The 128,524-nt window shown below is 46.3% G+C and overlaps 2 protein-coding genes and 1 long non-coding RNA gene across 6 annotated transcripts; 2 read left to right on the forward strand and 1 right to left on the reverse strand.

The window, feature by feature from the left end:
- The first annotated feature begins 25,392 nt into the window (after nucleotides 1-25,392).
- Adra1d (adrenoceptor alpha 1D) lies at nucleotides 25,393-56,646 on the forward strand. Its single transcript, XM_020185523.2, has 2 exons — nucleotides 25,393-27,532; nucleotides 47,409-56,646. The coding sequence occupies exons 1-2, from the start codon at nucleotides 26,422-26,424 to the stop codon at nucleotides 48,008-48,010; spliced, it is 1,713 nt and encodes a 570-aa protein (XP_020041112.1). The 5' UTR covers nucleotides 25,393-26,421; the 3' UTR covers nucleotides 48,011-56,646.
- An 18,444-nt stretch (nucleotides 56,647-75,090) lies between these two features.
- Smox (spermine oxidase) lies at nucleotides 75,091-117,354 on the reverse strand. Of its 4 annotated transcripts, XM_074074404.1 has the most exons (8): nucleotides 110,948-111,464; nucleotides 94,376-94,609; nucleotides 90,854-91,080; nucleotides 86,751-86,924; nucleotides 85,842-86,601; nucleotides 84,876-85,036; nucleotides 83,167-83,256; nucleotides 75,091-82,713 (listed from the first exon to the last, which is right to left on the reverse strand). In XM_074074404.1, the coding sequence occupies exons 2-8, from the start codon at nucleotides 94,581-94,583 to the stop codon at nucleotides 82,585-82,587; spliced, it is 1,749 nt and encodes a 582-aa protein (XP_073930505.1). In that variant the 5' UTR covers nucleotides 94,584-94,609; nucleotides 110,948-111,464; the 3' UTR covers nucleotides 75,091-82,584. The 4 variants fall into 4 exon arrangements, with proteins under 4 accessions (XP_073930505.1, XP_020042436.1, XP_073930504.1 ...); XM_020186847.2 differs by lacking the exons at nucleotides 83,167-83,256; nucleotides 110,948-111,464 and adding an exon at nucleotides 117,181-117,351 and having other exon boundaries at nucleotides 82,244-82,713; XM_074074402.1 differs by lacking the exons at nucleotides 75,091-82,713; nucleotides 110,948-111,464 and adding an exon at nucleotides 117,181-117,354 and having other exon boundaries at nucleotides 82,769-83,256.
- LOC109701347 (uncharacterized) lies at nucleotides 96,601-102,945 on the forward strand. Its single transcript, XR_002213809.2, has 3 exons — nucleotides 96,601-96,966; nucleotides 97,786-97,970; nucleotides 98,071-102,945. It is a non-coding gene; the product is annotated as an uncharacterized lncRNA (long non-coding RNA).
- Nucleotides 117,355-128,524: the final 11,170 nt, after the last annotated feature.

Raw genomic sequence — 128,524 nt, forward strand, 5'->3', positions numbered from 1 at the left:
GTCACTCAATGGAGTGGGAAAAAATGCAGGCAGCTCTGTTGTACATTATCAAAAAATAAAGCCACAGGCAGATCACTGGTGTTTGTGAGAATGTGGAATGGCTTGTTCTAGGAAATGATTTGAGTTTTTCTAGGGCTTTCACCTCCTGTGAACCAGGGAAAAGTGACAATGGAAAAATCAAGGCGTTCAATGGTTTCCCAGGAGTGAGCATGGCCTCAAGATGCCGGGCTTGGGGAGAGGAAGGGAAGACAGAAATTCTTGCAGGAGAAAGCCCATCTTTCTCTCGACCCCTCACTCACAGCTGGTCTCAGGCCACTGAGTTGTCTTCTGTTGTTGAAGTCACCTTCTCTAGTAGAAGCAACCTTAGACGGTCTCCACATAGGTTAGAGGGAAGGAAGGAAACACTTGGACAGTCATCCAAACCAGCAAATGCTGCAGGAGTCCTGCCCTGACCACAGAAGATGGGGATCAGGGCAGAAGGGGTTGATATCCTAGGAGAAAGAAGATTCTGAGATAAGAGGATGTTTTTAACATAAATGTCCCAAGAGACTCGCTTCAGAGTGGCAAGAAAGAAACTCACGCCAGTTAACTTTGCTCCATGTGAGCAGTTCCACTAAGCATTTTGCTGGAGGAAAAGATGAAATCTAATTTTTCAGAAGAGAGCTGGCTATCATCCATGAGTTTTATTTATGCAGCCTCCCTAACACACCATTCTCATCAGGAGGTTTCTGGCTCTGAAATGAAGTTTTTGGATGCAAAAGGGAATATATATGAGTAAAAAACCACGTTGCGCCCTGAATCTAATTCTATCAGTTAACGAGTCCTTCCCCAGCATCTGTGCATTCCCAGTCCCTGCAGGAGGCAGATGGGAGACTGGAGGAGGACGACAAGAAGAGAGTGTCAGGAAGGGCCAAATTAGAACATTTCATGGGTCATAGGCATTCAGAGTTGAGAGTGGATTGGAGCTGTCCCCTTGGACAATGTACATCTTGAGACATAGTATCAGAAAGGGGAGTTTAGTAAACACCAAAGCATCACTATTCAAATATGTATTTTCATAACAATTATCATCATCAAATGCAGTAGAGGTCACAGTGTTCTACCTGTACCATCCACCCTTCTGAAACCAACCATTTTCATATTTCCAACTGCCTTCACCTGCCACTCCTGCCCTAGGAATTCCCCTCAGGTTTCTGGGGCCCTCTGTGCAAGGGTAGGGAGCAGACTAGAAAGGACAGGACTAAGACCACCCTCCATAGTATATACCAATGACAGACAGGAATGGGTATAGACATACCCCACCTCCCTTAGCCCCTGGGATGTGTGTTCTACATGGGGTCCCAAAGTTCTCCACTGGATTAAGCAGCCACTGCCACAGTGGGAACTGGCTTGAAAGCACACCTTTTTCTAGTACCCTGCTCACTCCTCCACACCCAGCCAATGTTCCCTAGGATCAAATCACAAGTATACTGCTTGCACTTAAACCCCTATCTCAAGGTTGATTTCTTGGGGAAACTCAAATGGAGATAATACATATATTTTACTATTCCTTTGAGTTTAATTTCCTATTTTTTTAGCGTATTTCATCCTCCAGGAAGCTAAGGATATAGAAATTGTTCTCTTTTCAGACGACGGAATTGAGACACTGATAGTTAAACAGATGAAGATCACATAACTAGTAAGTGATTCACCTTGAGTTTCTGACTCCAGTCTGGTCCTGCCTAACAAGGCCCTGAGTTCAAGCCCCAGTACCACTAAAAAACGAAAAAAATGAAAGTAGAGGCAACAGTGCAAAAAAAGCGGGGCGGCGGGGGGAGGGTGCATGAGCTAATACATTTTCTAAGACTTTGCCTATGGAGACTAAAAATAATTTATTCCTGTTACTTTACATATAAATGACAATGGTGGAGTGAAGAATTCTTGGGTTACAATCTTGAACCCCTGCTACTGAGTAATTCTCAAAGTCACCGAATGCTAGGCACTTTCTGATGGAGATTAATAAAAGCATAACTTTCATTCTTGGGAAGTATGGGTAGACAAAGATAATTTATTTTCTACTAAGTTTATGGGCTTTGTAAATTTCCAAAGGAAGTAAGTAGTCTACAGCATTTCTCAAGCATGTTTGATTAGGCAATCTTTCTTTCAGAACGCATCTGTCACATTCTCCCTGAACAATGATGGGTATAGAAAAGCAGATGGAGGTGACAGGTACAATATGTAAATAAATGTTATGTCCTCAAAGATGAACTTTTACTTAGTTGCTTCTGTGGAATGATGATCTTACATCCAGACCTCCCTCTTATCAGCCTAACATTCTCAACTTTACTTTGAAGCTGAAACTGGAGTTTTTGACCCAAGGCCCCAAATCCCAGGCTTCCATACATCAGGTCCTGCCACTCACCCCTATATGCCAAATGGAGGGACATTAATGATGAAGGACAGAGAAAGGAGATTAATTATACCACATGGCCACACTGTGGGAAGATGCAGAGTAAGCACATCTTGGGGCTATAGGTTTAAATAGGCAACGGACAGGGAGCAGGGGAAGGCAGGTGTGCATAGTTTTTTTTCTTTTATTCATACATGCATACAATGTTTGGGTCATTTCTCCTCCCTGCCTCCACCCTCTTCCTTCCCCCCACCCCCTCCCTTCCCCCCCACCCCCTCCCTTCCCCCCACCCCCCTCCCTTCCCCCCCACCCCCCTTGCTACCAAGCAGAAACTATTCTGCCCTTATCTCTAATTTTGTTGAAGAGAGAGCATAAGCAATAATAGGAAGGACCAAGAGTTTTTGCTAGTTGAGATAAGGATAGCTATACAGGGAGTTGACTCACATTGCTTTCCTGTACATATATGTTACATTCTAAATTAATTATTCTCGAACTAATCTTTTCTCTAGTTCCTGGTCCCCTTCTCCTATTGGCCTCTGTTGCTTTAAAGTATCTGCTTTAGTTTCTCTGCGTTGAGGGCAACAAATGCTATCTAGTTTTTTGGGTGTCTTACCTATCCTCATCCCTCCCTTGTGTGCTTTATCATGTGATTAGAGTCCTGTCCCCTTGTTGTGTTTGCCCTTGATCTAATGTCCACATATGAGGGAGAACATACGATTTTTGGTCTTTTGGGCCAGGCTAACCTCACTCAGAATGATGTTCTCCAGTTCCATCCATTTACCTGTGAATGATAACATTTCGTTCTTCTTCATGGCTGCATAAAATTCCATTGTGTATAGATACCACATTTTCTTAATCCATTTGTCAGTGGTGGGGCATCGTGGCTGTTTCCATAACTTGGCTATTGTGAATAGTGCAGCAATAAACATGGGTGTGCAGGTGCCTCTGGAGTAACCTGTGTCACATTCTTTTGGGTATATCCCCAAGAGTGGTATTGCTGGATCAAATGGTAGATCAATGTTTATATTTTTAAGAAGCCTCCAAATTTTTTTCCAGAGTGGTTGTACTAGTTTACATTCCCACCAGCAGTGTAAGAGGGTTCCTTTATCCCTGCATCCTCGCCAACACCTGTTGTTAGTGGTGTTGCTAATGATGGCTATTCTAACAGGGGTGAGGTGGAGTCTTAGTGTGGTTTTAATTTGCATTTCCTTTATTGCTAGAGATGGTGAGCATTTTTTCATGTGTTTTTTGGCCATTTGAATTTCTTCTTTTGAGAAAGTTCTGTTTAGTTCACTTGCCCATTTCTTTATTGGTTCATTAGTTTTGGGAGAATTTAGTTTCTTAAGTTCCCTATATAGTCTGGTTATCAGTCCTTTGTCTGATGTGTGGCTGGCAAATATTTTTTCCCACTCTGTGGGTGTTCTCTTCAGTTTAGAGACCATTTCTTTTGTTGAGCAGAAGCTTTTTAGTTTTATGAAGTCCCATTTATCTATGCTATCTGGGATGTGCATAGTTAACAGTCCCAGGCACAGGTGTGGCCTTATTATTCAGGGGTTCAGGAGAGGTTGTTAACCAGAGTCATAGTCACCTGACAGGTGTTCTATCCTGAAGAGGCTCTACTGTTAGGGATAGTTTCTGTCCCTTGTCATAAAGATGTTACCATTTCTGACTTTCCTGAAATCCAATGTGATTGCAAAGTGACTGCCAAGAGACAGTCACTTTAATTATAGGCTTTAATTATAGGCTTGAGTAAAGAGTTGGTGCTCTTCCACAGAAACAATGTAAACAACTCTTACAGTCCAAGAATTGTGGCAACTAGCAATCCATTTGGATTTTTATTTATTAATTAAGTTAATTATTTGGCAATACTGGGTTTGAACTCAGGGCCTTGAGCTGGCTAGGCAGGTGCTTTACAACTTGAGCAAAGTCCCCAGCCCCATTTGGGTTTTAAAAGCAGTGAATCCCCAAGAGGTCTGTGGGATGGGTTTTAATGGTGGATGAGCGAAAGGGAAGGCAGAACTTTCTGGTGGAAGCCACACCCAGCAGCACCAGCGACAGGAAGTTTCTGGGCCCTGGGAGACGGGAGGTAGAAGGTACTACGCAACAAGTGAGAGGTGCAGGAAAGGGAGGAGAGGGCAGGGGTTTTCTTCCTAATGAGTAAGCAATTTATCTAACCTGTTGCCCAGGCTGGCCTTTACCCCCCAGACTGAAGTGATTCTCCTACCTCAGCCTCCTAAGTACCGGGGACTTAGAGAGGTGTGTCCCCACTGCAGGCTTTTTCTGCCTAATGAGAAATTTACCTGGGACTCATCTTATTCTTTATCTAAAACAAGCAAGATATTTAATGAAGTACATAAAAGCAAGTCACCAGGGTAAAACTTTATTTATTTTTTTGGGGGGGGAGCCAGTACTGGGGTTTGAACTCAGGGTTTCTTGCTTACTAGGCAGGTACTCCACCTACCACTTGAGGTAGGCACACCCCCAAGCCCTTTTTAGTTGTTTTCAGGTAGGGTCTCCATTTTTGCCTGGGGTTGGCTTAGATTGCAATCCTGCCTACAGCATCTCACATGACTGAGACTACAAGTGCATGCCACTATTCCCATCGTACTGATTCAGATGAGATCTTGCTAACTTTTCTCCCAAACCAACCTCAGACTGTGGCTCCTCCTATATGCACCTCCCACATAGCTGGGATGACAGGTGAGCATCACCACACCAGTTTTTGTTGGTTGAGATATGGTCTCATGAACTTTTTGCATGGGCTAGCCTTGAACCATGATCCTCCTGATCTCCACCACCCTGGTAGCTGGACAGACTTGAGCCACTGCACCTGTCCTAATTTCATCATTGAACTTACTTGAGTCTACTTATTTTAAAGTGAATATAGGTCATGTTGAATTCAAATCCTCTCAATATTGAAGATTTGAATATGTTGGAAAAGTGGTTTTGAGGCCACTGGAAGGGGGAGACATTTTTTTTTCTTAAATGGGTAGCAAATAATGAAATGTACATGAATACAATAAACAGATCTCAAGAAAAAAAAACAAATGATGCTACAGCATTTACCCCCACTTTATCAAGGAGAGATCTCACCATGTAGCCAGGCTGACCTTAACCTCATGATCTGTCTCCCAGTGCTGGGACCACAAATATGCATCACCACACCAGGCTAATTTCTTTTCATGATATACCCCTAACTATAAAACCTTCATCAGAATGGAGTGAATTATCAGGCTCTTTGTTATTGTAAGAAACACAGTCCAACTCTTTGGATGATTTCTTATCTCAGAAAAGTATTTTTTCATGCTTTTGATTCTTGCTCCTGTTCCACTTTTGCGATGGCCCCCATGCTTTCTTTCAGGAGCCATCCTTCTCTCTTTCACCAGTTTCACCCCTTGGACCAATTGCATGGCACCTTAGGAGATTTTCTTAGCTTCACCTTCTCCATCACTCATTTTATTGTCTATAATTTCACTTCTTTATTGCTCTCAACACATATTCTAACTCTGCTATTCAGCTTATGTCTTGCTTGAATAAAAACATACTGCATGAAAGACAAATAGCAAAAATAATAAAAATAAATTAGGTCTCTCTTCCAATCCTGCACCAGAGCTGTTTCTCTTCACAAAGGTAAACATTGTTATCAGTTTCTTGAAATCTTTCTAGGGATAAACTATACCCAAATGTACACACACACACACACACACACACACACACACACACCTATGTATCTATTGCTTTATATGTATTTAGTGAAAAATCCCTACATTGTTAGGGACAGTAACATTTCCAAGAAATAAGGACTTTCCCAACCTCTTCCAGCCCCCATGTCAATTATCACACATAGATGCAAATAACTGATAGTCCAACATGAAATAGCTTAGAAGAGCATTTATTCTTCAGGATAAAACGGCAGCTCCAGGGCTGGTTGATTCAGCAGTTCAACAAAAGCAACAACCCAGTTTCCTTCCATCTTTTCATTGTGCCATCCCCAGTCTGTCAATGTGTCAAACAGGGTCACCTCAGGGTCCCAAGATAGCTGCAGGATTCCAAACATTTCACCAGAAACAAGTATTTCTAGAAGCAGAAAAGTAGTTATCTTTTCCTTGGGGAGGAGGGTTGCATAATCCCCAGCAGATATACTCTTGCTTCCCATTGGATAGAATTGTATCACTTGTCTATGTCTAAACCCAGCATTGGATAGAAAAATAGGATTTCCATGATAGATTTAACCAATCAGAACCCACTCTCTAGGGCTAGAGAACAGACAGAATGCTTGAAGATAGATGGGTGATCTATCTCTTTTCTTTCTTGGGTAAAAGGCTCTTTTAGGATGGAAGAACGGGCCAGGGATGGGGGGAAGTTAGGTAGGCAGTAAGCCATGGGTCTGCCCCATACCTCACTATTCATATCAGTTACCATCAGTCCTCTACAGCTTCCAAGTCTTCAGCTCCTTGCTTCTGTTTGCTTTCCTTCTGGTAATGCAGACCACCCACCTCAGCCTGACTTCCAAAACCCAAAAAAACTGTGCCCTCCTACTCCTGCACTATGGAACTCCTCCAAGAACATTGCATCCTCCTCTTGCCTTTAAATGCACCTGCCCTTTGGACACCCCTTCTCTGAGCTCCCTGTAGTGGTTACCTGTTTTATCTCTCACCTCCCCAGAATCTGATGCTTGGGTAGTCCTCCTTGCTTCCTAGCCATCATCTCCCTATTGGCTAAGGTGAAATCTTGTGATTTATGTCATATGTCTTTGCCACCCTTTCCTTCTCCTCATATCTGCCAATTCACCCGCCTCGTAGTAACTTCCCTTCATTTACTGGCATTTGTTGCACCTAATGACAGTCTTGTGATTTCAGTATCCATGCGTATATCCTTGCTATGATTTGGATAGGAAGTGTCCTCATGTGTTGAAGTCTTGGTCCCCAGTACAATTTTCAGAGGTCAGCTTTTGAGATGATTGCATCATGAGGGTGCTGACCTAATCAATGGGTTGATCCATTGATGGATCGGTAATTGGACTATTGGGAGGTAGAAGAAACTAGAAGGTGGGCCTGAATGAAAGAAGTGAGAAACAGGGGGCATGCCTTAAAAAGGTATAGAGCTCTGTCTGATTTAAAAACCAAAATCACTTTTGTAAAGCCAGGTGCTGGTGGCTCAGGCCTGTAATCTTAGCTACTTGGGAGGCTGAGATCAGGAGGATTGTGATTCAACGTCTGCCTGAGCAAATAGCTTGTGAGACCCCCCATCTCCAAGTAACCAGAGCAAAATAGGATGGAAGCATGGCTCAAGTGGTAGAACACCTGCAAGCATGAAGCCCTTAGTTCAAATTCCAGTCCCACAAAAAAGGCATATCTTGTCAGCTGCCTCTTCATCTCTCTGGCTATCTCTGCCATGAGGTGAGCAGCTTTGCTCCATCATGCATGCCCTCCTGTCACCGTGATGTTCTGCCTCACCACAGGCACACAGCAATGAAGCAAGAAGACCATGGGCCAAAATAAATATTTTCTCCTTTAAGTCAATTTGTTCAAGTATTTTGTCACAGCAACAAAAACTGAGCAACACAAGCCCCCTTAAAGCCCTAGTACTGACTGTGACACTTTCTTCTTTCCTTTCTTCTTTAGCCAACCATCCCCCAAGGTCACACTTCATATTTTGGCATCTTACAAATAATCTCTGATAACTACCTGTTTTTTAAAGACATCTCATTTGATAATATCTGGGGAAATCCACATGTATATTTACTGTCTGCTGTAGCAACCTCACACCTAAAAGCTAGCCCAGTGTTGCACTAGAAAAAATATAAAAAGAAACTGGACAGGGTGATATACATTTATAATCCCAGGACTTAGGATGTTGAGGCAGGAGGATCACGAGTTCAAGACCAGTCTGTGCTACATAACCCTAAGATAGATGGATAGATGTAGAGATAGATATAGAGATATGTGTATGAATAAACTAGTCATGGCAACATTATTTGTAATAGGAAAAGATTAGAAACAAATACTGAAATATTCATTATAGGGCATGGCTAAATTACTTACTATTTATCTACATGGTGGAGTACCACTCTGCTGTAAAAAGCAACAAGGAAAATCTCTATATAGATCTTTAAAGTAATTTCCAAAATACTTTATGTTTTAAAAAGCAAGGGGCAAGATAATGTGTATGGTAAACTACACACAGCAAAGGAAGGGAAGTCAAAAACTAATTTTTAATAGGTAACAATAAGAAGAAGAGAGAATGTGGGAAATGGAAAGGAACTCTGGAATTCTGAAATGTTCCATGTAATGTGGGGGAAGGGAGGGCTAGGAATTGAACCCAGGGCCTCTGTGCTCTGCCACTAACCTACATATACCCTTTGCCCCTTCATGTAATACAAGAATACACAATCTCTAAAAATAAAAAGTAAGCCGAAACACATGATCCTACTGCATAGCAAATTGGTGCAATAACCACACAGAGGATAATTATTTTGAATGACTTAGAAACACAGTATTTTGACCATGCATCTCTAGTGAGTTATATCCTAAGACAAAGTGAACCAGGAAGAAATCTTAAACTGTACTCAGTAGTCTTATTGTTAGCAACACAGTTAGTATTTTGGTTTCTGGTTGCTTCTGTAACAAATTACCACAAACAACACAAATCTATAATCTTACAGTTCTGGAGATCAGAAGTCTGAAAAGGGTCTTACTGGGTTAAAATCGAGGTGTTGGCAGAGCCATGTCACTCTGAGGCTGTAAGAGAGAATCCTTTTTCCAGCTCTGAATGCTGACCATGTACCGTGGCATGTGACTCCTTTTGTCTTTGAAGCCAGCGATGGCCCATGTAGTCTTTCTAATGCTACATCGCTCTTCCACTTTTGCCCATTTAAAGATCTCTGTGGATATATTGGCTTGGCTTAGATAATCTGGGATACTCTCCTTGTCTTAACCCTGATTAGCAAACTTTATTCTATCTGCAATTGTAAGGCAAATCTTAAGGGAAATTTTCCCCTTGCCATCTAATGTGATGTATTCACAGGACTGGGGATTAGGACAGAGACATGTCTAGGGATTCGTTATTCTACCTACCACAGTTGGTATTGTTATTTTGAAATGCACACACATACATATTAGGATAAAGCAAATAAGTACTTGTGTAAAGTCTTATAAAGGTAAACCTGATTTTAGCCTAAGATAAAATCAAATAAATTTAAGTAAAAACTCTGTCATCTTCAATTTGAATTGGAAGTGTCACATTAAAATTATGATGAACTTTCTCTTTCTTGTGTGTGTGTGTGTGTGTGTGTGTCTGTGTGTGTTTAAACTCTATCTACTGGGAAGGCAGTATAATGGTGTTAAAACATGTCCAAAATGTCTGAAAATTCTTCTACACTCCTTTCATAAAGAGTCTGGGTCCCTTCCCTTTGAACCTAGGTAAGGGGTTTACTGCCTCCATGAGTGGAGTAGAAGTAATTCTTCATGATTTCCAAGGCTAAGATAGAAAATCCCCTAGAGCTTCTACCACAGTCTCTTGAGACACTTTCTCTGGGATCCTTTAGTTGCCATGTAAGAAGCCCAGGTGTGCTAAGGCTGCCAGGGGTAAAGAACACAGAGAAAGCAGGGAAGAAAGAGACACCCAAGGAACCTCAGCCATTCTGATGCTCAGAAGCTTGAAGCTTTCTAGTCCAGACATTGAACATGTAAACGTGTAAATGGAAAAGCCCTTGAGAAGACCCCCAGATGCAGCCATAACTGCAACCCTGTGAGACTCCCCCGAGTGGACAATCCTTTGTCTTGGGCCTCCAGAGCTAATTTTCTTGCTCTATTTGGACCATCATCCCAGGCTATCCATTTTTTACTTCTATGCCATCCATACCCAGATGCATGTGCCTCCCACCCCTTCTAAGGACGCCGATCTAGATATGAAAACATCTCCCCAACACTTCCACCTGTCTCAGAGCATCCCAAACTTATTACATCCCAAATATGACACTTCATTTTCCTCCCCAAAGTCCTTCCCCCCTCTGCCATTCTTTTCCATGTCAGAAAACAGCAGTCCTCATCGTGCAGCCAACTATGTAAGTAAGAACTTCAGGAGTCATCCTTGACACCTTCCTTTTCCTCAGTCCCTTCCTCATCCAAGTCATTAGGAGCCTCATCATACCACCTCCAAAATACATCTCAAATCTGTTCACTCCTTTCTCCCTCAGGCCACCATCGGCTTCTACCTGGATATGTGCAAAGCTCTCCCTGAGCTTCAGTGGCTTCTCATCACATAGCATCACATCTGGAATAATGCCCAGGCCCTTGACCATGACCCACAAATCATGACTCAAGAATGCACACAGGCTCCTTCCTCACAGTTTTGCTGCTTTTCTTGTTTCCTTCTTGTCACTCATGTCACAGCTAAGATGTTATCCCTCCAGAGAGGGATCCTCTAAATATGAATTTCAACAAGCTGCCTCCACATTGTGCTAGCTGGCTGGGTTTTCTTTATCTCACTCATTACTGGCTAACCTGCTCCTATTTAATTGTTTCCTCGTATCTCAACACAAAAGCAGAAACCTTCTCTGCTATGTTCACCCCCAAAATCTAAGAAGAGTATGACACAGAATAGATGCTTCGTAGATATTTGTTTAATACACAAATGCATTCCCACTTTTGTTGCTGTCATTCTCAGCCTGGTACCCAAAGGGATGGGTTAAATAGAGACATCAAGGTACATTGTTTCTCTCCTATGAATACTTTCCCATGAGGCATGAGCTGTTTATGATGGACAAGGATCATTTTTATAAAAACAATAGTAATTATGCTTTCAGAAAATAAAATTATTTGAAACCTAAATCCAATCATGCAATACTCCCACCAAAAATAAAATCTTCCATGGCCTCCTACATATTTGGAATTAAGCACAGACACTCTTCTACATCTCCACATGACCCCTGATTCCTCTCTCACTGTACTCCAAGCCCTCAGTCCTCATCCTCTGTACTCCAGGCTCATCAGCCTTTATATTATGCCGGAGATGCCGAGACCTTCCCACACAATTTTCTTCTGCCAGAAGAGAATTTGTCTGCTCTTCACAAGCCTGGTATTTCCTCGAAACCCAATCTCAGTTGACATGCCACCCTCTCATGGAGGCTTGCCCTCCCCACTCCACCTAAATTACCCACCCAACCCCATTATCCTGCCACTGTGCCTGTGTTCCATGTCACACTAGATTCATTGCCCTTGGCTTCTTATCATCCATCTCCCATAATAGACCATTAGATTCATGAAAGTCAAGGCTGTGTCTTACTTATTATTTCATCCCACTGACCAACAATGCAGTTGATACATAGTTTACACCTGTAATAAGTAGTTGTGACATGAATGAATGACGAAATAGAAGGTAGTTCTCAACCCAAAAGAGTAAAGAATGTGCCAGGACAGTGAATGGGGTTTGGTTGGAGGACTCTTGTGCCCTTCTCAATGCAATCACCCTAATTATGAATGTCAAGAAGCTGCCTCCATATTGCATTAGCTTGTTGGGTTTTCTTCATCTCACTCACCACCAGCTGAATCCACCTCGTCTATTTGTTTCTTGGTATCTCTCTATGAAAGCAGAAATTTCTCTGCTGCATTCACATCCTCCCCTCCCCTTATGCTGAGAAGACAGATGGGCAGTGACTGGAGATTGTGGATTATAGTTACTCTTGCAATCAACCCTTTATGGAGAAGGAAATGTATTAAATAGCACAAAGAAAGGAACAAAGCCCCTTACTTCCTTCCATCTCCTCACACCTCTGCCAGCCTAGGAGAGCCGTGGCATCATAGCATCTTGATTTTTAATACAATGGCAGGGGGCAGTTCTGGCTTGTTAGAGGAGGGGATGCTCAAAGCATCTTCCTGTGCAGGTGTCATGAAGCTTTCATCACACAGCAGGGAGAGACCTCAAGCTATAATTTCAACCCCAGTTGTCATTTCCTCCCAAACCTTAGAATGTGCCTGAAAGTACTCCCCCAAGGGACCACGTGCAGCTGGGGGAGGACTCTTAGTGCCAAAGGAGATGTTAGGAAAGTAGGAAGATCATGACCTTAAATCAGGGTTGATCAGTAGGGTTCACTAGGCCAGCATTACTGGGTTAGCACTACATTGGTAATCCCCTTTAAGAAAGAGTCTTCTGGTCAACCCTCTTGCCCTGCTCTGACCATTCACTTGCCCACCAGGCAACCCCTCACCTAAGTACAGCCCAAACCTCACCCCACCCACAGCCTGATCCTCACCCTGTCCACAACCTGTCCCCTCAACTTGACCTTAGATGAGCCACTAATTTCAAACACAGTCTTGTCCTTGAATGTACTTATTTCCTTACCTTGACTGTGAACTTTCTGGGACAAGATACCAATATCCTCTGAGACTTAATATATAAATGAACAATGGCCAGACCATACATGACCATAATGTTTTGACACGCAGTCTATGGCAATCAGCCCAGGAAGCCAATTCTGCAGAATGTTCAGGAATTGGTCAGTGATTTTCCAGCTACCCTGTTTATTGACCAGCTTCCAATTCAGATCTAGCCAGAGAAAGCTAAATATGTGCTCCAAGCCAATCACATGGGACAGTGCTCTTCCAGATAGCCCACCTCTGGATCTGCATGCAAAATCACACACACACACACACACACACACACACACACACACACCCAAAGCTGCAACCCTTTTTTTTTTCATTATGATGCTCCTCCTCTGTTTTTATTTTATTTATTTATTTATTTATTTATTTATTGGTGGTACTGGGGTTCAAACTCAGACTTTCATACTCACTAGGCAGGAACAGCCCTTTTTGCTGTCATTATTTTTGAGATAGGGTCTCACTTTTTTTCCAGGCTGAACTGGACCATATTCCTCCTATATTATGCTCCCCACCATTGCTGAGATAACCAGGCATATGCCATCATGCCTACCTTTCTTCTGTTAAGATGGAGTCTTGCAAACTTTTTGCCCAGGCTGGCCTCAAACCACAATCCTCTCAACCTCAACCTCCCAAGTAGCTAGGATCACAGGTGTGAGTCACTGGCACCCAGCTCCTAGCCTATCTTTGACTCCCTGCCAAATGCAAGTGATAGTGGCAGATTCCTTTGCTATAGCACTCCATGGACCACAGCCTTTAGGCAGATATGGAACCTAGAGAGGCCCCTTGTACCTTGCTACTCTTGCAAGGCACACTAAACTGATAAATCAGCACTGAGTCTGAACTCTGCTCTTTTTGCCATCTATTGTAAGTTTAGTGCCCAGGCTTTGTTATTGGTTACCATTTGCTTGTCTCCTCCATAGAATCAGGACATTCCCTTTCACCTCTTTTGCTCTTTTTTTGTCTTTCCATTTTTTACTATGCTGTCAAAATTATTCCTTGTCACAAGAAGAATCACGGGGTAGAACACAGGCAACAATCCTGTGGGTACAGGACTCTTGATCATGCTGGCCTCATAGACCAGTGAGTTTGCGGATCTCACTGATCTAGAAGCTATTCAAACAAATTTTGCTATGGGTTACCACAAAATTGGATAAGGTTCTCCTTCCAGCTCAATCATTTGTCCAGAGAAAGTCCTCTCTGTTTTTCGGCATGGAGCACAAATTGTCAGGGATGCATCTGTCAAACTGGGAACCCAAGACAGGCACCTGGGATCATCTTCTAAATAAAAATACCTGGACCTTATATATATATGCAGAATGGCAATTAAATATTTAATAATTATAATTTAAAACAATTGATAAAATATTAGTTAAAATGTTAATAAGATTGATTGATAAATAAATTATAATTATAATTCTTTAATTATAAAGAATTAAATCTTAATTTGGTTTTTTTTGGTGGTACTAGGGCATGGACTTGAGGACTCATGCTTGCTAGGCAAGTGCTCTACCTCTTGATCCACACCTCCAGCCACTTTTGCTTTACTTATTTTTCAGATAGGGTTTTTGTGCCCACCTCAGACCATGATCCTCCTGCCTGTACTTCCTTTGTAGCTGAGATTACAGGTATGTGCCAGCACACTGGGCAAAATTTTAATTCCTATACCTATCTCTCTAAGCGGCCTACTTTACTAAGCATCGCCAGGGAATACATGACTTGAACAAAATATATGGAGAATCTCCTTCAGTCCTGTTTCTCTGGAAAAGAAATAGTGGCAGAGCCTGACTGTTACAACCTTGTAGATCAAAGAGCTAGATGGCCCACTTCCCAACTTATTAACAAGGACTCTTAACTTATTAAGAAGGATCACCCTTATTAACAAGGGCACAGAGATCATAGATATCAATGACCCTAGAAAAAGATCATTGTGTCTTAGGTAAATCCAGTCTTTTTCTTGGGGTACTATGGTAAATTAAAGCCACCTATTGAACTACTAAAAAAAAAAAGAAAGAAAGAGAACTCTGGAGATTACAGAAAGCCTCTCTTGTACATTTAGCAGAGCAATGATTAGTGCATGAAAGTTCACTAATCTTTCCCAACCTGGGACGGGGAGAAAACACCATGAGGGATTAGACCCACTGTTCCTGACCCACACCTGTGGCCCTGAATAGTGCCTATTTCTACCAAACCTACAACTAACAGGCCACTAAGCACAGTACATAAAAGGATCTTGACTTAGTAATAGGGCAAAGTTAACCATGTACCAAGCATTGCTCTGGTCCCACCTAATAAGACCTAAAAGAATCAAACTGTTTCTAAGTAAATTAACTATGTCATAGAACAAAGTTTAAGAATATTTATTATTATACGAAAACATCTGGCACTCAAAAAGTAAAATTTATAATGTCTGACATCCAATTATAGTATTTCAAACATACAAAAAGGTATGAAAATATAGTCCACTAGAAGGGGAAAATCAATGCATCAAAATTGACCCAGCTGTGCAAAAACATCAAAATAGTTATTCCATATATTCACAAAGCTAAATAGACATATACAAAATATTTTAAATATCCAGGGCGAGGAACGAGGCTTAACAGGTAAAGGTGCCTGCCTTGCAAGTGTGAGACCCTGAGTTCAAATCCCAATACTGCAACAAAAAAGAGAGAAAAATATTTGAACTATAAGCCCATCAATTCAATGAAAGCATATTCAAATTGGAAAATGCAAACAGTGTCAAAAGAAAACTTTAAAAGCAGCTTAAGTAGGGAACAGAAGATGTATGACATAAAGATGAATAAAGATAAGTATTACAGCAAGTCCAACTATATGCTGCCTACAAGAAATATACAGTATCTATAAAGACAAAAACAGGGGATATAAAAAGATACATATTATGTGATTATTTATATGCTTGAATAACTTTAGAACTGTCATCTTACTGCTTGTTTTCTGGATCCCATTTCAGCTTTGTCCCCTCCTTCTTCTTCCTTCTAATAATCACTGCCTTTTCATTAAGTGTTTAGACAATTACATTTATTGTAGTGTGAGTCTACTAATGACTTATTTCTGCTATTTTATTTTTTAAAGTCTTTATTTTGTCTTTGCATTGGCAATATATTTTAGCCACATATGAAATTCTAGAGTGTCAGGGTTTTTTTTCTCAGTACATTGATGATGTTGCTCCATTTTATTCTTTACTATTTCACTTCTAGTGAGGAGAAAACCCTTTGTGACCTTGAGTTAGATAATGATTCAGTAGATACAACACCAAGGGCATGATCTATAAAATTGTGGAAAACTAATTTGAGCTTCATCAAATTTTAAGTCTATTTTTCAAAAGACCCTTAACAGAATGAAAAGCTAAGCCACAGACTTTTGTATGTTATATCTCTGTTAAAAGACTTAAATTCAGAATAAATAAATACTCTCAAGACCCAATAATAAATAAATCCTCAATTTAAAAGAGGAATATGGTCTAAACTGATCCTTTATCAGGTACACAAAGGTCAAATAAGCTCCTAAAACAGTTCAGTATTAGGAAATGCAAGCTTAAATAGCAATGAGCTACCACCAATACATATTAGAACAGCTAAAGCCAAAACCAGCTACACTAAATCTCAGAGTAGGTAAAGCAACAGCTCTCATACATTTCTGGTGGAAACTTAAAGAAGGAAAGTCATTTTGGATAACAGTGTGGCAGTTTTCTCAAAAGTAAAGCAAACACCCTTTACCACTCAGCCATTCTATTCCTAGATAGTTACCAAAGACAAACAGAAGCATGTGTCCATACCAAGACTTGTACAAAAGCATTCATAATAACTATATTTGCAATAGCAAAAATTGGGGTCAACCCAAATGCCCATCAACAGAGGAATAAGTAAACACATTGTGACCTATAAATCATATATATGTATACACACATGTACACTATTCAACAACAATATATGAATGATCAATATCTGAGACAACATTGATGAATCTCAGAATAATTATGCTGAATGGAAAAAGACAGAAAATTAAAAAGTGCATGCTGCATGATTTTATTTGTACAAATTCCTAACAAGACAAAATAATCTATAATAACAAAAGCAGTCAGTGAAAGATTACAAAGGAGGATGAGGAAATTGGCGAGTAATGTATATGTTGATTATTGTAATTGTGGAGATGGCTTCACAGGTATACACAAAAAGAACATATTTGGTAAGTTAAAGCTTATCAAATTGTACACCTAAAATATGAAGAGTTAATTGTATGTCAATTATTTTTTATTAAATTATGTTGAAAAAATATCAATCTTACTCAAAATATAACACCTGAGCCACTCTGGTTGGAACAACAGAGGGGAAAACCTCCAACCTACCTGCTTTAAATGACTTCTTCGATCCTCTAGACCCATCAGATCCTAAGGCACCAATCTCCTTACACCCCTGGGAAAAAGTAAGAATGTTGAGTCAAATATGCATTTCTCTAACAGAATCCCTTGCCTTGGTCTCCTCTATACCATGAAATCCCAACACACTGGTTCCCATACATAAGCTTCTAGATCTTTTTAGAAAGAACTACAATTCTCCAGTTTCTTCTCGCCACTGCACCCTTGGGACTGCTTAGCAATCTTACTTGTCCTTGGATGACTCCAGATCCTATTTCCCTCAATGGTTATTAAAAATTTTTATTCCTTTTTCCCTATCACCTCCATCAGGCAAGATGCTCTTAGATTTCCTCCTCAACAGACCACAAACATCTTCATCTTCCCTGCAGGCTTTGAATCCCATCCCTGCTATCTGTTGAGCACTTTACTCCGTTCATCAGCATCTTGCTCCTGAACTTACAATTTCTACCTCCCTTCTGTCTCTTTCCTCAGACTTGAAAAATACACTCAAACATGTTCCAGTTAGAAAAAAATCCACTGTTGTTCCTACATTTTCCTCCAGCTACACTTCTTTCCTCTCTCTTCTCATACCTCAAAACTCCCTGATCCTACTTTCTCCCTCCCATTCCCTCCTCAACCTCCTGCAATGTACTGAAGAACAACTGGGTTATTTTCAGTTTCTGGTATTATAAATGAAATTGCTACTAACATTTTATGCATGTCTATTAGGGAACATAAGCTTGAATTTCTAGGTCACCAGCTATTTGTATATTCAGCTTCAATATGTTCTTCCTTGCAATTCAAAGGCAATAAGTAATTTCTCCAACTGTCAATGTCAACAAGGTCTGAAATCAAAATAACTCAATTCTCCTTGCATCAGTCAGCTCTTGCTACATAACATCTACCACAAAATCTCAATGGCATGCAACTGTGATGAAATTTACTTCTATTTCATGTGTCTGCTGGTTGGTTGGGGTAGCTTTACTCCAGGTGTCTCATTCTGGTGCCAGAGATGAAGATGACCACCTAGAACATGGTACTCTCATGGTGATGGCAGAAGGACAAGAGCACAAACCTAGCCACACAAGCACATTTTAACTCTGCTTTCATCATTTTGCTAACATCGTATTAGCTGAAGCAAGTTCTATGGCCAACCCCAACATCAAGGAACAGAGACATTTATTCTTCTCACCATGAAGCCATGAAGAGTGTGGACCTATAATACTATCACAGGAGAATGAAATTTTGTGTTCATACACTTGTAGACAAATCTTTGCCCTAGTCACAATGCCTAAGGAAAATACACACACAGTATGCTACTGCCTCCTCTTTGTGTCAAAAAACCCGAAGTTCCCTAGAATCCAGCCTCTCTGCAGAATCCCAGGCCCCTGCTGAGGTCTAAATGGACCTTTCACTGAGCTCCAGGGTTTAGTTGACTTCTCCAACAACAATACTATGCTGATAGGCAACTCTATACCTAGACAGACCTGCCTATGTGCAGGTGGGGGCTACCCCCAATGAAGGGTTTCCTAGAGAAAACTCATGGCATACAGCACTGAGAAGTTCTACTCCATGGCCAGGCCATTCCCACACTGGGAACAGAGGCATGAACTTCTCTGCTCCAGCTCCCTGTTGGTGCCTCTTAGAAAAGCTTCTACTAAGAGACTGGTGACAATCCTGCCCTAAAGAAACCAGACTTCCTGGGATGTGTGCAAGCCCTCCTCAGTCATCTCTTACAGAAGGGTTGGTACCCTGGGACAGAGACATAGCCTGTAACCCTCAGTAATACTCAGAGGTACACAGTCCTTCATGCTTTTATCCATTCATCTATTGATTCACACTTTCATCCACTGACTCAACAACCATTCTGAGCAGCTTCAAGAGTCCAACACTGCAGTGGCTGTTGAGTATTGAAAAATAAAAATGTCACAATCACTGAAAAACCCAAGAAGTTCATTGTCTTTGGGTGGGATGGATAAGCAATTAAATCAAAGACATTACAGATGAGTCAATCAAAGACAATGGAGACACAAATAAGGAAGGAAGTAGGATTTTTGGTCCCCCCTTACCACCACCACCACCATGTGGGACAGAATTATCACCATTTTACCAAGAGAAATGGAAGATCAAAGACATTAGGTGACTAATCCACAGAGAAAAGAGGAAGGGAGAATTGTAAGAACTCGAGGGATAATGCATGGAGAACACTAAAGCAGGGGAAATTAGCCTTATTTCCTACTCCCCTGCCCCCCTTAGGACAGTTGAAATTTTTTTCTTCCCTCATCCTTCCGTTCCTCCAGAGAATTATTATCAAGGGAAGTCCTCCTTCCTTCACTGTCTTCTCCAGAGATTGAATCTTGGCTGGGGGAAAAAGGAAATGGAAAATGGCTTCAGGCCAATTTATTCATGAACTGAAAAGTTGACATCCCAGCAGGAGCTGTCTCAGTCTCCCTAATTGGTACTGGAGTTGTGTGACCCTGCCTGGCCTCTTAAGCTGATTATAGACCACTTCCTCTAAATGGACTCTCCTATTTTATTCTGTTAGGAAATCTCCCTTATTAGCATTTGCTGCTCCATTTGGGGGTCAGAGAACTTATCAGATTAGCAAAGTGTAACCCTGGAATTTTCTTTCTACCATCACAGAATATTCTCATGGGACATCCTCCTCAGTTCTCCCAGTTCCCCATTCCACATGGTAATCAGAACTCAGGGGCCAGAGGAGATAGTCACCTTGTATGTTTCTTCTACTAGGAGGTATGAGGAATCTAGGATGTAATGAGAAACACATTGATTCATGGAATTAGCAAACCCAGATTGTCACGGATAAAAGAAGATGAGAGATTCCTGTTGGCGTGGGGTGGATCCTATAAAGAGGTATTTCTTACTCTCCATGAAGGTTAAAAAGTGCTAGATAAACTCCCAATGCCCTTATTAATTCTCCTACTGCATTCCCAGAGCTGAGTGAGCTGGAAATGTCACTGTCACGAGCCCATTCCGAAATGGCATTCCAAATTCAAACTCTTTTTTTACCAAGTTATGTTGGAAATATATATACTGGGTCAAATCTAAACAGAACAGCCAAAGTGTCCATTGGGTCTGGGTAGAGTGATGGCTGGGGATTCAGCGCAGCCCTTCTAACTGCTCTTTTACAATGCACCCACCAGGCATTGCCTAGCTAGTGCCCAAAATCAAGTTTTCCTGGGACTTTTGCTGTCCTGTAGCATATACAAGCTAGAATGTCACAAAATACATTCTGTATTCCTGGGCACTTGGCTAAATCAGATTACCCCCTTGCATCTAAATGGGGGCATGGGACTGGCAGGCTTAGATAGTTTTGTGCTTTCCTCCTAAAATATCCGTGTAATCCTCCATACTCTCCCTTTGTTCTTTGGGCACCAATGTAGATAATCCATAAGGGGTCTCCAGGTTCTTGGAACTTCTAAAATAATGGAGCCACATTGGAAGCATCTGGATCCCTAAGTCCCACCACAGAAGATATCTGCCCAAGAGAGTTACTCAACCAGGTTCAATCACATGGAACTTCAAATAAATGAGAAAGTTTTATTGCCTAAGTCACTGATATTTGGAGGTTGCTGATTACATGTTTTGTTATACCCCAACTAATGGTCCTGAGTGTTTTCCACTTAATGGGTCTTCCAGCTTTGTCCAATATCCTCCTTCCCAGCCAATTTCCTCTCCTGAAGAAAATAAAAAGAGTATCTCCTAGGAGTAGAAGAAAACACAGCTGCAAAGCAAAGAACCCACACACACAGGGTCCCCAGAGTAGTGGGCTGCTTGCCAGACCTTGAGTGGGAATGTCATTCCACTGCTGCCCTCTACCATTTCCACTATAATAGGAGATATAGTCACTTATTTCCAACTGCATTAAGTTTAGGCAAATACTAGAAAAAACAAACAAGTCATAACTGGCCTCAAGTTCCCTCTCCAGCCTATGTCTGTTGACATAGGAATGGAGCTGGGGGATGGACTACCCAGTGTCTCCTTCCTGCAGAAACAATATCCTTCCTCCGGGTGCTCCCCAGCCCCTGACCACTGATAGGCAGCTGGACCTGAGCACTAAACTCTGATGTCTTGAAGGTTGGAGAAGGTAGCACTAAGGTATTAACCATTCATCCAGTGCCCTTGCTGATCACAGTATGCATCTGAGGAAGAATGGCACAGTGAAGGGAGTCAGAAAGGCTTAGGTTATGTGTCACTAATGGTTATGGGTAAGGGTATAATCACGGTTGAGGTCAGGCCATGGTAAGGCCATAGCTAGAGATCAGTTTGCAGCTGAAGAATAAAATGGATGTCCATGTTCTTCAAGAGACTGATTACAGGAAGTGGCAGCTTTAGCTGTGTCTTTTCAATGACATGCATGAATTTACACTCTTTCAGGCTTGGTGCTCAGCTCCCCACTGCTATTCCACAGTAGAGAGATTCTGCAAAAGAGTTCCTTTGGAATTGAATTTTCTTTGACGATCTCATTGGAAACAACCTCTAGGACCCAGAGATCAAACCCAGAGAAAACTTTGTCCATAGCAATGTCAAAGCTCTCTAACTCTTCCTGGTAGCATTTTCTGCCCTGTGCATGTGAGCCCCAGGATGGCAGAAACTTGGCTTTGTTCAACATTATATCTCTAGCTCCCGGACAATTCCTGGCATAGCGCTGGTGCCTAGTTAACTTGTTTTGAATGAGTGAATAGAGGTTTCCCAGGACTATGGAAACCTGGGAGTTGACCAGCTGGAGCCCACAAATGGGATATATCCATCATCATTGCCTTCTCCATCAACATTGCCTTCCACTCAGCATCCTGACTCTGACAGCACAAACCAATCTGTACCATCTTCACAAGACAGGGATTGGCCCAGAATGCCTCAATTCCTTTACAACTTCTTGTGGGGTTCCTACAAGTCTGTTTTGAGGGGGTTGGGCTAGAGTCCAGGGTTTGCCAGCTTACTGATTAACATCTCAGTTGTGAGACAAACCATTCCTTTTTCTTTACTATCACTCTAAGGGTATCTCATAAGGGAGAAAAAGACGAACACAGGTGCTTATCTATCTTAAACTGGGAGCCATGGTGCTGAAACACAAAGAAGCCAACAGCCACAGGGTCTCCAGGGATCCTAGTCTAGTCATTTGCCTATAGGGTTCCTGGAATTCGCAATGCCATGGGGGTGCCTTGGGGACCAGAGAGAGGCTTGAGAAGGTGACCCAGAGGGTTGGACTTCAGGTTTTGCCCTTATCCAGCCAGAGCTTCTCCACAAATATCTGCTTATTTGTATTGGATTTCTGTGAAGATGTCACTTGAATCAGGAGTTCCCATGCTTTACTCTCTGTACTAGTCCAATGCCATTTGCCTGTATTATAAAGAAGACATCTGAGCCCAGAGACTTGCCAAATATCATACAGTGAGGAACTACAGACCTTGAATGCCAGTGCTTGCTTCCCAGGTTACACACCAAAACTGATGGTGATGTTCCTGCTGTCCCCAGGAAAGTTGCATTTAGAAATCATACTGTGTCTGCCCAGGGCTCTGCTCTACTGGGGAGAGCTCAGGGGATGGTTATTAGAATGGGGGAAAGGAGAAGTTGACATCACATCATAAATGAGGCCACCACTGCTCTTGCCTATTCCTCTTCCAGCATCTGTAACAAACATTTTAAACAAAAGAATAAGCCCAAGTGTAAGTATTCTTCAACTGAGGGCACTGAGTGGTCACATGCATGGCAGTTTGAGAAAGTCTTCCAAAGACTTGACCCAAAGTGCATTTTTAAATTTTTTGTTGTTTTGTTTTAAAGTTTTCTGTTATCAAATACAGGGTCTTGTGCCTGCTAGGCAAGCATTCTACCACTGAGCTACATCCCCAGCCCCCAAAGTTTTTTTACATTTCTTGAAATCCACTTTCTCCAGGATGATGATTGGAGGGAACAGATTGTGGGGGACAGATGGAAATGCACTGGGATGTGCATGACAATCTGAGTTCCTAGACCCTGGGATTCAGTGAGGGAAAGTTCTAGCCATTTTTGGAAGAGCATCTCCCTGTGGTCAATGTCGTTTTGTGTATGAGTCTAGAGCACAAATCTCAGTGAGAATCGTTTCAGGTACAAAAGCCTCTGACTCACATCCATTCATTCATAGCTCAAGTAAATCCCAAGGTCCCAGGGTCCCAGGGTCCCAGTGACCCAGTCTCAGAGCACATCCCTTTCACAGAAACAGCTACTTCATCATATATTCCAGGGTCACCTCTAAAACTAATTACTTTGATCACCACCACAATAAAAGAGAGAAGAAACAGGACAGAGTCCATCCAGCCCCACAAGGCCGAGTGTGCTAGGGACTTAATTCAAAGCACTCGTGAGCCATCAATGAAATATTTTTAAAAGAGAAAAATGGTCATATTTAGGAAGACTCACATGACAGACTTGGGAGGAGCTATTACTAGACTATAAATGAAAACTGGAATGAAGAATGTTCAAGCCCTGATCTCAGGTAGAGACTCCAGAGAGAAGGGATGCATTCTCAATGCCAAATAGGCAAACACCATCAATAGAACTTGGAGACTGGCTAGATATAGGGTAGAGGGTAAAGGGCAGAGGAGGAATTTAAGTTTCTACCTGTAACAACCAGATGGGTGGAGGTTCCACTTTCTTCTGGGAATAGGGCAAGTTGAGGACTTGAGTGTCTGAGACAATGAGTTTCATTTAGAACATGTTTAACTTAAGGTGTCCATGAGGCAGTCAAGCAAAGATGTGGGTACCCATGGTGTGCTGAGACCTCCTTTCAGAGACAGCCAACTCCTCTCATTTTTCCTGCCAGCAATACACACTTTGAATTCCTCCCCCAACTCAGGTCTGCGCATCTAATGAGCTGTATAAGAAAGCAACAAATGATCTCAAAACTCCTGCCCTTCCTTATTCCTTCTCCAAAAGTTATGGAATCTCCAGAACTGGAAAACTGAGAATCACCAAGGCCTGAAATGGGCAAGGCTGCCCCATCTTCTTCCAGGTACCTATCCTATATCTCCTCCTCACACCACTGGTAAAGACACCTTCAGCCAGCCAGCTTTTGCTGGCTTTTTAGACAGAATCAGGCACAGGTCTCTATGTAACATCAGCCAGGCAGTGTCCTAGCACCCGAGTCCCTGGAAAGTTTAACTATGTCTCCCATTCCCAGTCTTCTTTGAAAATTGGCCAAGCCCAGGACCAGATGTACTCCACCAAGTATATCTATCTCACACTCTGAGAGGGCAGCCAGTTAAGGACACTGGGCCTGCCACCCAACACTCCCAAATGAGGCACTCCCTGGCTACCTTTTCAGTGCCCTCTGTCCTACCCTTTCAGAGAGGAAGCTCAAACCTAGAGGTTTGCTTTTGCCAGCAACCTGCTAATCCTTACAAGCCACATTTCTTCATTTAAATTGGCTAACTTCACAGAGAGTCAGGTAGGTAAAATATGGAAGATTTAGGGGGGATCCAGAGCCTTGAAGAGCTGTTTGTAAGCTATGATCATAACAGCCTTGGCTTCCTGGGCTGACAGAGGAAGAGAGAAGCTCATGTATCTTCAACATTTCTCCCACTGCCTACTTTTTCTCCAAAGCAGGTTCTTACCTAGGACACTCAGACATCCTGCTCTGTGCCATCCACAATCAGTGGCAGTAAGCCTATGGCTCTTCGCCTCCTCCCAGACAAAACGAACCAGCCCTTATCTTCCTAGTATGACTCAAGCCATCCTCATCCTGCCCCTAAGTGGTGGCATTATGCTTCCTGAAGTCCCTCCTTCTTCTGCCATACATATGTCCAACATGGTAGCTGCCACAAGACAGCAGCGCCTCTGTCTCTCCCTGCCAGTCCCAGTAGCCTAAAAGAGTCTCTTCGTCCCTTCCCCTCCTCCTGTGTGTGCCCCTACTTCACTACTAACACCATACCCTCGGCCCTCTGTCCTCTGATCAGATCCTGCCCTGCCAAGCCCCACTCAGCTAAGAAATGCAGGCACTGCGCTGGCGTCCTAACAGGTTAACTCCTGTAACCACCGTACCATTAGATAGACACCACTCTTACTCTCAGTTTCACAGATGAGGAACTGAGGCTCAAAGAGCTCCAACAGCCAACAAGGGTGGAGCCTGCATATTTGGAGCCAGACTTCTCTTCTCCCTCCCCCCTTAGCCATCCTGCCAAGTGACCTTTCCCAGCCTCTAGCACTTAAGCCCTCCCTCCCCAGAACGAGGGCGTGTATTTGGAGTTGCAATAGGAAGATTTATTCTAACATCTGAAATGGAGTAAAGCAACAGCGCAGAAGTTGGTATTGTGTCGATCATTGTGCTGTGCGCAGGGTTCTAGGGTTGTAACCACATAGCCTGTTTCCTGCGCCCCGGCATACCCAGCGTCTCTCCATGTCATTGCGCCCTAGGCAGAGGTGATTAAGATGCTGCGTTGGCCAGCGGCCTGAAAGAAGGAGGTGCGGCAAATCCATTCAGGCAGTCTCAGGAGGCGACACACCAAGGCGATGCACCGTCCAGTCCGCAATCCACAGATCCCGTGCGCTTGCTGCTCTCTGGCGGCGGGAACCGGGAGCCCGAGGACCCTGGAATCGCACCTTCTAAGCTCTGAGCGCCCAAGGGCAACCAGCGAGTGACCTGGAGGCTGGGGAGAGGACCGAAGGAAGAGAGACGCCGCTGAGGGCAAAGGGAGACAGGAACGCAAGCTAGAGCGAAGGGGACACCGAGGGCAGAGGGCAATCTTGGGCACTAGTGGCGAGGCGTAAGTAGTCGCGGTGGGGCTGGGGCGCATGCCAGCGTCGCAGTTCCTCTGGACCCCCGCACACCAGCTCGCCCTGGGCGCAGGGCCCCTTCTCTCTCCGAGTGTGGTGCCCCCTCCCTGGGCGCAGACCGCCCACTTCTGCCCGCACGCGCTGCCCCTCCTCCGTCCCGCCCCCCGCGCAGAGTTGGGAGAGCCGCAGTGGCCGCTGCCTGCACCGCCGGGTCCCGGAGCCGCCGCTTTGCCCGCTCGCCTGGCCGAGCCCAGAAAGACGCGCGCCTTGCTGGCCTGGATCTTTGGTCCGATTCCCCAGCTGCCTTGGGGAGCCCTGGCCGCAGCCCGCACCTGACAGCTCCGCTCTCGCGCAGCCGCGCTCCCAGTCACAGAAACTTGGGCAGGACCCTGACAGGACCCGCGCTCGAGGCTGGACCCCGAGCCCTGCGGCTATGCTCTGTGGCCCCCTCCCTGCTAGTCGCTCATCCTGCTCCCCAACCTGGCCCCCGACGGCTGCGCGTTGAGATGACTTTCCGCGACCTCTTGAGTGTCACTTTCGAGGGACCCCGCCCGCACAGCAGCGCCGGGGGCTCCAGCGCCGGCAGCAGTGGGAGCGGCGCGGGTGGCGCGGTTGCTTCGGAGGGCCCGGCGGTGGGCGCCGTGCCAGGGGCCACGGGAGGCGGCAGCGGCGTGGTGGGTGCGGGCAGCGGTGAGGACAACCGGAGCTCCGCGGGGGAGCCGGGGGGTGCAGGCGCGGGTAGCGAAGTGAACGGCACGGCGGCCGTCGGGGGACTAGTGGTGAGTGCGCAGGGTGTGGGTGTGGGCGTGTTTCTGGCAGCTTTCATCCTCACCGCCGTGGCGGGCAACCTGCTTGTCATCCTCTCGGTAGCCTGCAATCGCCACCTGCAGACGGTCACCAACTATTTCATCGTGAACCTGGCCGTGGCCGACTTGCTGCTGAGCGCCACTGTGCTGCCCTTCTCGGCCACCATGGAGGTTCTGGGCTTCTGGGCCTTTGGCCGGGCCTTCTGTGATGTGTGGGCCGCGGTGGATGTGCTATGCTGCACGGCCTCCATCCTTAGCCTCTGTACCATCTCCGTGGACCGGTACGTGGGCGTGCGCCACTCGCTAAAGTACCCCTCTATCATGACAGAGCGCAAGGCGGCCGCCATTCTAGCTCTACTCTGGGCAGTAGCCCTGGTCGTGTCGGTGGGGCCACTGCTGGGTTGGAAGGAGCCTGTGCCCCCGGACGAGCGCTTCTGTGGCATCACCGAGGAGGCAGGCTACGCCGTCTTCTCTTCGGTGTGCTCCTTCTACCTGCCCATGGCGGTCATCGTGGTTATGTACTGTCGCGTGTACGTGGTCGCGCGCAGCACCACCCGCAGCCTCGAAGCGGGCGTCAAGCGCGAGCGGGGCAAGGCCTCGGAGGTGGTCTTGCGCATCCACTGTCGCGGTGCGGCCACAGACGCCGACGGAGCGCTAGGGACCCGGAGCGCTAAGGGCCACACTTTCCGCAGCTCGCTCTCTGTCCGCTTGCTCAAGTTCTCCCGCGAGAAGAAGGCGGCCAAGACGCTGGCCATCGTCGTGGGAGTCTTCGTGCTCTGCTGGTTCCCTTTCTTCTTCGTCCTGCCGCTAGGTGAGTGACCTCCTCTTTCCTTCCACCCCAGGTAGGGAAGCTTGTGGCTATGCCTTCCTGGCAGACTTGGATGAACGCAGAAGGTTGATTTAGCAACTTTCCTGCTCTCTTACATTATAGAGGGAAAACCAGAGGCTCTTGGTACTTGGAGGTTTCATTTTACAGTGTTCCAGCTTTTCTTTCTTCCTCTCTTCGTTGCTATTCCAAACCCTGGCCTTGTTTTACGTTCCCAAGCCCTTAGAATATAAATTACGTGGGAATTTGTGCAGACATACGCGTTAGTATGTGGTCAGTAGTGTATGCGACCCCTACATATACCACTCCCCAAAAGTAGATACACAGAGTGCATGGGCCCACATGTACTCATTCATTCGTGGGCAGCAGGCCCTGGACAGTCAGTGCCACCTCAGCAGACACCAAAGGCCCCTGCTTTCTCCGGCATTTGTTCAGCTGGCCTGGCTGGTATCTGTGAAAGTCCACAGAGTTTCACTTCTGAAATCTCTTCTCCAAGGGGTTGGAGGAGGGAACCATGTGGGGGTGAGAGGGAAGGGATGAAGCAAATTATCAAATGAGCAGTTAATATTGTTGATCATCTGATCATCATTTACACTCACTGTGCCCCCTAGCTCTTTTGCAGAACTTTTCTATTTCAGTCACAAGCTGCCCTGCAGTCCTGGGAGGTGAGCAGCTGCTCTCAGGTGCTTCCTCCCACCCCTTGAAGTCCTGAAGTGGACCTGGGAGGAGGGGCTGGGCCAATACAAAGAGGAGAAGAGGACAGTGTCTCAGGGGACATTTGCCCTGAGTCCCTTTGCCCAAACTGCAACCTCAGCCAGCCCAAGTAGGGCCTCCCCTGCCTTTTTCCTGACCTAGCTCCTTGCACCTTGTAAGGCTGAGCAGAGAATAGACAATGCCTTCCTTCTGCTCCCCATCCACACAGTAGCCATTGTGTGACCTTTATACATTATAAATTAGAAGTGTCCCTCTCCTAGTGAGTCTCTCAATGCTTTCTCCCTGCCCTGGGAACAAAATCCAAATTCTCTGCAGTGGCCTAGAGAGGGTGGTTTTCAAATTTGTTATTGTCTGAACCAACATGGGTCACTATGAGTATTTACACTAGGACCACAGGCATGAAGCGTGGCAATCCCAGACACTGTTGAAGGGGCCACTCAAGTAAGGGTCCACTTCCCTCTGCCCTGCCCCTGCTTGCTGTGTGTTCCTGTCCTTCTGACCCTCTCCCAATTCTTTGCCAAGCTTATACCCATCTCTGGGTTTTTGTACTTGGTCTTCACTCTGTCTTGACTGCCCCTCACCACTCTTGGCTAATTCTCCATCATTTAATTCTCTGCTAAACATCCCTTCTTCTTGGAACTGAGTTGTTGTGTTCTCCATATTTTCTCTCTCAAAGCTTTACTAGATCACCAGTTGTAATTACATTTGTGTGTATCACTTGGTTTGGTGTTTGACTCCCCACTGGCCCTGAAGCTCTATGAGCAGGGGCTCCTTAACTGTGTCATCATTGAATGCACAGCACTTAGCACCATGCCTGACATTTCAAAAACCAGTAGAATGAGAGCACAGGGGCTCTGGTGCCAGACGGTCTGGGTTCGAAACCCAGCTCTGCCTGCCTTTAACTATCTGTGTAACTTTACGCAAATCCCTTTAACCACTCTGTGCCTCTGTTTCCTTGTCTATAAATGGGGGGGTGGGTAATAATGCTAACCCAGAGGGATGTTGTGAAATCCAGAGTTACCATACACGAATATAATTGAAGCACATGTAAATTCCTTACTTGAAGATCATCCAGCCAGAGGCTGCTGTGGGGATGGGGCAAGGAATGTTCTGAAAGCAACACACTTGGAGAGGGGACAAATGAGCAGTCAGGAGAAAGCTGGCCCCTGTTAAATACCTTCCCTCCACCCAGGGTTTAGATTTCCCAAACTCCTTCCTCATACCCCTGCTGTGGTCTTGCCAGGCTGAGCTCTGTTCATGAACACCCCACTTCTCTTCTCCTGTGGAGAATAAGGGGTTCACCTGTGTATAGAATGCCACCTCCCTGTTTTATTTTTTCTTTTAACTTCTATTAAAATTTTAGTTACAGAATAACGCACAAATGAGGAGGAAAATAATATAACAAGCACCCACGAACCCATAATCTCCCATATTGAACAGATGTTAACATTTTGCCATATTTGCCTTAGATCCCTTCCTCTTGCTCCTTGCAAGGAAACAGAACACAACTGCTACTCAATGCCCTCCTCCCTCCTTCCTCTCTCTCCTCCTGCCTCCTCAGAGGTAAATCTGGCAATATTTGTTTCTCCTCTTACCACACACATCTGTATCCATAACAAAGAATAGCCTTGCTTCGTAGGTCTTCAGAATCTCTATCAGTAGCACCTGCCATGAATACTATTCTTCCATTTGCCTTTTTCACTCAACATTATGTCCTTGCAATTTATCCAGTGCTGGACCATTTAACCACAGCACATTAGAGAGTGTTCCATGGTGCATTGATCCAGTCTCCTGCTGAATGTCAAGTTTTTCTCATTTTTCCCTTTACAGTTAACACTGCAAAAGGCTACTAGTGTGTTTTTGAGGTCCAGATCATATGTCTGCATCTTCCAGAAACTAACCCTAAATTTCCATGACCTTGGCCCCTTGCTGGCATGCACTGCTCTTTCTCAATCCCTGTATCCCTGCTACTTCTCACACATGGCACAGGGACCCTAGTGGTGTTCCACATTTGCTCCAAGCGGGGATTGCAATGATGTAAGCATATGTAAAGTTATCAGGCTGTGTGTTTAAGATGAATGCACCAGAGCTCAGGGACACTGATGGAGCTGAATTGAGTGCAGTTGGCAATCATGAGCAAACAGGACAGAGGCCAAGCAAGGAAATGGAATATTCCAACCCTCCTCATGTGGCTTAGAGGGAAAATAGGAGGACAGAGGCTGCTGTGGGAGCAGGAGTGGCCTGGAGGCTGTAGAGGAGGGAAAGGAGGCAGGCGGTCCTGACACTCCCCTCTGCCTGATGCCTTTGAAGGAACCAGGACATTCTGAGCAGCAGTCTTTTGTGGGGATGTCAGCCTCCAAAGGGCTGACATATCTTGGCATGGAGGTGGAGGATGTGGGGAACTTGGATACAGAGTTGAGGGTGGGGTGCTTATGGGAACATTGGGTGCAGTCTCCCAGAAAGAGAATGGAAAGAGAAGAGAAGACAGGGCTAGGGATGGAGACTTGGGAGCACCTACTTGAAAAGAACCAGAGCCAGTAGAGAAAAGGAAAGGGGAGGAAGAAGGGGATACCGGCACAGGTGGTACCTCCCTCCTCATATGTCCTGGCAGTCACACAAGGAGATGGAGGGGTTGGAAAAGAGCAGTGTGTGTCCACAAACACCATGGGCCATGAAGATGAAGCCACCCAGGAGGGCCACCACCGGGGGCCACCAAGCAGACCATGGTTCCTTCATTCACACCACCATGTGCAAAGCTAAGTGGAAGCAGTAGCTGGAGAGTAGTTCAGGGTAGCAAGAGCCTGAAGGGAGAGAAAGGCCAGAGTACTTTGGCACAATAAGCAATGGGCTGCCACCTAAAATCCTGAAATGCTGGCCAGGCATGGTAGCAATGTGGTGGTCTGTAATCCCAGCATTCTGAAGTCTGAGGCAGGAGGATCTTGAGTTCAAGGCCAATCTAGGCTACATATTAAGACTCTGTCTCAGAAAGAAAAAAAAACCTGAAATGCTCTGGTTCAGGTGAGAGAGGAGAGCCTCTGGGATACAGACATTAGGCACCTAAGATTCTGAGGGGCCCAGAGGGATGGAGTCAACCCTCACGTTTCTGGATGTCCCACTTTTCCTGTAAAGAGCAGCTGCAGGTCATGTGTGACCCCTGAGGCAGGCAGAGGGTCAGTCAACGGGAACCTTGGATGTCACATGCTCAATGTAGCCATGCCAGGCAACAAGGGAGCTGCTGGTGCCAGAGCTTCATGTTGTCCCAGTGAGAGCACCTTTGGAGCTGATACCCAGCTAAGCATCTATTCCATATGTGGCAACTGCAGGGCCCCGTTTGCCCAATATAGTCCTGCTTTGTGCCTGCTGACCAGTGTGACTATGAGTAGTGCTCCCCTTTCAGTCACAAAGCCATTCCAGGTTGGACAGGAGAGAATACAGACACCGATCCGTGGGGCCTGTGGAGGAGGGCTCTTGGCAGCCCTGCCTAAAACAGACACATGCCCCTGGCATCAGCAAGCTAGCACAGTACTGGGTAGCATAGAAAATCACAGGAAACTGTGTAAATGGTCCCTGCTTACAGGCAGCCTGTAACTGAATGTGTAGGGCAGCCCAACCCTGCAGTGTGTATGGGGAGGGATAGCAGTCAGAGTCACTGAATGGGACTCACTGGAGGATCCCCAAGATGGGGCATAGCAAGAGTAGTTCCGCAGTGCTGGAAGAAGTGGGCCAGCTTAAAATGCACCTGATTAACACTTCCGCCCCTGGGACACTTCTTGCATGAGTCCCCTCACCCCCAGAGGTCTGGTGTATACCAGTTGCTTGGTGTAGATATGCAGGTCACTGTTCCTGTACACCACAAAGGGGACAGGAGGGACAGAGAACCCCTTCTCCTGGTGACCATCCATTTGTGGAGAGTGTCCGTTCTTTCCAAAAGCTCCCGGGGCCCGCACTCTCCTTTGTGTCTCCATGACAACGATGTCTCTGAATGACTTTGACTGGCCTGGCAAGTGCCCCCCCACTCCCAGCCAGGCCCAAGGTAGAGCCATCCACTTAGAGTTACACATATTCACACTCAGCAGCCCCAGCCCCTGTCCTTCCCGATGACCATGGGCAGAACCCCCAGGTTTGCACTGCCAGGCTCTCTTTTGTTGGTTAGGTCACCAAGCATCACTGACCTCTGCAACTTTTTAATTTTATTTTTGACAGTACTGGGGCTCAAACCCAGGACACTGCAAGTGCTCTACTACTGAGCTATATCCCCAAGTTTCCATCAGTGGGCTCTGAATACCATCGCCCAGGGTAGTCCCAGAAGCTAAAAGCCAGGGTCCCTCCCAAATGCACCTCAAGGTTTTCAAGTTGTCCAGAGGCTCTGATATAAGAAGTCTCCAGACAATCCAGCCAGTGTCCCATGACCCTACTCTAGTCATCAGTGAGCCACACCTGAGCCTTTCTCCCATACTGTAGGTCTGTCTCTGTGATATGGCAGTCCTTCCTGACCACACAGACTTAATTAGCATTTGCCCCTCAAATAGCATACATACATCCCCCACATATACTGCCCTTGTCAGTATTCAATACACATCACAAGGTTTAAGAGCCAAGGGAACTTATGATGTAGGCATAGAAGAGCAGTCTTAACTCTGGGATGCCTCTGGCTTGGGACAGTTGGAATGTACAGTCTATAAGAAGATGGGTCAAGAGAGGAAGCCAGGTCCATCAATAAGGATAAGAGAAATAAACTGTGGATTCATAGGCTGGACTACTGTACATCCAGGAAAATAACGAACCTCTGATATACACAACAATGTGCATGAGTTTCATAGAAATCCTACTGGGCAGAATAAGCCAGTTTAGAATTAAAGTGTATGTATCATATAGTTCTTTGCATGCAAGGTTAAAAAATGGACAAAACCTAGGAAAGACAATAAAAATCAGGATAGTGGTGGTGTGAGTGTGTGTATGTGTGTGTGTGTGTGTGACACCAATTGGAAGTGAGTGCTAGCACCATCTATGGAGCTGGAGATGGGCTGTATTCTGCTATGGGCAAATATAAAGTCATAAGGCTGGTATGCTTATTATGTACATATTTATAAACTTGACTTTCAATTTGACTGCTGTAATTAGAGCAAGAGAGAAGGCAGGAGGGAGGCTAGGAGCCATGCTGAAGTCCTGGTGTTCAGAATGGAAGGCATGCTTTGATGGTCAGGTAAGGAGAGGAACTTAAGCAGGTGTGTCTGAGTTGACCAAGTGCCAGGCGGAACCTATGTACACAGGGTCCTGAGATCATGCTGGGGTCTGCAGATGAAGGGGAAAAGTTGAGCATGCTTTGTGGCAGACCTGGGAAATGGTATCACTGTCCCCTGGTCCAAAAGCCTGCAAAAGGACTAACTGGCATTAAGTCTCCCATCTGTGCCTGTTTGGCCCCTGTGCTCATAGTAGGTGCTCAGTAAATGTGTGCAGAGGAAGGAAGCAGTGAAACCCAGGGCCTCTTCGTGTCTTCATGCCAAGAGTCTGAATTGCAAAGCAAGGCCCTCTATTTCACTTTCTTTTGTTGTTATTATTTTATCCACTTAATGTGAGATCTATACTCTTAATAAAATCTTAACTGTGTATCACATTGTCAACTATAGGAACAACATACACAGCAGATCTCTAGAAATTAATCATCTTACTGAACTGAACCTTTAGGCCCGTTGAGTAGCAGCTCCCATCCAGGAACCACCATTTCACTCTCATTGTATGAACTTGACTATCTTCGGTATGTTCATAAGTGGAATCTCGCAGTACTGTTTGGTGACTGACTGATTCCACTCAGTTTAATATCCTCTGTTAAAAAGCCAACTATCCCTACTAGTGATAGGCCAGAGGGTAACTATCCATTGATGTGGCCCCCAAACAAATTTTTAAACATGACATTTAAAATGTATCAAGTGAATAAACAATGAGCTAGGGTTCTCTGTGGAGTTTTTCCCTTTTTCACAACATAGAAAGTTTCAAACATACTTAAGTAGAGAGAACAGTATAATGGACCCCCATGCACCTTGACCTAGCTTCAACCCAAAGCCAATCTTGGTTCATCCCAACCCCTAACCACTTTCCCACCACTGGAGATTATTTTGAAGAAAATTCCAGACACCTTATTATTTCATCTGTAAATTTTTCAGTATGTATTTCTAGAAGATGAAAATTTTAAAAAAAATACCACAGTCCATTGTAACCCATTAAAATAATTAACATCATCAAATATCCACTCAGTATCAAACAGTAGCCAACTGCTTTATGAACTTTTAGTTAGTTTGAATTGGGAACCAAAAAAGGTGCATATATTGTATATGTTCCATTTACCTACTAGAGTTTCTTGAGTTAATAAGTCCTCCCTCTTTGTTTTGTTTGTCTTTTAGTTTATTTAGTGAAGAAACCAGATTGCTTGTCCACAGGTGCATCCCACAGTCTGGAATTTGCATCCACATAGTTCTCTGTACTTCCTATAAGCTGGTTTGACAAGACTCAGGTTTGGTGGCTTAGACGAGAATTCTCTGGTGATCTCAGAATTGGTCAGGGTTCAGATGCTGTCAGCCTAGTCTGTCCATTGTAAAGTGACCCACCAGCCTTTCACCTGCTGGCTTAGGAGCCTTTGACCATGGCCTAAATCATTATGTCACTGGGGATTAAAGTGGTGCTATTCTAATCCTGTCATTCCTTCTTCATTTATTCACTAGAATTCTAAAAAGAATTCCTCACTAGAAGTCTGGTTAAAATAGTGTCTGTAGGAAAGGTGGGATAGATGCCCAGTGTCTTATTTATCAGAAGAGGAGTCAATTCTTGCATTTTTTTCCAGAGGTAATCAGTGGCATTTTTTTTTAATTTGTATGTGATGATGTCGTGACTTTTAGACATCCATGCTGTTCTGACACCTTATAGACATCATCGTTTTTGGCTTGGTCACTAGGCAACCTGACAGATTGGCTCCTGAGGCCTTTGGCACAACCGGGACAATCCTGAGCATTTCCTTGCTTTGTGGCCTAATGAGACATTTCATATTCAGCTTGTACTTGTCCCGCCCTGGAACTCGAATTACCATTCCTCTAGATCCTGGTCTCTTTTAGTGGGAAACCACAATCTGGGCTCTCAACTGTCCATTGATAATGAGTTGGTCACTGAGCCAGTGGACAGAACTAGGAAACACATTTATTTTTGGTGGTACTGGGGTTTGAACTCACGGCTTCTCGCTTTCTAAACAGGTGTTCCACTATTTGAGCCATGCCACCAGCCCTTTTTGCTTTGGTTATTTTTGAGATAGGGTCTCACTTTATTCTTAGACCAGCCTGAATTATGATCCTCCTGTGTTTTCTTCCTCATGGGAATAACAGGCCTTGCCTTTTTGTGGGTTGAGATGGGGGTCACACTAATATCTTCCCTGGGCTGGCCTCAAACTGTTATTCTCCTGATCCTCCCCCTGCCCCCTGCCAGGATCTGCCCTAAATCTACCTTTGGCACTGTCACTGGTGGCCACCAGATCCTCACACTCTGGGACCCTTTCAAGTCCTTTCACTCACCCCTGTATGTCAGCTTCTACTCTCCCTCCTGGCTTCTTATGATCCCTCATATTCCCTGCTCCTCCAGCTATGCCTTCTCAGCCTTCCTGAGAGGCACCTTTTCCCCTGAGATCCATGTTGAAGTCCCAGGCCCATATTTCAGCTATCGAGGCCCCATCAGCCCCTCAGACCACCCATATTCATTTCCTATTGCCACTGTCACAAATCACCACAAACCTTTCGGCCTAAGACAATAACATTATCTCCCGGTTCTAAAGGTCAGAAATCCTAAAGTCAAAGTCTTGGCAGGCTGTGCTCTTTCTAGGGGCTGTTGGGAAAATTCATTTCTTGGCCCCTTGCAGCCTCTGGAGGCGACTGCTTTGCTTGGCTCCTGACCTCTCCTCCAACCTGTCATTCCCACCTCGGCTTCCATCGCCTTTTCTGACCCTGATCCTGCCTCTGTTTCCCTCATGAGGAGCCTTGTGATTACTTTGTACCCACCTGAATAATGACAATCACCTCCCCATCTCTAGATCCTTAATTTAAAGCACTTTTTGCCATGGAAGGTGACTTTCACAGATCTACACATCTTGGGATCCGTTATCCCATCTGCCACACTCCCACACCCTGGTCACACTGCCTTCCCTTCCTGGGCTTAGCTTTCTGCTCTTCCCCTTGAGCCTGCCACTCCCCCATCTGCCCCCATAGGGACAAATGACATCTCCAGATCCTCTGGGGTCCAAGCCAGGAGCCTGAGCATTGCCCTCACTCTCCCTTCTCACCCTCTCCAGTCATTCCCTCCTCCTGACCATCTCTTCCATCTGTCTCATTTTTCCATCCTCATGGCCCTTAACTGACTATTAATCAGCAAGCACATGTATCCCATGTGCCAGGCACTGATTATCCTCCTGGCAGTCCTACGAGGTAGCTATGATCAGAGTCTCCATTTCACAGGTGAGAAAACTGACAGGAAGGTTGACTAATACAATCAAAGTCCCCAGCTCACAAGTGCCACCTGAAATTGGAACTCAGACACTTTGGCACCAGAGTCCTTGTGACTTCTTGGCTGGGTCAGAGACTAGACTGGGGAAGGGTTAAGGGTCAGTGGGCAGCTGTATTTTTAGCTGTAAATCTCATACGGCCCCTCAGTCTGTGCATGAATTCCCAGACTCAGTGCCTGCTTCCTCCTACCCCAGAACCTGGTCTCGTAGTTCTGAGCATCATCCCAGGATATGACTACTTCCCTCTTACAGACCCCAGCAACCCCCCACCCGCCCTGCAAGTCCTGAGTCTATGTCTCAGAATTCCCATCTTCAGTCTGTATGTGACCTGCTCCACTGTGAACCCTGCCCAGGGTAGGGGGCAGGGGGTCCTGAGAGCAGGCAGCGTCCAGGCATCTCAGTGCTGGGACTCCCACACGCAGTGGACAGTGCTGGGGGGCCTTGTCTCCCTGGCAGAAGTGCAGCTCTGCTCAGACCCAGGAGCCATTTGTCAGTGTGACCCCAGAGTTGAGAGCCTCCTGCCTGGATGGGGTCCAGCTTGGCTGAGCACGAGGGACATTTGGCAGAACTGCAGTCTTGGTCACTCAAAGCTTGGGTGTGGCTTGTTCCAAGGCCATGGATTAGATCAGGAAAGATAAGTGGAGATGTGAAAACAAAGAGGAGAAAGAAGTAAAATAAAGAAGAGATAGGCCTGGTAGAGCGGCTCAAGTGGTAAGAGGCCTGCCTAGCAAGTGTGGGGCCCTGAATTCAAATCCTAGGGTCTCCAAAGAGAGAAGAAGAGATAGGAGGGAAAAAAGTTAGGGGAGTTGGCAGGGCCCAGTGCCAACCTCAAGGAGATAAAGGAACATGAACCCATGGCCTGCCTCTCTGATAGGCCCCACAGGCAGCCCTGTCCTCTAGGAACTGCCCTTTCCTCCCCACCCCTGCAGCTGAAGATGGGATATTCAAGGCCAAGCAAAGAGTTCTCTGCCAGTGCAAGGGAGCCCAAAGATCTGCAGCAATCATGGAGACACAGAAAGACTTCTGTTCTATTTCTGGTCCATCTCGAGCAAGAGGAGCCTGCCAGTGTCCCCTCACCATGGAAAAACAGGCAATGCAAGGTATTCAAGAAACTGGGCTTGGCACTGCTGGACCCGTGGTGCCCTCAACCCATCCTCTATGTCCTCTCTAACCATGAGAAATCTGAACCTACCTAAGTCACCTCTTCCTGACAGCCTTCCATGATTGTTTCCACTTCAGAGTGGAAACCTCCCTTCTCTGCTCTAGCTAGCCTAACTTCCTGGTTGTCTCTCCAAAACTTGTCAGGTAGCCTGTGGCCTCAGGACTTTTGCTCATGACTTTGCCTCTGCCTGGAATTCTCTTTCTTCTTTAGGTGAATAGCTCTGGGTCCTCAGGTCTCAGCTCAAGTATGCTTTCTCAGAGAGGTTTTTCTGCCCCTTTCTAACGTCACAAGGAGGGTGAGGTCCAGCCTCCCTTAGGAAGGGGCTGTGAGCTCCAGGATCAGAGCCCCTAAATGAGCAGCTAGAGAACTGGGAGACAGGAGGGTATCTGGAGGTTGGAATGCCTTCTCTCCCAGCCCCACTTGTTTGAGGAGACCTGACTATCAGAAAGACGAGGTATTTTTAACTCCTCTGTATCATTTAGCCAGAAAGGATGGCATATTGTTGATGGAACACTAGTGAAGAATAGAAAGGGGGGAGTGCTGGGGTGCAGCCTGTTATTTCATGGTTGGCTACAAGTTGTGAGCAAAGCTGGCTGTGAATTCTGATGGTCTGCCAAGAACAAGTTCCCTTCTGGTGATGCCAAAAGAAGCCGTTAATCACATAGTCTGCCCTCAGCTTCAGAGCTGTCTGTCCTCAGCAGGGCTTGGCCAGTGTGCTCAGCTCCAGCCATGTCCCTCCCAGCCTGGACCAGCATCACGAGCTTCTCCTGGACCTGGCCACTCCTGTTCCTTAGGAGAGAGGCCTGGCCTGTGATAATCCAGGCAGCAAACAACCTCCCTCCTCAGTTTCCCCAACCCCATGTGGGCCAAATGGATGCATATGTGTGTACTCCCACTCTGCCTTTCCCAGCAGTGGGCAGAAGGGTTGTAGCGGTGACCAAGGACTATCTCTGCTTCAAAAGTTTGGAGCCAAGCAAAAGAACTTGAAGCTATGGGCTGGAGGCATGGCTCAAGTGGTAGAGTGCATGCCTACCACACATAGGCCCTGAGTTCAAACCACAGTACCACCAAAAAACAGAGCTTGAAGATACTCCAGGTTTCCTAGAAGCAGAGTTTGAGGATTCATTGAGAGAAGGCTTTCAGGAGACACCTGGGAGGCAGGGAGAGAAGCAAGATGGGGCAGGGGGAGAGCTAAACCCAGGATGTAGTCTCCCACAAAGGCTGGCCTTAGCCTGGCTCCCCAAAGCATCCCTGGAGCAAGTATGGCTCAATTGTGCCACACCTGGCAGGGGGACCAGCCTTTTCCTTCCCCCTTCTGGGAGCCTTTGGCAGCCATTTCTCACAGCAGCTGAAAGTGGGAGAGAGAGCACCTGGACATAGACACCAACACCATCCACTTCATCCCTGAAAGATAACTTTTGAGCAAGGATGAAGTTGGTGAAGATGGCTGGGCAGCTCTCCAGGAGTTTGGGGTCTGATTGATGCCGCCCCCCTCCAGGGTGCAGGAAACAGTTAGCCATTCTGAGTGCCATGGAGTGCCCTGGAGCCTAACAATACCACATAGCCTGGTACAAGCAGAACAAGAGTGTACAGGGGACACTACCATTGCCTGAGCCCCTGGTGGAGTGGGGCTAATCACAGAAACGCCCTTGGGAAAGGTGGTTGAGGCAGAAGAGAAGCCCCGTGGAGAGAGGAGGAGAGCCACAAAGGCCCAGACCTGGGGCATGGTGTTCCTGGAGTAGCTGCCCAGAAGAATAAAGCAAGTGATTATGGTTCCTGACTTCCAGAGCCACTGGAAGATCAGGGATGTTCTGTTTCTGGCTTTAGGTGATGATGCATTAAGACCAAAGGCTTTAGGATTAGACCAGCTGAAGAGCATGTCCTGCTCATGCCCCCTGCCCTGGGGGCAACTAGATCTCCACAAAGCAGGATGGCCTGCAGTCAGTGAGAAGCACACAGAGTGCCCAGCATGGAGCCTGCTAGGTACTGAGCACTTGGGAGGCATCAGCATCCTGGTCACAATACACACTCCATCCAAACACCAGTTAGCCATTTGTTCATTCAGGCAGCAAATATTTTAGCGCCCCTGCTCTGGATCAGGAACTTGCACTAGGGGTTGGGATCAAAAGAAAAACCATTCTATCCCTACCTCTAAAAACCACAGCATCTCATTGAGTGAAGAAGCAGTCATGTTTTCTTCACGTATTAGTGAGCAAAAAGGGCACCAGGCAGGATTGGGTGTGGAGGACACCTGGCCTGAGGCTGGAGGACCGAGCAGAGGCTTCTAGGAGTGGCAAGGCACACTGGAAAGGGCTCAGTGAGAGGACGTGCTGGGGCTCAAAGGGTCTGGATAAGGTAAGCCTAGGTAGCTAGTGTGTTTCCTTGTGCACGGCAGGGGCCACTTTGGGCTTATTCCTCAGCTGCTGGAAACCATTGAGAGTTTTCAGAAAGGAAAGGAGAGAAACCAGTTTTTAAGAAAAGACCTCCCAGTGACTGTGTGCAGAGTGGAAAGGACAGGAGTGGAGGCTCTCTGGGCTGCCACAGCCATTTAAGCAAAATGAGGTGACAGAAGAAGCAAGGCTGTGGGAGTCAGGTGAAGGGAGGACTACCAGGGAGGAAGCAGAGCACAGTTAGATGTATGGGCTAGAGAACAGGGTTCATTCAGCAAACTCAGCAAGTGTTGAGCACCTGCTGTGTGCTCTGTGCTCAAGAAACACAGGACAGGAGAAGGTGGTAAGTGCCACAGAGCACAATACAGCCAGCTGAGAGGGTGGGGGATAATGGTGGGGGATAGGCAGCACAATTTTAAATCCAAAGTCAGGGTGACCTCACTGCAGAGGTGAGGGTGTAAGCCCCGGAGATGTCTGGGGGAAGAAGATTCTGGAGAAAAGCAAGTACAGAGGCCCAAATCAGGTCTGTCTGCTGTGTCCAAGAAGCAACAGGGGGCAGTGTGCTTGGGATGGGGAGAAGGGTAGGAAGAGGAAGAGGGATTTGGGGGACAGGTTGAGTTGTATAGATCACAAGCTGTTACTATGAAAGGCAGAGTTTCTGTGGAGGGTTTGAGCATAGGACTGACACAATTGGTTTACTTTTTTTTAGGCTTAAAAAAGTTGCTGGGTTGGCAAAGGATTGTAGTGGGTGGGGGTACAAGTAAGAGATAGCGAGGTTGCTCAAGTCATCCAGGCAAGGGGAGCGAGACGGCATCACACAGCATGGAAGGGTACAAGGTAGTTGAGTTCTAACCTCATCTCCTTCCTCTCTGCCTTCCGTCACTCTGTTCTAGTCACACTACCCTCATCATTGTTCTGAGGACTAACCAGGGTCACCACAGGGCCTTTGAACTTGCTGTTCCCTCTGCCTGGAATACTCTTCTCCCAGATGTCCTCATTCAGTACTTTCATTCAGCACTTTATTCCAATGCCGCATTCTCAGCAGCTGTTCCCTGGCCACCTTATCTAGTATTTATACCACCTTCCCTAGCCACATGTCACACACACACACACACAGACCCTCCTGTCTTCCTTCCTGGCTTTATTTTTTTCCTTCTTAGCCTGCTTTGCTGACTAATACCTTACATTTTTCTTGTTGAACCTATGTGTTGCCTGTCTTCCCCAGTGAAATGCCAGCTTCACAAGGGCACAGTAAGTGTGGGATGCCAGTAGACGCCCACATGGAGATGCCTGGGAAGCAGCTGGATGGGTGAATCTAAAATTAGAGATGGAGACATGGGCATTGTCACCCTAGAGTCTTTAAAAACATGAACCTGGATGACAAATTGCCAGGAGGATAAAAAGAAGAGAGAGAGAGAGAGAGAGACTGCAAGATGGACGAGGACACCTGCATTTAGCAGTGGGGACATGAGGACAGAACAGCAGAGGAAACAGACAAGGCTTAGGAAAACCACAAGATTAGCATCCTGGAGGCCCTGGGGAAGATGAGCCTCGTGCAGGTGATGAGCGAGGTATCCAAAGGCTGGGTCTGGCTGGGGTGGGGTGGGATGGAGTGACAGTGAGGCACTGGTGGGTAAGAGGAGCAGCAGTTGTGGGCTGAACAGGATGGAGAGAACAAGGTCACAGCCAGGAGGCAATTGCTGTGACAAAGTGACTAGGAGATCAAGGCCCTCGGGACACAAGCAGGACATTGACCCGGGATGAGATATTCCTTACAAAAGAGGAAGAGAGGCCTTTTGTGCCCTCTGCCTTCACCATGGCACAGGAGGTCACTCACCTCTCTGGAGAAGGAGAAGGGGCAGGCAAGGCTGGGAGAGAGGAAAGGGCAGGAAGAGCTGATACCCACAACCCAGCTGTGCTCAGAGCCCCTCGGTGTGCTCAGGGAGAGGTTAAATGGCTCCCAACTTAGGATGTGGCTGGATGAGACCAACCTGCATCCAGGGGGTTGTGGACATGGGAAGTGGAGAAAGGAATGGCTGAGGTGCAGGCGAGCCAGACTGTCAGCTAAGTAGAGAAGGAGACAGATGCGGGAATCCAAGGGGCTGGCAGATGAGGAAAAGCAGAGGGCCAGAAATGGATAATATGAAGAACTAAAATGTTCAGGCTTCTGTTTGCAATGAACCCCCGGCTGCTGTGTGGAAAGCAGGCTGCAGGAGTCCAAGGGCAGGAGCAGGGAGACCACTTAGATGGGCACTGCAGGGAGACCAAGATAATAGCTTGGACCAAGGCAGTAACAAGGAAGTGAGGTACATAGGGGGACTCAGGGGCCAATAGGAGTTGATGGTGCATGAGATGCAGGCCGTGATAGAGAAGAGCCCATGAATATATCAAGCATCCACTGTGCGCCAGCATTTAAAGGCAAGAGAAATAGGAAACCAATAGCTACCTACAGTGTTCTTGGCTCTTAAAAGTGAGTGTAATCTGTTGTGTGTGAGAGGAGAAGACAAATAACTCTACTGGGCCCAGAGAGGGTGATGTAAGGGAGGCTTCTAGGAGGAGGTACCCTGGAGCTGGCCCTAACAGGCATGGAAGAAGGGCATCCAGAATGACCATGTGCAAAAGCCCAGAAGCAACACTGGGGAACCTATTCTGGCCAGAGCACAGCCAGAGGTCAGTGTGGCCACGTGACTATTATAGATGAAGCCAGGGGTAAGGCTGCAGAGAAATACTGGAGCTTCAGAGAGCAGGAGTTGTTGCTAGGATTGGATGGAAAAGTGGGAGGCCAAGAGAGAGCATCTCAGGAGAGCCTCCTTTTCAAGGACAACTGCTAAGATAAGTTAGCCCACTGGACTTTAAACCTGCAAGAAAACAGGAGACAACCTGGGGAATAGGAGAGGGAGCCTATTCATAGGCTTCCCCATGTACTGAGAGAGAGTAGCCTTGGCCACAAATCCCGCATGTGCCCATTGAGGCTTTCCCATGGCTTTAGTCCATTTTATGTTGCTGTAACAAAATGACTGATGTGAGGTATCTTACAAAGAAATGAGGCTTACTTGGCTTACAGTTATGGTAGCTGGAAAGTCCAAACAACATGGGATCGGTGTCTGGCAAGGGCCCCTGGCAGCATCACACATGAAGGAGAAGCAGGAAGGAAATGGCTGTATGTAAAAGGGTCAAGTGTACAGGATGGCTGTGCTGTATAACAACCCACACTCAAGAGAACTGTTCCAGTCACATGAAACCTGACCCACTCCCTCCAGACAGCATTAATCCATTCATGAGGATAGAGCTCCCATTACCTAATTACCTTCCAGTAGGGCCCACCTCTTAAAAGTTCTCCCATCTCTCTACAATTACACTGGGGATCAAGCTTGTACATTTTGGGGGACAAACTATCCAAACTGTGGCACCTGTGATGGAGCTGGTCAAAGTGTGTGCTAGCAGATGGCTGACCCCATAGTTGTAACTCAGAGCAACTGGCAGAGGAGAAGGTGGTAAAAGCTGCGAGGGCTTTATCCATTGAGGCTGCCAAGGCAGGGCAGCATTGCAGGGACAGTGCTGTAAGCCAAGATTCCCATCCCACACCCATGGCATGCAGTGGGGAAAGAAATGCCCATCCCCCTTCTCCACCTCACAGACATCCTTGCAAGGGCTGTGGGTCTCTGAGAGGGCATTGAAAGGAGGCCACAGGGGGAGCGAGGCAGGGTGTAGACAGGTGGAGATGGAGGCTGCAGCACTCTGGGCAGAGGCAGTGAAAGCCTCCGATGTGCCATCTGCAAGAACAGAGGAAAACTGTCTCAGGAGCTGCTACCTGTGGCATCCAGATCCCACAGCACAGACATCTATGTGTTTTAGGTACACATAAGTCTTATGTTCTTCTGCACACAGTGGGAAGAGAGCAAAGAATACACAGTGTGGCACCGTTGGCACCCACCCATCTCCACTGACCTTCAGGGCACATCAGCCTACTTCCACCTGAGCACCTGCCTGTATCGCTTTGCCCCAATGTTTGCTCTGCTCCAGTGTTTGTCATCCACCTTGTAACAGCAGGAAGCAGGGAAAAATTAACAACCGGAGGGAGCAGTGCAAAGACTGATGGGAATGGGTGTGTAGATACCCCACCTCCCTCCCCTGTGGTGGGCTCACCCCGAGGTTCCTGTTCTGCACAGAGCCCCCCAGTGGACCCTTTTGCCCACATTGGTAACCAACCTGATGGCATACCTCTTACTAGCTTCCTTCTCTCCCTGTGTCTTTTTCCCACTCACTCTAGGTGTTTCATTTACCTCCCAAATGAATACCTTGCTTTTGAATCTTTTTCTCAGAGTCTTCTGGAAGAGCCCAAAGCAAGACAAACCCTCAACAGGATTCAGTGGGGACATCTTGGGGCTGGAAGGCTGCATTTGAATTCCAGCCCCTTTGTATGTAAGGAATTCCCAGTTCATGTAACTTCACACGGGTCAGTTAAGCATAGTTAGAATACTGAATTGATGTTTGCAACAAAACCCTGGCCATAATATAAAATGCCATGTTCCCCACCATTGTGAATAAAACCCCTGCTAGTAACAATGCCCTTTGGCCGGCTTTGGGCTCACCACTGGAGAGCATAGTCAGTTGATTTGTCATCCTACGCTAAATATAAAAGAATTGTAGCCTGAGTCAGAAAGTTATTTTCAGCACTTAGCCTGACTTTGCTGCAGTTGAGGGATGCTGATCTCGAGGGCTGACTTCCTGGAAGCTGAGATCTACCTTGCTGGCTCCCACATTTCAGGGACTGCCCAATCCCTCTCTAAGGGAAAATCAGTCTCTGATGCTCCATCTGCCCTCCCCCCAACCTCACCATGTCTCAGCTACTTTTTCGGGACACTGTAGATGTAGAAACTAGGATCCCTCCAAGACATTGGGCTCCACTCTCAAAAGGGAAGGATTGAACAGACACCAGGTCTGAGGTATTTTTGTTTGTTTGTTTGTATATTGAATCCAAGGCTTCTTAAGTGATAAGCAAGTTCTCTAGTACAGAACTATACCTCCAGCCCAAGCCCAGAACTTATTAAGATCCTGCTAAGAGCCAGACACTGGTAGTTCAGGCCTGTAATCTTAGCTACTTGGGAGGCTGAGATTGGAAGGATCATGGTTGAAGGCCAGACAGACAAATAGTTCATGAGACCCCCAATCTCCAAGATAACCAAAGCAAAATGGGCTGGAGGTGTGGCTCAAGTGGTGCCTGCTTTGCAAGAGCAAAGCCCTGAATTCAAACCCCAGACCCACCCCCAAAAGAAAAATTCTGCTGAGAGCTGGACCCAGAAATTTATGAATCTTCCCAAAATCCCATCCAGAGAAGTATTGTTGTCTCTAGTTCACAGAAAAGGAAAAAGAGCCTTTAGAAGGCCAAACTGCTTGCTATGAAGGGCCATGTGAGCAAGATTCCAAAAGTCCAGGCTGTGAGATGCTGTTTGACCCTCCCTCCTCTTCCTCTACTGAGCCTCAGCACTAGGAACTGACTCTACATGGTGGGAATCAGCAATATGCAAGAGTCCTCAGGTCAAAGAGTAGGGCATGGTGCCTCTGGCAGCTCAGTAGGGAACCCGGCTCTTAGCTGAGGAGGAGCAAGGGGGGAGAGAGAGGGGGAGAGAGAGAGAGAGAGGGAGAGAGAGAAAGGTTTCACAATTTGTCAAGAACTGCCACCCCTGGCCTGCTCAGTCTCACAGGCTACTGCCTATGTCCAACACAGAACACCTGGATCCCCTACTGCTGCTGAAGATGGAGACTCATGAGACAGTGGCTTCTGGATTGTGCCTTTGCATTTGGCCTTCCTTTCCAGAGACGCAGCTTCCTTCAGGTCCATGGTAGCGCTATCAGGGAGAGATTTGTGGGGAGCAGGGCATCCCTGGTACAGCTCAGGTCCCCATGCCCTCACCCAACCTCTCCAGTACTTTGCTACCTCAGGGCCATCCCAGAAGCCTTCCTTGTCTGCTTCCATTGGGATAGCCCCACTCCCTGCATCCTGACATCCATGGGCATTGTGTTTATTCAGACTTCATTCTAGGGCTCTGTCTCTCACCTGTTTAAAAATGTCCATGATTCCTAACTACCCACGAAATAAAAGCTGAACGTTCCAGCTTTTAAAGGTCTCCATCATCTGTCCCAAATGAAGTTTTCTGAGTTTATCCTACAGGCCCCAAACTTGGCATCCTCATGCCCACCTGTCCCTTCCTCCTGTAACCTCTGCCTCTCCCTATCCGGAAGACTCTTGCCCATCCTCTGACACACCTGGAAGCTGTCAGGAGCCTGACCCCTCCCCTCCTACACACACTGAGCACTAACATCACTCCATGTTCATCTCAGTGGCATCCATATTGCTACCTAAGGAAGGAGTGCCATGTCTCACGTTTCTCCTCACAGAAGCAACCCCAGCACAGTAGCTGGCCCTGATGCACATTTAATTCTGAGACTCTTCCCTCTTTTTGGGCAAGGGACTACTTACACATTTGGTGATGACTAGGGAGGATCCCTTCTCAAAGTGATGCTTTCCAAAGCATAAAACAAAGTGCCAAAAGATTGCAAATGAAACTGATCTTATTGAAAAAGCTGTGCAAAATATTTTTACATGAAATGTGAGATTTAGGAATGTGCTTCCACGTCAAGGCATCAAATAAGATCTAGTGGTGCGTTCTAGTGACTACCATTTCAGAACTGTCTGCAACCACCGAATGCCATAGCAAAGTTATCTGTGGGAACTTGCAATGTTGCATCGATTTTAATCGACAAAAACAGCCATGTCACATGGTTTGTCTAAATGTTCTCTGATTTGTCGCCTATACTCCTTAAAGGAAATAATCAATTTCAGGTAGAGGTGAATAAACAAGAAGATTATCTTCCCCCATCCAAGTTCATGGAGCTCCTGACTTGTATCCGGGATCCCTTAGGGGAGAGAGCCCGTAAGAGCTCGAGTCCATGACTCAGCCAGGGTTTCTGGAGGGTAGGGAGGCTCAAACCTTTGCACCCAGGGCCCGCATGGGCCTCCCACTCCCAAGCAGCTAATCAGCCTGGGTCTCTTTTCTACAGGCTCCTTGTTCCCTCAGCTGAAGCCATCAGAAGGCGTCTTCAAGGTTATTTTCTGGCTCGGCTATTTCAACAGCTGTGTGAACCCTCTCATCTACCCCTGCTCCAGCCGCGAGTTCAAGCGCGCTTTCCTCCGCCTTCTGCGCTGCCAGTGTCGCCGCCGTCGACGCCGCCGCCCCCTCTGGCGCGTCTACGGCCACCACTGGAGGGCCTCAACCAGCGTTCCCCACCCTGATTGCACCCCCAGCCCGAGCACCGCACCCCCTGGGGCTCCTCTGGCCCTCACCGCTTTCCAGGCCGCCGGCTCCCCGGGCGCGACCGAGCTACAAGCCCCGATCTCCGGCCGCCGGAGGGCGCCCGGTGCCTTCCGCGAGTGGAGGCTGCTCGGGCCGTTGCGGAAGCCCACCACCCAGCTGCGTGCCAAGGTCTCCAGCCTGTCGCATAAGATTCGCGCCGGGGGTGCGCAGCGCACAGAGGCCACGTGCGCCCTGCGCTCCGAGGTGGAGGCAGTGTCCCTAGGCGTTCCCCAAGATGGGGCCGAAGGCGCCACCTGCCAGGCCTATGACTTGACCGACTACAGCAACCTCCGGGAGACTGATATCTAAGAACCCCCATTCCCACCCCACCCCACCCCCCAGCTAAGCTGAGGACTGTGATGGGCGGGGACGGGGCGAGGGCGGGAGGGCGTGGTGGGGAGACCGGCTTAGTTCAAGAGGCCCTCGTGAATTAGGGTGACTGCTTGGTGGCGTCCTTGAACAACTGGGGCTAGACCTGGGATCCGAGTCCTTGAAGGGTAGGGAGTTATGGGGCTGCTGAACATTTTTCTTAGGAGGGAGGGGCTGCAGGATCCGTGGAGCCATTTGCACCCAATCCCAGTTTGAGAAACTGCTTATCTGTCTGGTCCTGAAACCTATGTAGACAGCCCCATGTATGACCAGGCAGGCCTTCCCCTCCTCCTCTGGAGGAAAAGGCACAGAGGCCTTACCGGCTTCCCCTCCCCTCCTCTAAAAACAGGAATGGGGAGGGGGGAGGGGGTCAGGGCTCCTCAGTGGACTCAGTTTCTCCTCATTACTGCCAATTCCAGGAACCCAGCCCAGTGGACCTGCCACCATTCCCTGCAAACTTTGGTGGTTTGTTGAATGCTCATCATACAAACCTGTTGTATTTTGCCCTGGGCCCACACACCGACTCACACTCCTACACGTCTCCCATCACCTGGTCCTGCCCCTCTTACTTCTCAAGGGCCTTACTGTTTACACTCTGTACATAGCTCATTGTGCCTGTGCCCATCACTTCTTGCTGGGATTCCAAGCTGCCAACTGGGGAGAGCTTTATTTGTCTTTTTGAAACATATTTATTGTTAAGAGTACTTATATTTTGTCCAAACTGTGCAAACTGTCCCTTTTTAGCCTATAATCCATAAAGAACTTTTTTTTTCCTAAAATCCTTAAGTCCACCACAGGATAGGCTGAGTTTATATTCACCTTTCTAGTTTCAATTTAACTGTCTTTAACAGATAGCCACTGTCTTTGGGGTCTTTTAGCACCACCAAAGGACTTGGGAGTTTTGTTGGCTCTTAAAATGCACTTGATTTGTCTTGGGAACCAAACAGTATAATAAGCACAGATTATCCCGTTGTCAGGCCCCATGACTTTCCTGTCAGGAAGGTGGCCACAGTTAAATAGTTGAAACATTACAGGGAAAGATATATAAGCCCAGATAGACAGATGTGCATGGATATTGAGAGAACCCATAACTAGGCACCATGTTTGTTTGCTTTAAGTAAAACCTCCTATTTCCATGGATTTTAGGCAGTTCAATCTTCAGCTAGATAAATACCAACTATGTATAGCCAACCGACATGGGAGTGATGGCTGGCCAGTGGGCTCTTGACCGGAGAGCTGGTTAAACAATATCCTGGGGTGTCTCAGGTTGTTCTGAAACTAGAAGAGCCAGCTGCTGGAGCCAACATGAACCAGTATCATGGGCCAAAAGTCTCCATCCTATACCAGTGAGATAAGCTGTCTGAAAAGTCAGTTATAAGGTTTGAAAGGTAGCTGATAGCAGGACTTGGAGACAGCTATTTCACATGGTGGATCTATAAAAAGATCTGGGCTTTCAGACCTGCCCTCTCCCAGTCCTCTAAATAGAGAAAGGCAGTTTACAGCAGTTGCTGGGAGCATGCTGCAGACCCCCAGGGGCCCCACCTCACACATATTGGCCACCCCAAAGCTGGGAGGCATCTCTTGATGTCTTCTCACAGGGGTAGGAGCCATCTGTCAAATCAGGGATCAGTGAGAGCACATATCCCAGTGTCAAATGATTGAACACTGGCCTCCTGGGCAGGTGTGACCCAGACCTGTTTCAACAGTAGGCTTGGGTCTTGCAGAGGGTCTCTGAGCATGGTATTTGATTCCACAGGAGATCAACAGTGAGGACAAAAGAACAGGATGGGAGGGAACCTTCATCAGGAGGATTTGAGGTGGAAGTAGAAACAGGAGGGGCTGACAGCTTGCTCAGTATTTGTACCAGGCATTCATGATGATCACCGGCAAAATACGTCTCACGTTCGAGCCTCAGCCCTGTTTCCTGGGCACAGATGCCCTCCACAAAGGCCTCCACCTATACTTCCCACACGAGGTTTTGAGGCGGTGCAGGAGGCTGCAAAGCACCCAGAGAGACTGCACCACAGCAGGGGCATCCAGGGACCTTGTTCTCACAACTAATAAAGCACTGCTGTTGACCTTGCTCTTGGGACATGGGGGTGGGGGAAGAGGGTCACAGAGTGGCCAGGGAACAGCTATAGCTATTCTGCAGGAGAATGGCATTTGCAGGTGATTTCTTCAGGAATGCCTGGAAGTGCATTCACTGTGCCATTTCCTGGGTCCTCAGGTGCCCAGTCCGATAATCTGATTAGAGACTGTCCCCAGGTGCATGTGAAAAATGGGTCATTTCCTTCAAGGAGTAGGAATCCCTTTATGTGGTCTTCAAGGGAAGATGAGGCCTGAAGACATCTGTGAGTGGGAAAGTGATGGAACTGAGAGATATAACAGGGACAGAAGCAAGCTTCCAAGGACACTGGCATTGGTCCCAGTCCTCCTCCCTATCCTTAGAAAGCCTCATTCACGCTTCCTACCCCAGGACCCCAACTGCAGTCAGCCCGCCCCTCTCTAGCAGGGCTCTTGCCATGCACTTTGCCTTGCCTCCCACACTCTTCCTGGGACCAGGACCACTTTTGCAAGTCACCAGGGACCATCTGTTTTCCCGAGCTCCTCCCCTGCATCTCTGCTGCAGTCTGGGCCACACCTCTGGGTCTTTTCTTTTTTCTGTTCTCTCTCTCGCTCGCTCTCTCCCCTCCCTGCCCTTACATGTTCCCCAGGGTTTTATTCCTCTCCTCAACTCGCTCCACATCATCTCAATGACCACTTGTACATAAATGACTCCCAACGGGCTGTCTCTAGCTCCAGATGTGTGTTCAACCTCCCCCTGGGAAGTCCCCCAGACACCCCAAATACAAGATCTGAGGTCATTTGCCTCCTACCAAGCCCCTGAGCCTGCCTGCCCTCTCCACTGTCCAACTTCCGGAGTCTTCTCATCCTCCCAAAACCTCATTCACAGATCCCCTGTCCTGAGCATTCTGCAATCTCCCTTGTCACTGGCACCCAGTTCATCCTGGCTGGAATGCACTGGTGGCGTCCATGTTGTGTCCCACAGAGAGCAGCTGGGCCTGCACTTCTGCAGGAACACCCGCTCCCTGCACCCTGCACTACACCGAGCCTCCCCATCTGGAGCCCCACTTCTCCCACAGACTCCTCACCACCACTACCAGCCAGTCCTTCCAGTTCCCTTCTGTTCAGGTGCTGGTAAGTCCTGGGGAAAGGTTTGGGACCTCCATCAAACTTCTCTCTGTCAAAACACTGACTCCTCAGGACCCTCCCAACTATGATTCTATTCCTGTTATACCCCCAGGGGCTACATGTTCACCGTCCACTTGGAAAGAATTTTCTTTTCTTTTTTTTCCTTCTTGTGGCTCCAGGGAAGCACAAAACCAGATGCTTGTAAAGGCTAAACCAGTTCCTGTAGCCTTTCTTCCTGGAATAGCTCCCAAAGGGGGTGGACTCAGGTGGCACTGGGGTGGGGTCTTTAGGAAGGGAGCTTGGCACTGCTCTCCTGCAGTCTGGGCTGACCTGTCTTCCCTTCCTTGCCCCTTTGGGGTACAGGAAAGTAAAGGAAATGCTCAACAGGACCCGATTTACATTCTACAATTGTTCTGGGCTGGAGAGGAGGAGGGGAATTAAGGGAAACTGAAAGATGCATTTGGAATCCAGAAGAAATCCAGAGAACGGGGTCACAATAAGCTGAACTCTCAGACCCAGGAGCCGGAGATAAGGATGCTCCCGAAGTATTTGCAAGCACCTCCTCTCTGCCATACTGTTTGTGTTCTGTCCATCCAGAAAAGAAAGAAGAAATCTCAGTTCCTTTTCCTGATCCAGGGAAGCTGATTGGACCCACTCATCCTTTGAGCCAAGCCAAATGGTCACTGATCAGCCTACAGATTGGCTAATTTTGGGTCAGGTCTAATAGCAAGGGCAGGCAAATGGGAATGGGATGATCATGTGGCACATGCCCAGCCCTTCTGGGCACCACCAGCATGGGAAGAGCAAATCTCTTAGAGACAGGGAGGGGCATAGCAGATAATGATTGACACCTCTGGCACACTGGATCCCTTTGGAGCAAAAGGATCAAAGCTGCAGAAGCCCTGGTGCATTAGTTTTCTCACATGGTAAGTTACAGGGTAAAGGTAGTACTGACTACCAAGTTCTTTCTGCTTCATGATTTGTGGACTTTCATCCTCTTTTCTACTCCAAGATCACTCCATATTTCGTGCTGTTCAAGGCAGAGAAAGGAGAAGGGTCTGGGCTCTATAGCACCTGCCTCCCCTCAACAAGTTAACAAAAGCTTGCCCAGAACCACCCCTCCCCCTGCACACCACCCATGGTGGGCGGGTCTTACTGGGTCACATGACCATGCACAGGATACTGAAAAGTAGGTGTGATTGATTTAAAGCAGGGGTTCAAATATTCTACAGGCCAAATTCAGCCCACTGCCTGGTACAACCCACAAACTAAGAATGGGAGAAAAGTCAAGAGAGTATTTCATGACATGTAAAAATTATCTGAAAGTTACTAAATAATATCTTCAATTTTGCCACTTCTCCCACAAAACCTAAATTTACTGTCTTGCCCTTTACAAGAAAAGTCTGTCAGCTCTTGTTTAAGGGCAACAAGGATCACTGATTTCCTTCTGTTGACACACTGCTATCCTGAACAAAATCAGAATTCTGGCAGCCAGAAGCCTCAAAGAATAGATATTTGGCAGGCAGCCTCCCTGTGTCTATATGTGTTATCAACACATTAACCGGCAAACAGCATAGACTAAGAGATTCTCCCTTTCACAAGGCCCTAGCACAAAGTGGTTATTTTGGAAGCCCTCTGTCTGAAGGACACTTCCCAAATGGACCAAATGTGTAGGATTTTTGAAAGACACCTATGGAAAGGAAAGGGGCAAGGTGCTGGTCCTCAGTTGTACAACTCTAAAAAGCAGGTCGTATAAACTGACACAGGCTGCCTAACACATTAGAAAGTAAAGTTTGTAGGCCCAAGGCATAATGGGAAATATAAATTAACTGTCACACAAGCCTCATGACAATAAGTGAACTTGATGGGAAGTCAAACTGTGGTCTGAAAGCTACTTGGTGAGCTCTGAAGCAGAGTCAGGGAGTTCGTGGACAGAACATGGGCCTGGGCTCCACTGCCTGGTGTATTTTGCCCATGTCTCCGTGATCCATCCCTCTGCACCCTCCGGTATAACTGACTCATGCTACATTTCCAGATCTTTCGTCTCACTCTGTGGCTTTATGTTCATTTTGCTTGTCTCTAATCTTGTCCATCATGGGTCCATTTCAGAGTGGAACCTTCAGAAGGCATTCTGGGGAGCTTTGATTTCCAAGCTTTTGGAAAATCTTTTGGTCATCCTAGTAGACAAGCCTACAAATGTTGAATGCCTGGGCCTCATACAGATTGGGTACTTGGTTCCCCCCAGCTCCAGCTGTGAACTGCACCAGGTGAGGCCTAGCTGGTTTCTGACACTCATCAACCAGCTAATATCCTCCAACTGACAATGAATGGCTAGGAGAGGTCAGTGAACAATGCATGCACCTGATAACATTCCTGAGTATCTACTATGTCCCTAGTAGGTAAGGATTCATCAGTGGACAAAAGAAAAAAAACTCTCCCTCTATGGAGTTCTTATTCTAGGACTTACAGAAGTGATAGGTAATAAATATCCGAAACCTAAACAAAATACAGTATACAGTAGGTAAGATAGTAATAAGCAAAAGAAATATAACAGGAACAGTTAGGGATGGGAATATGGCACATAACAATCTAGGACTCCCCCCTATAAGGCGATGACAGTGCACACCTGTAATCCTAGAGCTCAGGAAGCTGAGGCAAAAGGATCATGAGTTCAAGGCCAGCCTGAGCTATATAGGGAGACCCTGTGTGTCCCCACACCCCCAAAAAAGAAGACTCTCAAAACTCACATGACATGAGCAAGAAATAAAGTGTTGTAATTCACTATGATTTGGGGATTTTCTTGTTGCCAAAGCAGAACTTAGCCTAAGCTAATACAACAAAGTAAAGATTATACCCAAAAAACAAAGAAATCATAAGATATGTTATCAATGTAATTAACATTAAATATAAAATTTCAGAAATAAATGACATATATGTTTTAAATTGTACACCATCTTGAGGGGCAAGATAAAATCTCACTCTATCCTGATTTGTCCTGTCCAGAACATGAATCATTCCTGCATTCAAGGTATTCTCACTGTATATGCTACCCTCCTGTTAGTCACTTCTCAGATTGGCTATGGGGGTATTGTAGGGTTTGTATTCAATAATCCTTGTGTTCTTTAACAATGGCACCCAAAACACAAGAGTAGTGATGTAAAGGAAGCGCCAGGGCATAAAACATGGAAGGACAGACTAACTCTGGTAATTGTGGCATCAGTGCAGAGCATATAAGGAAAAACATGTACGTATAAAGTTTGGTATGATCCATGACTTCAGACATCCAATGGAGGTCTTGGTATGTATCCCTCATGGAGAAGGTGGGACTGTCTTTACTGGAACAGAAAAAGGACATTAGGAAGGAGAAAACTAAGGAAATCTGAATAAATGAAGAACCTTAGTTAATAAGAATGTATCAGTATCAGTATTGGTTCCTTAACTATAACAAATGTATTGTACTAATGTAAGATGTTGCTAGAGGCGTTGCTCAAGTGGTAGAGCGCCTGCCTAGCAAGCATGAAGCCCTGGGTTCAACCCCAATACTCCCCCCAAAAAAACTCACTGGTATAAGATGTTAATAGTAGGAGAAATTGAGGACAGGGGAGAGTGTACTTTGTCTTTAAGTCTAAAGCTGTTGTAAAGGGCTGGCAGAGTGGCTCAAATAGTAGAGCACCTGCCTAGCAAGTGTGAGGCCCTGAGTTCAAACCCCAGCACCACCAAAAAAAAAAAAAAGCTGTGAAAAAAGAGCATAACTAAAACTTCTGTAAAAATTAAAGTCTATTAATATAAGAAACTGATAGAATTGAAAAAATAAATTCACAAATATAGTTGCAGTTCAACAATTGCTAGAACCAGACAGAAAATCAGCAAGGATACAGAAGAATTTAACACCACCATCAATCAACACATCTAAACACACCACACACTGCAGCAGCATGCACATCTTTTCAGGCATCCATGGATCAAATATAGCAATATACTAAATACTTAGCCTTAAAACAAACAAGCAAATTTAATAGAATTGAAGTCACATGGAGTTTTTCCCTGACCACAGCACAAACTAGAAGTCAATAACAGAAGGAAAAGAGGAAAATCTCCAAAAACTTGGCAGTTAGAAAAACACACTTCTAAATAATCCATGAGTCACAGAGCAGCCTCAAAGAAAAAAATTTAAACACATTGAATTGAGTGAAAATGGAAATATGACACATTGAAATTTGTGGGACATAGTTTACACAGCACAGAGAGAGGAATTTATGGCACTTAATTGAGGGCTTACATTAGAAAAAGGTTCAGGTCAGACACTAGTGGCTCACACCTATAATACTAGTTACTCAGGAGGCAGAGATCAGGAGGATCATGGTTCAAGACCAGCTTGGGCAAACAGTTTGCAAGACCCTATCTAGAAAATACCAAACACCAAAAAGGGCCAGTGGAGTGGATCAATTGGTAGAATACCTGCCTAGCAAGCATGAGGCCCTGAGTTCAAAACTCCAGTATCACAAGAAAGTGGAAAATCTCAAATCAATAATCTGACCCACCTATGAAACTAGAAAAAAGAAAAGAAAATTAAGCTCAATGCAAGTAGAAGGCAGGAAATACCAAAAATAAAAGTAAAAATCAATGACATGGAAAACAATAGAAAAAAATCAGAAAAGAAGCTGGTTCTTTGACAAAAATTAAAATTAGTGAACTTCTAGAAAAGTGAACCATTTTTTTTTTAATTAAGAGAGACACAAATTACCAACATCAGGAATGAAATGAAGTATCACTACAGAGCCTACAGACACCAAAATGCATGGGATGAAATAAAGGACATGATTAGAGAAAATTTTATAGCTATAAATACATATGTTAGAAAAGCTATAATTAATAAGCTAAGTATTCATTTCAAAAAGAAAAAAACAAATACTGAACCTAAAAAGGAAGGAAGAAACAAAACAATAAAGATAACAGAAGTAATAAAATGGAAAACCCACTCATAAAAGAAAAATCACAGAGTCAAAGACTGTTTCTTTTAAGACACTGTAACACCCAGCATGGTGGTTCATACCTGTAATCCCAACTACTCAGGAGACAGAGGTAGGAGGATTGAGGTCTGAGGCTAGTCAAGGCAGAGTTAGAGCTAGACTTTCTCTGAAAAACACACTAAAAGCGAAAAGGACTAGGCACATAACTCAAATGGTAGAGCACGTGCCAAGCAAGGACAAGGCTCTAAGTTTAAGCCTCAGAACTCAGTATCACACATACACACACACACAAATATTTTCTGGTGAACTCGAACATGAAACAAAGACCAATTGTTAATGTCAGGATTAAAAAGATGGATATCACTGTGATCCTGAAGACATAAAAAAGATTATAAAAGGATATTATGAAATTTAAACCAATATATTTGAAAACCTAATAAAATGAATAAAACTTTTTAAAAGATCTTAAACGCATCTTGCAAAATCTCTTCTAAAATGGAAATATGAATAATTCTATAATAAAGAAATAAACCTTCAATTTAAAGCTTTCAAAGACTGAGTGGCTTCACCTGTGAATGTCATCGAACACTTGACACAGAAGTACCAACCTTAAAGTCTTAAAAGGGTAGAAAAAGAGGGACACTTCACTTACAAATTCATTTTGTGAGGCCAGAAAAGACAGGAGACGAAAGCCAGACAAGGACATCATCACAAGAAAGAAAGGGGGTCCCAGAGTGGCTCACGTGGTAGAGCGCCTGCCCAGCAAGCATAAGGCCCTGAATTCAAGCCCAGTACCACCAAAAAAAGAAAAGAAAAAAAAAGGTATTATAGGAAACTTGAACAGAGATATGGGACTCTGAGGCAAGGAACCAACTGTGGCTGTGCAGACAACCAACTTGGGTCCAAAGGCTGAGGCCTCAGAACAGAGGGGTCTCACCTTATTACCCATTAAACCACATATGGTTACATGCAATTCTTTTTTTATTATTATTCATATGTGCATACAATGCTTGGGTCATTTCTCCCCCCTTCCCCCACCCCCTCCATAGCCACCCTGCCCCCTCACTTTCCCCCCATCCCCTCGCTACCCGGCAGAAACTATTCTGCCCTTATCTCTAATTTTGTTGAAGAGAGAGCATAACCAATAATAGGAAGGAACAAGGGTTTTTGCTAGTTGAGGTAAGGACAGCTATGCAGGGAGTTGACTCACATTAATTTCCTGTGCATGTGTGTTACCTTCTAGGTTAATTCATTTTGATCTAACCTTTTCTCTAGTTCCTGGTCCCCTTTTCCTATTGGCCTCAGTTGCTTTTAAGGTATCTGCTTTAGTTTCTCTGCATTGAGGGCAACAAATGCTAGCTAGTTTTTTAGGTGTCTTATTGATCCTCATACCTCCCTTGTGTGTGCTCGCTTTATCATGTGATCGAAGTCCAATCCCCTTGTTGTGTTTGCCCTTGATCTAATGTCCGCATATGAGGGAGAACATACGATTTTTGGTCTTTTGGGACAGGCTAACCTCACTCAGAATGATATTCTCCAATTCCATCCATTTACCAGCGAATGATAACATCTCATTCTTCTTCATGGCTGCATAAAATTCCATTGTGTATAGATACCACATTTTCTTAATCCATTCTTCAGTAGTGGGGCATCTTGGCTGTTTCCATAACTTGGCTATTGTGAATAGTGCCACAATAAACATGGGTGTGCAGGTGCCTCTGGAGTAACCTGTGTCACAGTCTTTTGGGTATATCCCCAAGAGTGGTATTGCTGGATCATATGGTAGATCAATGTTTGGCTTTTTAAGTAGCCTCCAAATTTTTTTCCAGAGTGGTTGTACTAGTTTACATTCCCACCAGCAGTGTAAGAGGGTTCCTTTTTCCCTGCATCCTTGCCAACACCTGTTGTTAATGGTGTTGCTAGTGATGGCTATTGTAACAGGGGTGAGGTGGAATCTTAGTGTGGTTTTAATTTGCACTTCCTTTATTGCTAGAGATGGTGAGCATTTTTTCATGTGTTTTTTGAGAAAGTTCTGTTTAGTTCACATGCCCATTACTTTATTGGTTCATTAATTTTGGGAGAGTTTAGTTTTTTTTTTTTTTTTTTTGACCAGAATTTGTAATTTTTTTTTTCATTTTTCTTTTATTATTCATATGTGCATACAAGGCTTGGTTCATTTCTCCCCACTGCCCCCACCCCCTCCCTTACCACCCACTCCACCCCCTCCCGCTCCCCCCCCTCAATACCCAGCAGAAACTATTTTGCCCTTATCTCTAATTTTGTTGTAGAGAGAGTATAAGCAATAATAGGAAGGAACAAGGGGTTTTGCTGGTTGAGATAAGGATAGCTATACAGGACATTGACTCACATTGATTTCCTGTGCGTGGGTGTTACCTTCTAGGTTAATTCTTTTTGATCTAACCTTTTCTCTAGTTCCTGGTCCCCTTTTCCTATTGGCCTCAGTTGCTTTAAGGTATCTGCTTTAGTTTCTCTGCATTAAGGGCAACAAATGCTAGCTAGTTTTTTAGGTGTCTTACCTATCCTCACCCCTCCCTTGTGTGCTCTCGCTTTTATCATGTGCTCATAGTCCAATCCCCTTGTTGTGTTTGCCCTTGATCTAATGTCCACATATGAGGGAGAACATACGATTTTTGGTCTTTTGAGCCAGGCTAACCTCACTCAGAATGATGTTCTCCAATTCCATCCATTTACCAGCGAATGATAACATTTCGTTCTTCTTCATGGCTGCATAAAATTCCATTGTGTATAGATACCACATTTTCTTAATCCATTCGTCAGTGCTGGGGCATCTGGGCTGTTTCCATAACTTGGCTATTGTGAATAGTGCTGCAATAAACATGGATGTGCAGGTGCCTCTGGAGTAACAGTCTTTTGGGTATATCCCCAACAGTGGTATACCTAGGTGTAAACCTAACAAAAGATGTGAAAGACCTCTACAAGGAAAACTATAAACTTCTGAAGAAAGAGATTGAGGAAGACTATAGAAAGTGGAGAGATCTCCCATGCTCATGGATTGGTAGAATCAACATAGTAAAAATGTCGATACTCCCCGAAGTAATCTACATGTTTAATGCAATTCCCATCAAAATTCCAATGACATTCATTAAAGAGATTGAAAAATCTACTGTGAAATTTATATGGAAACACAAGAGGCCACGAATAGCCAAGGCAATACTCAGTCAAAAGAACAATGCAGGAGGTATCACAATACCTGACTTCAAACTATATTACAAAGCAATAACAATAAAAACAGCATGGTACTGGCACAAAAACAGACACGAAGACCACTGGAACAGAATAGAGGACCCAGATATGAAGCCACACAACTATAACCAACTTGTCTTTGACAAAGGAGCTAAAAATATACGATGGAGAAATAGCAGCGTCTTCAACAAAAACTGCTGGGAAAACTGGTTAGCAGTCTGCAAAAAACTGAAACTAGATCCATGTATAGCACCCTATACCAACATTAACTCAAAATGGATCAAGGATCTTAACATCAGACCACAAACTCTAAAGTTGATACAGGAAAGAGTAGGAAATACTCTGGAGTTAGTAGGTATAGGTAAGAACTTTCTCAATGAAACCCCAGCAGCACAGCAACTAAGAGATAGCATAGATAAATGGGACCTCATAAAACTAAAAGCTTCTGTTCATCAAAAGAAATGGTCTCTAAACTGAAGAGAACACCCACAGAGTGGGAGAAAATATTTGCCAATTATACATCAGACAAAGGACTGATAACCAGAATATACAGGGAACTTAAAAAACTAAATTCTCCCAAAACTAATGAACCAATAAAGAAATGGGCATGTGAACTAAACAGAACTTTCTCAAAAGAAATTCAAATGGCCAGAAAACACATGAAAAAATGCTCACCATCTCTAGCAATAAAGGAAATGCAAATTAAAACCACACTAAGATTCCACCTCACCCCTGTTAGAATAGCCATCATCAGCAACACCACCAACAACAGGTGTTGGCGAGGATGCGGGGAAAAAGGAACCCTCTTACACTGTTGGTGGGAATGTAGACTAGTACAACCACTCTGGAAAAAAATTTGGAGGCTACTTAAAAAGCTGGACATCGAGAATTTAGTTTTTTAAGTTCCCTATATATTCTGGTTATTAGACCTTTGTCTGATGTGTCGCTGGCAAATATTTTCTCCCACTCTGTGGGTGTTCTCTTCAGTTTAGAAACCATTTCTTTTGTTGAGCAGAAGCTTTTTAGTTTTATGAAGTCCCATTTATCTATGCTATCTTTTAGTTGCTGAGCTGCTGGGGTTCCATTGATAAAGTCTTTGCCTATACCTATCAATTCCAAAGTATTTCCTACTCTTTCCTGTACCAACTTTAGGGTTTGGGGTCAGATATTAAGATCCTTGATTCATGAGTTAATATTGGTATTGGGTGTTACACATGGATCTAGTTTCAGTTTTTTGCAGACTGCTAACCAGTTTTCCCAGCAGTTTTTGTTGAAGAGGCTGCTATTTCTCCATCGTATATTTTTAGCTCCTTTGTCAAAGACAAGTTGGTTATAGTTGTGTGGCTTCATATCTGGGTCCTCTATTCTGTTCCACTGGTTTTCATGTCTGTTTTTGTGCCAGTACCATGTTGTTTTTATTGTTATTGCTTTGTAATATAGTTTGAAGTCAGGTATTGTGATACCTCCTGCATTGTTCTTTTGACTGAGTATTGCCTTGGCTATTCGTGGCCTCTTGTGTTTCCATATAAATTTCACAGTAGATTTTTCAATCTCTTTAATGAATGTCATTGGAATTTTGATGGGAATTGCATTAAACATGTAGATTACTCTGGGGAGTATAGACATTTTTACTATGTTGATTCTACCAATCCATGAGCATGGGAGATCTCTCCACTTTCTATAGTCTTCCTCAATCTCTTTCTTCAGAAGTTTATAGTTTTCCTTGTAGAGGTCGTTCACATACTTTGTTAGGTTTACACCTAGGTATTTTTGATTTTTTTTGAGGCTATTGTAAATGGAATTGTTTTCATATATTCTTTCTCAGTTTGTTCATTATTAGTGTATAGAAATGCTAATGATTTTTCTATGTTGATTTTATATCCTGCTACCTTGCTATAGCTATTCATGGTGTCTAGGAGCTTTTGAGTAGAGTTTTTTTTGGGTCTTCAAGGTATAGGATCATGTCATCTGCAAATAGGGATATTTTGACAGTTTCTTTACCTATTTGTATTCCTTTTATTCCTTCTTCTTGCCTAATTGCCCTAGCTAGGAATTCCAGTACTATGTTGAATAGGAGTGGAGATAGTGGGCATCCTTGTCTGGTTCCTGATTTTAGAGGGAATGGTTTCAGTTTTTCTCCATTAAGTATAATGCTGGCTGTAGGTTTGTCATATGTAGCTTTTATGATGTTGAGGTACTTTCCTTCTATTCCTAGTTTTCTTAGAGCTTTTAATCATGGAATGGTGTTGGATCTTATCAAAGGCTTTTTCTGCATCTATTGAGATGATCAAGTGGTTTTTGTCTTTGCTTCTGTTAATGTGGTGTATTACATTTATTGATTTTCGTATGTTGAACCACCCCTGCATTCCTGGGCTGAAGCCTACTTGGTCGTGGTGAATGATCTTTTTGATGTGTTATTGAATTCAGTTTGCCATTATTTTATTGAGGATTTTTGCATCAACATTCATTAAGGAGATTGGCATATAGTTCTCCTTTTTGGAGGTGTCTTTGCCTGGTTTGGGATAAGTGTAATACTGGCTTCATAAAATGAGTTAAGCAGTTTTCCTTCCCTTTCTAGTTCAGGGAACAGTTTAAGGATGGTTGTTGTCAGTTCTTCTTTAAAGGTCTGATAGAATTCAGAAGAGAATCCATCAGGTCCTGGACTTTTCTTTTTGGGGAGACTCTTAATTGCTGCTTCAATTTCATTTTGTGATATAGATCTATTCAGGTGATTAATAGCCTCTTGGTTCAGTTTTGGATGATCATATGTATCTAGAAATCTGTCCATTTCTTTAAGATTTTCAAATTTATTTGAATATAGGTTCTCGAAGTAGTCTCTGATGATTTCCTGGACTTCCATGGTGTTTGTTGTTATCTCCCCTTTTGCATTCCTAATTCTACTAATTTGGGTTTTTTCTCTCCTCACTTTAGTCAGGTTTGCCAGGGGTCTGTTGATCTTGTTTATTTTTTCAAAAAACCAACTTTTTTTTCATTAATTCTTTGTATGGTTTTTTTGGTTTCTATTTCATTGATTTCAGCTCTTATTTTTATTATTTCACTCCTATTTGTTTCGAGATTTGCTTGTTCTTGTTTTTCTAGGAGTTTGAGATGTATCATTAGGTCATTGATTTGGGGTCTTTCAGTCTTTTTAATATATGCACTCATGGCTATAAACTTTCCTCTCAGGACGGCCTTTGCTGTGTCCCATAGGTTCTGGTAGGTTGTGTTTTCATTTTCATTGACTTCCAGGAACTTTTTAATTTCCTCTTTTATTTCATCAATAACCCATTGTTCATTAAGCAATGAGTTATTCAGTTTCCAGATGTTTGCATGTTTTTTGTCTTTACTTTTGTTGTTGAGTTCTAGTTTTATTGCATTGTGATCAGATAGAATGTATGGTATAATTTCTATTTTCTTATATTTGCTGAGGCTTGCTTTGTGCCCTAGGATATGATCTGTTTTGGAGAGATTGCATGGGCTGCTGAGAAGAATGTATATTGTGTAGAAGTTGAATGAAATGTTCTGTAGACATCAACTAGGTCCATTTGATCTATGGTAGGTTTTAGATCTAGGATTTCTTTATTGATTTTTTTGTTTGGATGACCTATATTGATGATAATGAGGTGTTAAAGTCTCCCACAACCACAGTGTTGGAGTTAATATATGCTTTTAGATTGCATATAAAAATATATGCCTTTTTGTTGACATTAGGTGCATATAGGTTGATAATTGTCATTTCCTTTTGGTCTATTTCCCCTTTTATTAGTATGGAATGTCCTTCTTTATCTCGTTTGATCAATGTAGGTTTGAAGTCTACTTTGTCAGAGATAAGTATTGCTACTCCTGCCTGTTTTCGGGGGCCACTGGCTTGGTAAATCTTCTTCCAGCCTTTCATCCTAAGCCTATGCTTATTTCTGTCAGTGAGATGGGTCTCCTGTAAGCAACAAATTGTTGGATCTTCCTTTTTAATCCATTTCACCAAATGGTGCCTTTTGATGGGGGATAATATTAAGTGTTAGTACTGATAGGTATGTGGTGATCCTGTCATTTAGTTGTCTTAGTTGTTTGAAGGTTTAATTGTGTGTACCTAAATTGAGGTTACTCTCTACTTTCTTGCTTTTTCTTTTCCTGTAGTTTGGTGCTGCCTGCCCTTTCATGGTTATGTTAGGTTTCACTTTCTGTGTGCAGAATCCCTTGAAGAATCTTTTGTAGTGGTGGCTTTGTGGTCACATATTGTTTTAGTTTCTGCTTATCATGGAAGACTTTTATTGCTCCATCTATTTTGAATGATAGTTTTGCTGGGTAGAGTATCCTGGGGTTGAAGTTATTTTCATTCAGTGCCCGGAAGATCTCACCCCAATCTCTTCTTGCTTTTAATGTTTCTGTTGAGAGGTTTGCTGTGATTTTGATGGGTTTACCTTTATATGTTATTTGTTTTTTCACTCTTACAGCCTTCAATATTCTTTCTCTAGTTTCTGAACTTGTTGTTTTAATGATGATATGTCATGGGGTAGTTCTATTTTGGTCTGGTCTGTTTGGTGTCCTGGAGGCCTCTTGCATCTGTATGGGAATAGATTTCTCTAGATTTGGGAAATTTTCTGTTATTATTTTGTTGAATATATTATGCATTCCTTTGCTTGCACCTCTTCTCCTTCTTCAATGCCCATGTTTCTCAGGTTTGGTCGTTTGATGGAGTTGGTGAGTTCTTGCATTTTCTTTTCACAGGTCTTGACTTGTTTAACTAATAGTTCTTCAGTTTTTCCTTTAATTACCATTTCATCTTTGAGTTCTGAGATTCTGTCTTCTGCTTGTTCTATTCTGCTGGAATGGCCTTCCATTTTGTTTTGCAATTCTGTTTCATTCTTTTTTCTGAGGTTTTCCATATTCTGAGTCTCTTCCTCTTAATGTTGTGTATTTTCGTCCTGAGTTCATTTATCTCTTTATTAATCATGTTCTTTGTTTCACTTTGGTGTTTATACTGTGCTTCTATGGTTTCTTTTATTTCTTCTTGTGCTTTCTCAAATTCTCTATTTTTGTTGCCTTGGAATTTCCTGAGCCTCTCCTGTACATTTTGGTTGATCATATCCAGTATCATCTCTATAAAATTCTCATTGATTACCTGTAGTATGTCTTCTTTTAGATTGTTCTTGTGCACTTTATTGGGTTCTTTGGCATCATTTATCTTCATTTTGTTGGAGTCTAGATCTAAGTATCTGTTTTCTTCATTTCCTTCTGGTTCCTGTACTAATTTTTTGCTGTGGGGAAACTGCTTTCCCTGTTTTTTCTGTCTTCCCGTCATTGCCCTTAGTGTTGTTATTGTCCCTGTACTGTGTGCAATTAAGTATTTTCTAGCTTGTAATAATAACAATGGTGATATTTAGAATAGAAGGGTGAGAGGAGATTGAAAGCAAAGAAGTTAAAGAAAAAGGGAAAAACAAATAAACAAACACATAGAAAAAAACAAAACAAACAAAAAAGTTTCAAAGATATAAACAGGGAGAGATAGTGTACTAATCAAGAGTAAGCTGAACGGGCATTAGAGAGACAGAGAGAGGATTGAAAAAAAATAAAAACTAAAAAATAAATAAATGAAAAAAAATCTCCAAGTTCAAATGCAATAAAGTTTCAGTAGTAATAATTTTACTGTTAGTCCCACAGCCTCCAATCCTGGTGATGGTGTCTCAGAAGGAGTTCTGTCGTTGTCTCATCAAAGGGGAAAAAAACTAAAAAAAAAAACCAAAACAACACAAAACAAAAAAAAAAAACACCACAAAGTGTCCCAAGTTCACATGCAGTATGGTTTCAGTGGGTTTTTCAGCATGCAGGTGTAGTTCAGTTGTTGTCTCATCAAAGGAAGAGAAGAAAATAAGAGTCTGGAGACTGTTCCATGAATGGCTATCTGTGGCTGTGGCTTGCCTGCCCGCTGCTGTCAGCCTGCTGTTGCTGGAGGCTTTATTTATGCAGATCTCTGGAATGAGCTTAACACTCACCTGGCCCTGCAGGCTTTGTTTACTTAGAGTTCTCCTGGGTGCAAATGCCACTGCTACAAGCTTTCCCCTTTCCAAGCAAACTGGGGGAGGTGACACTGCACCCGCTTTCTCTGGCCGGAGTTTTCCCCCCTCTTTTGTGGAGTTTTCCTCCCACCGCCACTTTTACAAGCTTTCCCGTTCCTGTCTGCTGGGTGTGTGCCGCCGCTCCTGCCTTCTCCAGCTGGCTTGTTGTGAGTGATTTCCCCTCCTCCCACTTTGGTGCTCAGGACACCCCAGCCTCTTTGCTACATGTCTTTTTTGTTGTTATTGCTTATTATTCAGTTTTTTTTTTCTTTTTTCCCTGGGTGGAGGTTGGTCTGTCCAGGGGGCTATGCTGATCTGGTCCAGGGTTGTCTGTGGGATTACCACATGCCACTTAGCTCACCTTGTGGTCCGTGTCTTCCCAAGCCATCTGGGTGCTGCTGTCTGGCCGTGGCATGGGAACCCTCCTGGTTTCTCCATTTAATGTGAAGTGGAGATGCTCTGTGCAGGCTGGAGATGTGGAGGAGTCAAAGTTTTGCCTCTTCTCGGTGGTTTTTCCTGTAAGGTGTATCTCCAGCATCTCTCCAAGATTTTACTTTAGGAGGCACACTTTCTGCTTCCTCCCTCTAGCCACCATCTTGGAATCTACTACATGCAATTCTATAGGATACTTCACCCTAGTACTAGTGCCCCTCTACCCCTAGTGCTATGTGACCTCCTTCACATTCAGATTCTTCAGGTTTTATCTCCCTGCTATGCCATCTTTACCCCCCCCCCCCCCGCTACTTTATCAGAACACAGGCCTGTCTGTTTCTCTTCTGATCCTCCTCCTTGATCCTCTTCCCTGCTAGGGGGAATACTCCTTTGATGCTGAGACTCACCTAGGGTAAAAGAGCATTATCTTGACTTAGGGGTTTGTATTTTCATAGCATCACTATATGGGCAGCTGTTTTCTCTCTATAGTGGCCTGTGTAAGGGTTCTGATGGACCACAAGACCAGGGGAACCAGGAAGGATAATGGCAAACATGCTCCCAAGACAAGACCCATCGCCCTGCTTTCTATGATAAATGTGATCTGTATTCTTTACTCTGGGACTTTTAGGATTGCTTACTGGCAACCTCACAAACCTGGGGAGTATATGAGCCAATGTAACACCTGACCTGTTGGTGGGCACATGATCAAAGTATGGCTGGGTGGAGGTCCCAACAACACCTCTCTTATAACATTTAGCACATGGGGGAAACCTTGAAAGGGCCAACCCAAATTTAAGAGTCAAAGTGTGTAGCAGACAGCAGGGGTGCATCCCATGTTTGAGCTTCCGCTGTGTGTAGACTAGTCAGCTGCCAGAATGACTAGAGCAGGGCTGTTGTCCCTTTGTTCATGGTCCCCTGTTGTCTCCTGGGAAGCAGGGTCCTGCTGAGGAAGGGGGCAGGCATTCTGGAGGGTGATCTTGCATGGTGAGGCTGGGTAAGGGATGCACTCCCACTCTGGAGAGGCTGGCTTCACTCAGCTGTGGTGAATCCAGGTAGCAATTTTTGCTACTTTAACTGCAGTGAGGATAGACAAGATAACAACAAAAGGGCCCCTCCAATGAGGTTTTAATGGTTGGACATTTTATTCTTTTTACCCAGTGTCTTTTGGTTTCTTTTTTTTTTTTTTTTTTACTGTTTAGAATTTACTGGCAACAATATACTATCAGTATATATATCCAAGAAAATGAATTGTTTAAAAAAAGTTAAAACCCCCATCTTTCAGTATCAAGGGGTATGTTTAAAGCCAGTAAAAATAGTCATTTTGTCTCTATTTAAGTGGAATACCCTGTCTAAAAATATGAGTTTGTGTCTGGAAGGGCTTTAATGCCAGAAGGGCTTTAATGCCAGATAGCCACACATATTTAAAAACCATTTCCTCAATCCTCTCAGCCTTGGTTATTTTTGAGAGGTCTGGCACGAGTGACTCCATTTGATCTTTGATGGTATTCCCTGCTTGTCTCCAAACTGTTTGTCTCTGAGTAGTCACCTCTGAAGATCTTTTTCCCGTCAAAGTACTAGCCAGGCCCAACCCTGCTTAGCTTCCAAGACCAAATGAGCCTGGGCACATTCAGGTTGGTATGACCATAGACTAAACTCTTTCTCGATTGGCCATTTTCTTCCCTCATCATAAGGATTTGCTCTTTCCTGAATTTTTGTTTGGTTGTTTTGGTCCCATGGGGCAGGGGAATAATGAACAGATCAGGTGTGAATCAGTGCCAAATAGACACTTTGGCCAAATTTAAGCAACAAGGAGGCTTAGAAGGAGTGGTTCTGAGGCAGTGGGCTTCTAGACAAGGACAATACAAAACAAAATCCAACAAAAACAGACATCCAAAAAGCTAACCTGGTTGACACACAAGTACTTACTAGAGTCATTTTTTATGGACTTGATTGTAAATCCCCCAGAAGGATCAGAACTGTAATGACAAAAACTTAAAAGAGCCATGGTTAAAATTTTGATGGACAATTTAGTAATGAACAAAACAGTATATCAGTACCATTAAATTTTTGTTACCATGTTTATTTAAATCTTGTATTTTAGAAGTCTTGATATACTTAAAAAGCATAAATATATTTAGTATACAGGAACCAGCAACAGCATCACAGCTCTATAGAGGTTCTATATACATATTAGTTTAGTCGTTGCTCTTGAAGTGACCCCAAATAGCCCAATCACAGACACATATAGGATACCAATTGCAATAGAATCACCTATGACAACCATGAGGTTGTTTAGCCATGAGGTCATCTAGAAAATTTTACATAAACCAACTCTTAAATGAACATGACCCAGTTATATTAGTATTCAAAACCCTAACAAAAATCACCAGAGAACACAGGTAAATATTTAAGGGGACTAAATGTGGATTTAGGAAACTTAATGGCTAAGAATCATGGGTCGTTTGTTGATAAGGGATCACATCCCAGATTGTTGACATTAACAGATGGCACATGACATACAGCAGGATCCCACCAACCTGTAGTCAGTGGAGCCCCCCACCCCCCACCCCCAAAACTAACAGAGGCCCAATCTGGCCATCCCAGGCCAAAAATTCCCTCTGCCTGACATGTGGAAGGAGTAGGACTAAATCTCCACTCTGTTGACTCCAATAAAAACTGGGAGTCTTGGGGGGGGATAAGAAAGGGGGTAGGAGGAAGGGGGAAGAAATGACCCAAACACTGTATTCACATATGAATAAAATAAAAAAAAATTTTTAAAGGCAAAAAAATGCTGGGTATTGAGGGGGTAGGGGGGAGAGGGAGGGGGCGGAGTGGGTGGTAAGGGAGGGGGTGGGGGCAGGGGGGAGAAATGACCCAAGCCTTGTATGCACATATGAATAATAAAACAATAAAAAATAAAAAAAGGCAAAAAAAAAAAACTGGAAGTCTTGAACTCCAGTATAGTGCTCCTTTTTGAGTTTTTTTTATTTTAATCCTATCTGGAGGGTACACTTTGCCTTCATTTTTTTTTACTTTGTTTTACATAAGTAAATCTGTCTCAACCCTCATATCAGTGCAGCAGCACTCCCTGTGCTCAGCTGCCTCTTGTCTCTCTGTGTTTTAATAAACTCTTGTTGTCTTGATAAATTTGAGGATTAACCTGTAGCACCAAACATTCCTGACAAAACAAAAACCATTTTAAGACAGTTTTTTGTAAATGTTATCAAGAACAATATAATATTTTTAAGATAGCATTGTTGTTATGAGCTTAGAGAATTAAGTTTTAGTTTGACATCAGTATATTAAATTTTGACCTTACAAACCCTTTAATGTAACTGGATTTTAGTCAACTCAATCACTTACATAAGCATTTATGAGCTCCATCTTTTTATGACAACTTACTCTGTACCTTATGACAACTTATTTTGTATCTTCTGGGGGAGCTTGTCTTTATCTTTTTTTTCTTTATTTAAAAGTATTTTTTTCACCTTTTATTTTTTAAAAACCATATCCTTAATATCATACATACATATACATATGAAACAGGCTAAGGTCAATTTTTAACTACCCAAATTTTAAGATTCCTGCTGTAGGATGTGGTCCCCCCTTTTCTTTCTTTCTTTTTTTTTTTTTTTCTCTCCTCTGGTCTGAGCCAGAGTGTTAACCCCTGAATGCCTGCATCCTAGTGAGACCTAATTGAAATAAGTTTGAAAACCGGTTTTCTTAAAAGTACCAGTAGAACAGAGTAATAATTGTTTTACACTGACTCTATAATACACACACAGACACAATTAGAATGCACTCTCAAAAAAAGAAAAAAAAACTTTTAAATTATATCCAGAGGGCTACTGGTGGGATGGTGGATGATGCATCCATTCTCTTGGGAGTCTCCCTCTTTGGAACTGAATTTTTGTTACCCATCCCTTAACCTCAGTTGTGGCTATTTCCCAGGAAAAACTCAACCTCCCTAATTCCCAGAGGTATCTCACACATTTTCACCCCACTCCCTAAACCTGAAAGACCCAGTTTCACCCCAAAAGTTGGTTATTAGGGTTCTCTGGGAGGTGATCAGTCTCCCCTTCTGCCTCCTAAAGGTAAACCCATTATTCAAACCGGGTTCTTACCAGTCTGACAGGTGGCACTCCCCTCGCTGGTTCCTGTACCTCGCCAGTGCCATTGTGCATTGGAGGCCCTCACCTAGACTCCCCAAGAGGACAAATCCCTCCTCCAGATCAAGCTGTCCATTGGCACCTGCTGGGATCACTTCTGGGTTCAGGGGACACACCCCAGCCACAAGGGAAGAGAAAAAAAAATCACAGTCTGCAATCCCTGACAATACCCCAAGAAATTTTATAGGAAACTCAAATAGAGACATGGGACTCTGAGACAAGGAAGCAACACTTTATTGTGCCAGCACAGACTCAGTGCACTCGTGTCCAAAGGCTGAGCCCCGAGAACAAAGGGGTCTCACCTTATATACCCTTGCAAGCATGTTATAGAGGCAATTTTTTTAAAAAAGGTTTAACCCATATATGGTTATATGCAGTTCTATAGGCTACTTCACCCTAGTGCTAGTGCCCTTCTGCCTCTGGTGCTATGTGACCTTCTTCACGTTTGGATTCTTTAGGTTTAATCTCTCTTCTATGCCATCCCTTCCCCCCTGCTACTTTATCAGAACACAGGTTTGTCTGTTTCTCTTCTGGTCCTCCTCCCTGCTACAAAAAAGGGAGACAACTGGAAGTCTCCTCCTGCTGGTTGGACACCAACTTGGAAAAGCTGCTTCACATTCCCAGCTGAAATTCAAGTGACTTTATAAACCATCCCTTCTGCTTCCAGGCACAAATCAATCAAAACATGCTCACATGTGCACCATGGGACAAGCATGCTGATAACAAACTAATTTATAATAGCCACAAACTAGCAGAAATAAATGAGCCAACAAAAATACATAAGGTAAGGCTGGGATTGTAGTTCAGAGGTAGAGTGCTTGCTTAGCATTTGCCTGAGTTTGATCAGGGCCAAAAAAAAAAGATAAGGTAAAAAAATGTATAAAAATGCATGAACTACAACTACACATAATATAGATGACCCTTACGCCTAATAAAAGAATCCAAACTCAAAAGAATACATTTTATGTGTCTCCAATAATGGAAGGTTCCAGACAGGCAAGCAAATAAAAAGCGATAATGTTAGAAATCAAGCCTTCAGGGAGGAGGGAGGAATTTGTGTTTGGGAAATGCTATGCTTTGAGCGTCCCCCAAAAGTCCATGTGTTGGGACTTTAATTCTTCAGTGCAGAAGTATTGGGAGGTGGGGCCTGGTGGGAGGGGCTGGGTCAAGGAAATGCCTTCAAGAATGGTCAGTGCCTTTCTGGTGTGAGTTCCGGCTCTCCTGAGAGTCCTTTGTTATAAAGCAAGTCTACCTCTCCTGTTCTTCCTCTTTCACACATATCCACTTCCCCATCTGCTTTCTTCTAAGACTTGAAGCAACATGAAACCCTCACCAGATGCTCACCAGGTGCTGGGTGCCTGACTTTAGACTTCTGAGCCTCCAGAATGATAAGCCAAAAAATCTTCTATTCTTTATAAATCACCCAGTCTTGGGCATTCAGTTAGAGCAACAGAAAATGGACTAAGGTAGGAAGATTCATGAAAGGAACTTCATTAAAGTCCCTTTGCTGACAATGTTTTATTTCTTTAACCAATTGGTGGTACAAAATTGTACACTCTGATAAGTCATTCTTCATACATTTATAGTTTGTGTGAAACAGGTTTACTAAGCATTGGTAACAAACTTGTCCAAAGCTGGAGAAACACCCATATATCTATAGGGTAACTGAAGGGGGTTTAGTACTTACGGATAGTCATCAAGGGACAACAGAAGCCTAGAATCATTGCAAGTTGGTCCCCTGAGACTCAGGAAAGGTGATGGGGCAGATGTCATGCCATCTGTGCATGCCTCACTTGTATCACAACTAAGGGACCCCAGAAAGCAGCCCACCCTGGGCATTTTACCCCAGGGCAATGTGACTTGCTGGACTAAAGTATTGGAGAAGACCCTGTATCCAGGAGGAAGTGGAACAGAGCCCAGCTGTCCCAGCCAGTCTCCCCACCCCCCACCCAATCCCAGGATGCTGCGTTCTCAGCACATTCGACAGTTATTTTGAGACTCACGGTGAGAAATGGAGAACTACTAGGTCAGTTCAAGGCCACCAGGAGAACTTTCCTGCACTCTGCATGCTGTACTTCAGTATAAAAGGTTGAAGAAAAAAGGAGGAAGGATTAGGAAACTTGGGGGAGATAAGGGAGGATAACTGAGGATGTGAGTATGAACAAAGTTATATGCATGTGTGAAAATGTCACAATGAAGCCCATTCTTTCTTACAATTAATATACGCTAATAAAAAGGAATTTAAAAGACAATAGTTCAGTTGTGTGTGGTGGCTCACACCTGTAATCCTAAAATTACAGGAAGATTATTCAGGAAGAAGAGATCAGGAGGATCACAGCTCATGACCAGCCCAGACAAAAAGTTAGCAAGACCCCATTTCCATCAATCAGTTGGTCATCTCCAGCTACACAAAAGGCATAAAAAGGAGGATCACAGTCCAGGCCAGCTCAAGCAAAAACTCAAGACCCTATCCCAAAAATTACTGAAGTAGAAAGGGCTGGAGGTATGGCTGCCTCACAAGTGCAAGGTGCTGAGTCTAAAACCCCAGTACTGTGGGAAAAAAAAATACCTCACCATGGGTACTAATCAAATCTCTCAATGATTCAGAAGGTAATCTCCATGCCCAGGCATTGCTAAGTTTTTTATTAAATTGTGGTGGTGGTTCAAAATTTTGATGGTAGAGAATTGATTATAATAACTGTCCAAGGACGTAAAAGATAGAAAATTTAAGGAAGTAAGAATGAAGACAAATTGTCCAGAAAGTTACTCCTGGAATAGGCCTGGCCTGTAAGATTGTTTAATCCCCTCTGTGAAGGAGAAGGATGAATACTCTTGACTAAAAACCCTGTTATGACCCCACAAACTTTATTGCATATTGTGTACAAAAGTACCTTTGAGATTGTTCTCTAGAAGAAGGAAAGAGACATCAGAGATGAAAAAACACTGGCCAGAGTAGGTGCTATGCAAGTAGAAAGGTGATAGGTCTCTGACTAACTCTAACCCAGGGTGAGTTCCCCATTCCTGCATGAAGAGCTGGAGTAGATATGCCTGCTGATAGCCAAGCTCACTTCTTTGGTTCTCTGACTCATGGAATGAAGGTCATTATGGTAGGAAAAGCCACAAGGAAGCCCCTGGCAGGAGCTGCTGCCAACACTGAAGAATCCAGGAGTGAGGCTGATAGTCACATGGAGCTCTGGAGGTGGCCCTGGCCTTCCGCAGCTTCTAAAGCTTCTCAGGTAATTCCAAGTGCAACCAGTGTGAGAACCATAACTCTAACCCTCAGACTTCTCTGTGCAATCAAATCATCTGGTTTAAAATGCTCATTCTGATCCAGTAGCTCTGGGATGGGGCCTGGGATCCTGAATCTCTAACAAATTCCCTGGTGAGGCCAATACTGCAGCTTTGCTAGCACACTTTGAAGTCTTTGGACTTGCAAAAGACATGGAAGACCAGCAAAGCCCTGGAACACCCTCAAAGCTGTTGGGAAGACCTAAGACCTGCTTGCAAAGTAACTTAAAGATAAGCAACTCCCCGGAAGAAGAGTGACCTGGGAGTTTGGGGGATGAGAGACAACCAACGTGGGGAGGAAGGAGGTGATTAACTCCAGCTCTCTGCAAAGCATGAAGCACAGCTGAGCCTTGCCAATAATGAGGTAGTCAGCACAGGTTGGCCCAAATGTGCACCACCAGGAGATCTTGTTGCAGCGCAGTCTCATTCAGGTCAGAGGAGGATCCTGCATCTCCAATGAGTTCCAAGAGATGCTGCTTCTGCTGGTCCAGGGACCACACTCAGAAGAGATGGGGTATAGGAAAAAAACAAAGGTAGTTCATTGAGAATTGATGAGGTGTGATAAATAATCCTACACAAAATGGAAGCAAAAAAAGGAGAAAAGAAAACACAGGGTTCACTGCCAGAAGGAGACAGAGTCGTGATTCCAGTCTCATCGGATTTGACCTGCCTGTTTGGCCAGATAAACAATGAATGGACCATGAAAGACCAGAATGGAGGATGGTAATTCAACTCCTTGGGAAATGGACATGGCCTGGCAGCTGCTCCTGGAACGTCCTGGAGCCTCAGCTCTCTGAGCCTTGGCAACTGGGGCCTAGTGCTGGCTCCACGGAATCCATGTTGGCCCCAGCACATTTCAAGGATGCTTTGGTACAAATGAGGGCTGTAGAAACCTAGCCATCTGCTGTTGTGAGATTAACCAGAAGCATGTTTTTCTCGAACCATAAAGCGGAGAACAAAGATGCATGATAACCCAATGTCAGCCCCTGAAGGAGAACCAAGGCAAAACATTACACTCCCTGCCAGTGGGAATGCAGGAGACTGGAGCCATTACAACTTGAACTTCTAAAGCTAAGTCTACTCACACTCTGTGGCCTTTCAGTTCTTCTCTTAGGTATATACCCTATAAAGGGCTGGGGGTGAGGCTCAAATGGTAGAGAGCATGCTTAGCAAGCACAAGTCCCTGAGTTCAAATCCCGGTTCTGCCAACAATGAAAATATACCCTATAGAAATGCATTTATATATTTACCAGAAGTCATACTAGAATGTTCATAACCACACTGTGTTTAATAGCCAAAAACTTAAAGATATTTCCCATCACCAGAGTAGATATAGCATATCACATTCAACAGTGAGAATGAACAAATGTTTGAATCTCAGACATGATTATAAATTAAAGAACCCAAGCACAATGGTATGTTCACATGAAATACAAAAATGCACAAAACTAGAAATGAGAATGGTGGTTCAGGACTGTAATCTTAGAAATGCAGGAATTGGGGGTAGAAGGATCATGGTCTGAGGCCAAAGCACAAGACCCCATCTGAAAAATAAACTAAAGCCAAAAGGGATGGGCGTGTGGCCCCAGTTGTAAAATTCTAACCTAACAAGTGCAAAGCCCTAAGTTCAAATCCCCCCCCAAAAAATGGGCAAAACTAAGCTAAGGTGTTAGAAATTTTGATAGTAATAATTCTTTGCTATAATTTGGATCTGAAATGTCCCCCCAAGGCTATGTGTCATAGGCTTGGTCTCCAGCATGGTACTTTTGAAAGGTGGTGGAAACTTTAATAGGTGGAACCTAGAGAGAAGTTAGATCATTGGGATTTTCCTTTAAAGGGGATATTTGGATATTTGTACCCAAGCCCCTCTCTTCCTCTCTTTGCTTCCTGGCTCCCATGAGGTGAGCAGCTTGCTATACCACATGTCCCCCCACCCCACCCCTAAACCTGGCCATGATATGCTGACTTACCTCAGGTCCAAATGCAATGAGTCTGCCTGGCCATGAACTGAAACCTCCAAAACTGTGAGCCAAAATAAACCTTTCCTCTTTATAAGCGGATCATCTCAGATACTTTCTTACAGTAATGGAAAGCTAACACATCTTTGGTGGGAGTAATGACTGGAAGTAGGCTCAAGGAGCACTTCTGTTTCTTGATCTATTACATGAGGAAGTTCAAAATTCAGAAAGCTGAACACGCAAGACCTGTGTACTATGCATGCAATCATATTCCAATAAATAACTTTTTTAATTTTTTAAATGGGACCTTAGTTGTCCCCATGAGGAAGACAGATTTAATGGGACACAGTAAATACATTCATACCTAAGAGTAATTCTTCACACCTGTGTTACTCATGTCAACACATGTAAGTGTTGTATACACAACCCTGAAGTCCACCTTCACTTGGGGAACAAAATATAGTAGTGTTTATTGATTGATTGATTTAGTAAATGCATTTCTTGAAGCATAATTCCACTTTCTCAGCACAGGGCCTAGTATAAAAAATAACTCATTAAACATCTCATGGATGAACAAAAGAAAATATCTCACCTTGGCACCAAACAAGTCCTCTTTACCATTCAGAGTGAAAAATCAATACTGTAGAATAAACTACAATCTTATTTTATTCATTTATTCAATATTAATTAAATTGAGGTCCTGTAATTTGATTTTGTTTGTTTGCTTGTCTGTTCGTTTGTTCGAATTCAGAAAAGCTCAGAGAATCAGGAACACATGCTGTTCTCAGAGCTACAAGAGGATTCTATTCCCATATGGCCAGAAGATGGCGCCAGAACCTGGATTTTAATATAAAAAAAAAAAAAAAAAAAAATCCTTGCTACCAGAGATCCAGGCCTGGGCTCCTAGCCATTAGAGAAGGGAAGAGAGTCTGGTCCCTCTGTGCCTCTCTCTTCAACTTGAGAACCCCCACAAACACCTGCTGGAGTGAGGACAGTGAGGATACAGAAAGAGCAAGGGTAGAAATGCTACTGTGAAACTGCAAGGGGAAAAAGAAGGTGGGGTGATGAGAAAGAAAAGCATACTGACATGTGGATGGAGTAGTGAGATGGGAAAGTATGAGATACTTGGGGCACGGGATCTACAAGTTAAAGGTGACTCTAGGAGAGGCAAAGCCTCACCTCCTGTTGTGTCAGGAGGGAGGTCACACAGGAGAGGCGTGAAGGCTTTAAAGCTTGTTGGCTGGGTGAGGAAGTCACCTCTAGGTGACTTCTACCTTCTCTATGAAGCAGGAGACCATTACCTGGTGTCAGAAGAATGAAGTTGTGGGGGAGGAACGAATATCAAAGGTTTAAGGGGAAAGAGCTGAAAAGGAAAGCCCAAGAGGACTATCACCAGGGCTGAGGAATGGCCCCATTTAGCTTGATTTCTTTATTCCCTTGTTCATTCATTCTGCAAGTATTTATTGCTAACCCAGTATTATGCCAGGCACTATTTTGGACACACACTTGATAGGCAGCAATGAACATGGACCTTACACTGTAGAGGAAGGAGGAGTAGGCAAATACAGAAATAAGCAAACACACACACACACACACACATAATAGCATCAGGGAAATGAGGGATAATGAAGAAACAGCAGGGGAAGGTAACAGAGAGTGGGGGAGGCTATGAAAACAGGGTGCTTAGGGAAGTCTTCCCAGAGAAGTAAAATCTGAGTAATCTGAGTAGAGATATGAGGGGGGAGGTGATTCCAGACAAAGGAAACAACCAGGGACTAGAGAAGAAGAGGGTGTAGGAGACACATGCCAAAGGGTGAGGAGATCACTTGTGGTCCCTAGTGTGAGGGTTGTCACTAGAAACCAGAAAGGCAGCATGGCTAGATGATATGAGATGTTCGCACTGGCTGCTCTGTGTGGCTAACAGGCTAAAAGGGACAGATGTAGAAGAAGTGACACCACCTAGCAGGCTGTCTAGCCTGCTGCAGTCATCAAGGGCAGAGATGCAAAAGCAGTGGAGGAGATCCACAGTGGTCAGATTTAGGGTGCTCTGTAGGGAGAATGGCTAGACTTGCTGCCAGTGAATCTGATGATCAGATGTAGAGTGGATGATGATAAGGTGTTTGCCTGGAGCAAGTGGTGGGATCTCTTACTCAAATGAACAAGACTAGGGGTAGATTTGGGAAGTAGCAGGGGACATTTACTGCTTTGGAAAGATCTTATAGGCAGTGTCATGTGTTTGGTTTGGTTTGTTTCACTTTATTTTGGCTACCAGGTATGCCTCTGTGTTTTTCTCCAGAGACACCTGCTGGGGGCCCAGACATAGGTGTGGCTTGGCTCATTATTGGAATACTGCTGACTGGCTTTAAGAGAACAAAGGTCAAGAGAGTTGAGGGTATTGGAAAGAGATCAAGTGAAATGATAGACCAAATGTAAAACCCAATTATATTTAGTCAGGGCTGATCACTGTGAGAAACCTAACCCAAACTAATGTAAGCAAAAGAAGCAGAACCAATGGCCTGTGGAACTGGAAAGGACAGTGAAGTTGTTTACAAAAGAGAAGATATAAAGTGACACATGGTCTTGAACTGGATAGATGACTATGTGGCACCATATGCCCCACGTATGAAATGGGGACAGTTGCATATCTAAGACTAAAAGGTAAAATGTAGAGGGGATAGCCAATCCAACAAATCAAAATTGCACAGTTTGCAGAAATAAAATATGCCTAACACCTTGAACATTCCTGCAAAATCAGTATCAAACAACGACAGCTAGAATCATGGGAAGTGAGGATGGCTTTTGTATCCATACATCTCCAGTTAAATAGTAGGAAGCAGGGCAGTGACCAACTCCTTCATATCTGTATTAAATACAAAACATGAGGTTAGGTGTCTGGTCACCTTAGCAGGGTGATGATTGTGGTGGTGATTGTTTGCTCTGCACAAATCAGGAGTAGCCCAACAGCCCAGCCAGTTATTATAAGAAAACTCAGCCTCCTGTAAGTCTACCATTAAGTTAGGCAGACCATTCATTAGACAAGCAATTTTCAAACACTGAGCCAGCAGCCCACCTCACTCTGCACATTGGGGTTGCCCTTAAGTTCATTCCAACAGGCCCAAGCAAATGCAGAGTGGTTGCTATAGTTTGGGTCTGGAATGTCCTACAAAGGCCTGTGTTAAAGGCTTGGTCACTAGCCTGTGGCACTATTGAGAGGTGGTGGAACCTTTAAGAGATGGGGCTTTGCTGGGCACTGGTGGCTCATACCTGTAATCCTAGCTACTCAGGAGGCAGAGATCAGGAGGATCATGGTTCAAGGCTAACCCAGGAAAATAGTTTGAGAGACCCTATCTCAAAAATACCCAACACACACACACACACACACTCATGCACACACAAGGACTGTCAGAGTGGCTCAAGTGGTAGAGTGTCTATCTAGCAAGCAGGAGGCCCTGAGCTGTTCAAACCACAGTACTACCAAAAGAGAGAGAGACAGAGACAGAGAGAGAAAGAGAGAGAGAGAGAGAGAGAGATGGGGGCTTCATGGAAGGTATTCATTGGTGTCATGCCCTTGAAGGGAATATTATGATCCTGGCCTCTTCCATTCTCTCTCTTTGCTTTCTGGCCACCAGAAAGTGAACACATGTTCCTGCCTTATTTGTGGGAGGAAAAGACACTCAGGCAGCTCCCAGGAAGTATAAGATAATAGACTGCTCATCTGTCACATAGCATCAAAGGCAGAAACAGTACCTGCAAAGTACCCCAGGCCCTCTGAGGAAATGTTTATAAAGTCACAACTGAACACCTTGACTGTGGATTCCTTGATGTCAACAGCACAAAACACCATGCAAACAAGTCCACATAGAATCCAGCAGGAAAGAACTTTTCTCCCCAAGTGAACTTTTACCAGACAGTGGGGATCACATGGCAACTGGAATGAGTGTTGGCCTGAACATCCTGCATTTGCTAGAATCCTTTGGGTTTCGGTCAGTGCCACATCTGCTTCAGTCGCCACATGGAATACATCCTGTGTTCCTGGTACAAGTTGCTTCTCATTCCTGAAGGGCTTTTGTTCTTCCTTGTTTATCTCTGATTTTGCTGGCCTCAAACTCAAAATCCTCTGCCTGAGCCTCCCAAGTGCTGAGATTATGGGCATGCATCACCATGGTACAATTATTTGATGTGCAGGCAGCACACTGGAGGGCAGGTTGCTTTGGCAAACTCTCCAGGACCACTCTTCCCACACCTGTCCTCCTCCCATGGCTCCCAAGGGTCCCCCTTGGATTCCTCCCAGGGTTATTCCTTGCCCCATGAGATGGTGTTCTCCCTAACCTGTTCTTCTGGGAACCTTGATTTCCTCTGCTGTGCAATGCTCCTCCAACTTCTCACTCAGCTGCAGAGACAGAGAGAATGAGGGGACTTGGAGAATGTCTTCAAATCCTATTTCAATGTTTTAAGGTGAGTCACACATACAGAAATGTGCATAAATCCAATGTATAACGAGATGCATTTTTACCAATGTATAACAGCATCAACGCTCACTAACTACCCTCTAGCTCCTCATTGCTAACACCATAGATTAGTTTTACAGGTTCCTGAACTTAATATAAAAGAAATCATCCAGTCCATAGCCTGTGCCTGGCTTCTTTCATTCCACAGTGATTTTTTAGATTAATCCACATCATTGAGAATAGCTGTTCATTTTCTCTTACTTTTAGGTAGTATTCCACTATATGAATGCACTAGCTTATCCATTTCTGCGTTGGTAGACATCTGGGCTGTTTCCAGTTTCCAACTGTTATGAGCTCTGCGGTGATAGACATTTGGGCACACAATTTTGGTGAGCATCTATCTGCACTCAGATTTCTCTTGGGTGGAAACCAGGAGTGGAAATGCTGGCAAGCACATGGCCTGCCACACAACCTCTCAGTGTGGCTGTGTCTGCTCCAGCAATGGCCTCAGACTGTTTTTGGTGGCACCAGCTTCCTCTTCTCTAGGACAATACAATAGCATGAACATATACTGTCAAGACAGGCAGATCTCAGTGCAAATCTCAACATCACCACCCGCCTGAGGACACTGGGCAGCTAATTAACTTCTCAGAAGTTTCACTTACCAATGGGGCTACATCGCCCTTCCCAGTCAGGGCTGGCATCTATGCCAAGTTAAGAGGCCATGTGTCCAGCATTTATGACTGCCACTCAGCCAGTAGGCAAGTGACACTAAGTAAAAGCTCTCTCTCCCTCTTACCCACACATAAAGCAGTCAACAAACAAACCTTTCTGGCCCTCTCATCCCTACAGAACCCTTCACATTTCTGATGCCTGGAACCCTGAGAAGTTGGTTACGACATTCCTCCCCATACTTGTGTCATAAGGCTACTTTTATCCATTCCACTGTAGTTGATAGGGAAACCCAGGAACACAGGCATCCATCACAGGTGAACCAGTGCTTTCCAAGGCAAAGTTAACAGAATGTAAGGGAATCTTCCCACAAAGTAACGCTAGGCCAGGGAGAAGAGAGTTTACATGCTTTGACCAAAGTAAGATATAAATTTACACTGTTTAAATGCTGTTGTGGAAACATGTCTGACATACTGTTAGTTTTATTTTTAAAAAAAGCAGAATGCAGAAGAGAATGAATACTTTGGCATTTTTGTATAAAAAAGAGAGAGACTGTATCTTTCTATTGGCCTATCTAGGAATAGATGCACAAGACACTAGCCGCAAGGGGCTGTGGAAGGGCAAGCATGGCTCGGGGCTCATGAGGGAGGGGATGTTTCAATGGGTCCCTAAAAAGCTTTGAGGCTTGAGCCACATGGGTAGGTTCTTCTATTCAAAATGTTTATTATATATGCATATTTAAATGGCAAGTTATGCCAGCAAATAGGTACAAATCTCTCACATAAACTCTAAGACTTCTGGTGGGCCAGCCTAGTACAGCAGGGTGCTGTTCAGAAAGTACACACAGGTGTGGCAGGTGTGTAGGTACGGTTATGTCTACATGTTGGACATCTCCACCATAACCTAGGGTGGGTGGAGAGAGAAGGTACAGTCCTATCAAGGACAGGGCCCTTATGTCTGAGGAGGGGACCAACCTGAGTACCTACGAAGTTGGGAGAGAAGGGTCCACCTGGCTTTTCACAACTTCTCATCACCCCATCCGCTTAACTCTACAGAATTCAAATTCTAGCATGAGAAATCTGGTGGAGTGGCTCAAGTGGTAGTACGCCTGCCTAGAAAGCATGAAGCTCTGAGTTCAAACTCCAGGACTGTCAAAAGTTTTTTAAAAGTCTAAATTATCCTGAACTTTCTGTGTGTGTGTGTGTGTGTGTGTGTGTGTGTGTGTGTAGGGTATGTAGTGTGTTGATGTAGGTGTGTGGAAGTCTCGGCAGAGAAGTATATGTGAAGGAAATATGGGTTTTTACTCAGCAAAAAGAGAAGAAAAGTCTCTCCCCCAATAAGTGATAGGCCCTTGTAATATAGCAGGTGGGCAACATATCCCCCTGCCAACAAACCCACCTTCCCAGAGACTCAAAAGCAGCTTCTCTGAGGGTCAGACCCACCACCCTGTGGCCAGTGACAGATTAATAATGCACACTTCTGAGCCTGGCATGGAGCCACAACTGGGGCCCTTCCACAGAACTTACCTTCATTCCATGCAGCTTGTCATCCAATCAATCTCCAAGAAAATCGGCAAGGGCCAGTGGACCTATCCTGAAGGAGCACTGTGCTAGGAGAGGCCCATATTCCTGATGTGCCTCACTGAACAGTTTCAGACAGGAGTAAGGGGACACCCACTCCAGGCGCCTTCCCTTTTGAGGACACAGCAGGCCTACCACCCCTTACTCAGCAGGTGTGATTTAAACACACACACACAGACTAAGGAGAACTGCAAAGAGGCAGGAAGGATCACCTCTTTTATTATCCCAAAATGCAAAGTATTAAAGGCACTTGCAATGACAAGGGAGGAGGGGAGGCACAGAAGGTCAGCATCCCAGCAGAGGTAAATCACAGGGCCCCACCTGGTAACTGTCTGACCCAGAGAAAAGGACAAGCTACAGGGCCAGGTCTGAAGCCAGCTAGGGTGTCTAGCTCTACAAAAGATAAAAATCCATTCTACAGAAGATTAGGAAATTAGGAGTACACAGGGACAAGGAGCAGGGATGGCAGTCACGAGTTAGTGGTTCTGTAAGGAACACGCTCGACAGTAAGGACAGCCTCAGGGTCCCTACTGGAAGCGGTCTCGGTACATCTCGATGAGACGAGCAGCCTCACGCTGGCCAGACAGCAGAGCACCATGGGTGGTGGAGTAGTACTTGCGGTGAGTGGCCTCGCCGGAAAACAGCACCTGCATGGGCTGGGCAGAGGAAAGGGGAGGTGAGGACAAGGGAACATCAGAGGCCAAAGGGCTCCCTGTCTCCCCCAGACCTGCTCTGCATACCATAATTCAGACAGGAGTGGGCAGGCATCTGAAATGCAGCTATCGCTGCTTCCACAGGATGAGGAGCTACCCATCCTACATGGTCACCCTCCCCTACCTCTTCCCCAAACATCCAGGCCTCAATTCTTTCTGTCCTAAAGCTGTTAGAAGTCCTGGCTCTGCAGTCTCATAGATTCTGTGTGCCTCTTAATATTGAACTCAGGGCAAGTGGGTCAACATCCCTATGCCTTGATTTCCTCATCAGCTAAATGAGTTTATACCACCTACTTCCGAGGGCAGTGGTAAGGATTAAGTGAAACCATGTGTCTAAGCACTTAGAACCTGGAAGAACACAAGCACTCGATAAAGTTAGGTGGTAATTTAACAAACCTTTATGAAGCCCCTGTTAGAATCCAGGGACTGTTCTGGGCACTTGGATGATAAAAGGTGACCAGGCTGCTGCTTTGTGGAGCTTCCATGCTGGTGGGGAAGCCAGACACGAGACCCAGTTACTAAACAATGCCATATGTGACATGATGGGTGTCTGGGTAAGGTGCTGAAAGCCCAGGAAAGAGATATAGTGTCTGGGGGATCCCACCACTTCCCAGAAGTCAGAGCCTTCAGACTGGTTCTCAGAAGACGTTGGTGAACAGATAGGCAAAGGGCATTCTGACAGAGGGAAAAAGTGGGGCAAAAAGGCACCACCCTGGGGAACAATGAAAATTTTGGTATAGTCAGCACTCAGCCTCAAGAAAGCAGACTGTCTAGGTGAGGTGTAGGCAAAGTTCAAGTTCTTGCATCCCAAGTTTGCACATGAACTTTATCTTAGTGTCTTTTGAACTGCATGTGCCAAGTCCTGACAGAATGCAGAACTTCTAATCCAGCAGGTCTTAGGTGGACTGAGAATGTGCACTTCCAAAAAACTCTCAGGAGAGGCTGTATCCCATCAAGAAACCCACAGAGGTTGTTAAATGGAAAGGGGCGGGAGTTCGGGCAAAGCAAGCTGTCTACTCCCACATCCACCAACTCTCCTCTTTCTCCTCAGTAATAAAGCCCTGGTTTTCAACTAGGCCCAATGTCATCCAAAATAAAAATGATGTGGCCTAGCCTTTCCACCAGCAAGGAATCATGTGACTAAGTTCTGGCCAATGAGCGTTAAGTGCACTGTTGCTCAGAAACCAGGGTTCAGGCTCCAATGGATCTCATATTTTTTGCCTTTCTTCCTCCTTCCAGCCTAAGATGCAGATGTAAAAGACACAGCCTTTGCAGCCTTCTTGGATCACAAAGAGACCCTGAACATAGAAGTGAGATGGAAATGATACCAGGTCCTGATGTTCTCCTTCCACTGTCCTTTTGTGTGATGAAAGTAAACTCTATTGTTTAACCCACAGTTTTGTTTTCTTTTGCTTTTGTTGCATGCACTACTGAGACAGGACTAGTAACGAGAGGTTTGCTTTTTAGGGAGATAGCTGTGACAGCAGTAAGGGCATCTCTGAGAACCTTTCCTTTCTCTCTCTGAGCACAGTGCACCTTGATTGACTGAACTCTCCATCACCAATTACTCCAAAGAAGTATTTTAAATAAATTCCTGTTGGGGTTTTAAGATTTATGGTATGTGTACGTACTGGGAAAACATTTCCATTGTATCAGTACTGCCTGAGAAAACATTCTACTCTTCCCCAAATATTCTATAGCTACATAATCCAATATGGTAGCCACCATAGCCACACGTGGCTATTGAATTTGCAATGTGGTTAGTACAATCAAGGAACTCAACTATTTATTTATTATTTAAATTCTAATTAATTAAGTTAAAAGTGGCTAATGCTAACATACTGGCCAGAACAGCATGGCATGGTTTGGTTTTCACAATCTCAAGAAAGCATTTAAAGTTTCTATTTGATTCCACTTTTCTCTTCCAGATGTTAAGTACATATTACCTTCTTGTTTTCCTTTTCATGATAGGACCTACTCCACCACTGCCTCACCTTAGCACCTCGTACTAAACACTACCCTACTCCACCTCACTCTGACCAGACACACAAAATCCCCACTCTCTGCCCCCTTCGCCTCTCCTCACCAAACATAAGCCCACTCACCGCTGTCTTGGAGCTCTCCGTGTATGGTAGGGGCTTTGCCAGCTTCTCCACATCTGCTCCACTTGAGCCCACCTGCGTGTATGAATAGGAACCTCGGAAGTAGGGGTTGCTACCCCAAGCAGAACGCAGGATTCGCCGAGGTTTTGGAATATTGGGGTTTCCTGTTGGAGAATCACAAGAGCCAAAGGGATTGAGAATAAGAAAGAGGTGTATATGGAAGACATCCCAGAATGGACAACCCTACCCCACCTCCTAGGCTGCCAGGAACAGGCATTTAGAACTGAAGAGGTAGGAGAGAGGTTGGGACTCAAATTGTGTATCCACTCACATCTGGGTAACTCTCAGAAAAATACTTCATTTCTGGAGGCCTTAACCTATCTTAAAAATAATTACACTGTAGTTTTGGGTAAGACCACTTGCCTCGCACATGTGAGGCCTTGAGTTCAATCCTCAGCACTGAAAAGAAAATCAGATAGATTTTTCTCCTTCTGATATCAGGGGTTCCTATAAAGTTCTCCTGGGATAGTGGGTAAAAAACAGTTCATCTAAAAGCTGAGCCCTCAGAGAGGGCTGGAGGTGTGGCTCAAGTGGTAGAGCACCTGACTAGCAAGCGTGAAGCCCTGAGTCCTGAATTCAAACCCAGTACCACAAAAAACAAACAAACAAACAAAAACCACAAATCCACCTCGTAGCAAGGCAGTTTAAGAAATGGGTAACTGGTAATAATGCCTGGATTTTTTAACCATCAGCCTCCAGGAAGAGAGACACAGAGCCCGTCATTTACAGTGTTTTAGTCTCCAAATTGGGAGCGTGTCAGCAATTTAAGAGCCAAAAGCTAAAATGGTGTCCTGCAGTGGCTCTCCCAGGAGGTACAGATACTTGAGTGTCACAGTCTAGACAGAGTAGGGGATGAGAAAGGGACGAGGGGGAGGAGGCAGGAGCAGACAGGATAGGTGTAGGGCGCACCTGTGAATTGACGTAGCATCTCCGTGCAGATCTCAGCCACCGCTTCGTCATCACACTTCTCCATGACGAGCGCCTCCTCCCCACAGATCCAGCCACTAAGCACATGGCCATAGCGCTCCGGTGGATACAGGACATCAAAGCCACAGATCTTGCGGAACCAGAGCTCAGGTGGGTAGGTGAGGGTGCGGCTCTCTGCCTCATCCTCCCACACAAACTGCAGGCTGTTGCACTCGGGGCCCCAGAAGGGCTCCTCAAATTCAAGGAAGATCTTGTCAGTGGTACTGATGCCCAGGCGGTGGATGGCAGCCACCTTCTCCGTGGGCAGGCCTGGCTGGAAGAAGCTGGTATACTGCCTCTTGAGCACGCCCAGCGACACAGTCACGATCACGTGGTCTGCAGGGATTACCTCACAGTCCTCGCACTCCACCACCACGGGCCACTGCTCATCCTCATCCCACCCATCCCCCTGGGAACCCTCTCCACTCTGGCGGCCCTCCCCAGTGCAGTGATTGTGGTCACCCTTAACACGAGGCTCAATCTCAGGGCCCCGGGGATGGGCTGAGGCCTGGTCCCAGTGAATGCAGCGGACAGGTTTTCCCAGCTGAATGACGTGGGCGGGGATGCCGTCAGCTAGCAGCTCCACCACCCGCATGAAGCCTGAGGGGATGATGTGATGAGCACCAGGGATCTCGGTCCACTCCCCAAAGGCACTCAGGGACACCTCATCCATGCTGTGTGAGCTGCTCTCACAGCTCTCCACCTGTGGGAGGACCCAGAGAGAAGCCAGGTGACACGTGGGCCAAGCCCGGCAAGGAACAAGAGCTCTGAGGAGCACAGCCCTCCTCAGACCCAGACTCCCCCAGAATCAGTCTTCTTCACTCTGGCACCTGTCCTCAACAGCAAAGATACCTTCAGGTACTGCTGGATCATGGCGAGCTTCAGGCGCTTGGTGGCCTCTGTGTCGTCAGGGTCATCCCTGATTCGGTTGCGCACCTCCTCCCGGGTGAACACCCCGACGCTGTTCTGACTCTCAGCATTGACTGGTTTACCATGCCGGAAGAACTCCTGGGTCAAGTTATAGACCTGCCAGAGAGACCTCAGGAGACTGAAATCACACTCCCTTGTCCCACACCTCCACCTCACAAAGAAGGGACCCAACTCAAAAGTCACCAGCTCCCAGGTATCCCTTAGATGTTCCGAGCCCTTATATGAGGCTGAGCAGGCTGTGGAGTGGCACCCTTTCTGAGCAAGCAGCTTATAGCCTCAGGCCTGTGAGGGAGGTGGGATGGGCCAGGCTTTCTTGCTGGACCCTCCCCTAGAACAAACAGATGCTTGGTGTTTAAATAGTCTAGAGCAAGAACCTGCCCCGCATGGGCTTGTACAGGTCTATAAGGGCCCATGGAGAAGACAGGTCAGCCCACATTCACCTTTTCCAAGAACCAAATGTACAATCCTTTCCCTGCCTCCTACTCTGCTGTCTCCCAAGACCTGGTCAGTGTTTGAGGGGAAAAGGAACAGAGAGGAGCCCTGAGATCTGATCACTCAAACACCTTCGCCCACTCTGCTCAGGTCCATACAAAGCACCCCTTCATTTTAGTTTCAGATGCAAAGGATGAGAGGACCATCTCAAAGAGTCCCCAGCCAGGGAATGGAAATCATTTTATAGGCATATTTCAGCCAGAACTCCAAACCATTCCCCATCTACAGATAGTGACAACTGGTCACTTTGTACAGGGTTCTTTTGCCTCCCTTGCCTGCCTGGTATGTAACCCCACCAAATACTGGGAAGGTGTCCCTTTCCTGAGTCAGGCCCCAACACACATTCATTGAGCTCCATCCTACACACTGCTTGTAAAAGTGAGCAAGAAAGATAAGACTCCTTAGCCCTTGCCCATACTCAGGTAGGGAGACATTCCATGACAGCTGTTCTCACAGGCTGTGCAGTGGTAGGAGAAGGATCCAGGGCTGTAAGACCAACCCAGGCAACCCTGGATAGCCAGGTTGGCAGTGAGAGGGAGAAGAAAAGTGTTTCAGGCAGAGGGAACAACATAGTGAAAGACAGATTAATAGACAGAAGATACATACATACATACATACATAGATGCAGAAACATTCAGGAAACTTAAAGTGGGTCAGCCTTGCTGAAAGAGGCAAAAGGAGAAAGAAAGTTGTAAGAAATGACCTTGAAAAGGCAGGCAGGAGCCAGGGGCAAAAAGGACTTAGAGCTGTGTCAAGGACTCTGGGACTTCATCCAAGACCCTGACATCCCTGAAGGGTTGTTAGCAGGAAGATAGCATGATCCTCCACTGCTGCTCTCATCCCCTAACACTGGCAAATGTAGGTTCCTTCGCCAAGTGGTGTGTCTCCCTTCCTAATATGAGTTTGATGTGGTCAGCACATATTCACAGGAATGATGCTCGCCCTACACCGCAGCCCCAGGACAGGCGCTGGGGCCACAGGGTGAAAGAAAGTGGCGAAGTCTACAGATGTTACTCTCCTCACCCCACCATTCCACTCAAGAAAAAGACCTCCACATGAGACAAAAATATGAATTAAACATGCCTCTGCAGTATAAATTACACAGAAGAAAATGAGTTAAATTGTTCGTTCGTCTTCCCTCCCTACAGTCACAAGATGTTGGGTGTTTGGCCTTAATTGGAGTCCTCAGCAAATTCCTCCCGCAGGACCACTGCCAAGGAGTCAGGCTCTCCACTTGCCTCCTCCTTCCTGGTTTTTTTTCCGAGTGATAAGCACCATGGTAGCCAGTTCTTAACCCATGTTGACTGGAGGCCAAAACCCCCAGCTGAGGAGTAACAAATGTAGCTATCACTAACTAGGACAGCCTTAACTGAATATGGGTTTGTCATGTGGCTACAGTCTCCTCCACTATGTAAAATGACACCTTCCTGATGTGACCGAAGGAAAATGGGACAGATCTGTTACAGCTAGTACTGCCCCAATTCTTCTTAAGCACTTGCATTGGGATCTCAATCCTCATGACACTGGGAAGTAGATGTGAACAAGTCCATTTTACAGATGAGGGAAGTAAGAGAGGCTCAATAAACTTGCTCAAGATTATACACTAATAAATGTTAGAACTGGTATTCAGTTCCTCCTCCAGAGATTAAGCTTTACATGATACTACTGTACAAATTCATTTATTTCTTTAAAAATGTAACACATTCTGGGCTGAGGATGTAGCACTCAGTAGTAGAGCACTTGCGTAGCATGGGCAAAGCCCTGGGTTCAATCTCCAGCACTATATATTTTATACAATATATTGTTTATATATAAAAATAGGTATATAAAATACATTCATGAATGGACCTTCAAAGTCACCATTTTTGGAAGCCACCCTCGGTCAGGGCTTCACATGGCTCTTCAGAATAGCCTCCAATATTGGATAAGATACACACAGAGAAATCCTCACCTCACGGTTATACCTCCTCCTTCAAACCAAAAGCATTATCATCCAGACTGATACTCCACCTCATTCATCCTACTTTCCACAACTTACACTCTTGGCTTTCAAAAATCAAACCCAGCAAAAGTTGGTAATGATCTACATTTAAGGCACTTAAAGAACAAGTCATGGTCCCTGAGAGTCATTCTCAAAAAGTATCCATGCTTGAAACACTCTCAGTGGCCTGGGAATCAAGGTGCAGGCCAGGAGGGTCTACTTTGAAGAATATTAGTTCTTATCTGTTCACTAATAATTCCACCTCTTTGCACACAAGTGAAAACACGCAATATCATGGAACTGCAACAACATATCTTGTGAGGACACCACCACACAAAATACTGAGTATGCCTGTCTTCCATAGCACAGGGACCAATCCAAAGCAAGAGATTAGAAAACACATAATAAGTACTTGCTAGCCTGTTTATGTCCTAGAGCAAAGGGTTATTATACTACAAATGACAAGCTATCAGAAAACAAGTTCTACACATTAGCTTGCTTATTCAGTGCAGTTCACAGCACCACTGAAAGATACTAAAAATATTAATTTTTCAAAAAACCTGGACAATTCAAGGATATATGATATTGCTACTTCTATCTAACACTGGACTGAGATACTAGCCAGTGCAATAAGGTAAGAAAAATAAATAGTCTGAAGCTATGCTTCCAATACAGTAATTGCTAGACATTTATAGCAATTTAAAATTAAATATTTAGTGCCTCAGTTTTACCACATACATTGCAAGTGTTCAAAGCTCCAAGTGGCACATAACTGCCATACTGGATGGTGCAGGTCTAAAATATCTTAATCACTACAAAACGTTCTATTGAGCCAGGCACCAGTGGCTCACACCTATAATGTTAGCTACTCAGGAAGCAGAGATCGGAGGATCAAGGTTTGAAGCCAGATGGGCAAATAGTTCTGTGAGACCTTATCTCGAAAAAACCCTTCACAAAAAAGAGCTGGTGGAGTGGCTCAAGGTGTAGGCCCTGAGTTCAAGCTCTAGTACTGGGGGGAAAAAAAAGTTCTATTGAACAATGCTGGTCTTAGGATTAGAAAGGAAAAAGACAAAATGCTCACTGTTTTTCTACAGAGCTATATACATAAAATTCCAAAAAATATTATTAGAATACAAATTAATATATTAATACATTTATTAGAATTAAAATAATTTCTCAAGGGAGTTAAAATCAACATATAAAAATTAGTTCTATTGCTATATACCAGGAAAAAATAAAAAATTAAGTTTTAAAAAAATTATCATTTATAAGCGCATTCAAAAAAACAGAGCAAAAACAATTGCCACCACTCAAGTACCTAGCGATGACCCTAATGAAAGATGTTCAAGACCTTTTCAGAGAAATATTTAATTATACATATCAATAACTGTCTTGCACAGCACCTCTCTACGCATTTTCATTTTATTCTCAAACTGTCCTGTGTCTCCAAATGCAGGGCACAGAGAGTGTGCAAAGACAAGATCAGAATCCCAGAAGACCCCCAGCAGATCTCCCGACTTCACCCATGCCCAGACACCTGCCCACCCCTCACCTCGTTGTATAAATCGCTGAATTCCTCAACCACGTCCTTGGGGATCCTGCGGCCGTGGTTGGTAAGATAGCAGGCCACGCCATTCTTGGAATAGAGGCTGATGCGGCCCACGCTGCGCTCCCCATCGGTTGTCTCTTCCAAGAGGCCACTGGCTTCTGCTAGATGATAGATAGGATTCCCGTGGGAGCCATGGATCCAGGTGGCTCCCAGCTCAAAGGTGGCGTGTCCTGATGGTGACAACAACAGGCCCTTAGAGGGGCAGGGACTTCCTCAGAGAGGGCCAGAACACTGTTTCCCCTCCTTCCTCCAGGAGGATTCTTTCACACATCCCCAACAGGCAAAGAAAGAGGTCTCCTCTGGAAACCAACTAAAATCATCAGGAAACAGTTCCCCGAAAGTCATTTGCTCTAAGACAGTGACTGAGATGTGCCCCAGAGTTGCCTCACTGGATCAGTGAGAAGGCTGTCTTGTTTCCAGTCTCCTTTTCCCAAAGTAACACTAGATACCAGTCCTCCTTCCTCTGCCTCCCCACTTGGGAGAATACTGTGGCATCTGAGGTATAGCAGTCACAGTGAAGCATCAAGGTCTTCATCTGGCCTTAGTTCAACTCCTCAACACCCCCATGGTCCCAGAGTCTAAGCCCTTCTCTCAGTTAGAAAATGGTCCCTCCCAACACTACCTAAAGCACGAGGAAGATTCCACCCCAGAGCAATCTAAAACAAATTCCTAGGGAATATTAAGCCTTCCAATCCTTTCACACAGAGGGCAGAGCCCTAACTCTATCTGGGGCGGTGGGTCATTCTTGGGTCCAAGCTGGGATAGGCCTGGAAACTGGTTCTACTTCCCATCCCTAGCCAAGGTACCAGATCTCTAAAGCAAGCTGCCTCTGTCCTGAGCCTGTTTCCTCTTCTGATGCTGTAAACACTGGGACACATGCCTTTCCTTGCCTACCTAATTCCCAGAGAGGTTGAAACAATGCAAGGAGAACAGAGGAAAACTTTTTTTTTTTTTTTGGTGTTTTGTTTTGTTGCAGGCCTAGTTCAAGAAACGTGTCCCTGTACACACACCCTTGGCAACATGACTTTACCATTCCTCCCAAAAAGGTGGGGTCTGTTTCCCCACCCCTTGAATATCTGTCAGACTTACTTGTGAATTGCTTTAATTAATAGAATGTGGTGAAAGTGACATTTGTGACTTCAGATACAAGGGATCCGGGAGTCTCATGGCTTTCACTTTCACTCTCTAAATGTGACAACCATGGAAAGAAGCCCATGCTCATCCTGCTGAAGACACATGTTCCAGCCCAATGCCTATGTTCACACCAGACATGAGGGTAAAGCCATCTCAGATACTGTAACCAATTCTAGTTACACCTCAGACAACTGTCTCATACGGAAGATCCAAAGCAAGGCCAGCAAAAGACCCAACTACCTGAATCCTACCACACTCTGACCCCCAGAACTTGAGCAAATAAAAAGCTATTTTTAAGCCACTGCATTTGGGGTAGCTTGTTATGCAGCAATAGCTATCCAACATGTTCTAACAAACAGCAGTATTATTCTTCACCCCAAGGACTGGTCATGCACTTCTCTTTTTCATGCCTTTCCTTTCCTGGGCTGCTTCTAATTAAACTGCCAGTTACTAAAAATAGTCCTAAAATATTTATGTGCCAAAAACAAGAGAAAATACTACCTCCTGTCACAGCCAGCAAGATGGAATTCTGTGGTATCTCTGAAAGAGGAAGGAATGCATAGACCCCTTTGTTCAGGAAAAGTGGGCAGACTGAAGGGCATCAAAAGCTGAAAGCCCGATGCCCTGCTTGCAGGAGATGCCTAGTAGCCCCTGAGGGCATTAAATTATCAACCTTCCTCTACAACCTCAGGCTTGGGGCTCCCCAAAGTGTCTGGTCTGCTTTGAGCTGCCAATAGGAGCAAAAGGGAACAAGCACTCTGAGGAGGGAAGTGAACACCTCCCAGGGCAAAAAAAAGGAGCTCTAATTCACAAAACTGGGCAGCCCTGACTTAACACCTTTCATGCCTCCAAATGCTCATCAAAAACAGGTGGAAGTGAACAATTCAAGGTCAGAGAGCAAGGTCAGTGCCCCGCCTCTATTCCCAGGCTTTGCCAGGAGGTGGGAGGCCCAGAGCAAGGCCCATCTGGGAATGTTTCCTGCCCTCTCCCACATGCCCGTCCATCCCTGTCATTCTTGCTATATCCCTACATTTAAAGGCCACCAGGCACCATCTTCATGCAGCCTGCACAGACACTCAAGTGTCCTCTGAACTTCTGGCCCTAGACCTCTGCTCTCACCATCAACAGGTCACAACTACTGTTTCATGCCATAGCACATCTCAGCTGTCAGTTACCCCTGTGAATGGGTCATTTGTCCTCCCATGTTCTGAAGGTATCATCAAGACTGGCAAATCATAAATGGAACTGCTCTTCCCTGAGGCTCCCAGCCAGCCAGTCAGGTGTTAGCAAAGAGTCCTGGAGTTCTATGGACTGTCACAGGTTTACAAGTATTTTGGATAGCAGTTTCATCCCCACTGCCAGAAGACACTCCAGTGTGTGCCAGGGAAAGAGGGACAAATCTTCATATATACCTTCCAGGCACAGCCCTAGGGAAAGACTTTTTTTTTAGTGGTACTTGGGTTTGAACACAGGGCTTCAAACATGCAGGTGCTCTACCACCTGAGTCACGCTGGCAGACTGAGGAAGACTCTTATTGTGATCAATATGTCTGCAAGAAAAGAGAAGGTCTCCTGTGTGTCCTCGAAGTCTGCTGGTTCTCAGCCTGACCACCTATTTCTCTGAACAAGTGAGAACACAAAATTCTCTGGAGGATCCATGTCACTCACCTACTCCAGGCCACCATGTGTGGTCTCACTGGCTCATCTTCATGTTCCTAACTCTCTCAAAAAGTGGGCCAGAGCCCCACTGGCTGGGAAGCCAGGACATTTCCTTCCACTGCATTTCAGGCAGAATCCCTACTTCCTAGGACCCTTGGCACAATCTACCCAACCCAGGGGCAAGTCTCTTACCTGGATGCTTTCTCCGGGATCTCATTATCTGTAACTTGGACAGATCTTTGTAGACAATCCCAAGACCACACATCCACCACAAGAAGGCCTGAAATCCCCTCCCACCTATGCTAACCTAAGCTCCTACTGTCCTAGGCCTGGCTCTCTCAGTCATGATGCTAATTCATACTCAAAAGTTAATAATTAATAGGAACTTATGAGACTCCCCTTTTGTGACACAGAAACTGGCCCACACACTTGGCTCTAGATGACTCCTCCCTCTTAAACACTGTGAACCCTAGGTCCTGCACCAAACCAGCATTCTCTAAAAATGCCTACCCCAAAGGGCTGCTGTAAGGAAGCTTCTGGAAAATGTCCAGACAGATTGCATGATGGAATGTTTGTCCCTGGGAAGGAACTTAAATAATGAGATTCCAGGCAGCCCAAAGGATTAGGAGATAAAAGGTATCCTAGAAGAGTGGCAGGCTGGGGTAGCACTTACCAAGTTTCACGCTCTGTACGCGGCCTCCGATGTGGCTGGAAGCCTCGAGTACAGTGACATCCGTGAAGCCCTGCTCCAGAAGCGCTTTGGCCGCAGCCAGGCCAGCCAAGCCAGCACCGATTACCACCACACGAGGCTGTCCCCTTTTCCGCAGGCCACGACTGAAAGGGTCATCCGCACTGTCCACACTGGATTCACAACTTTGCATACCGTCCGCACTCACCTCCTAGGAACCTGCAGGGGAAAGGGTATTACCGTTCACCATCCCCAAGGGACACCCACTGCAAGTCCCTCCCTCCCTGAGGACCCAAACAGAAGAGCCACCGCCAAAAGATGCAGGAAAGGAGGCAAGAAGGGGCAAGGGGAGGTGGGAGGAAGGGAGGGCGAAAAAGGAAGGAAGGGATGCATTTTGGAGGCAAGAGATGGAGTCCATCTTGAGCCCCTGAAACCCACCAATCTCACCTCCAAATCTGTTAGGCATTGTCTCTTCCCTGCCCACAAGTCCCAAAATGGAGACAAGAGATGGCCAGGGAGGAGATGCCCAATAAAGTCAAAGTCTGATGTTGATCCTACCTTAGCTCAACCCAGTACTGCTGCTGAAGTCCAGTTTGTGCCAACCCCAGGAGGCTCACCCAGACCCCAGGATACTCACACATACCTAAGGACACTTGCACAGACTCCAAGACGCTCCTCACACAGGCCCCAGGATGTTCACACCAACCCCAACATACCCATACACCCAACACTGGATTCTGCTCTCCCTCCCTGTCCGGCTTGTCCCTGGCACTCTCTCTGTCCCTTGCCCCTTCTCTTCTTCTCTGGCTTTTGGTTGGTCTTTCACAACCTCAACGAGGTAGCAATTTGGGGGAAGAACAAAGTCCCACCCTCACCTCCCGCCCCCAGAAAGTGCCACGAGGCTGGTGTCCGACAAGCCTCTGCTATTCCGGGTAGCTTGTTTTCCCCAGTCACCCAGCCCCTCAGTCACCACAAAGCAGCAAGAAGCCCAGGAAAACGGTGGACCATGAGGACCTGTGGCACCAGAGGCCAGACATGAAATTGACAGTTACACTATGCCAGCTTGCGCAGAGACGCCAGACTAGGGGAGCTTGTGCGGGAAGCCAAGGGGGTGCCTGAATCTGGCCCCAGGGCTAGAAGACACTGCCTCCATATTCCCAGAATGTTACAGAGAATTTGGAGGTGTCTGGGGAATCACCCTGTTTGAGTAGCAGAAGCTGCAAAATCTAATAGCACCTAGGACCTAGCAGAGCAAATACAGGTGGACAGAAGCTGCTGGACAACATCTAGGGAGCAAGTAAAAATCTGTCACCCAGGCCTAAGGGCTCAGCATGACTCTTCCCAGGACACAGCAATCCATTCCTAAGAATATGCCCAAAGAAGCAAGGTACATTCTACCAGATAGACATGTTATAGAATGCTCACAGCAGTTTTATTCATAATAACCAAAAAAACCCAGAACAACCCAAAGGTCCACCAACAGAAAAAGGTAAACACATGGTGTTATGCGTAGCATATTCAGACAATGGAATGATCTTCGGCAATAAGCAGAACTAAACTCCAACAACACAGATGCACCTCAAAGACATGGCATTGAGCAAAAGAGGCCAGAGACAAAAGACCACATACAGTATGACTTCATACAACGTTCAGCAACAGGAACATGGAATCAGTGAAGACACACGACAGAAGAGAGGTTATAAGGGAGGGCGGGAGGCTGAGAAAGGTCAGCAGGGAGCTTTCTGCAGAGGAGGGAATATATATATATATATATATATATATATATATATCTTGATTTTAGTGGTGGCTATACAGAGTACATATATTGACTTGTACATTTAAGATTTGTGCAATTCACTGCAAGTTAAGTATGTCTACCTCAATAACAAGATATTCATTCCTGCCTTCCAATCCATCCGTGAATCCAAGGCTGGCCACATCCCCAGGTCTGACCACTGAGTTTCCATCCTACTTGAGACAGTGTTCTGTAACATCAGTTTATCACTGGTGTGGCAAAGAGGGCTCTTTATTAAACTATGCTCAGGCGGAAAAGCTGCTCCTCTCACACTGCCCAACCTATTGCACTTGCCTGGGCCACGTGATGCCTGCGCCTGGACAGAAATGCCCTGTCCCACCACCCTCTGGCCCTGATTACTCTAACTCGGGGTTGTGCCTATTCCCTAGAGGGCCGGTAGGTGGCGCCCAAGACCCAGAACCCCTCACAGGCCGTGTCCCAATCAGAAGAGGCTGTGCCCCAGTTTTCTCAGGGGATGAGGCCATGAGGGGGCTTCAGGCCCTTTCCTCCTACCTCCTTGCCTATCCTTGTCCCCTCCCCCTTGCCCCTCTGAGATGCTAGGTCTTCCCAGGAGCATGCGGGTCAGAACTGGCTAGAGTCCTCCCCCTCCTGCCCCTTCCCTTCCCTCCCCTCTTCTCTCGCCCAGGTTCTTCTTCCTGCCGACTAAATTTAGAGGTGAGGATGTGACCGCCTGCACGCACCCGTGGCGGGCGGGGAGGCAGGGTCAGCGCCGATGCCGCCGGATGTCTGGCAGCCGAGCGCGGACGGGACGCTGCGTCAGGTTGGTAAACACGCGGCGTGCTGCGGGATGGGGGGCGGGGGTGGGGGTGGGGGCGGGGGGGGGAGCGCCAGCTGCGATGACGCCACCGGCCCCTGGCACCCCGCGACCGAGTGGCGCCGCTGCCCCCACGCCCCAGCTCCCCAGGGCCCCTGCCTGCGCCCCTGCCCCAGGCCACCCCTAAACAACCAAGTCTTTTATACAAACGGGTGGGAGGATTGCAGTGTTCTCAAACCTTACTGGTGGAACCACATCTTGAAAAGCAGCTATGAGGTGCAGGGGATAATAGGGATTGAACTGGGGGACCTCACTTATCACAGAAACCACCAGCACACCAGGATTCCTGGGGCACCACCTCTGAAAACCAGGGATATAGATGAGCTCCAGCTTGGAAGGCGAGGACGGGGAAAAGTGGCTTGCTGCCAAGCTACCTGACCTGGGCACAGCTAGCATGGCCAGCTTGTCCTCACAACAGTGTGACAGTCAAGTAAGGCTCTATGTAGCTGTTACAACATTGCCAGTATTTTTTAAAGGCCTAATGCAAGAAATGTCAGGTTCTGTAGCTGCATTATGAGCATACTGTCTTTGGGAAGAAGGTTCTTGGGAGGTGGTTCTTGAATGGACCATGGGAAATGCTGTGGGCACTCTGCTTTTTGGATAAATAAAGCAAGAACCCCCAGCTCCCAACACCAGGTCTCAGAGACCTTGAACTCAAACTGGGCATCACACATGGGGTGTCAGGTGGACGTGTCACAAGTAAGTGGGGGGGGGCCACATGGGTCCTCTGCACCCCTGACTCATGTCCCAAACTTGCCCCATCAGCCTCCCCTCCCCACTCCAAGAAACCAAAGGAACGCCACACACAGCCCATGGAGGGCCAAGAAATGAGTCTGCCCTGGCACCCTTATCAGCCCACCAGAGTGGACACACCGGACACACCCATATGTCCAACTGAAAGGAAAAGAGAAGACATATCCAGGAACACCTGCCATGTGCCACAGGTTCAAGTGAGCACTCTGTTACTTCCAACAGAGGAGGAGAGAGAGCAACTTGTTTCCTGTTAGTTTGTATCATCTGTTCCTTTTTTTTTTTTTTTTTTTAATTTAGGAGAAACTGCCTTATTGAGGAAGAATAATTTAAATGGTCCTCAGTGCCTGCTTGTCCTTTTCTCGCCTTGGGGAAAGAAATAAATAAATAACATCCGCTCCTTGATCTGTATGCACAGGAGAAACAGGACACTCTGTACTTTTCTTGCAGATAAAAGAGAGAAGAAAAAGTGCTGGCTCTGCCAGGCAGAGAAGAGGAGGGGGGAGGCACAGGAGAATAGACATTTGCTTTCTTGCTCTGGCTTCCATGGCAAAATGGGGATGGGAGCCTGGTGCCTCCTGCTCAGCGCCTATGCCAGGGCTCCCATGTCCCCAAAGAGGCCAATCCCTAAAAATTCAAGAAATCAGGCCAGTCAGAGAATGAGTGTTCCCCACCTCACTCAAGATACTCCACTGCCTCCTACCACCGCTTCTCCAACCCACAGGCCGTGGCCTCCCCCTGCTGGCCAGGGCTAGTACCACTCCAACCAGGCCTGTCCAAGAAGCTGAACGGAAGGAGGAAGGCAGCAGAGGAAGATCTGAAACAAAGGAAGAATAGACCTGTCTTATGACAGTATGGCCAAATATGGACGGATAAAGACTAGGAGGCCACTCTGGAGGCAGAGGCAGGAAGATCGTGAATTTGAGACCAGCCTGGGCTACATAGTGAGACCTTGTCTCAAAAATAAATAAAGTAGGGGACCAGGTGAAACCAGGATGAGCATAACAGCCAAGCCTGGTGTTAACTGTCACTTCCTCACCCACCCTACCCCAACATCCGGAGAGTCAGCCTCACAACAAGTACCTCCTAATGACAAAATACTAAAGACATGTTTTAGTCCTGGTCTCCAACACCTGACCCTGCTGAGCCCCTCCTGGAAATGCAGAGAACTGAACTGGGACACCACAATATCTCCTTGCACTTACCCCCATCAAATGAAGGAGCACAAGCAGCACCGAGGCTCAGAGCTGGAGGCATCCCTCCTTATCCATTGGGTCAGGTCATGCCATCTCTATATCCTGAATCACTGTCACCTCTTCCCCAAACTTCCCTTGAGACCCTCCAGTCTCTCTCTGAATCTCACCTCTGCCTAATCTCAATGTCTCAGCCCATCCTCCAAAAGACAAGTACAGCCAGGCTTCTCAACATATGACCAGAGAATGCAATTTAGCAGTTCATTGAGCATCTACAATGTGCCAGGCATGGGGAAGGCCTGAGCAGTTCAGCCCTTTACCCTCTCGACCCAGCCGGCCTTTCTGTCACAAGACAACACACACACACACACACACACACACACACACACACACACACAGTACATATACACCCCTAACTCCATGCAAGTATTAAACCTCTTCAGCCCAGCCCACCTAAAGGCCTGTGGAAAACACCCTCCCTCCCACTGCTGGGTTCTGTGTCTTGTTAGGGGTGTTGTGATTGTGCATTTGTGTGACTTGAAGGCTGTGTTGCTAGAACCAGGCTGCTCCATAACTATTTCCCAAAGCAGCAGTTACCTTGAACTATAAGTCCCTCATACTGGCTATGCATTGCAGCACCCCCAGGTTGACCCCCAGAACACAAGCATCTCACCCGGGAAATCCTGCTGCCTGCTGTCTCAGGAATGAGGCTATGGCCCCTCAGTCACAGAGCAGGGCCAGGTTCCCTGTTGGACTGGTGACCCTCTCCCTAGGTGAGCATAGCATGCACTGTGAGTCACCAGCAGGAAGGTCAACAGCCCAGCTGGGTGTGGGTGCCCTATCCTCCTTCCTTCTTAACACCATGCTGGCCTCAGCCTCACTCAATCATCAGCAGGTCACTTTGCTCCCCAACTGGAGCTGCCGTGACAAAAATGATGCCACCAGGGGCCCACCTCCCCTTAAACATACACAAAATTCTATCCATCCTGGACCCTCTGAACACAGGTCTCTCACTCCCAAGGGTGCGCGCAGCCCTGTCCTTTTCTCTAAGTCACCTCAGGATGAACTCCTCATCCATTTCCCAGAGAAGAATAAGGCCCTAAGGAAATGAGTCCCTTTGATCACCTCACTCCCTTGCAGTCCTGGACCACACCAGCTGGGCACTCCAAAACAGGCCACCCCTGCCAGCCAGCAGTGTCCTCTCTTCTAAGCCCTGTGTTTGCTCATGGGAGACCTGTCCAGGACCAAGGGTGCCCTTGTCAGTGGGAGACACATCACCTGCGCCTTCCCCAATCAACCTTAGGGACTGTCAGCCTCTCTTCTTCTCCCAACCAACAGACCCTTGCCCCAGAGCAGCAGCCCCACCTCACCTCCCCTAGAGGGATCCCACTCTCTCAGGCTTCTGACAGGAGGGGAGGGAGAGGAAGGAAAGCTGTGGGACTGGTCCAGGGGAACATCTTTGGACGGCCTAGCAGGTCTGTGGAGGGATTTGGATTCTTGAGGCCCCCCAGACAATGCAATTATTCTTCCAATGTAAAAAACACCCAGAAATCTCAGACTAGCTGCTCTGCCAGCAGTGCAGACAAAGGGGCTCTGTGTCTGCACCAAGGCTCCACCCACCCTCCACCCCAGGGCGGGGCCAGCCCCACTACCTCCCAGCCAGACCCTCTCCAGCCTCTCACCCAGGCCAGCAGTAAGTAAAAGGAGTGGGATTGCAGAGCCAGGCAAGGTCAGTCCTGGTGGGGTGGTAGGAGTGTAAATTTGAGGACAGAGTAGGGCAGCCTGTGAGCCCAGGAGATGGAGGGGGAAAGAGAGAACACAGGCCCCAGCTCAGTCTCTTGCTTGCTGGGTAAGCCCTAGACCTGTGCTCTTTTCTGGGCCCCATTTAGCAGTACCTCTGAACTCACCCCAAGGACACAGCATCTGTCCCCATCCCCCCCCAGGGCTCACTTGTCTGACACCTGAAGCTTTCTTTAGTCTTCAAGCTTCCCTGTCTATAAAATAGATAGATAGCGGTCTCTGGGACTGCTGGGAAAATTACATGAGACAGCATAGGTAAAAGATGCAGCCACCTATACAGAGGAAGAGGGCCCAGAGCTCCATTTCGTGTAGCAGAACCCCAATCTTGATCCTAACTCAGAACCCAGACTCAGCCTTAGCCCCAATCCTGGACCTTGACCTTGACATCAATCAGATATCCACAACCTGTGTTAGACTGACTTCCAACATAATACTGAGTCTGAGCCCCCCAACCCTCGCTCAGCCTTACCATCCTACCCAGCATTGAGGGAGGGGAGGCATCAGATATGGTGGCCCTTTACCCACTCCAAGTTCATGAAAGGAAAATGGTGTAGGTGCCCTGTTCCATACACTACTGCCACAAACAGTGTCCTCTGGTCCTCACAGGCCAAGAACAGGAAGAGGTCCTACATTCCTGCCTGGCACTGGACTTCTCTCCAACACAATACCTTTGTTACCCACAACTCTTATCAAAAAGTATAAAGCCCCTAAAAGCCCAACTTTAAAATGTTGTATAACCCTATTTCAAAAGACAAGAGGAACCTGTGCTACATGGACAGAGGCACCCCTTGAGTCAGTGTTGGGGCACAGAAGCAAATGTACTACCATCCCCTTTGGCAAGAGGGGAAGGCAGCCTGGAAGAGGGGGACACCCTAGGACAGTCTGTTTCCCTCAGTGTTCTGCAAGGGTGATAGGCCTATAGAAAACCCAGATTATTTATTCCAGAATCCTCACGCCAGGCATAAGGCATGAGGCAATTTTATAGCTCTGTGCAAGGACAGGCCCAGGAGACTACCCACTAGAAGCCTAGTTGGAGGATAGAGGAGCAGGAAAAAAGCATAGAAAGAAACCAGAGAAAGGACAGTGTCTTCCAGAAGGACATAAAACTCAGCTGGGATCTTGATGACTGAGTCAACACATGAGAGAGAAACAGAGATGGACCAGAACAGAGCCTAGGACTACGACCCCCTCCCCCACCCCATGTCTGACCTCAGCAACTTTTACCCCACACCCACCCTGTAGATCCCACCTTCAGCAAAATTTAGATAATAATTCAGACAGTACTTCAGATCAGGTCAGTTACCGTTGTTTCTGGACACCTTCTGGCCAGTTAGCCAGCTTGGGTTCCATCTCCAGCCCAAGGCTGCTCATACCACATGCCCTGGTTTCCCATCTGCAAGTGTCTGTGTGCAGATATTATGGCTAGCTAGGAAGTCCCCTCTCCACAAGTAGAACCCACCTCTGTCCCCTCAGTTACCAGATCTTCCAAAAGCAGGCAAGCCCCCTCCCCTTTCAGCCATCAGGGGTCCTACAGGGTTACTATGTCACTCCTGGGTAGTCCTGGAGAAGATGAAATTACCCAGACAACAGCCCCGCCACTGACCACCAGTGTGTTCTTTGGAGAGGCCATTAGCAGTTGAGGATCTTTTCCACATCTATAAGATGGGGACAATGATCCCTACCTATGAAAGAACAGCACTGACCCTAGAACTTATTCACCAGCTACCTGTCCCCACCAAAGTCCACGGCAGCTCCCCTAAGCAGCTCTCAGGATGGGACGCTAAGGCCTGGATTTCCTCCCTATAAGCAGAACCGGACAGCTCAACTCTGAATCTCCCTCCAGGAAGACATCAACCACAAGTTGAGAGAGACCACAGAGTTGGCCACTGCCCTGCTGGCTACATTGGTCAGGACTGCCCTTGCCAACAACAGACCAGGCCACAGGCAGGGGACAGACAATAGAAGACATCTATTGTTCAAAGCTGCTCAATGCCCTAGAAAGAAGGTCTAACAGGGCAGAGAAAAAAGATACCAGTTCTGTTCTGAAGCATCCAAATCACCACAGTCCCCAGGGAACCTCAGGAAGAGACAGATGTCTCTCTCACACACACAATCACAATAGCACACTTCTTATATTTCACTTGATGACCTGACTGAATAAATTGTTCCTCTTGGTAGGAATACCTTATAGCACCATGTTTTTCATGTATTTTCTGGGGTCAGATCAACAGCTTTGAATACCAGCAATTTGAATCTCCACCACTTATTAGATGAGTCTCAGTTTCCTCATCAGCAAAATGGGTTGAGTGTGGCAATGCATGCAGAATGCCTAGCTCAGAGCCAGGCATGTAGCAGCAATATTTCTTGTATTTTCCCACAGGCCCCCATCTGCACACTAGTGGGAGTTACCACAGGGAACACTGGACCCTGTGCCCAATGTGGAAAGAGATAGAAGTCCATCCAGACAAAGACTCTCCTGCCTGGTGACTCCAGAGCAGAACCATCAGGCCTCTGATGACCACCCCACACCACAGACACTGCTGAGGTCTGATGGCAAGGGAGAAACAGGGCATTAGGAAAGAGGTCAGCCCTGTGTCCTACTTGCTGAAAGTGCTGGGACCTGCCAGGCAAGGGTTTGGAGCATAACCTCAAATCCTGTATGGTCACCAGTTTGCAAGGAGACATTCAATGATGGTTACTTCCTAGCTTTAGTGTAGTCCCTCTCCCAAGCTGACCTACATAGCTAGGAGGAAACTGCAGAAATGATGGCCTATGACTGAGACTCAGTTATAAAAGACACTGTGGCTTCTACCTTACTGTGGGGGAAGCCAGTCACCCTGTCATGAGGATGCTCAAGCAACTTCATGGAGAAGCCCATGTGGCAAAGAACTGAGCTCTCCTACCAACAGCCAAACCATCCTGCAAGTAAGAGTGAACCCCCATGGAAGCAGACCCTCCAGCCCCTAAGCCTCAGGATGAACACAGCTTCATGGGGAACCCTGAGCCAGAACCTCTCAGCCAACTTGCCCCCAAATTCCTGACCCAAGAAGTAGTGAAGATAATGTCTATCACTATTTTAAGCTACTAGTTTTGGGGTACTTTGCTACCCAGCGATAGGTAAGTAGTAGTCTGCAGTTCTCTTCCCAGAGACCCTCAAGGTGGAGGTGCCCAGGTAACCTACCCATCCTACTCAGAGTCTTAGCCCCCCTCTTTTCTGAACCATAGAAACTCGGGTAGAAGGGGCAGAGAGCCTGGGACAGACCCAGGGACGAGAATTTCTTCCCAGATGGTACATTACACCCAACTGGAGATTTGTACTACAGATCAGGTGTAACTACACCAGGTCACTTACATCAGACTCCCGGGGGAGGGAGGGCAAACATGGATATAGTTTTAGAGTCTTACATGATGCTAATGCATAGCCAAGGCTCTAGAGCAGACTGTAGGCCAGCCCAGAGACACACAGAGTCTGCTGGTACAGGAGAAGAGGCTGAGAGAGCAGTGAGGCCAGGCAGTGGCCAAATCCCCCAGCCTGTGGCTGAGTTCTCCCTCTATACTGCCGCCACCTGCTTCCCAAAGCCCTCTGGATTCCAGGCCTATGATGCACCTCAAGCCAGACAGGTGTCCTTGTTGCCTTTGCTCACACACCACCACACACACCACATCCTCCTCCCTTTTCTCCATGCATAGCCAAGGCAGACTCAGGCCCAGCCCCTGCATGTGGGCTGCTCCCTTACAGGAGAAGCCCAGGGTGCAGGGATGGAGTCCAGCCCCACGTGATCTTGGAAAGTCAGTTTTCTCCTCTGTCAGATGGGAATTGCCATGCTGGGGATGTGGCTCAAGTAGTAGAGCACCTGCCAGAAGCCTTGAGTTCAAATCCCAGTAGCCACCAAAAAAAGGGAATTGGAATTGCCAACACACCTGCTCTGATCTCTATGTGTTCTAGGCTCCCCATCAGAAGTCCTCAGGGAGACCTACATCTGTGATGTTTTGTCTCCCCCCAGCACTCAGCCTTGCCTGGCACAGCATTTGACCCTGGGAATGGATTAGAGAGACAGGGCTGTCTTGTGGGCCCACAACCAGTTAACTCAAAAGTACAACAAGCAGCACTAAGGTCATGATGAGGAATTCGGCAGATGTATAAAAGCACCTAAGGTGGACTGAGGGAGTCAGATTTCCAGGAAAGAGAAGCCAGCTCGGCACTCTCAACATGTGAGACCAGCACTGGCCTCTTTTCCTCCCTCCTGGACTCATCTGGCTAGGCCTGGAAGCCAGGGGTCCGCCCAAACCACAGCACTCACCTGACCTCCCTCTGTAGCTGCAGCAGCCGCCCTGGGAGTAGGGAGTCCTGCGTCCCAGCCCCAGCGTGGTGGGGAAGACGCCTCTCCCACCTCAGCTGGGCCTTCCCCAGCCACTCCCAAGCCAGCCCTTAGGGCGTGGAGGGTGTGCCCAAAGCTTCCCATCAGCCACCCAGGTAAGCCCTGCACCAAGGTGCCCAGCACCCTGGAGACAGGGCAGGACGGCCCCGCCTACTAGAGAACAGAGGCCCCAAAGGCCCCACAGGCCTGATCCCCCTCCCAACCCTCCATGGAAAGGAGAAGGGGCAGGCAGGTGGGCACTGCAGCCTTTGTGGGCTATGCCCTGGTGAGTGCAGAGTCTGGGTGGGCGTGGGGCACAGGGTGGGGGGTTCTGAGCAATACCTTAAAGCATGAGCACAGAAGAAGCTTGAGAGAAAAATGGGTGATGCAGGTAGTAGAGCCAGATAGCAGGGGCATATTTTTCATTCATTGTAAATGTATATATTCATTTCATTCACAGCATTTAATGAGTGCTACTCTGTGGCAGGCACCAGGCCCTCAGCAAAAGCTGGCAGCCTCCCCCTCAAGGACCTAAGTGCCACAAAGAAAAGGAATCAGGGTGGAGGGGTAGGGAACACCTCTCTGCTGAGGTGACACTGGTGAGCACTGGCACAGAGGAAGTGAGAGTGCTGCGGGACCTCCTGGGGACTTGCTAAGTGGCAGAATATGGGGTCAGGACAAGCCAGGCCAGAGTGACTTGAGTGAGCAATCATGATGCTGCTGGTACAAACCCAAACTAGTTCTGTATCAACTGCCTGACCTCATTGCCTTTCACAACAAGCCTGAAGTGTGAAAAAACTTGAAGCCAAACACCTTAGTGCAAGCCCCACAGATGGGAAGGTGTGTCCGTGTTCTGATTCCTGAGCCCTTTGCTGCTCTAGGGGCCACAACAGAGTTGGACAAGTTTCTACAAGCCACTGCCCACCACAGGGCCCCACATGTCCCCAGATGCTGTCACACTGCACCAGGCATCACCCACCCCTGATATGAGTCCGCGTCCCCAGTGCCACCTGCACACTCAGAGATCCACCCTTGGTGCACAGCAGCAGTGGACGCCTGGGATGTGTGAGCTGGCAGATGACGGGGGCGGCTTCCCCACAGAGCTTCTCCCCTCTCCCTGCCAGACGCTGCAGCCTGCAATGCTAGAGTGAGGGAGGACAGCCCAGTCAGCACTTTCCACAACTCTTTCAAAACCACTTACAAGAAGTGAGGCTGTGAGAGCAGCTCAGCCAGTGCAGTTCCCCCTGGCCAGCCCCCATGACTGCACAAAGCCCAACTATGTCTGACTCCAGCCCCTGGGTGTGCGTGGGAGTCTCCTGTAAGCCCATCTCTCTCCTGAGCCATGGGCACCCACTCTGCTGAGCCTGCCTGCAAAAGAGACCCTGCAGCAGCCGCAATGGCAGAACTATCTAAGATTTGCTAGATCCAGGGGTGTTTGGAGGGGCGGACCGGGTCTCTTCCACCATAAACCTTTTTCCAGCAAAGCTACCTCTCTATGGTCCCCGTCCCCCCACACAACACAATGTGTAACAGAGCTGAGGCAGTGTGCATGATCACAAAATGAAAGAAGGAAAACCTTCCCCAAAATCCAGCAGCCAGATGAACCCCAGAGCAAACCACTATTTATTTTGCATGTCCTGTGCCAGGCTTCCCATTCTTTGCATCATTCTATACTCACAAGCACCCTGCCACCCATTGTACAGACGAGGAACCACCTCAGAGGACTGCAGAGAGGGAATGGAGGACACCCAGAGAAGGTGTGGACACAGCAGGGCTCCATTCTGCTCAGCCCTTGCTCAGTTCTCAGACTGCAACTCTGGGAGGCCCGGGGACTTCCCTTGTCCTTCCCATCCCACTACTGACACCACACACATTGTGCCAAGCACTCAGGGCTGGCAGGAGTCATAAAGTCTGGCAGCTCACCCTGGCTGTACTGCCAAAACCTGGGACTGCCACCAGGAGGCCACCTGCCTCCTGGCCTGGATGCTTACCAGGATGGGTGCAGGCCACCTTCATCTCCCTGTCCCCTCAGGCTGGCTTAGGCCTGCCAGGCACACACTGTGCCAGGACACAACCCTTCGCCCTCAATTTCCACCTCCATAAATAGGGTCAGGGATGTGGTATCACTGCTTTTGCCAGTGCAAATAGAAATTCAAAGAGCAACTAACATGATTCCCTCTAAACAGTCACCTCCTCTCTCCCTGACCTGAGATTGTTCTCTCCTGGTGACTACAGGATGCTTTGACTGTGCTCACCTAACAAGCACACAGGACCAGCCACTACTCACAATAACATCCAAGCCAGCCCCCAACCACGCAAGAGCCAGAAGGTCTGCAAGCCAACTGTGCTCACAGCAAAGGGCACGCCTGGGCCCTGGGCCTGTGATTTAATCCATAAAACACCCGGGGAACTAAAGACACTAAGTTTGGACAATAAGCATATTCTTCAAGTTTTTTTGTTAAGTTCAAAGAGAGACGAAAACTCACCAGCTTTTAAAATCAAAAAGATCTGTTCTTAACATTCTGCCATCATTGTTATCACTGGTTTTCACTGAGGCACAGAGTACAATTCTAAGCACTTCCCTGTAGAATATTCTGATTCACCCTCATGTCAATACCCCAGTGCTACAGAGGAGGAAGCTGAGGTTCAAAGAGGTTCCACAACCTGCCATGTGACATAATGCACTCCAAAAGTTACTCAGTAAGATACTAAGCCTCAGGCCTCACTCTTCTATAAAGCCGGGAGTCACATTTGTTGTCTTTCTTTAGTGACTTTTTAAACTCTGAACCTTTCCAGAATAACTCACAAAGTTTTGTATTGTGTATGATTTTTTTTAATTAATTTTATAAAATTGAAGAGCGTAAAGGAATCCTGTGTGTTTACCCATGAAAGCATGGTTTGTCTCTCTACAACAAAATTAGAAATAAGGGCAAAATAGTTTCTGCTGGGTATTGAGGGGGTGGGGGGGAGAGGGAGGGGGCGGAGTGGGTGGTAAGGGAGGGGGTGGGGACAGGGGGGAGAAATGAACCAAGCCTTGTATGCACATGTGAATAATAAAAAAAATAAAAATAAAAATAAAAAAGCATGGTTTGAAACTCTTCCCTATGAGTGTTTACCCATTGGTGGTCCTGGGCATCTCTTGCTGGAGTCATCCCAAAATTTGGCTGTTGCTTGCCTATAAGAAGTACCACCCCAGTCCCAGGATCAGCCTGTAGTTGGGGGTAGAGCACAGTTGAAGGTTTAGGGACAGGCTCTGAGAGAAGTGTTGGGTGACCAGAGGGACATCAGGCCAGATGTCCCAGAACTTGGGTTTGACATTCATCCTTCCACTTGCTAGTGCTGCCAGTGTCCCTGTCTGTGAAATGAGATGGTAGCCCAGGCCTCTGAGGCTGTGTGGAGAGGCCAGGTACTGTGCATCTGCCAGTCCCTGACACACAGCTGGCAGAGGGTAGCTAGGTTCTCTCTTCTGTTTTCTAATGGATTTCAACTCACCTTCTTCACCTGGTCTTAAATCACACTGGTCTTAATACCTCCCCTAAGAAGCAGATAGAGGAGAAGGGGATCTGGACAGGAGCAGGGGTGAGGGGGGAACAGGGTACATAACACCCCCCCTTGCCCTGCCCCAGCCAGGCCACCCAATTCTGCCTCAACCCAGATGCTTTTCTTCATCCTCCACCCTCCAACCCCAGACTTAGAGCCTATTTGAGAAAGAAAGAACAAGGGGCAAAAGAGGACACAGGATCAGGGCATGGCAGGGCTGGGTGGGAAACCCCAATGAGCATCTTCTCCCAGGCCTCCCTGCCTCTCCCAGGGCCTCCCTGAGGGCAGGCGTTGGTCACCCACACCAGCCTGTCAGCACCTGACATTGCACCATCCCAGCTCCTCCTCCACACTATTTAGGATGCCACACCCCATCCCCACCTCAGCTTTGAACAAAGAATCTTCACAGGACCAGCCAGCTGCCCAAGGAATCCAGATGTGGAGGGCAAGACAGAGGAGTCTCACTGACCGTCCCATCAGCCTCAGGGAAGAAGAGGTAGGCTGAGATCCTTGAATTCCCCCTCCCACCTCCTGCACATCCATGCCTCTTTGGGTGAGATTGCTAGCATTTGGGAGAAATGACAGAGAATCTGAGGCTAAGGGTCATACAAGCAACCTGACATTCTGCACACTTTGAACTGTGAAGGGGCACAGCCACCACCATCACTGAACACCTGCCATGTATCTCACTAAATCACATCTTAAACCTTCAATGGCTCCCAGGGCCTAAGGGATGAATGCAAGTCATGTCACTTTCTCTCTCTCTCTCTCCCTCTCTCTCTCTCTCTCAATTCAGGCTTTTCTATGTAGTCCTAGGCTGTCCTCAAACTTTCATAGCCTCTCTAGTGCTGGAATTACAAGCATGTCCGCAAAAAGATTCTCTGGCACCCAGATCCAAGCCTGTGACTTTTCATTCCTGCCCATTCTCATACCCTGCTGGCCATCCTAAGACCCCAGAGCCTTAGGCTGCTCTCTGCTGGCTTGTATATCTCCCATGCCCACACCAGTCCCTTCCCAGGGTCCCACCTCCATCCACTAATCATATTAGCAAGAGCAGCCAGCTGCTGTTATTGTCTACAAGGGAGCTAATATTATCCCCATGGTTCAAATGGAAACTGAGGTATGGGGAGACTTAGCTCTCTGCCCAGGGATAACAAGCCTTTTCTGTTAATCGCTGAGATAAAAGGCTGGGGGAGAAACTGGACAGTGAGGAGGTGGGGGTAGGGCAGGAGGCCCTCCCAGAATGCAGAAGATTGGTTCCCAAGCCCACTACCATCAGTTCCTGGGCATTAGATGAGTCCTTCCCAGTCTCTCTGTCACTCAAACAGTGAAGCAGAGCACTGGCCCACAAGAGCCCAGGTCTGAATCTGGGTCTGGTCCTGTCCAGCCCGTCCTTCCCTCTACAGTGCCCGTGTCTTCCACTGACTGTTCAAATATCCCTGTCCCACCAAGTCCACCTCTCCCAAAAGCTATCCCTCCATCCTTCCCTGGCACTTCCGGGCCCACCCATCACCCATGGTCTCTCAAGGAGCAGCATCCTTCAACATCAGCTGGTCCCGATGGCTATTTTTCTGTTCAGTGGGATATTATTAGGAAGTCTTCAGAAAAGAGTTTCATGATCAAATCAGTTTGGGAAACATGAAATGGTTTCTTTTCTACAGGACATGGCAGAACCTTTAATTCTCAAAAATGCATTGTGAATCTTCCACGGAATGTAGAGTGGATTGCCAGTTTCTACTCTTATTTGTTCACCAAACCATTGCAGTTGCTCAGAACAGTCTTTGAAAGTACTGCCCTCTCCTACTCCACTGAAAACAGCATGGCACAAGGGCAGAGATCAAAGTGAGGCAAGTAGGTTTACCTGGCCCTCTTCTGAGGAGGTGGGTGTGATATCTATGGGGCTCAGCCTGAGAGCCAGTCAACCCCTGCCTACCAGTACTTCTGACTGAGTAGCAGAACATTTGCTCTCCCCATCCCCCTGCCAGCATCTGGTGGAACCTCAACTAACCAGTGACATCACATGCCCAACCTGAGCCATGAAGATCCTGGGAGTAAGGAGTGTGGGAGAGCCCAAAGCAAGCCGGTCAGCTCATCCATGCAAATTGCTCACTCCATCATTAGCATGCAAGTATTAATATTAAACCAAAACTAAAATCCAGTAAGCTGGCACTCTGAAAATATGCACTGCCCCACCCAACAAACCCTGTAAAGTCCCTCCATAAAGGGACAGAATCTCTCAGTTTACATACAAGGAAACTGAGGCTGCAAAGGGGAGCAGACACTTGCCTGGGGGCAGAGCAGAGAGAAGCATCCAGGTCCCCTGGTTCCCAGGTACACTGGGGAGGTAGCTAGAGGGGGAAAAGACCCAGACACAGCCTATGTAACCATCAGCAACAGCAGCAGGGACTCCCACAGGCCAGAGAGAGGAACAGTGCACAGCTGGGTCACTGAGAGCCTGTCAGAGACGTCACAGCTGGAGCTGGAGCTGGAGCCAGCTGTTTGCCCAATCTCTCGCCCCGCCCTGGCTGGAGGAAGGGTGCTCACCCCAGATTGGCTGCCCGCAGCACCAGGCTCAGCTGCAAATAGAGATAAGGTGCCCTGCCTGTTGTCATCAAGCCTGGGACACAGTCACTCCAGACACCCCCTTGTGGACTTAGGAGCTCTTACAGTCAGGGGCCATGGAAATCAGGCTTATATGCCTGCCCTGAGACTCAAGGCCCCAGAGACCACTCACCCAGCGTCACATCCCAGCAAGGTGGGCCCCTGAATCCTGTGTCCTCTGTGCTGCTCCCCATCCCCCACAAAGGCATCTCCCTACACCTCCCCCAACACAGTCCACAGGGGGCCAAGTGGTTCCCTTGACCTGATCTACATCCACCTGAACTGTGCCTGTCCCTCTAACTCCAGTCTAAATCCTCACTACCCAAAGCATGGCCCATGAACCAGCAGCACTACACTGCCCGGGAGCTTAAAAATCAGGTAGGACTGACTTGCCTTTCAACAAGCTGCCCAGGTGATGTGTATGGTCAAGCTTGAGAATCACTTATGGACCACATCTCCTATCAAGTCATGGCACCCTCAGCCTATCACCTTCAGTGGCTCCCCAGGGCCTACCTAATACATGATCAGATTCAACACCTTGGTTGGTGGTCAAGGCTTTTCCCTACCTGGCTTCAACCCACTTCTCCAGGTCTGGGGTCCCCATCTTTGTCCATCTTCAGGACTCTCTCAAAGCTCTACCTCCTCCCAGAATCTGGTCTGAACTGCACCTTATTATATCACATCTGGTATGGCTCACTCTTATTTCCTGGAGAGTGGGACCCATGTCCTGTGTTCCTTTTGCCCTGAGAATCAGGCTGGAACACAGGAGATGCCAGGTGGTGATGACAGCTAACAAGGCCCAGTGTCCAGCTGTCCACTCTCAGCTCTAGCCTATCCACCTCAGACTCTGCCACAGCTTTCACTTCAACTGGGAAGACAAGGACTTAGATGCCATCAACAGGCCTCCTGACAACTGTGGGACTTGGTGAGATTCCAAAAGCTTGCTCCGTGCCTCAGTTTCCCCAAATACAAAAAGAATGCTGGGGGGCTGGCAGGATCTGTCCAGAGAGATAAGCAGATACACTAACACCTGGGGCTCAGAATCTGAAGTAAACAGACTCCATCCCTGTGTGGTCAGCAAGTCCTTCCTCAGCTAGCCAGTCAGGTCCCTGGAAGACCAGGTCATCAGCCCAGAGGTATCTTCACACCCAAGGAAAGGCTCACAGGGCAGAGCTGCCACACCCTCCTCCCTGCTCCCTCCTTCCTGGCTGGGATCCTAGGACTAGCATCCCTCTCCCTTGGGAAGTCCCTACCCCTGTGCGCTGGTTTGTACTCACGCACATAACTTCAAGAAGCTCCCTGGCCTCCACAGCCTGTAGGAGCAAAGAAGGGAAGTCTCTCTCATCCCCTTTTGCAGACAGACAAAAAGAAGTGGGGAAGGGCTAATGGTGAAGTGGATTAAGCCATTTCTGGTTCCCACTCCTCTACTCCCCCAGCTCTGTTCCCACATTTGACCCAGCCCAATTCAGACAGACCTCAGCCAGGTTTCCCAAGGGCAAGCCTGAAAACACCACACAGAGTTCTAGACCAAATCAAAAACAAGTCAGCTTGTCTGCAGAGCCCCTACCTGCCTGCCCTGCTCTGGTGACATTCTAATGGGTTTTTGTACTAGAAGCATAGACCTCCCCAGCACCGTAAAATCAGAGTGCAAAGGATATCCCACAACTTGGCCTGAGTCCAGAGCCCCTCCTAAAAGAAAAAGCAGGGAATAAAACAGAGAAACTCGGCTGCCCACTGCAAGCAAGGACCCCTCTACCTTAGAGGATATGACCTTTCTTCTACCTCCCCAGTCCCCAGGCCAGGCAGTTCTGGGAAGCAGAAAAAGCCCCTTATTTGTTCTGAAGCCCTCAGCTGGCACAGTATCTGACAGGCATGAGAGAAGTGGCAGAACAGACTGGATTCCAGCCTGGATCCTGGCACCAGATGATTTGGGTTCCAAGCTCACTCACCACTATTAGCTGTATAACTGGGCCTCAGTCTTCCCATTCTGTAAAATGGGAGTAAGACTGACCATATAAGCTGTTAAGAGTATTAAAGGAGTTAATACTTAATACTTGCAAAGTCCTTAGAACAGTGCCTGGCACCCAGTGAGTATACCAGGGCCTATGCCCCAGCCTCTTAGCCTCTGCCAGATTCCTCCCACCCAGGATGCCCTCTGCTCACGGCCTATCATACATATGCTATCCTAATTCCACATCTGGACCACCAGCTCCTAGTGCCAGCACTCAACCCATGGTGCTACCTTAATCCATCCCTAGTTCCCCTGAGAGGGCCCAGCTCCTCCTCCTCCCAGATCCGAGGGTTATCAGCTCTCCATTCTGAGAGAACCAGCCCTATGATTCAGCCCTTGACTGCTCCTCTGTGCAAACAGGAGAGCTGTGGGTAGAAAAATGAGGGTCCACTGCGACACACACACACACCCTTGCCGAGCCCAGGCTACTTCTTCTTCTTCAACTCTTTACCCTCTAGTAAGGGAGTAAAGGGAGCGGGCTGAAACACACACACACACATACACGCACACACACACACTGTGTTAACCCAGACTGGACTTCCACCCAAGAAAGCAAAAGAAACCATTTATTCCTGACCCTCAGTGACCCACCAGACTTATACATGCATGGGCTCCCCAATCTCCCGCTGGGTGGACAGACTCACCCTCAAGTCACCCCTTCCTTCTCCACTTCCCTTTTTCACATCCCACTGGCCTCCTCAGATTTTTGCAGAAATTTGCACAACTGCTTTTGTGGAAAGAAAATAAATTCAAATACTCAGGGTCACTTGCAGGTTAAAGGGAGCTCCTGTGCTAACTGTAACAGCCATCTTTTTCTGCCCTGCCCAGTCCCACCTGGCTAAAGGTTTTCTGAGCACTGACTATGGGCCAGGCACTTGGCTAGCTATGCTAGACAGAGCGATGGGCCATTTAGACAAGGTTCTAGCCCTTGAGACGCCAAAATCAAGGCAACTGTAACAAAGGGTTATGGACTCTTATACATACAATGAAGAAAGTAAGCCAGGTACTATGATGAATTACAGGAGGGGAGGGATCATCTACATATAGTAGAAAGGCATTTGAGAAAGATGTATTTAAATTGAAATCTGGAAAAAATAAATTAAAACCTCAAAAATAAGGAGAACAACCAAGCCGGGTAAAGGGCACTGGAAAAATCTTCCAGACCAAGAAGATAGCACAACAAAGGCCCTGGGGCAGGAAAAAGCTTAGGGTGTTCCAAGAGAAGAAGTGACTCAGATGTGTCTGTCAGGAAGAATGGAAAGGGGACAGTAGTCAAGATAAGGCTAGGGAGGTCAGCAGTGACCAGATCATGAAGAGTCTGACAGACAAGTTTTGCGATTTTATTTAAGAGCAATAGGGAGCCATCAAGGGTTTTAGAGGAAGGAGATGATCTGACCAAAACATTCCATATTAATCTTGTTTTGTTAAATACATCAGAAGAGGGCGAGCCAGGCCTAGGGAGGGAGCTACTTCAGCATTCAAGCAAGACTTAAAAGGTGGCTTGGTATGGGGCAGGGAGCCCAGGGCAGTAGCCTAGGGCAGTACCAATGGAATCAGAGCATGGAGATAGATTGTGTGGAAAGAACTGAAAGGCCTTTCTCTTGAACCAGCTGTGAGAGGAGAGGAGGAGAAAGGAGTTGATCCCACCTGGCTGCCTGTCTTAAAAGGTGAGTGGATTGTGGGCCACCGGGACATGGCAAGGCCTGGGGAGGATCTAGTGTGGGCAGTGGAGGTAGGGCTCTGCTTCACCACACTGAGGTTTGGAGAGGGGGGGTTGTTTGTTTGTTTTTCTCATCCAGGACATCATAAATTATCAGAAGAGTTGGTTGAATAGAGCAAGTGGGCCAGAGTGAAAATATTTAGGGTCTGGGTGTTTGTAAAATACTGATTTTGCTTTTTTTTTTTTTTTTTTTCTTTTTCCAGTACTAGGGCTTAAATTCAGGGCCTCACCTCACACAAGCTAAGAAGACGCTCTATCCCTTGAGCCACTTCAGTCTTTTTTTTGTGTTGGGTACTTTTGAGATAGAGTTTGGAGAACTATTTGCCCAAGCTGGTTTTGAACTGCGATCTTCCTGTCTCCTGAGTAGCTAGGATTGTCTTTTTTTCTTCTTCTTCTTCTTCTTTTTGGTGGTACTTGTTTGAATTAGGGCTTCAAGCTTGCTAGGCAGGCGCTCTACCACTTGAGCCACTCCACCAGCCTCCTGAGTAGCTAGGATTGCAGGTGAGAGCCACTACTGCCAGCTCAGCTTGATTTTTTTAAATCATAAAAATGAAAACTGGAGGGAGGGTGTAAGTAGAGAGGAAGGTTAAAAGGGAAGTAAGGAGAGAGGAGGAGACTGAGGACAGAGACCTCAACATTTAGAGCTGAGAGAAAGGGTTGTGGGAAAGAAGGCTACAGAAGAAGCAGCCAGGAAGAAAAGAAAACCAAAAAAAGACAAGGAAGGATATTGGGTGTAGAAGGACAGAGTTTTGAAGGAGACCAAGGAATGTGGGCAAAGACCTGCTGGCAGGAGTGCAAATCACTGGACACCTTTCTAGGCATTTGGGGAAGGGGTGGGGCAGAAGTTTGGGCAAGTGGGCTACAGACCACACTCTTTAAGAGCCTGCCAGTATAGACAGCTCAGGTATAAACAGCTCTGGAGAAATTCCCCTGAGAAGAGAAGTGGGTCCTCAACTGCAGAGAATGAGGGATTAACGCAAAAGGGGGGCTATAAAATGGGGACAGGGGTGCAAAGCCTGTTCTTATACCGTTGGGAATGATTCAAAGGAAAAAAAGCCATTTCTAATCTGCAGGGGGGTGGTAACTGAAGGGCGAGGACCTTGGGTACTACAGGGAGGCATGGGCCTGAGGCAGGAACTGGGATGCTCCTTCAGCCCTTCCCCCACCTCCAACAAGAGGGAAGGGGAAAGAAGAGGCAGAATGCAAATGTAGGAGCTTGCCCTGCACCCACTTCAGATGAACGCCTACCTGCCCTTCCATTTGTGCCCCGGTCCCGCTGACCCCCAGCACCTGCTGTTTGCTCCAACCACCGCCAAGTTGCCCCCACGGGCTGGCGCTGTGCCACCACCAGCAGGTTCTGCCAACAATCTGTGGGCACATCTCGCTGTGCGTGCCAGCCACCGCGCTTATCTGGTCCGGCAGTGCCCCTCCGGGTGCAAGCTACTTCGGAGGGGGTCCGTGGTGCCTCAACCTGTTCTCCAGGAGCTCCACCCCCAACCCAGAGCAGTGACTTCCCGGGGCTCCGGGTCCCCCCAAAGTGAGCACTCCAAAACCCCCTATGCCTGAGCGAACCTGGCTCCTGCCAAGCCCGGGGTAGCCCGGAGACCCCGGCTGACCCTTCCTAGAAAGCTGCTCCCCATTCTACGCAGGCCAAGGAGACCACCCGACGCTTGGAGCCCGAAGAGAGGGTAGCCCGCCTCTCCCCGGGTCCCGGCTTTCGCGCGGTTCCCAGGACCCCTCTCTTCCCTCCCGGGTACCCACCCTCCGGGCCGCTCGAGTCTTCGCGGGCGTCCTCGCCGGGCTTTGTCTGCGCCCACCGAGTGCGCCTTTGGGGCGCCCAGGGGCTCCCTTCCCGCCCGCAGCCCGCCGGTCCCGCCGGTCCCCCATCCGCGGCGCCTGGCCCGGGACAACACAACCCCCGCCTCAGGGTCGCCGTCACCCCCGGCCACACCACCTTCCCCCCACGGGATCCAGGGGGTGCGGCACCCGCCGCTCCCCGCGACCTCCGGAAAGGCAACTCACCCCAGCCCTCCGCCCGGACGCCCCGCTGGCCACCACAGCCCTGGGTCAGCCGAGCCCTCCGGGGCCGCGCCGGGCCCCTGTCCCTCCCGCAACGCCCCCAGCCCCTGGCTTGCTGCTGGCAGACGAAGCTGGGGGCCGGGCCGGAGAGCCATCGGGCGCGCGTACCTTTCCCTGCTGAGCCGGGGAAGTGATCGTCGGCACTCGGCCTCGTCCTCCTCCGCCTCCCCTCCTCCGCCAGCCGCCTGGCTTCCTCCTCCAGCCGCCGCCGGGACCGTAGGGGCCCGAGCCAGCCGCCGCGGCCTGTGTGGGGCCCCGCTCCGCCTCGCGTCCCCGGCCCTCCCCGCCCGGTCCGCTCCGGCCCGGCCCTCTGCTCCTCCCCCGGGCATGGAAGCGCCGGGCTCCTCCCCCGGCCCGCCCACTGGAGGCGGGGACGCCCGAGGTCACTGAAGCCAGGGACCTTGTCACTGCCACGGAACCCCAGACCCGCGCTGCCACCTGGGCTCACACCTCTTCGCTCAAGCTGCATGCTCCAAAGGAAAAGCAAACATCCAGCACTCAGCCTTATGCTGGGCATAATGCAGAGCTCAGAATGTCTGCGAGGCGACGATCAGAGACAGGACGCCGGCCTCAGTTTACCCAAGGAGTCGGGAACTGTCTCCTAAAGGAAGGAGCACCCCTCTCTCCTCCCCAGGCTGCCCTCACTCCCGAAGGCCCTCTGCCGGATTTCCATGGGGGAGGGGGTCAGAGTAGCCCTCCAAGGACCACCTCCAATCTCAACCCACCACCCAACCCCACTCCACTCACAGCCTCCAGGCCCTCGTGCATCAGTCGCGAACCCTGAATGTCGGGGGAGGGGCCTGGAGGCACTCACATCCCCTCCCACCCCACCCCTTCACAGGCCAGGGCTGTGATCCAAGTAGCCTTTTTAAGACAGTTTTTTCCGCTGGTACTCAGTGCTGCAACCCCGATTTAATAAAGGCTACAGCTAATGTCAAGTAAGAGGTACAGTTTTCTCCTAGGAAAAAAACTCATATTGTTTAGAAATTATGTGTTTATTCATTTTCTATTGAGATTCTGCAAGTACTAGTCCTTTGTTTGGTTTTTCCTTTGTTCTAGTTAAATGGGGAGGGGGTGGTCCTGAAAAACACTCTATTTTACCTGAGGTACTTCTAGACTGGTACTCAATTCAAGGGCCCAAGCTCTTGATGGAAGTGGGCCCTACTCCCAACTGAACTGTCTCTCAGGCAATGGAGGGTGCCCTCACCTACCCTAGACCCCAACAGGTCCCAGTGCAGAGCATAGGTGGGCATGGCTGCTGTGATGGGGCATACCTGTAATCCTGGCATTGGGGAGGTTCAGACAGGAGAATCATCATTTAGAGGCCAGCCTGGGCTATGAAGGGAGACCCTATGAAAAACACCCAAAGGTTGGGTTTGTAGCTAACTGGTAGAGCCTAGGTTCAATCGAAAGCACCACAAAAGAAAAGAAAGAAAGAAAGAGAAAGAGAGAGAGAGAGAGAGAGAGAGAGAGAGAGAGAGAGAGAGAGAGGAAGGAAGGAAGGAAGGAGGGAGAGAGGGAGGGAAGAAGGAGGGAGGGAGGGAGGGAGAGAGGAAGAAAAGAAGGAAAGAAAGAAGAAGGTAGGAGTGGCCCTACAGAAATGGGGCTTGAAGCTTCCTGCAAGAGGGAGCAGCTTAGGAACAGGCTTCACAACCTGGCAAGTGGATTTCAGATGAACTTCTCAGCAGAAAAGGTCTTGTCATTGACCAAATGTCCCCTCTACCTGGAAGCCCCTTCTCCTAATCCCTTTTCCCCTTTGTGTTCAGTGTGGGGTTAAACATTACACTATCCCTGGCACTCCTTCTCTTTTGCCAAGGAAGGCACAAATTCAAAGAATGCACTCAGAAGAGAGGTTCTCAGGGTTAAGTAATTTCCTTAAGTTTACATGTTTGAATTTGAATTTGGCCTCCCTGTAAACTTAGGGAAGTTATTTAATTTCTTTTTGCTTCAGTTTCCTTATCTGTAAAATGGTATTGATAAATAGCACCTACTCCAAAGGTTTTTATATTAAATAAAGATATCAGTATGGGCTAGATGGATTGCAGGAAATAAGGAAGTACTCAAATTGGCTTGGTGAAAGTTAACAGGAAATTTATACACTCATATAACAGAGGACTCCAGTGTTATGATGAATGCGAGTACCCAGAAGCTCAAAAATATCAAGGCTTGGCCTTCCTCTCCCCATCTCTCATCTCAATTCCTTACAAACCACAAGTTGCCTTCCAGCAGCTCTAGGCTCCACCCTCACAGTCCAAGTCCTTGCTTCTTTCAGCAAAATGTCAAGGTTAGACCTAGTTGGCTCTGACTGGTTCATCCCCTGGATCTGGGCCTATGTCTTAAGATGTTTGGCAGCTTCCATCTTCACCCTCTGGGAACTAAGCTGCCATATTGTAAGGAAGTCAGGCTTCCTAGACTGGTTCATCCCTAGCAAATCACTGAGGTGATGATGTGGGATCCGATAGCATGGCCATCCCTGGAGTGGATCCCATCTAAACCCTGTGCATGGAGAGGGACCCAGAGCTGTGTGTCAAACACACAGTAAGTTCTGTCCCATGCTCCCCTCTCCCAAAATACTGGCCTCAACATGTTGAAAAGCTCTCAAAGGTGCCAGTACTTCTGGAACTTCCTTCTATGTTTGGAGAACTTTCAATATCACCAATCTTTCTCCCAACCCCCAATCCAAAGCCAGAAACTCCCTTTCCCAGTCTCCTTTACAGCTGAGATACTAGCACCACCCAGGGCCTGCCAACTAGATGTGTCATTGAAAATTTGTATGTGACCAGGCACCACTGGCTCACACCTATAACCCTAGCTACTCAGGAGGCAGAGATTGGGAGGATCACAGTTCCAAGCAGCCTGGGCAAAAAGTTCAGAGACACTATCTCAACCAATAACTGAATCTAGTGGCTGTGCCTGTAATCCCGACAATGTGGGAGGCTGAGATCAGGAGGATCCTTATTCCAGGCCAACTCAGGCAAACAGTAAGACCCTGTTTCAAAAATAATCACAGCAAAAAAAGGGCTGGAGGCATGGTTCAAGCCATAGAGCACCTGCCTAGTAAGCACAAAGTCTTGAGTTCAAACCCAAAAAAGAAAGAAAGAAAGAAAGAGAAAGGTAAGAAGGAAGGAGGAAGAGTGGGTGGAGGGAGGAAGAGAGGGAGGAAGGAAAGAGAGAGAAAGAGAGGGAGGGAGGGAGGAAGGAAGGAGGAAGAGTGGATGGAGGAAGGAAGAGAGGGAGGAAGGAAAGAGAGAAAGGGAGGGAGGGAGGAAGGAAGGAAGGAAGGAAGGAAGGAAGGGAAGAAGGGAAAGAAGAAAGAGAGAGAGAGAAAGAAAAGAAAATTTGTATGTGTGGAAGTGAGTAATGTGAGGAGCCAGGCATCATCCAGAATCCATTCAGGAAGAAGGTAGCAAGCATGGAACTGGAGGCACCTGGTTTTCAGGAGCAACAGTGGCAGAGGTATTGGGTATTCTTTCCAAAAAAGTGAAAATGCATTCTTTAGTTGATTACTGCATAACAAACCACCCCCAAAACTTAGTGACTTAAATTTCTCACAATTCTTTGGGTTGACTGGACTCAGCTGGGCAGTTCTGCTACATTTGATATTGATTGGGGACATCAGATGGAAACTTGACTGAGACCTTTCCAGCAGCATAGCCTCCACTCTCTTACAACAAGGCAACTTGGTTTCCCAGAGGGTGAAGATGGAAGCTGTCAAGAATCCTAAGATGTAAGCCCAGATCTGCCAAGTTAGGATTTCTACCACATTCTATTGTTAAAGTTACAAGGCCAATCCAGATTCCAGAAGGGGTAAATCAACACCACCTCTTGATAGAGTAGAGTTGCATATTTTCTAGGGCCTCTGTTGACTGAAAAGCACAGAGAGATAGAGAGGAAAAGGCTCACTGTTACCACAAGTGTTATTCAGAAGAAACTTGAGGAGGGGATCTCCAGCAAGAGAGCTAGAACCCACTGCCATTTACAGACAGAGGGATTTATGGAAGAGGAAGGGCCTGGCAAATGGTAGGAAAATTTTTGCATTGTGGTTTGTCCATTGTCCATTGCTAGGGGTAGTCAAGGAACTAGACCTTGTGTTCTGGCACAGGTACTGGAAAATGATGCTTCCCTTAGAGGGGCCTGTCTCTACAGGAGCCTAACAACGCTAGGGTCAAGCAGAGTTTAAGATGGCATACATGATGACAAATTGAGCTTCCATCCCTACCTTTTACTTGTTGTTAATAGAAACAGAAGGGGAAGGAGAGTTTTGGAAAGAGGGCAGTGGGGTTTATGGGTAGTGAGGCTCTTCTGGCTGTTTCCTGCTGATTAGCAGCATCATCTAGTTTGGGTAGTGGTCAATATCAGAATTGTTGAAGGAATAGAACATTGTGCTATTTACTTTTGTGTGATGGTCTGAATGAGGACTTCCGGACGTTGGGTTAAGCACCTAGAAATTACATTGAAAAGACATGGTTCAAAAATTAGAAGGAGAAAAATACTTTATAAGGGACCAAGTATCACCATAACCCAGGGGAACCCATTTTAAAATAGCTCTTCCATGAGCATAGACTGCTAAAAAGATACATTGGTGCCAGCAGAAATAGTCATTTTAGGTCTTGGCCAAAAATATGAGTTTGCCTTCTGTCAGAGGTGCCTGTACGTGCTTGGATGTCTAGTAACCACGTATAAGAAGGCTTCTTTAAAACTTCTTGGCTTTTGTAATTTTTGTGAGGTCTGGCACAGGTGACTCCACCTGGATTGTGAGAGCTTTCCCCCTTTGTCTCCAAACTGTCTCTCAACAGTTTCTCTGAAGATTTTGCCAATTAACCATTCTGTTTAATGAAAGTCCTTGTCACCAGGAATAGCTTTTTCCAGGATGGTCTGATCTGATCCCATGTTGAAGAGGAAGCAACAGGCAGGTCAGGCTCCTAGGTTGATGCCAATCTTTGGTGTTCTTGGGTTTACAAATGCAACATCATGGTCCCTGCTGTCACGTCATATAAGTTCTCCCTGTGTGTCTCTATCTGTCAAGTATCCTCTTCCTTATAAGGAAATTCTAATGACTTTATTTTACATTGATTATCTCTGTGAAGACCCTATCTCCAAATAAGATAAGAATCTGAGGTATTAGAGATTAGGATTCCAGCATATCTTTGGGGGGAAAACACAATTTACCCCATAACAAATGTACACACAGGAATGGAAGAAATCGTTAGCAGATTATTTTTGGAGAAAATCTACCATAAAGGATAATCAATCCTCCATCCCAGAGTACCTCTTTCTTATCTTCAAAATCAGATTCCTGGGGCAGACACGTTCAAACTAGGGCTTGGAACTTTAAACACTCCTTATAAGTCACACCACCAACTTCAGTGCCCTTGAGTATGACCTGTTTACCTCTGCCACCAAGGGAACCAAGAGACAGGAGTGGAATGGAATGGATTCTCCCTCCTAGGAGAAACCAGGGTGATCTTACTTTTCACCTTCAAACTTGGTATGCAAGTATTCCAGGAGGCCAAATGCCTAGAAAGGTCTAGGTAACCTCAAGAATTCCAAGAACTCCCTCAGCTCATCCAAGTTCCTTCACCTTGTCTGCTCACAAGAGTTTTGTTTGTTCCCTGGGGTTTTTTTTGTTTGTTTGTTTTTGGTATCTTTGTGTTTTGAGCCCTTATGCTCAGTTTAGGAATCAGGTCAGCTTGAAAACAGAGCACCATCTTCTTTGCCTTAGGTTCCTCCATGCTTCCATCTGTCCACCCACAGATGTCCCTTCCCCCTCTCCTGCCACCAACCCAGAAACCTCTGTCCACCTCCAACCCAATCTGAACAGTAGCCATCACACAAGATTTGAGGAAACCAGGAAAAGCAAACTAAGGAGGGTGTCTCAAATCACATGAATTAAGAAGGGACCCAATCAGGGGAGATGGAGCAGAGAGAGGATGTAAGAAAAGCACTCATTCTGCAAGCCCCTTGCCTTGTCTGAACCCAACTCCTTCATGCAGCATGGAACAAGGTGACTTCTAACATGACCCCACCCAGGCACAACTCTTCTCACTTCTGAGATGGCCCCACCCTCTGAGGAGCCACGCACAGTGCATCAGCTTCACTTGGGAGATCTTTTCTGGGCTCTGAGCCATGCCCTGTATGCTGGGTCATTGACAGACATCAGCAGTACAGGAAGCAACCTTGGCCCAGCTGACTTTCCAGAAAGTTCCAGAGTTTGGACAGCCTTGAATCTCCTCTGCTCTGATGAGGCAGACTGACCTGGCCGTGGCTGGGTGTGTGTACATGTGTGTTTCAGAATCCTGGCCCCACCCCACAGTGGGGGGCCATGGTTGACTGGCTTGCTGACCACAACCTGCTATGTCAGCAACGAGTAAACAGGATGGGCTGATGGCTGCCACCATTAAGTAGGTGCCACACGCCATCTAAACAGGAAAGGAAATGTTCAGCCCATGCTAGGGCTGTCTTCACTGTTCTATGATGTAGGAGAGAGGGGAGCAAAAAAGAAAAGAGGCAAGAGGTGGGAACAAAAAGAGAAGAACAAAGACCTTGAAGCAGAGAAGCAGTGAAAGAGACAGAAAAAGAAAGCCAGAGATGACAACTGGGGAAGGAAGGCAAAACCAAGGTCTTGCAATGCTGTGTTTCCATCAAGGACTCTGTGCCCCTAAAGGTGCCCTCAATTGCCCCTACTTGACAAGGTCCCCTTCCTCCCATAGGTTACTCCAGCCCCTGCCACCAGTCAGTTCTCCTTATATCTGACCTCTATCTGATCCTGCCCTTTATCTCATGTAGGCCTTCACCCTCCCCCAGACCCTGCACGGACTGCAACATGTCCTAAATAATCTCGAAGATAGTAGAGTGGCTGCCTAGCAAGCTCAAGGTCTGAGTTAAAATCCCAGTACTACCAGAAAACAAGAAGGAAAGGGGAAGGGAAAGGGAAACAGAAGGGGAAGGGGAAGGGAAGAGAAGGGAAGGGAAGGAAAGAAAAAGACTAATCTACTCCCCACGTGCCCTTCTTTTGCACAGAACAGTTCCAAAACATGTCTCCAGCCAGACTTATTTCCAGAGGGCTGGGTTTATCTTTGCCCCTTTTTAATGACTACTGAATCTACTAACATTGCAGGTTATATGATTTCTCCATTTTCATATAGGGACCCTCAACGCTTTGTTGGTCCACCCAAGGCCACCAGTAAATGAAAAACAAAGCTAGCCTTCTGCATCTTAGCCTCTCAACTTCTATTCTCTTTCCTGGTCCATGTATGGCTGATCTTTCTTGGCTTGCCTCCCCTAGTCTTGGTAGTAATTTGTTTTCATAGAAGCACCCCAGGGCTGGTGACTCAGGTAGGAGAGGCTGGGGCTGCGAACTTCCTGGGAGGATGCTTACCCATTAGCAGACCATCGACTGAGTCACTGAGAGGACTGAGAGATTGTGGAGGTTGAGAGAAGTTGACTCATCCTTGTCTTTATTTCAGCTGAGAAGGAAAAGGACCCACACATAGAATGGCCAGTTTATTGCTATTTCCCAATAGAACTGAAGCCGGCATGTGGGAAGATGGACCAGGCCTCAAGAAGGGCTGTGACAATCCTGGAAGAAGTGGCCTGGGAAAGGAAGGAGAGTCTGGGGGCCTTTCAAAGCACTGTGGGCAGGAGCAAAGATCAAGATATACAAAGCTCAACATTCAAAAAAATGTGTAGATGCATTTGAAAAATGCTGTTCACCTTGCAAGATATTCTTTCATTAGAAAGATTGAGCAGAGGTGGAGGTAGGAGGATCACAGTTCAAGGCCAGTCTGGGCAAAAAAGTTAGCACCCTGTCTCAAAAAAAAAACCAAGCCAGATGAGGTGTCACAGGCCTATCATTCTAGCTGCTCTGGAGACATAAAAGTAGGAGAATTGTGGTCCAAGGCCAGCCCTGAGCAAAAGTGAAAGATCCTATCTAAAAAACAAACTAAGGAAAAAGGGGCTGAGGTGTGGCTCAAGTGCCAGAGTGCTTGCCTACCAAGCTCAAAGTGCTGAGTTCAAACCCCGGTACTTCTAAAAAATGGAAAAGATTCAGGGTTCCTTCAAATGGCACTCCATTTTTAGCAATTTCCAGGATTTGCTTGTGATCTAGTTAAGAGAGAAGATAGCATCAGAGCTCAGAGCACTAGGAACTTCTGCCTGGAAGAATGACAGCCATGACCAGCTAGTCTTGCACATCACCGACATGCTCTTGGCTCCTTTCCCCTAGTTCAGAGCTTCTGAGACTTTCAGAGTCATCCGAGGAACCTGTGAGGAACTCAGATAATCAGGCCTTGGCCCCAGAGTTTCTGATTCAGTAAGTCAGGGCAGGGCTGGGTAGTTTGCATTTCTGAATTCCGGGGCGCAGCTGGTGCTGCTGGACCTTTAAGCTCACATTGAGACTCCTGGAGGGAGGTAGACCTAACACTTACGCTCTGTGCATGTATCGCACAAAGAACGTGTGGAGGGACACTGCTGGGGAAACTGCTTTATATTTAAGCCACGAGGCTCCCGCAGGAACCGCCCTGCCTGTCACTTCACTTCCCCTGAGTGTTGGCTTTCCCCTCTCTGCCGAGACTCATCTGCACCTTCTACACGTCCTCAAGCCTCTAACACCCTTTCATGTGCCCAGCCCAGCTGCTGACCTGGCTTCACACCTCATTAAGGAACGCCAACTATCTTGGGCCCACTGTCTCTCCTAGGAGAAGATATCCTGAGCCCACCAAAGGCCATTCACACCACAGACATCCCTCCTTCCTCAGATGTCCCTTCTTTCCTATTTCTTCCATTATCCCTCTCTAATAGACCATTCCCATAAGCACAAATCATTTTTTTTGAGATAAGGTTCTCACTGTGTAGCCCAGGCCAGCCTCAAACTCACAATCTTCCTGCCTTAGCTGGGATTACAGGCATTTGCCACTATGCCTGGCTAGCAAAAAAAAAATTTCCAGTCTCTCTCATCTAAAAATAACAAGTACTTGGGGTGTACCTCAGTGGTAGAGCACTTGTCTAGCATACACAAGGCTCTTTCACAATAAAAACTCAATAAAAAATAAAAATAACCAAGACCACCCTAGACCTCCTTATCTGCCTCCAGCTGCTACACTGCTCATCAGTTGATATTCACAGCACAACTTTTTCAAAGTATTATGGGGAGTTCCCATCACCAGTTCCTCCCTTCCTGACCCACTTCAGTTTGGCTTCATTTGGAGAACTCTGCTGAAACTCTAACCACCATCTTGTGGCCAAATCCAATGGTCTGTATCTCACTCAGTCTCTCAGAAAAGGTCCATACACTGACCACAGCCTCCTACTGGGCAGGCTTCCTGCTCTTGGCTTGCTTAATCTTACACAGTCCTGCTTTCCTTCCTACCTCCCTAGATACCCCTCCTCCAAATGAGGAGGCCATCTGGGATCTGACCACCTCCTCTTCCCTACACTCTCTGTGGCCTCATGTGTGTTAAATCATACATTGCCATTTTAAGTGTACAATTCAGTGGCATTAAGTATAGTCAAACTTGTGCAACCACTGCCACTTTTCACTTCCAGAACTTTTGCATCATCCCAAACTAAAACTCCCTACCTTCTAAACAGTAAGTCCCCAGCCCATGGTAACTATGAGTCTGCTTTCTATCTCCACGAATCTAACTCCCATGGCACTTCATGCAAAGGGAATCAAGCTGTTTCGGGGCTTTTGTGTCTACCTGTCTGATTTACCTCCCTCAAGCTCCGCCCAGCTCCCAATTGCCCAAGAATACTTTCCCAGCAAATAGACTTGGTGGTGGGAAGGCTGCTCCAAAAAGATTTGTGAGTTGTTGTTCTTCAATTTTTTTTTTTGGCCTTTATGTTTTGTGGTTTAAAATCTTTCAATGCAGAAAATAAAATAAAGTCATCAAGAAAGCCATAACACCATACTCCTACTTCTCAGATTTAATCAAGGCAAACATTTTGTCATTTGCTTTGTCATTTTTGAATACAAAAAATAAAACATTACTAGTCAAATTGTAATCCCCTTCAGGTCGTAGTGTCACAGGCAATAATACATAAATGAAATATGCATCTGTTTAATCTATTTTTATAGCTGAAACTTTTACCATATTTCATCCAACCTGATCAATTTCATAAGTTGTTAAGATGCACTATTTTATTATTATTATTATTGTGCTGAGGTTTGAACTCAGGACCTAAACCGTGAGCCATTCCACCAGCCCTTTTTTTTTTTTTTTTTTTTTTTTTTAGTGATGAGTTTTTTCAAAGTAGGGTCTCAGGAACTATTTCCCCAGGCTGGTTTCAAACCCTGATCCCCTGCCTCCTGAGTAGCTAGGATTACAGGCGTGAACTACTGGCACCCAACTAAGGTGCACATTATTTTAAAACCCTACTTAAAAAAAAATTGCTGATCAAACTGTGACACAATACTTTCTAGGTATATTTTATTTTATACTTATCAAAATAACTTTTAGACTTATTTAAACAAGTATATCTCACACTACCTATCAGCAAACCTAAAATGCTATCCATTTTAACATACAACCTGATTCCAGAGATCATTTTAAATGTGTCTTAGAATCAATGGATTATGGCTTATTCTCATGCACACATAAGAAGGAAATTTTAAATAAAATAAAAGTGATTACTACAGAAATTACACATCAAAAGTTTAATCCTTTTACATTACTTTTTGAATTAGACTTTTATTTTTCAGTAGATTAGGAATTTACAAAAAAAAAGTGAAAAGTAAAGTTGTCATATACTTCCCTAACCTCCTTCCCTATTCTCCCTATTTTGAACATTTTGCAATTGTGTTGAAATTGATGAACTCATATTGATGCATTATTTTTATCTAAAGTCCATAGTTTTTGCTAGAGTTCACTCTTTTTTGTAAATACAAAATTCAGTAACATAGCCATTTATTATCATAAAATATTATGTCCTATAAATTATATGTGCTAAACTTTTATATGACTGGAAGTGTAGATTGCTTATACCAGCATCATCACAAGTACATTTGTAATGCATTACCCTCTGACAGGACACATGGACTACACAGTCTCCTAAACAGCCCCTGTGCTCCCCCTATTCATCTCTCTCTTCTCCCTACCCCTGGCAACCACTGATCATTTTTCTGTCTCAACATTTTTGCCTTTTCCAGTGTCAGAGAGCTGAAATCATACAGTGTGGCCTTTTCAGTGTGGTATCTACCACTTAGCTTTAAATATTTAAGTAGTCCTTACATAGTACTAAAATGGCCAGATAGGCCAATGTCTGGTCATCATACAAGGTCACTATACTTTTGGTGATCTTATTCTACCTTTAATAATCTTTAAAATTATTTTCCATACTAGAATGCAAACTTCCGAGGTATTCAAAGATCATGTTGTATCCTCACATGAATACAAGAGGAAATTCGAGATGGCGGAGACAAAGGTCGCCTGTGTTCATCTGATCCAGTTCTTCT

Source organism: Castor canadensis, chromosome 5 (genome assembly GCF_047511655.1).
Source record: "Castor canadensis chromosome 5, mCasCan1.hap1v2, whole genome shotgun sequence".
Lineage (NCBI taxonomy): Eukaryota > Metazoa > Chordata > Mammalia > Rodentia > Castoridae > Castor > Castor canadensis.

Excerpts from the sequence above, each read along its gene's own strand:
- Adra1d (XM_020185523.2), top strand. The coding sequence starts at position 26,422 with ATGACTTTCCGCGACCTCTTGAGTGTCACTTTCGAGGGACCCCGCCCG. Across the intron at positions 27,533-47,408 it reads CTTCTTCGTCCTGCCGCTAG|GCTCCTTGTTCCCTCAGCTG; the intron begins GTGAGTGACCTC and ends TCTTTTCTACAG.
- Smox (XM_074074404.1), bottom strand. The coding sequence starts at position 94,583 with ATGCAAAGTTGTGAATCCAGTGTGGACAGTGCGGATGACCCTTTCAGT. Across the intron at positions 86,925-90,853 it reads TCAGCGATTTATACAACGAG|GTCTATAACTTGACCCAGGA; the intron begins GTGAGGGGTGGG and ends TCTCTCTGGCAG. Across the intron at positions 83,257-84,875 it reads CGGAGAGCTCCAAGACAGCG|CATGGAAGCTCCACAAAGCA; the intron begins GTGAGTGGGCTT and ends CTTCCCCACCAG.